Below are 114,782 nucleotides of genomic sequence, written 5' to 3'. Positions count from 1 at the left end.
GGAGCTCCATGCAAGATCTCACCTCGTGGGGTAAGAATGATTCTGAGAAAGGTGAGGTCAGCCCAGAATTACACGGGAGGAGCTTGTCAATGATCTCAAGGGAGCTGGGAGCAGAGAAATGCTGGACATGACCCCAAGAACACCATCCCCACTGGGCATTTCTCTGCCTCCAAACACGGTGAGTGGAGTTGATGCCAAAGAGCTCAATTTTGGTCTCATCTGACCATATCACATTCTCCCAAGCTTTCTCTGAATCGTTCAGGTGTTCATTGACAAACTTCAGACGGGCCTGTACATGAGCCTTCTTGAGCAGAGGGACTTTGCGGGCACTGCAGGATCTCAATCCATTACGGCGAAGTGTGTTACTAATGGTTTTCTTGGTGACTGTGCTCCCAGCTCCCTTGAGATCATTGACAAGCTCCTCCCGTGTAATTCTTGGCTGACCTCACCTTTCTCAGAATCATTCTTACCCCACGAGGTGAGATCTTGCATGGAGCTCCAGAGTGAGGGCGATTGACTGTGATCTTGTATTTCTTCCATTTTCGAATGATCGCACCAACAGTGGTCTCTTTCTCACCAAGCTTCTTGCTGATGGTCTTGTAGCCTATTCCAGCCTTGTGTAGGTCTACAATCTTGTCCCTGACATCCTTTGATAGCTCTTTGGTCTTGCCCATGGTGGTCGAGAGATTTGAATGGAAGAAACTGATTCTGTGACGGGTGTCTTTTATACAGGGACAGGACTAATTTGTGTGCCTCATGGGCACATAACCGGTCTGTGGGGGTCAGAATTCTTGCTGGTTGGTAGGGGATCAAATACTTATTTCTCTTAATTAAATAGAAATTAATTTATAACTTTTATTTAATGTTTTTTTTCTGGATTTTTTGTTGATTTTCTGTCTCTCTCTGTTAAAATAAACCTTCCATAAAAATTATAGACTGTTCAAGTCTTTGTAAGGGGGTAAACTTACAAAATCAGCAGGGGATCAAATACTTATTTTCCCCACTGTATATATATATATGTCTGTGTGTGTTTGTGCACCATGCTGCAGACAGATGGGTGACAAAAAAAAAGCCCTGACAAAGTGAACAGGATGCAGTCCACCACAAGCCTCAGAAACAGTTTTACTGCACCTTGCTACAAGTCTCAGGAACTGGACTTGTAGGAGGAATGGAACACTTCTTTTAAAAGATATACCCTCAACCATTTAGTAATGGTGGTGGAAAGTAACACATCTGATTTAGAGGATCATCTTTATTTATAACAGAAATTCTTGCACTGTGACAACAGACTTTCCAAGCACTTCCAAAAATGGAGTGGGAAAGTGTGGTATAATAACCTATGTATAATAACTTTAGACCAATTACTGTATATTATAAATTTAGGCCAAAAGCTAAAAAAACTGTAAAAATGTCAGCAGGTGTTGCCTTTCGCCTTTTTTTCCAAAAAGTGTTTTATGATGTATTTTAACATTTATGTTGACTACTATTTAATACTTTTCTCTGAATATAACAGTTTAGTGACTGGTACTGAAAGTGCACACAGTCAGTGGCACAGTTTGAAAACAAATTAATAAAACAAGTTAGCATGCCATCACAATGCATGTGTACATTAAAATACCACACACTGCACCACAGCACTAAAACATTTGGTCACATGTGCTTTTTTTTAAAAATGTAAGGATTATTATTATGTAAAATATTTTTACCCCACCACAGCAGGTTTTTCAACCATTAAGCCAATGTGTTTATTTTTTAATTATTGTAATTTATCCATATCCTTTAGATCAGTTCCATTGTGAATTGCATAATATTGGATAATACATCTAAGCAAATGTAATTTGTAGTAGCAACTGCCTGGCATTTGTAAGATCAGGCACTGTTGTAAGATGAGAAGGATTACAACTGATGTTTATTGGAGTTGAGGCTACTCTGTGGAGGCCACTGGAGTTCCTCCACACCAGACTTTTAGGGACCTTTCTTGCATAGTCATTCTAAAAACAACATTTTTTGCCACAAACATGAAAGCATATAACTTAAAGTTATTAAAGTTTCAGACACCTAAAGTTCATTATTTGAGAGGGTCCACATATTTTTGGCTGTATAGGATATATGCACAAGTTCATTAGCACATCTAGCTTAGTGCACACCACATACCTTGGAAAACTTCAGCCTTATTAAACTTCAGCCTTATTGCATCATGTGAAAACAGTAATCCTAGTCAAAAGTGAGGGCAAAATAACATAAATAACTTAAGAATTGTGAAAGAAATTTGTAAAACCTTAAGAAAACATGGCTTAAGAAAACATGGCTACTTGTATTTCCCTCTGTGTATTGATGCTAGTCTAGATAGCAGGCCTGCTATAAAAATGGGAGGAGAAAATTAGAAGGTTTTTAAATGGCAAATAATTGCATATTTAAAAAGTAAATAAAAAAAAAAAGTTTAAAAAAAATGCTTTGAACATTTTGTCTTACAAGTAATGAGAAACATATAAACCTATCTTTTTTTACAGCCATCAGTCTGTCTCTGTCAGCTTTGCACACCTATTATAGTAACAATAACACTGCCTATTCTTCCTTGCTGAGTTTTTCTATCAGATTTAAGTGCTCTGTCTCGACTACTCAAAGGCATTTACCTTCCAGTCCTTAAGCCACTGCACTGTCTTTTGTGCTGTCTTTAGAATCATTGTTGAGCTGGTAGGTGAACTATTTCATCATCTTTGGTCATGTAGCAGAGAACTGTGTATTGTTCTAGGTAGTTGGGTGTACTTAAAGAAAAACATGCTTCACAGAGGATACAGTTTATTTTTTGTGGTAAGCTGTGTTTGGGTTTCGCCAGTTTAGTCAACAAAAAATTATTAAAGTTATAGCTTGGTCTCATGTGACCATAAAACCTTTTGCCACATGGCATCAGAATCCTTCATGTGTTTTTTCGTTTTGTTTGTTTTTTGTTTTTTTGCACTCAATTGTGTTTCTATGTAGTTGAATGCTCAAGAACCAGGCGGTTTTATTCTAACATGCTAGAAGTACCCCATACATATTTTATTAAGAAATCAGAATTGTTTTTGTTAATTTCACTTTGTTAGAAAATGTGTAAAATGTGTAAATAATTGATTACATTTATTTAAATTTATTTATTTTAATTTTAATTGTAACGTGAAGATTTTGACAGGTTCTAATGATTTTCTGTACATTCTTGTTCATTTACCATGTTAAATTGATTCGGCTGCATTGTCCACTTCCAGCCACACCATAAATAAGGTGCATAGGTAAAGCAGAAGTAGGGTAGATGAATAAGAAAAAAGCAGTGAAAAAGATCTGCTCATTGCTTAGAGACTAGAGGTGGAGACATTACAACGACATTTGCAATGAGCCTATGAGGAGCGAGACAAATATACAGAGATCAGGCACAGGAAAGACTATAAAGACCAAGTTTCATTCATCTTGTCAAATTAAATTTGGGTTTAGACGTTTGTGTAAATTAATATGACATTTTGAGAGTAAAAGGCTAATACCTAATAGGCATGTGAAAGGAGGGCAAGTAAGGACTAGTTGTAGATAAATAAAAGAATGAGCTGTGTGGGTGAACCAAAATGGTGAAAGCTTGGGTGTGAACTGGTTGTGAGTTAGGTCTGGTGACGTATGAGTAATCTGGCCTCTAATTTGGAAAAGGACCCCAACTGGCACGCAACTGCTATTGTGTAGGTAAGTCTTTTTTATGTGTTTATTTTATTTGCAGTCATTAGACTTGAAGCTTTAACATATTTTTACTTAAACTATCTTTGTAATATATATATGCAAATGTTTTAAAAATTTTAAATTAGGTATTTCATAATCAAAGATGAATCTTGAATAGCGACTTGTTTTATTTAGTTCGATGAACTTTTTTAATGGGTATTTTACTTTTATATGACCTGCTGGTCATCCTAAAATCTTCAATGGTATTTTCAGAACGTCATGGTCAGATGATCTTAATAGTAGATCACAGCTTGGTCTCTTAGGGAAACCTCACTTTCACACTTGTCCTCATTTCCTTTCTAAATCAAAATGATTTTGTTTTAAACGTCATGAAACTTGTTAGATTCAATTTAGAAAATTATTTTGTTCTAAATAAATTTGATACTTGATTTACAATATTTAATCACATTATTAATACTTTGTGTTTGCTACTTATATATACAGATATATAAAGTAATATGTATAAAGAAAAAATGCAACAGATTCAGTATAGTGAAACACATGTATTAGTTGTTTTTTTACAGTACATTACATAGGCCTTTTAGATAAAAGAGAGGATTAAAAATTATTTATCACATTATTAAACCTAAAACATAATAATCTCTTAGTAATGACAATATAACCTTCTAAAATGTTGCTTTAAAATCAATTTTGTAAAATGCAATAAAAAGTTACTTTTTTTACTCTTAAGTCTTTATTTAACCAACAGAAGTACAAAGAAATGTTTTCACTGATCATTTTCATTGTATTATGTAAATAAATACATTTGCAATTTAATGCCTGCAACACACTCCAAAAATTGAGACAGGAATGTTTAGCACTGTGTTTAATCACCTTTCCTATTAATTAGACTTTTTAATGGTTCCGGGTCTTGTTGGCAGCATGTGTCTCTCTAAAATCCCAATATACACCTTCTTGATAGTGGTCTTTTCACTTTTGGTCCATCAGAGATGAGTCTGGGGCCCAAAGATCTTGGTGGTGTTTATGCATAGAAATATATATTTTTTTGTGTAATAGAGTTTCAGGTGGCATTTGGATGCTTGATGCTGCGGTGGACTGTGTTAAGTAGCAATGGTTTTCGGTTCTCCCAAGCCCATGTGGCTATATTTAGTACAGTTGCATGCATGAGGGTTCAAAGGTCACGCACTTCCAACTTTGGTTTTTCTACACAAAGATCTTCCTGGATTCCCTAAATTTTTTTTACAATATTATGTGGGCTGCATGGTGGCTAAGTGAGTAGCACTGTTGCCTCACAGCAAGAGTCAGCAACTGGGTTCGATCCCCAGGTAGGGGTGGTCCGGGTCTTTTCTGTGTGGAGTTTGCATGTTCTCCCTGTGCTCCGGTTTCCTCCCACAGTCCAAAGACATGCAAGTGAGGTAAATTGGAGACACTAAATTGTCCATGACTGTGTTCAATATAACCTTGTGAACTGAAGAACCTTGTGTAATGAGTAACTAACGTTCCTGTCATGAATGTAACCGAAGTGTAAAAACATGACGTTAAAATCCTAATAAACAAACAAACAATATTATGTATGGTAGATGGTAAAAAATAATTTGCAATCTTGCATTGAAAAATGTCCTTTTTAAACTGTATGTCAATTCTCTCATGATGTTAGAAACACAGTGGTGAGCCACAACTCGTCATTGCTTGTACTTTACAGTAAGGCTGAGCATTTGGTGGAGCCTTCTTTTATACTTAGTTATAATTCCTTCACCAGTTATCAATTCACCTGCGGATTGTGGCATGTTTCAAAACACTGTAACATTAACTTTTCACTCTTATTTTGCCTCTGTCCCAAATCTTTTGAGTGTGTTGCAGTCATCAAATTTTACCTGTGTTTATATTAACAAAATACAATGAAGTTAATCGATGAAAACATTGGAAATCCTCCTTCTACTTCTATCAGTTGAATTAGTGTTCTAAATCAAGATTCAAGAGAATTAACAAACACATTATTCAGTTAATTGCATTTTACAAAATGTCCCAACTTTTTTGAAAATTGGGTTTGTACTTAAATTTCAGCTCAATTACTCACAGTAGGATTATACTCACAGCAGGGTTATTTTTTATTACTAAAATATATGTATATAATATATTTGCATGGGTGCTTAGTAGCCATATATTCACCTTGACATTTAGAGTACATAAGGTGGCACAAAATGGAGGTAAATATGCTATTGCTCTGGTTTGGGTGAATGAGGCCCTGCAGCTGTAGGTGTAAAGTGAGACCTTGCTGACTCTAATGCTATGCTCTTTTTTCTCATCTAACTGCAAAATACAGGAAATCCGTTTCCTGGCAATGAACATACATGCACATGAGTAAACCAAAGCATTGCAATGCTGCTGATGCCAAATTAGATAGATCAGTTTGTTAAAGTACAATTGTGTCAAAACATGCATTTGTTATTTATCAATAAAAATAAATAAATAATAAACAGGTATGGATCAATCGAATAATATTAGGTGCTTTGAGTATCTGATAATTACTTTTTTTTTAATGAAGCCATAGTTCATTTAGCCATAAAAACTTCTACTTAAGAAATATTAACCGCCTATGCCCGTTCCTCAAACAAGTACTGCCATTCTCATCCATGCACTGGTAACATCCCGAATTTACTACTGTAATTCAAACCTATTCAGCTTACCTCAAACACCATTACAAAAACTCCAACTAGTCCAAAACTTCACTGCACGGATTATCTCTAGGTCACCCTCAACTAAACACAATACTCCAGTTCATTGGCTTCATTGGCTTCATTGGCTCCCCGTAAATTATCACATACACTTCAAGATCTTATTATTCACATTCAAAGCTCTACATGGTCTAGCACCCTCTTACATCTCCGATTTTAAGTCTACAATCCCACCCGCACTCTTAGGTCTTCCTCAGCCTTTCAGCTTTCTATTCCTTCTGTCCGCCTGTCAACTATGGGCACGAGGGCTTTTAGCCACTCTGCCCCTTCTCTCTGGAACACCCTCCCAATCCATTTCCGTACTATCAATTGTTTCTCTACTTTTAAATCCCAAATTAAAACTCACCTCTTCAAGCTTGCCTACTACTAATCTTTCAAACTTACTACTACCCCCAATATTTGTTTAACAGTGATTACATTTGACTGTTTAGAGATTGCATTGATTTTATGGGTGAGTTTGTACGTAGTTTGTATGTATTTTTTTTAACAGACATTTAGACATTTGTGACAACCCTATTTCTTACACATGCTAAAATCAATTTGCTAGTTTCCCAAGTTTCCCAAAAGAACAATGACAAAAATGGACATTTAATTAATTGTACAATTAATTTCAATTCATATTAAGTACATTAATGATTTATATTAGAATAAGTGCATAACTAAAACATTTTAATAATATATTAAATATATTATTAATTGCATAGGAAATTTGGTTACCGTTATGAAATAATTAATGACTTTGTGTAATTAAAACTATACCCATTTTTTTACAATACCCATATGGTCTAGTCATCAAAGATATACTTAATTTATTGAGTTTTATAATTTAATATATGTATATCACAATTCATGAGTAACTAACTTGGATACATACGATTTTGCAGGTATGGATGCCACTACACCATTGACTGTGGTTGGTGGTGCAGTTTTTGTGTTGATCATCCTTCTGACTGGACTTTGTCTTAACTGCAAAGGAAGCGGTCAACGAAGTAAGATGAAGAAATATAGGATGTGTTCCAGAAAGATTTTTTTACTATAATGCAATGTGTTAACATGACTCTTTAACATGATGCTTTATTTCCTTTAAGAGTATATACGACAACAACAACATGACCCACGGAATAGTTTCCCATCGTAAGACATATTCTCTAATTACAAATCTATCTTTCTGCATGTACACAAATAGTTTAACATCAAGTTTACATTTACTTTTTACAATAACAATAACAACTTCAGGCTATACCTACTATCAATTCCCAAAAAGTTGGGACAGTTTGAAAAATGCAAAAAAAAAAACAAAAAAAAAAGTGTTACATTTAAAGTTGGGACATAAAGCATTTACCACTTCCTTCTCACAACTCTGAAAATATGTTTTGCCACTAAGAATACCAAGTGATTAAGTGTTTCAGGTATTATTTTGTCCCAATCTTCCTGCAAGCACATCTTAGAGAGTTGTCATTGTCACATTTTTATTTCAATTTTTTTTTACACATCTACTGGGGACAGGTCAGGACTGCAGGCAGGCCAGTCCTGTACCCATAATGTGTGCAGCATATGGTTTTTCATTGTCTTATTGAAACAATGCATGGATATCCTTGGAAAAGATGCTGTCTTGAAGGCAGCAAATGTTGCTATAAAATCTCAATGTACTTTTCTGCATTAATGCTGCCATCACAAAATTGTCTTTTTTGTCTTTGGTCTGAAAGACATGGCATCCATTTCTTTCAAACAAGATCTAGAAAACTAATTTGTTTGACTACAATACACATTTCCACTGTGTAAGGGTCCATTACAGATGTCTTTGAGCCCAGAGAACTTGATACCACTTTTGGACATAAATAACATAAAGTTTCTTTTTGCACAGTAAAGTTTTAAGTGGTAATTGTGAATGTAACTCTAAACTGTAGTGCTTGACAAAGGTTTGCCAATGTGGTTATATCAGCTTTAAAATGACGTTTCTTGATGCAGTGCCATCTAAGGGATCAGAGATCACAGGTGTTCAGCTTGGGCTTGCACTCTTGCCCTTTATGCACTGAAATTCAAAGACTCAGCCTCATGAATACTGCTTTTGTTTTACTTTTTTTTTTTTACACTTCATTACTAGCCCTAAACTGCCCTCTTTCTAACTTTTTTGGTATGTGTTGCAGGTCTAAAATGCAAGATTAATTGTATAATAACAAATTAAATCAATTTGCAATAAAAGTAAATGTAAGAAACACATATTTTATATATTGCATTTTTCAGACATTTTTAACTTTTTTCTGATTTGGGGTTATATATTTTAGCCAGTTTTTCTTCTTGCCTTTCATATCAACTAACAAGTGTTATAGAAAAGCACTTGCATTGTTCAGCCCATCTCTTTTTGCCTGATTTATCTGCAGTGTTATTAAAGACAATATTTTATCATTTAAAAAGAAAAAACAAACCTAACACAAAACTTCTATAAAGGAATGATTTAATTATGCAACTGTATAACTTAAATTCAACAATACAGCCATACACTTAATAAATGTGCAGTTATATGCTAAAGTATTTTGTTGCGGTTTAAAGTAGAAAAAATAGTCTTATACCCAATAGTTGGATTGCAATAAATGTCAAATGCAATAAAAACTGTTTATTCTCTTGAACCTTTAACAGACAAAATTACAAAGAAAACTTTAATGGTTTGGCTGAGAAACTTGATTGTATTTTGTAAATATATTACAAATTTAGAATTTGATACCTACAACACACATGGGAAAATTAAGAAAAATGTTATAGAATATTAAAGTTACACTGCTTGGAAACATTCCACAATAAGCAGATGAATTAGTAATAGGATTCATAAAAAGAATCCACTAATGGTTTAGTCTTCGCCGTTACTTTACTCATTAGAACTCAATAGGCAGGTCAAGGATTGTAATTAGAAATTGACAACTAATGATGAATTCTCTGACTCTCATTGCCCACAAAGCAGGAAAAGTCTTTAAAAATAAATGTAAGCTTGCAATATACAATGTCTTACATGCCATTAAGAACAAAAATACCCAGAAACTGTGTGATAGAACTGCTTGTATAATGATACGAAGGTTGAAGCAAAATCTTTATATGACAGCGAAGAACCTGCTGAAAGGACAACTTATACAAAAGTGGTGATGCACTGTTATACTTTGCAACTTCCCTTGAACAACTAGTCTGCAAATCAGAAAAAGTTTTACCTGCGACCTTAAGTATCTTAATCTTAATCTTAAGACCTTAATCTTAAGGTCTTAAGTGTGCATAATAATATTTTAATAATAGTACAAAATTTTGAAATGGTCCTTACGGATAAAAATGTAGGTAGATCCTGAAAATGCTTTGCACAAGATAGGCCTAAGTACTAGAACATTTTTAATTGATAAAATGTCATTATTGTATACACGAAATTTTTATTTTAGTATAACTTTAATTGTTGTTTTGTTCTAGCATATAAGATCTACTGTGCTTGTTTTGTGTCTGTAAAACTGATGGCAAATACTTAATTTTGTGCTTAACTGTATATCTTTATCTCTCATTTTACAGGGTCCAAGGATTTACGATAGTTCGCCCATGTAAATATTCATCATTTTTGTTATTTAATGTTTAATGATGCATTGATAAAAATAGAAAAAGCAAACTTTAAAGTTGGATTGATTACATCAGATAAAATCAGCTGACATCCTGTCTGAGGTATATTCTTGATTTCTGCTGTTTCCAGAACAAGCTTCGCACCAACTATAACCCTGAGTAGGAATAAGCACTTACTAAAGATGAATAAGTTATTGAACAGTTAAACCATTAATTGCAGAACAGCAAATGCTGTGAACACTGGTGTGAAAAAGTAAATAACGAGTTTAATAACTCATTTGTCAGACATAATTTATCCAACACCAGTATAATTTATTCATTCATTGTCTAACCACCACTGCTTTATCCTGGTCAGGGCCATGGTGGTTCTGATTCACCCCAGAAAGGTCGCCAGTCCATCACAGGGCAGACACACACACACACATTCACACGTGCACTCAGACGTAAGGCAATTTTTTGTATCTCCAGCTGGCATGACTGCATGTCTTTGGACTTGGGGGGAGGGGGGGATTGCGATCCGGAGCACCAGGAGGAAACCCATATGGATACATGGAGAACATTTTTGGCATGCAGCAGACGATTTTATCCAAAGCCACTTCAGTACTGTGACAGTGTACAGTCTAAGCAATTGAGGGTTAAGGGCCTTGCTCAAGGGCCCAACAGTGGTAACCTAGCAGTGGTGGGGTTTGAACCAGCAACCTTCTGATTACTAGTCCAGGACCTTAATCACTAAGCTACAACTGTTTAAATGTTTAAGTCCACATGTTGAATTTAAATTCAGAAACATCCGTGAACAAATTTTCCTCTGGGATCAATAAAGTATTTCTAATTCTGATTTCAAAGCAAATTTAGGCTGATAGGGCTGATAATTCACCTTTCAAAATGACAGTGACACTGGAGTTGTTTAAGGGCAAGTCTATGAATGTCCTTCAGTGGCCTTCAGTGTCCTTCAGACTTAAACTCCCTCAAACATCTGCAGAGAGATCTGAAGATGGCTTCTCACTCTGCAAGACACCAAGGGGTCTGAATCCTTTCTGAATCCACTGTAACCACATTTCTCACATTAACAGCCTGTAGCTCTGAGGTGTATATTGATAGGATATTAATTTTGATAAACCAAGACTTTTTGGCAGTGAGAGTGTACATCTTAAAATTCTTCAAAGTTTCCTTTCCATCTTTTTTTTAGATACAGAAAACCATTCATTTACTACCCTACCCATACAGACTTATCAACAACAGCTCATTAGGTAAGCATATTCTTCATATGCTTACACTTGTATGTCATTCTGTTTTTACATAATCCTAACAGTGTCACTGTTTTTTTAACCATTCCTTATCAATGGTGGAAACTAGGCCAGTCTCCCCTTGTCCTTCATCTGATGGTGAGATTTCCTTACTTTAACATGAATGTTGTATGTTACATAATCAGTACGAAATTTGTTCAGCAGTAAGGAGATGATGTAACAATTTGATGATGTAACAAAAATATTTCTGTTAGTTAGGGGTGATCTAAAGACAAAAAATAGAGGATGCTATCAAATGGCCTGAGTAAACAGGGGACTGAAAAATTAAACAGCTAAAAAGGAATCTAGAACTTAACCCATGTTCCAAACTGAACATGTTAATGTCTTTATATTCCATAGATCCTTTTTAATCATTCATGCATTACAATAACCAACAGCAATCAAACATCTGCGATAACTTGCAGTCTTTTATTTCACTATGTGGACATTTTGACCAACTTTGCAGAATTGTTTTAATACCTTGGATACTTTAGTCTTTTCAGGTCTTGCCACATAAATTAAATACCTAGACAAGATGGTTTACAAATGACTGCTTTCAGTTTTTAATTACATTTCACATTTACATTTCAATTACATTTTACCATATTAAAAATAGGTTTGTGTAATCAGATGGCATAAATCATCAGACTGCCCAGCCATGGAAAAAAGCCTGTCTCTCTACTAACTTTTTATTTCAAGTTTTAAAGTGGAAAGTACGTAATCAGTGCATTAATGGTTAAAATATTTGTTGTTGTTTTTTTACTCAAAGCTGAAAGTCAAAGTGATTACATCAACCAAAATGGTGAGAAAAAATATTACCCACTGTTTATTGCTTTAACATTTGTTTACAGTGTGTGTGTGTGTGTGTGTGTGTGTGTGTGTGTGTGTGTGTGTGTGTGTGTGTGTGTGTGTGTGTGTGTGTGTGTGTGTGTGTGTGTGTGTGTTGGGGGGGGGGGGGGTGAGTGGGTGGAGTGGGTGGGTGGGTTGGTGGGTGAGGGGGGGAGAGAGAGAGAGAGAGAGAGAGTTAAGGTCAAGTACTGGTTACTTGGGAAGGATTTCAAAAATCGTTTTTATTCTGTGTCTTCAGTGGATAAGAATGGAAGCAGCTATGAGCAGCCACCTGAAAAGAACTCAGACTTCCCTGACTACCTGTAAGAACATACCTGTATATTCTATACACTGTTTCCTCCTGATTTATTAGTACATTGACCTAAAATGTTGGATTATTTTAATATTGGATCTGGTATAGTAGTTTCAATTTTCATCCACTATTTTACACTGAAAGTGTGTGTGTGTGTGTGTGTGTGTGTGCGTGCGTGCGTGCGTGTTAGTTAATTACATGCACTTAATTAAATCAGCAAAAGAACCCTAGGTAGTACTCTTAGTGACCCTGAAAAAAACTGCTTTTGAACTCTAGTAGTGACAAATTAAAGTACTTTGGACAGCAAAAAAAAGACAAACAAATGAATCTTCAACCAATTCAAACCTAACTTCGTACTCGAGGCTAACAAATTAACATAGCATTAACCATCTTCTAAGTTTTAAATAAAACAAGGTAAAGCCCTAGTGAAATTATTTTCTAGCCCTAGTGAGTTAGACTTATTTCACTCTGATCTGCAAATACACATTATTAACCAACAACAGAGCTGTTCTGCTGTGTAATGTCATAAGTGGTGCTACATTTTTTTTAACAAAACCACATCTGAAGCAATTATTTGCACTCCTGCATTTTATATTTTGTACAATCGCTCTTTGTCATCAAAACAGCACTTAATCTTCTCCCCGAACATTTTAGAAGTAAGGTCCTACTTAATTTATGGCAATGAAAATCGCGCCATGGACTGTGAAATGAGCCTTTTCCCATGTAATATGCAATTTGCTCTGAAATTCAAACTTTAAGGTTTGTGTTAGCTATTTAACGTTTTTCATTTTTGCGTAGCATTCAAGTGCTTTACATTTACTGGTTAATTTGCACTATGATGCAGTCCTAGCAATCCTACGGCAATTCCTTTAGAAATCATTTAGTCAAAATGTCAAAGACCTCGAAGTGCAACACAGCTAAAAAAAAAAAAACACCACTCATGTAACTGAGTCTAGAAAACTTTCAACCAGATTAGGGGACTGTCATGGCCATGGCAGAAGCTTGATTTTATGTTTAGTAGACCAGTTTTATGTTGATCTGTATGTATGTTTTGGATCAAACAATCCATCCGTTTTTTAATGAAGTCCATGATGCCCTATAAGGTGCCTTCAGCTGTGTGTGTTTTTTTTTGTTTTTTTTGTTTTTTGCCTTTCTTACCATTTCTCGCAATGAATGTAAGGATAAAGCAAACTTGTGTCCTCATCCAGGCGTTTGTCACAGTTCCAGTTGACTGGAACGTGTAGATTATTATTATTATTATCAACTAGATATGGGCATTTTTAAGTAAGTAGCTACTTTTTATAGACATTTCCTGAAAATTTCTCTAAATTGTGTAGGTTGAAAAATGAGAATTTGACCTTAGTGTTAGGAGGTTAGAGTTTTCTTATTTTTCCAGATTTTACTCATCTTTACCATGAGTGCCAGTTATTGTGGAGGGTACTATATGCTTATTCACATTTCAAAAAAAGTTGACAGAGATGCAATGTAAAACTAAGTGTAGGGAATGATCAAAAACACCTGTTTTGGAACTTTCCACAGGTAAACAAGAATAGATAATAACCCCAAATCAGAAAAAGTTGGGACAGTATGGAAAATGCAAATAAAATAAAAGTGCAGTGTTCCTTACATTTACTTTGACTTTTATTTGATTGCAGACAGTTTGAACCAAATATATTTTGTTTTTTTTCTGGTCAGCTTCATTTCATTTATTAAAATACCTCCATTCCTGCATTTCAGGCCTGCAACACATTCCAAAAAAAGTTGGGACAGGGGCATTAGTGTCTTCTGAGGCACATATTTAAGGATCCCAGCACCAAAGGCATTCAATCAACCACACAGTGTCATTAGAAATGTGAAAAAAGAGCTCATTATTTAAACTACCACTTTGTTCATTAAAAAAAAACTATTTTCTAATTAGATTTCATTTGGCTTTTTTTGTTGTTGTTTTAGGGATGTGTTGCCAGATGACCAAAATGTCTCCCAGCTGAATCTTGCTTCTTCTTTAAATTCAGGTTGGTTTAAAGATGTTAGACAATCTGTTACTTCCAACTTTTTTCTGTGAAACCCACATGTTCCCAGGGCCCTAATGGCATGACCCAACAGTTATATACAATAGTTTATTAGAGACAAAGCACATGAGAATTAAACATAATAATAAGAGTACTCTGTAATATTTAAGATTCATAAAATAGGCTTGTGTACTGGTATAGTTTTTAACAGTTAGATTAGTTTTTAAATATTGCCAAAATAAATTTATCAGAGTGTTGCTAATATCAGACCAAGTCAGAGTTGTTTTGACAGCATATTTGAAAAGCGGTTCTAATGTTGTGGCCTACTGGCATAAGAGGCAGTACAGTGGCTTAGCTGATGCTGCAAGCAACATGTGTCCTAGGAACTTTGATCATCACCTCAGACTGCTGCCTATACAGAGATTGTCATGTTTCTTCATGTATTCCAGTTTGCTCCCACCTAAAAAATAATTATCCCACCTCATAATTATGCACTTATATTAAATGTAGCATTATGGAAAAAATATTGATCAAAAAATCTGTCCAGACCAATATAATTAAACAATCCTAATGGTGCTTGTTTTTGGGGGGGTTTCTAGGACAAAGTTACCAGAACATTGAAACTGATGACAATAATGGTGACGATAATGGTAACAATAATGACGATGATGGGGATAATGATTCAGGTAAGCCAGACAGTTCTTTAGGTTTTTGTCGTCTACCAGACTCTGCAAAATCTAACTTACCCTAATCTGTTCACATGGTTGTGTTTACAGACAGTCAACATTACATAAATGTCAAAAAGGAAGAAACTCCTGGTAAGTCTAAGGGTGGTTACACCATACTGTCTTCACTTCTAAGCTTCATTTAGGACTTTTAGTCCATAAGTGTGGAGGAACTCAAATGACATTTTACATTGCAAGCCAGTTATATTCATCTAACATCAGTAATTGACCTTACAAATGCTCTTTTGACTCATTAGACACAAACAACCACAAACAAACTCCACTCTTCAGGGAAGACTTTTTATATGTCTGTTATAGCCATAAGGATGACGTAAGCATTGTCATAAGCATTGTCTTTTCCAGCAAGCCCAAGTTCAGATGTGCACAAACTCTTCAGCATTCAATCAAAAGTAAATGATTGAGAGGCTACACAGCTGTGAGAACTCTGGTAGAATTATCAATTTAACACTAAGTTTTTTGCTTGCAGTGGGCTCATTTCAAAGTTCCAGCAGTGATGGCCAGGGCAGTTCAGACTATGTAAATGCTCCAAAACAAGGTAAAGCAACATTTTTAAATTTAGACTCTTTGCTAATGACTGAAAATTTCTGATCTGGCTGTGATCAGGCTTTGCACTTCTGTATCACCTGTGATAGAGGAGAAACGACAAAGATATTAAATAATATTTTTTCTGCTCTTTTTTCTAGTTACCATCCACATGCATTTGGAATAATTTTAATAGGAAGTCAACCTGATACTTAAACAACCATAACAAGAATTATACAGGTTGTATAAATTGTATAAGTTGTGTAAACAGCTCTGTATTTGAAATAGTTGCCATGTTTGTTACACACTCCAAACGCTATTATGGATTATTACAATAATTTAAGGTCCATAAATGTTTACTTACGTTTTACCATAGTCATATTAACAGACTTAGCTGACAATTCCTGAGAGTATTTCTTTTTAATGACTTCTTATTTTGATTTAAGCAATATGTACAGATTGTTTCCCTATTCCATATAGTTACAATAAGATCAGATTGCCTTTGTTAGTCTTTGTATATAAAATATTGTAATGCTCTGCAGCTGTATGTTTCTGATACTGAAATAAATCATACACTGTGTATCATGCATGTTTTATCAGCCAGAAAAGACAAAGATTGGAATTTAATGTGTCTTACCAACCTAGTGTGGGTTCATTGGGGTTGGGAATCGCAACATTTATGGTGGAGAACAGAGACCAGGCAGACACAAATTTGAAGTAGATTGAGTGAGGTTTTTTTCCTTATGTGATTTTTTTTTTTAAGATAATAAAGGTTAGTGGGCTAGCATACTTTACTGCTGCACCACTCGAGTGCCTAGGTTAGTGCCAAATTAAGAACTAAATAAAACACACACACACACACACACAAAATAACTTGCTTACTTTAACACAACAAAAACTGATCTACCTGATGAACCGGTTTACTCCAATCTTTCCTATGTTAACCAAAATCCAGCATTGGCATGCACCTAATATGCATAAACATTGCAAATACTTATGTGGATAACATATGACCCACCCCATCCTACCTGTCGGACTTTGTAAGTACACAAGATGTCATACAAGATATCTTTTCAAAAACATATAGCTAATTAGCTCACAAATAGCTCATTTACAATGTTTGCAAGCACACAATAATAAGCTCTACACCAACATGCAATAAAGCCACCCAACTAGCTATCTGCTTGGTAGCCTCTCATTTTATGGTCAGCATTCCGTAACCTTAAATCGCTATGTTTCTTTCATCCACACAATCCAATTGGACTTGCAATTAGAATTATCCGCATACAAACAGACAAAAAAAAGTGAAAAAAGGATTGTCTGCAAACATGCATGCACATAACACTCCTTCTTTAATGAGTAAACTTAAAAAATGAATTTCAAATGCACAATGGGTAGCCCATTTGAGACAAGCTTTTCGTATGAACAATTTCCAAATAAAAAGCTTGTGTCCTTGGCCTTTATGCACTGAAATTCCTCCTGGTTCCTTGAATGGTTTGGATGGATGGATGGATGGATGGATGGATGGATGGATGGATGGATGGATGGATGGATGGATGGATGGATGGATACTTTATTGATTGACTTTATCAAAACAAAAGCAAACAGAAAAGATTTGCACAGTGAGGCCAGTATAGCCATATACGTATATATACAGTACATACACATATACACCCATATACATACATATTCACACATGCAAATACATACACATATATACTCATGTACACATATGCAAATACATACACACATACAGTGTATCACAAAAGTGAGTACACCCCTCACATTTCTGCAAATATTTTATTATATCTTTTCATGGGACAACACTATAGAACTAAAACTTGGATATAACTTAGAGTAGTCAGTGTACAACTTGTATAGCTGTGTAGATTTACTGTCTTCTGAAAATAACTGAACACACAGCCATTAATGTCTAAATGGCTGGCAACATAAGTGAGTACACCAAACAGTGAACATGTCCAAATTGTGCCTAAAGTGTCAATATTTTGTGTGACCACCATTATTATCCAGCACTGCCTTAACCCTCCTGGGCATGGAATTCACCAGAGCTGCACAGGTTGCTACTGGAATCCTCTTCCACTCCTCCATGATGACATCACGGAGCTGGTGGATGTTAGACACCTTGAACTCCTCCACCTTCCACTTGAGGATGCGCCACAGGTGCTCAATTGGGTTTAGTCCATCACCTTTACCTTCAGCTTCCTCAGCAAGGCAGTTGTCATCTTGGAGGTTGTGTTTGGGGTCGTTATCCTGTTGGAAAACTGCCATGAGGCCCAGTTTTCGAAGGGAGGGGATCATGCTCTGTTTCAGAATGTCACAGTACATGTTGGAATTCATGTTTCCCTCAATGAACTGCAGCTCCCCAGTGCCAGCAACACTCATGCAGCCCAAGACCATGATGCTACCACCACCATGCTTGACTGTAGGCAAGATACAGTTGTCTTGGTACTTCTCACCAGGGCGCCGCCACACATGCTGGACACCATCTGAGCCAAACAAGTTTATCTTGGTCTCGTCAGACCACAGGGTATTCCAGTAATCCATGTTCTTGGACTGCTTGTCTTCAGCAAACTGTTTGCGGGCTTTCTTGTGCGTCAGCTTCCTTCTGGGATGACGACCATGCAGACCGAGTTGATGCAGTGTGCGGCGTATGGTCTGAGCACTGACAGGCTGACCTCCCACGTCTTCAACCTCTGCAGCAATGCTGGCAGCACTCATGTGTCTTTTTTAAAGCCAACCTCTGGATATGATGCCGAACACGTGGACTCAACTTACATACATATATACATACATATACTGTATATATATATATATATACAGTGTATCACAAAAGTGAGTACACCCCTCACATTTCTGCAGATATTTAAGTATATCTTTTCATGGGACAACACTGACAAAATGACACTTTGACACAATGAAAAGTAGTCTGTGTGCAGCTTATATAACAGTGTCAATTTATTCTTCCCTCAAAATAACTCAATATACAGCCATTAATGTCTAAACCACCGGCAACAAAAGTGAGTACACCCCTTAGTGAAAGTTCCTGAAGTGTCAATATTTTGTGTGGCCACCATTATTTCCCAGAACTGCCTTAACTCTCCTGGGCATGGAGTTTACCAGAGCTTCACAGGTTGCCACTGGAATGCTTTTCCACTCCTCCATGACGACATCACGGAGCTGGCGGATATTTGAGACTTTGCACTCCTCCACCTTCCGCTTGAGGATGCCCCAAAGATGTTCTATTGGGTTTAGGTCTGGAGACATGCTTGGCCAGTCCATCACCTTTACCCTCAGCCTCTTCAATAAAGCAGTGGTCGTCTTAGAGGTGTGTTTGGGGTCATTATCATGCTGGAACACTGCCCTGCGACCCAGTTTCCGGAGAGAGGGGATCATGCTCTGCTTCAGTATTTCACAGTACATATTGGAGTTCATGTGTCCCTCAATGAAATGTAACTCCCCAACACCTGCTGCACCCATGCAGCCCCAGACCATGGCATTCCCACCACCATGCTTGACTGTAGGCATGACACACTTATCTTTGTACTCCTCACCTGATTGCCGCCACACATGCTTGAGACCATCTGAACCAAACAAATTAATCTTGGTCTCATCAGACCATAGGACATGGTTCCAGTAATCCATGTCCTTTGTTGACATGTCTTCAGCAAACTGTTTGTGGGCTTTCTTGTGTAGAGACTTCAGAAGAGGCTTCCTTCTGGGGTGACAGCCATGCAGACCAATTTGATGTAGTGTGCGGCGTATGGTCTGAGCACTGACAGGCTGACCCCCAACCTTTTCAATCTCTGCAGCAATGCTGACAGCACTCCTGCGCCTATCTTTCAAAGACAGCAGTTGGATGTGACGCTGAGCACGTGCACTCAGCTTCTTTGGACGACCAACGCGAGGTCTGTTCTGAGTGGACCCTGCTCTTTTAAAACGCTGGATGATCTTGGCCACTGTGCTGCAGCTCAGTTTCAGGGTGTTGGCAATCTTCTTGTAGCCTTGGCCATCTTCATGTAGCGCAACAATTCGTCTTTTAAAATCCTCAGAGAGTTCTTTGCCATGAGGTGCCAAGTTGGAACTTTCAGTGACCAGTATGAGAGAGTGTGAGAGCTGTACTACTAAATTGAACACACCTGCTCCCTATGCACACCTGAGACCTAGTAACACTAACAAATCACATGACATTTTGGAGGGAAAATGACAAGCAGTGCTCAATTTGGACATTTAGGGGTGTAGTCTCTTAGGGGTGTACTCACTTTTGTTGCCGGTGGTTTAGACATTAATGGCTGTATATTGAGTTATTTTGAGGGAAGAATACATTTACACTGTTATATAAGCTGCACACAGACTACTTTTCATTGTGTCAAAGTGTCATTTTGTCAGTGTTGTCCCATGAAAAGATATACTTAAATATCTGCAGAAATGTGAGGGGTGTACTCACTTTTGTGATACACTGTATATACAGTGTATCACAAAAGTGAGTACACCCCTCACATTTCTGCAAAGATTTCATTATATCTTTTCATGGGACAACACTATAGACATGAAACTTGGATATAACATAGAGTAGTCAGTGTACAACTTGTATAGCAGTGTAGATTTACTGTCTTCTGAAAATAACTCAACACACAGCCATTAATGTCTAAATAGCTGGCAACATAAGTGAGTACACCCCACAGTGAACATGTCCAAATTGTGCCCAAATGTGTCGTTGTCCCTCCCTGGTATCATGTGTCAAGGTCCCAGGTGTAAATGGGGAGCAGGGCTGTTAAATTTGGTGTTTTGGGTACAATTCTCTCATACTGGCCACTGGATATTCAACATGGCACCTCATGGCAAAGAACTCTCTGAGGATGTGAGAAATAGAATTGTTGCTCTCCACAAAGATGGCCTGGGCTATAAGAAGATTGCTAACACCCTGAAACTGAGCTACAGCATGGTGGCCAAGGTCATACAGCGGTTTTCCAGGACAGGTTCCACTCGGAACAGGCTTCGCCAGGGTCGACCAAAGAAGTTGAGTCCACGTGTTCGGCGTCATATCCAGAGGTTGGCTTTAAAAAATAGACACATGAGTGCTGCCAGCATTGCTGCAGAGGTTGAAGATGTGGGAGGTCAGCCTGTCAGTGCTCAGACCATACGCCGCACACTGCATCAACTCGGTCTGCATGGTCGTCATCCCAGAAGGAAGCTGACGCACAAGAAAGCCCGCAAACAGTTTGCTGAAAACAAGCAGTCCAAGAACATGGATTACTGGAATGCCCTGTGGTCTGACGAGACCAAGATAAACTTGTTTGGCTCAGATGGTGTCCAGCATGTGTGGCGGCGCCCTGGTGAGAAGTACCAAGACAACTGTATCTTGCCTACAGTCAAGCATGGTGGTGGTAGCATCATGGTCTTGGGCTGCATGAGTGTTGCTGGCACTGGGGAGCTGCAGTTCATTGAGGGAAACATGAATTCCAACATGTACTGTGACATTCTGAAACAGAGCATGATCCCCTCCCTTCGAAAACTGGGCCTCATGGCAGTTTTCCAACAGGATAACGACCCCACACAACCTCCAAGATGACACTGCCTTGCTGAGGAAGCTGAAGGTAAAGGTGATGGACTAAACCCAATTGAGCACCTGTGGCGCATCCTCAAGTGGAAGGTGGAGGAGTTCAAGGTGTCTAACATCCACCAGCTCTGTGATGTCATCATGGAGGAGTGGAAGAGGATTCCAGTAGCAACCTGTGCAGCTCTGGTGAATTCCATGCCCAGGAGGGTTAAGGCAGTGCTGGATAATAATGGTGGTCACACAAAATATTGACACTTTGGGCACAATTTGGACATGTTCACTGTGGGGTGTACTCACTTATGTTGCCAGCCATTTAGACATTAATGGCTGTGTGTTGAGTTATTTTCAGAAGACAGTAAATCTACACTGCTATACAAGTTGTACACTGACTACTCTAAGTTATATCCAAGTTTTAGTTCTATAGTGTTGTCCCATGAAAAGATATAATAAAATATTTGCAGAAATGTGAGGGGTGTACTCACTTTTGTGATACACTGTATATATATATATATATATATATACAGTATATATATATATATATATATATATACAGTGTATCACAAAAGTGAGTACACCCCTCACATTTCTGCAGATATTTAAGTATATCTTTTCATGGGACAACACTGACAAAATGACACTTTGACACAATGAAAAGTAGTCTGTGTGCAGCTTATATAACAGTGTAAATTTATTCTTCCCTCAAAATAACTCAATATACAGCCATTAATGTCTAAACCACCGGCAACAAAAGTGAGTACACCCCTAAGAGACTACACCCCTACATGTCCAAATTGAGCACTGCTTGTCATTTTCCCTCCAAAATGTCATGTGATTTGTTAGTGTTACTAGGTCTCAGGTGTGCATAGGGAGCAGGTGTGTTCAATTTAGTAGTACAGCTCTCACACTTTCTCATACTGGTCACTGAAAGTTCCAACATGGTACCTCATGGCAAAGAACTCTCTGAGGATCTTAAAAGACGAATTGTTGCGCTACATGAAGATGGCCAAGGCTACAAGAAGATTGCCAACACCCTGAAACTGAGCTGCAGCACAGTGGCCAAGATCATCCAGCGTTTTAAAAGAGCAGGGTCCACTCAGAACAGACCTCGCGTTGGTCGTCCAAAGAAGCTGAGTGCACGTGCTCAGCGTCACATCCAACTGCTGTCTTTGAAAGATAGGCGCAGGAGTGCTGTCAGCATTGCTGCAGAGATTGAAAAGGTGGGGGGTCAGCCTGTCAGTGCTCAGACCATACGCCGCACACTACATCAAATTGGTCTGCATGGCTGTCACCCCAGAAGGAAGCCTCTTCTGAAGTCTCTACACAAGAAAGCCCGCAAACAGTTTGCTGAAGACATGTCAACAAAGGACATGGATTACTGGAACCATGTCCTATGGTCTGATGAGACCAAGATTAATTTGTTTGGTTCAGATGGTCTCAAGCATGTGTGGCGGCAATCAGGTGAGGAGTACAAAGATAAGTGTGTCATGCCTACAGTCAAGCATGGTGGTGGGAATGCCATGGTCTGGGGCTGCATGAGTGCAGCAGGTGTTGGGGAGTTACATTTCACTGAGGGACACATGAACTCCAATATGTACTGTGAAATACTGAAGCAGAGCATGATCCCCTCCCTCCGGAAACTGGGTCGCAGGGCAGTGTTCCAGCATGATAATGACCCCAAACACACCTCTAAGACGACCACTGCTTTATTGAAGAGGCTGAGGGTAAAGGTGATGGACTGGCCAAGCATGTCTCCAGACCTAAACCCAATAGAACATCTTTGGGGCATCCTCAAGCGGAAGGTGGAGGAGCGCAAAGTCTCGAATATCCGCCAGCTCCGTGATGTCGTCATGGAGGAGTGGAAAAGCATTCCAGTGGCAACCTGTGAAGCTCTGGTAAACTCCATGCCCAGGAGAGTTAAGGCAGTTCTGGGAAATAATGGTGGCCACACAAAATATTGACACTTCAGGAACTTTCACTAAGGGGTGTACTCACTTTTGTTGCCGGTGGTTTAGACATTATTGGCTGTATATTCAGTTATTTTGAGGGAAGAATAAATTTACACTGTTATATAAGCTGCACACAGACTACTTTTCATTGTGTCAAAGTGTCATTTTGTCAGTGTTGTCCCATGAAAAGATATACTTCAATATCTGCAGAAATGTGAGGGGTGTACTCACTTTTGTGATACACTGTGTATATATATATATGTGGATATATATATATATATATATATATATATATATATATATATATATATATATATATATATATATATATATATATATATATATATACAGTATATATTGTGTAGCGTCGCCAGTGGGAGGGGTCGGCACGGGCTTTACCCAGAAAGCCCTGCGGCCGTGGTATCCAGGCTTACCGTCAGCGTGTATCCCAGTGAAGGAGCCTGGGTGGCTGCGGTGAGGGCTGGATAGGTAGCTTATATGTTTGTCTGTTGTATGAGTGTATGTGTGAGTGTGAATGAGTGTATGTCCTAAACCACTGAATGAGCTGCCAAAGGCAGCTCACTCGCGGCCCCGACGCTATCCTTCCTGCTCGCTGGCGCCGCAATATATATATATATATATATATATATATATATATATATATATATATATATATATATATATATATATATATATATATATATATATATATATATATATATATATATATATATATATATATATATATATATATATATATATATACATACATATACATACACCTGCACATGTATATATATATACAGTGTATCACAAAAGTGAGTACACCCCTCACATTTCTGCAGATATTTAAGTATATCTTTTCATGGGACAACACTGACAAAATGACACTTTGACACAATGAAAAGTAGTCTGTGTGCAGCTTATATAACAGTGTAAATTTATTCTTCCCTCAAAATAACTCAATATACAGCCATTAATGTCTAAACCACCGGCAACAAAAGTGAGTACACCCCTTAGTGAAAGTTCCTGAAGTGTCAATATTTTGTGTGGCCACCATTATTTCCCAGAACTGCCTTAACTCTCCTGGGCATGGAGTTTACCAGAGCTTCACAGATTGCCACTGGAATGCTTTTCCACTCCTCCATGACGACATCACGGAGCTGGCGGATATTCTAGACTTTGCGCTCCTCCACCTTCCGCTTGAGGATGCCCAAAAGATGTTCTATTGGGTTTAGGTCTGGAGACATGCTTGGCCAGTCCATCACCTTTACCCTCAGCCTCCTCAATAAAGCAGTGGTCGTCTTAGAGGTGTGTTTGAGGTCATTATCATGCTGGAACACTGCCCTGCGACCCAGTTTCCGGAGGGAGGGGATCATGCTCTGCTTCAGTATTTCACAGTACATATTGGAGTTCATGTGTCCCTCAATGAAATGTAACTCCCCAACACCTGCTGCACTCATGCAGCCCCAGACCATGGCATTCCCACCACCATGCTTGACTGTAGGCATGACACACTTATCTTTGTACTCCTCACCTGATTGCCGCCACACATGCTTGAGACCATCTGAACCAAACAAATTAATCTTGGTCTCATCAGACCATAGGACATGGTTCCAGTAATCCATGTCCTTTGTTGACATGTCTTCAGCAAACTGTTTGCGGGCTTTCTTGTGTAGAGACTTCAGAAGAGGCTTCCTTCTGGGGTGACAGCCATGCAGACCAATTTGATGTAGTGTGCGGCGTATGGTCTGAGCACTGACAGGCTGACCCCCCACCTTTTTAATCTCTGCAGCAATGCTGACAACACTCCTGCGCCTATCTTTCAAAGACAGCAGTTGGATGTGACGCTGAGCACGTGCACTCAGCTTCTTTGGACGACCAACGCGAGGTCTGTTCTGAGTGGACCCTGCTCTTTTAAAATGCTGGATGATCTTGGCCACTGTGCTGCAGCTCAGTTTCAGGGTGTTGGCAATCTTCTTGTAGCCTTGGCCATCTTCATGTAGCGCAACAATTCGTCTTTTAAGATCCTCAGAGAGTTCTTTGCCATGAGGTGCCATGTTGGAACTTTCAGTGACCAGTATGAGAAAGTGTGAGAGCTGTACTACTAAATTGAACACACCTGCTCCCTATGCACACCTGAGACCTAGTAACACTAACGAGTCACATGACATTTTGGAGGGAAAATGACAAGCAGTGCTCAATTTGGACATTTAGGGGTGTAGTCTCTTAGGGGTGTACTCACTTTTGTTGCCGGTGGTTTAGACATTAATGGCTGTATATTGAGTTATTTTGAGGGAAGAATAAATTTACACTGTTATATAAGCTGCACACAGACTACTTTTCATTGTGTCAAAGTGTCATTTTGTCAGTGTTGTCCCATGAAAAGATATACTTAAATATCTGCAGAAATGTGAGGGGTGTACTCATTTTTGTGATACACTGTATATATATATATATATATATATATATATATATATATATATATATATATATATATACATACATACATATATACATATACATACACCTGCACATGCATATGCATACAAGTGCATACAAGTACGTACACACATGACTACACTAGAAACCCTCACTCTTTAGCTACAGTCAGCCGTCCCTGCCTGGTGGAGTTGTAGAGCCTAATGGGTCTGGGTACGAATGTCTTTCTAAGCCTGTCCGTGGAGCATCTCTGAGACAGCAGCCGGTCACTGAACATGCTCCTTTGTTTAGTAATCACTGTATACAGTGGGTGACTGACATTGTCCATGATAGAATAGAGTTTACACAGTGTCCTCTTTTCTGCCACTGTTACCAGTGGTTCCAGTTCAATGCCTACCACTGCACCAGCTCGTCTAATCAGTTTGTCCAGTCTTGCTTCGTCTTTCTTTTTAATGCTTTAAAGGACCTTAACCTTCTAAGAAAATAGAGCCGGCTCTGTCCCTTTTTGTATCGAGTGTCAGTATTCACTGACCAGTCCAGTTTGTCATCCAGTTGCAGTCCTAGGTATCTGTAGCTCCTGACAACTTCCACAGCATTCCCTTCGATGGATACTGGTTGCGTAGGCCAATCTGACCTGCAAAAGTCCACTACCATCTCCTTTGTCTTTGATGCATTGAGTTGTAGATGATTCACATCGCACCATCCAACAAAGTCTCTTACCAGGTTAATGTATTCCTCTTCCTGTCCATCTCTAACACACCCAACAATAACAGTATCATCTGAGAACTTCTGCATATGGCAGGTTTCCGAGTTGTAGTTAAAGTCTGATGTGTAGATTGTGAAAAGGAAAAGTACAGTCCCCTGTGGTACTCCTGTGTTGCTGACAACAGTCTCCGATGTACAGTTCCTTAGCCTCACAAACTGTGGTCTGCCAGAGAGGTAGTCAGTAATCCATGATACCAGGTTTGGGTCCACTTCCATACTGGTCAGTTTATCTCTAAGTAGGAGAGGCTGAATGGTGTCAAAAGCACTGGAAAAATCAAAAAACATGATTCTTACAGCACAGCTTCCTTTGTCCAGATAAGAGTGGGTCCTGTGAAGAAGGTACATGATGGCATCTTCAACACCAGAGTGCAAGAAAACGCTTATTTGATAGTGTCTGGTACACACCTGATAGTATCTAGTGCTCACCACATAGTATCTGGTGTGTCTGATCATTAAGAGTAAAAATGTCAGTTTTGCTTTAGACTCCAGCACCCCTAATTATTACAGCATAAAAGGGAGAGCTAGCAGGTAACAAAGTCATGAAGGCTTTCACAGGACATGTGACTAGTGATTGGACAAGAGAGGCAGAACGAAAGCAACCCAACACCCATGATCACCACAGGTTTCTATGACCTAGAACCCCCAAGCTCTGCTCTTTCGTCTATAATCAGTGTGGGCTATAATCAGTGTGGGCACAGTTTTTCAGTGTCATTAACAGATAGAATATATCTTATTTTAGAGATATTACGCATATGAAAGAAAGCAGCTAGTAATATTATTACATGTGCATCAAAGGAAGTCTGAATCTGTTGTGATACCCAAGTTTTTTTACATCTGAGCTGGGAGTTACAGAGAAAGTGTTTAGGTTTAGCACCAGGTTAGACAACTTGTCTCTCGCAGCCTTAGATCCAACAAGAAATATCGCTGTTTTATCTGAATAAAGTAAAAAAAGTTACACAACATCCAGTCTTTTATGTCGTTTACACAATCTTCAATCTTACTGATTGTGTTAGTTTCATTGGGTTTGGCTAATACTGATGCCATGTTTATGAATAATTTTTCCTAGTTATAGCATATAGAGTGTAAATAACAGAGGTCCCAATACTGACCCCTGTGGAACACCATACTTTACTTTTGTAGTTTCCCAGCATTTATTATTTACATAGATAAATTGAGAGCAGTCAGGTAAATAGGATTTAAACCAAGAGAGTGTGAGTCCTTTAACACCTACTGTATTTTCTAGCCTATCCAGTAAAATGTTGTGAACTACAGTATCAAACGCTGCACTAAGATCAAATGCTGCACTGAGACTGATAGCATTTGGTGCGCACGTGATAGTATCTATTACGCACCTAATAGCATCTGGTGTGCACGTGCTAGTATCTTGTGCGCACGTAATAGTATTACAATATTCTCTTTACTTTTAACCGAAGAAAATTCTTAAGCATCAAGTTTTCAGCATATTGTTGTGGCATAAAGAGCATTACAATTTCAATCAGGAGTGAGTATGATGTAGTGGGGATCAGACAGAATTTTTTACATTAGCTAGAGACTAGAAGATTTTTAATCCAAGCTGTGCAGAACCAAATCTGAGTAAATGATTGAAATAAAAAAATTTAACTGATTTATGAGCAGCAAAAAGAAACAAGGGACACCTGTAATGCTGGGCAGACAGAGAAAGCATGGCGGGCATACAATCCTGAATTCTGGCAACATTAATACTAAAAATTCATAACCATGCAAGAGTTGAAATTGGGCGCTTAATACAAAAGAACCATGACGCGTATGAGCTGGGACCATGAACTATAACTACAACAGGAACAAGATCAGAAAGTTAGATATGAAACTAGAATATGTTGTATGCATGTAACATGACAATACTCTCTGCTGACACTCCATGTTGCCTTTCTTCCATCCCCAGAGTTTGTTGACCAGGATAAAGAAGTTAATTGAAAATTCTGGTCCATCTTTGGGCAATTATCTTTGACTTTAGGTAGGTGGGAGTGATTGCAATAATATAATAGACGGTATACTACACTACAAAATGACCAACTTACTACAGCATATATTTTAATAATCTACATATTAGTATAGAAGTACACAAGTATTATATTTTACAATAGCTACACACACAATAGCTATAAATATTCTTCTTAAAGGCAGTTTTGAAGCAGCCCCAGAAGCACGGGAAACACTTCTTAGCTGTGGAACAAAGGGCCTTTATTGTCTGGTATACCACACAGCTAACATATCAACATGTCTGAAACTCATTACTACACCTATTTGCTCCCTATTCCTTACTATACCTCACACAGGTTACCACATCCAAACCCAAAACACTTATTGTTGCCTCAACAAAACCTACACCCATGATCTGAATACATGATTACAGGATACTGGGATTAACAAAACTTTGACTCACTGCTACTGGTTATGGTAGCATGATAAGTGTTCAGTTGGCTCAAATTTTGTTCGATTTTATTATAGTTAGATGAAGTTACTTTGTGCCTCCTACTGTTCTCTGTTTTAGACATAGAATGTGTTACTTTTTTTCACTTTTGTTTTCTTTATGGCTATTTATTTTTTATTCATTGTAATTCTTATTTGTTGTTTCATTGCAGGGATTCTTCATTAGAGTAGCTTCTTTTGTGTTTGCTTTTCTTATTTTTAGTGATTTATTATTATTTTTTGGTGTTCTATACCCATGTTTTATTGGGTATATCTGTCTTTGCATTAGCCCTGTCAGGGGTGTTACTGTGTGCCTTGCGCCCATTGAAAAGCTGATATAGGCTCCAGCAACACCCACATTCAAATGGATCGAGGTCATTCGAAAGAATATCTGAAGTTACCAGGGAGTGAGTACTGCTACAATCAGAAGACAATTAAGTGAAGCCAAGTTACCAGCAAGAACTCGCCGCAAAATCCTGTTGTTGGAAAAAAAAAGACATTTGCGAAGGAACACATTGACTGGCCATTTTGTGGACTAATGAAAGCAAAATTGTTCTTTTTGGGTCTAGTGGCCGCAGACAGTATGTCAGACGACCCCCGAGCACTGAATCCAAGCCACAGTACATGTTGAAGACAGTAAAGCAGGGGTCATCAAACTACTGCCCGATGCTTTAATTTGACCGGCCCCTTTAACCACAGCAGCAATATATGTTGTCTGGCCACTGTTCATCTTCGAACTCACAGTATTATAACGGGGAAAAAAATAACAGAGGAAACAAAAAATGGCCACATGGAGTCTCAGTAGATTATACGGCAGCGATCCAACGGGTGGCGCTCCAAGCATGAGGGGAGAGATGAGTGACCGCAGCCACTGAACTGTGTTGCGAAGCAGTTAAGTGGGATTTCGTTTTGAAAATCCTCGTGTCCTGTGTTAATTTCATTAAAGCTAATGCTCTTAACTACAGGCAGTTTCAGGAATTATTGTCTGAGCTGAAGATGTGCTTAACTGAGATCCGCTGGCTGAGTCGGGGCGAGTTTTGAAATGTTTTAACGATCTGCTCCCGGAGATCAACGCATTTATGCATCCAAAATCAAAACTCAAGCACATTGTTTAATTTTTATGCTTCTCTTTCCATTGTGAGCTCCCCGATCTCAATAAAACATGCACTCAAAGTAACTACCGTTTTCGGGAGCATCTGCATCTGTGAGCAGACTTTTTCGAAGTTGAAACACCTTAAATCTCCAACCGGATGCAGTCAGACTGCTAAATTGCTCCACCCCTCATGTACTGTCTAGTCACCAGTTACCTTAAACACCTGTGACCTGGTGCTGCCCTTTTCTGCTGATATAGTCCGAATCATGCACTTTAGATCCACATAAAGCTGCTGTAGTTCCTGTGCAATACTTGAATGTAAATGTAAATATTTAAAATTCCTATCTTTGTTATTTCTTCTAGTCTTTTTAAGTCCTAAGTTTTATTTTTACTTAACTTGGTTTTCTTGCTATTTATATTTTATATATTATTATGTTTACACACACCGAGACCTGAGTAAGTGCATTTCGTTCTAATCATGTACATGGTTTTGAATGACAATAAAGCTGAGTTTGAGTCTGTCAGATCCAGACTCACTGATCAACATTTATTAGCTATTATGACTGGCAGTAACAAATATGGAACCTGATGCGTACTCTCGTCAGGCAAAAGTAGGCTCACAGTTCACACTGATTTTTTTAAGGAAACACTGTATGAGGAATGATAATGGAAATTATTAAAATAAATAACATTTCTGCCTATAAAGGGTAACAAGTAAACATCTTTTTCCAATGACTGATTACAAAGGTCACATATTTCTATTTAGAACAAAAACCTTCTGAGTATTTCCCTAAAGGAAGAAACAAATATTTGATATTTTAGCTTATGACAGTAAATTACATACCAAATAAAACAATGGTTAAATACAACTTATGGTAAGGTTTTAAACCTTTTTTCTGTGACCAAATAAATCAATCATACATTTTGCAACCTAACTACACATTCTGTGGGTTATTTTTGTGCAGTACTGTAAATAAGTATGTACAGTAGTGTTAAAAAAAAATTGCAGTGATTTAAAAAAAGTGAATAAAGTGCAAAATCATTATAATAACTTTTATTTCCATAAATGCAAATGCACTGAAAATACTACACTTTCAGTTCTAAATCGAAACATTTACAAAATTTAGCCAGTTATTCCTTTACAGAAAGTAAAGAAAAATGAATATTATGCTGTTAAAAAAATAGCAGTTAATTTTTCTTTAAAAACTTTAAAAAATTTATGTATAAACTGAAAAAAATGTTTGAGGTTTCACTTTCCACTTTCCGAGATCTGTGTTGCATGGAGTCGACCAACTTCTGGCACCTCTGAACAGGAATTCCAGTCCAGGATGATTAGACTACATTTCACAGTTCTTGGATTTTGCCTCAATAAAGCACTTTTCAGATTTCAGCCCACAAGTTTTCTATGGAATTGAAGTCATTGGGCTGGCCACTCTATTACCTCAATCTTCTTTGTCTGTAACCAATATGTTTTGGGTCATTGTCATATTGAAACACCCATTTTAAGGACATTTCTTCTTCAACATAGGGCAACATGATCTCCTCAAGTATTTTGATATATTCAAACTGATCCATGATCCCTAGTATGCAATAAATAGGTGTAACACCATGGTATGAAAAACATCCCCGTATCATAAGTTTGTACCACCATGCTTTTCTGTCTTCACAGTGTACTTTGGCTTGAATTCAGTGCTCATACTGTCTATGGCCACTAGACCCAAAAAGAACAATTTTGCTTTAATCAGTCCACAAATGTTGAGTCATTTCTTTTTGGACCAGTCAATGTGTTCCTTGGCAAATTTTAACCCATTCAGGACATGTCTTTTTCTTAACAACAGGACTTTGCAAGGAGTTCTTGCTGGTAAATTGGCTTCACTTAATCATCTTCTGTACTCACTGGTTACTTCAGATGTTCCTTGACCTTTCTGGAAGTGGTCATTGGCTGAGCCTTTGCCATTTTGGCTATTCTTCAATCCATTCAAACAGTAGTTCAATGCTTCCTTCCACTTCTTTCAGGTTTTGGTTGTCACTTCAAGGCATTTGAGATCATTTTAGCTGAGCAGCCTATAATTATATATATATAAATATATACAGTGTATCACAAAAGTGAGTACACCCCTCACATTTCTGCAAATATTTCATTATATCTTTTCATGGGACAACACTATAGACATGAAACTTGGATATAATATATATATATATATATATATATATATATATATATATATATATATATATATATATATATATAGCTGTCAGTGTACAGCTTGTATAGCAGTGTAGATTTACTGTCTTCTGAAAATAACTCAACACACAGCCATTAATGTCTAAATAGCTGGCAACATAAGTGAGTACACCCCACAGTGAACATGTCCAAATTGTGCCCAAATGTGTCGTTGTCCCTCCCTGGTATCATGTGTCAAGGTCCCAGGTGTAAATGGGGAGCAGGGCTGTTAAATTTGGTGTTTTGGGTACAATTCTCTCATACTGGCCACTGGATATTCAACATGGCACCTCATGGCAAAGAACTCTCTGAGGATGTGAGAAATAGAATTGTTGCTCTCCACAAAGATGGGCTAGGCTATAAGAAGATTGCTAACACCCTGAAACTGAGCTACAGCATGGTGGCCAAGGTCATACAGCGGTTTTCCAGGACAGGTTCCACTCCTGAAACCTGGCTTCGCCAGGGTCGACCAAAGAAGTTGAGTCCACGTGTTCGGCGTCATATCCAGAGGTTGGCTTTAAAAAATAGACACGAGTGCTGCCAGCATTGCTGCAGAGGTTGAAGACGTGGGAGGTCAGCCTGTTAGTGCTCAGACCATACGCCGCACACTGCATCAACTCCGTCTGCATGGTCGTCATCCCAGAAGGAAGCTGACGCACAAGAAAGCCCGCAAACAGTTTGCTGAAGACAAGCAGTCCAAGAACATGGATTACTGGAATGCCCTGTGGTCTGACGAGACCAAGATAAACTTGTTTGGCTCAGATGGTGTCCAGCATGTGTGGCGGCACCCTGGTGAGAAGTACCAAGACAACTGTATCTTGCCTACAGTCAAGCATGGTGGTGGTAGCATCATGATCTTGGGCTGCATGAGTGTTGCTGGCACTGGGGAGCTGCAGTTCATTGAGGGAAACATGAATTCCAACATGTACTGTGACATTCTGAAACAGAGCATGATCCCCTCCCTTCGAAAACTGGGCCTCATGGCAGTTTTCCAACAGGATAACGACCCCAAACACAACCTCCAAGATGACAATGGCCTTGCTGAGGAAGCTGAAGGTAAAGGTGATGGACTAAACCCAATTGAGCACCTGTGGCACATCCTCAAGTGGAAGGTGGAGGAGTTCAAGGTGTCTAACATCCACCAGCTCCGTGATGTCATCATGGAGGAGTGGAAGAGGATTCCAGTAGCAACCTGTGCAGCTCTGGTGAATTCCATGCCCAGGAGAGTTAAGGCAGTGCTGGATAATAATGGTGGTCACACAAAATATTGACACTTTGGGCACAATTTGGACATGTTCACTGTGGGGTGTACTCACTTATGTTGCCAGCCATTTAGACATTAATGGCTGTGTGTTGAGTTATTTTCAGAAGACAGTAAATCTACACTGCTATACAAGTTGTACACTGACTACTCTAAGTTATATCCAAGTTTCATGTCTATAGTGTTGTCCCATAAAAAGATATAATGAAATATTTGCAGAAATGTGAGGGGTGTACTCACTTTTGTGATACACTGTGTATATATATACATATATATACACACATACATATATATATATATATACATACACAGTATATACTGTATATACGTATATATATATATATATATATATATATATATATATATATATATACAGGGGTTGGACAAAATAACTGAAACACCTGTCATTTTAGTGTGGGAGGTTTCATGGCTAAATTGGACCAGTCTGGTGGCCAATCTTCATTAATTGCACATTGCACCAGTAAGAGCAGAGTGTGAAGGTTCAATTAGCAGGGTAAGAGCACAGTTTTGCTCAAAATATTGCAATGCACACAACATTATGGGTGACATACCAGAGTTCAAAAGAGGACAAATTGTTGGTGCACGTCTTGCTGGCGCATCTGTGACCAAGACAGCAAGTCTTTGTGATGTATCAAGAGCCACGGTATCCAGGGTAATGTCAGCATACAACCAAGAAGGACAAACCCCATCCAACAGGATTAACTGTGGACGCAAGAGGAAGCTGTCTGAAAGGGATGTTCGGGTGCTAACCCGGATTGTATCCAAAAAACATAAAACCACGGCTGCCCAAATCACGGCAGAATTAAATGTGCACCTCGACTCTCCTGTTTCCACCAGAACTGTCCGTCGGGAGCTCCACAGGGTCAATATACACGGCCGGGCTGCTATAGCCAAACCTTTGGTCACTCGTGCCAATGCCAAACGTCGGTTTCAATGGTGCAAGGAGCGCAAATCTTGGGCTGTGGACAATGTGAAACATGTATTGTTCTCTGATGAGTCCACCTTTACTGTTTTCCCCACATCCGGGAGAGTTACGGTGTGGAGAAGCCCCAAAGAAGCGTACCACCCAGACTGTTGCATGCCCAGAGTGAAGCATGGGGGTGGATCAGTGATGGTTTGGGCTGCCATATCATGGCATTCCCTTGGCCCAATACATTCCCTTGGTCCAAGACGAATTGACGCTGTATTGGCTGCAAAAGGAGGCCCTACACCATACTAATAAATTATTGTGGTCTAAAACCAGGTGTTTCAGTTATTTTGTCCAACCCCTGTATATATATGTGTGTATATATATATATATATATATATATATATATATATATATACACACATATATATACAGGGGTTGGACAAAATAACTGAAACACCTGGTTTTAGACCACAATAATTTATTAGTATGGTGTAGGGCCTCCTTTTGCGGCCAATACAGCGTCAATTCGTCTTGGAAATGACATATACAAGTCCTGCACAGTGGTCAGAGGGATTTTAAGCCATTCTTCTTGCAGGATAGTGGCCAGGTCACTACGTGATGCTGGTGGAGGAAAACGTTTCCTGACTCGCTTCTCCAAAACACCCCAAAGTGGCTCAATAATATTTAGATCTGGTGACTGTGCAGGCCATGGGAGATGTTCAACTTCACTTTCATGTTCATCAAACCAATCTTTCACCAGTCTTGCTGTGTGTATTGGTGCATTGTCATCCTGATACACGGCACCGCCATTGGATGCACATGGTCCTCCAGAATGGTTCGGTAGTCCTTGGCAGTGACGCGCCCATCTAGCACAAGTATTGGGCCAAGGGAATGCCATGATATGGCAGCCCAAACCATCACTGATCCACCCCCATGCGTCACTCTGGGCATGCAACAGTCTGGGTGGTACGCTTCTTTGGGGCTTCTCCACACCGTAACTCTCCCGGATGTGGGGAAAACAGTAAAGGTGGACTCATCAGAGAACAATACATGTTTCACATTGTCCACAGCCCAAGATTTGCGCTCCTTGCACCATTGAAACCGACTGTAGTTCAGCTGTTTTTCTACATACTTTTTTTGCCTGCTTTCACTCTGTTCTTCAAATGGACAGGACCCACAAAGGACCACTACAGAGTAGGTATTATTTAGGTAGTTAAGTGCTTAAAAGGTTTATAAAAAAAAAAAAAAAAAAAAAAAAAAAAAAAAAAAAAAAATTCTACTTTCATTGGTGGTTGGTAAATATAAACACATTTACAATTTGATGGCTGCAACACACAAGTTGGGATGGAGGCAGTATAAGTGTAAAAAGGTGACTTGGTAGCAAAGGACGATACACCTAAGGCTCTGTACAAGCAATTATGGCTCATGGATCACCAGTGTGTGTAAAGTTACCACTGATGCAAAGGTGTATATTTCAATTTTAGAGAGACATGCTGCCAACTCGTCTTTTCCCCAGCAACACCGTGGTTATTTCAATAAGACATCTCACTTTCTACAATTGTGTGGCTTTGAAGAGGACAAACCGAGAAAGCAGGTTCAATGTATAAGTCTAAAAATTCATTTTAAATATTTGTAAAAATTTCTTGTGATTCCATCTGTATCTTAAATGATCCATTGTGACACAAACGTGTTATATGGCCCCTCAAAATGCAAATAAAAATACCACCATGGAGAGTTTGGAATTTTATTAATTTTTGTACATTTTATATTTTTTCTTTTTTTTTTAATTTGTTTTATTATTTATTTAATTAGGGGTTGGGAAAGAAGGACAAAATCTAGCTCTCTTATAAAATGTCTCATTCCTGTTTTATTCTGTCACTATCGCTTAGTAATTCTAACACAATTTTACTCATTTCCTTCTGTTTCGACACACTTCGTGCCTACGTCCTTTGAACCTAAATGTAAAAAACCCTCCCCCCTAAAAAAAAAAACCCACCCAAACCTTTCAAGGATTAAAAATCTGTTCCTGAAGCAGAAAGAGAGGCTCTGTGTGTGTGGTAATATGACTGTGTGTTAAGTTTGTGTATGTGCATGGTCCAGAATAATCAAGATGAACATTCTCTCCAGAGAACTGGTCAGTTTCACCATATCTCTTTCAGTTTCCAGTAGGGTGGAAGGGCAGTTGCTGGGAAGGGTGGGGTTGCACCTGCACGGCTGAAAAAACAAGAACAACAACTACTAAGTAATGTATAAAATGAAATGTTTTCCATTACAATTTACAGGGGTTGGACAAAATAACTGAAACACCTGGTTTTAGACCACAATAATTTATTAGTATGGTGTAGGGCCTCCTTTTGCGGCCAATACAGCGTCAATTCGTCTTGGAAATGACATATACAAGTCCTGCACAGTGGTCAGAGGGATTTTAAGCCATTCTTCTTGCAGGATAGTGGCCAGGTCACTACGTGATGCTGGTGGAGGAAAACGTTTCCTGACTCGCTTCTCCAAAACACCCCAAAGTGGCTCAATAATATTTAGATCTGGTGACTGTGCAGGCCATGGGAGATGTTCAACTTCACTTTCATGTTCATCAAACCAATCTTTCACCAGTCTTGCTGTGTGTATTGGTGCATTGTCATCCTGATACACGGCAACGCCATTGGATGCACATGGTCCTCCAGAATGGTTCGGTAGTCCTTGGCAGTGACGCGCCCATCTAGCACAAGTATTGGGCCAAGGGAATGCCATGATATGGCAGCCCAAACCATCACTGATCCACCCCCATGCTTCACTCTGGGCATGCAACAGTCTGGGTGGTACGCTTCTTTGGGGCTTCTCCACACCGTAACTCTCCCGGATGTGGGGAAAACAGTAAAGGTGGACTCATCAGAGAACAATACATGTTTCACATTGTCCACAGCCCAAGATTTGCGCTCCTTGCACCATTGAAACCGACGTTTGGCATTGGCACGAGTGACCAAAGGTTTGGCTATAGCAGCCCGGCCGTGTATATTGACCCTGTGGAGCTCCCGACGGACAGTTCTGGTGGAAACAGGAGAGTTGAGGTGCACATTTAATTCTGCCGTGATTTGGGCAGCCGTGGTTTTATGTTTTTTGGATACAATCCGGGTTAGCACCCGAACATCCCTTTCAGACAGCTTCCTCTTGCGTCCACAGTTAATCCTGTTGGATGTGGTTTGTCCTTCTTGGTGGTATGCTGACATTACCCTGGATACCGTGGCTCTTGATACATCACAAAGACTTGCTGTCTTGGTCACAGATGCGCCAGCAAGACGTGCACCAACAATTTGTCCTCTTTTGAACTCTGGTATGTCACCCATAATGTTGTGTGCATTGCAATATTTTGAGCAAAACTGTGCTCTTACCCTGCTAATTGAACCTTCACACTTTGCTCTTACTGGTGCAATGTGCAATTAATGAAGATTGGCCACCAGACTGGTCCAATTTAGCCATGAAACCTACCACACTAAAATGACAGGTGTTTTAGTTATTTTGTCCAACCCCTGTATTTATACACTGTTGAGTCACATTATTATGACCACTTGCTACTTTTGACAGCAGCAGCAGCATGTAGCCCATGAAGGAAGTCATGTTTCATGAGCTGGCTTGGTGGGTATATTAAATTTGTGGGCAATTTATCAGAATTGCAAAAAGAAATGATTATTAGCTTTCAAGCCAAGCGTGGCAAAATTTCTGAGACTGTATTCATTGTTGATTCCGGGCAATTTTAAAATAGGTAAAAAGTAAAATGTTGCATGATGTATTTTTACTGCAAGGTTGGAACAAAGGGCATAAATAATAGCTTTGAAGAATAATAGTTTTGAGCAAAGATGATATTCTTTATTGTTAAAGTTGTCTTTCTTTTGGCGTTTTACAATGAACACACCAGTTAATAACTAACACATCCAATTGTGGGACAGTGGTGGTCACTGTTAGGCCATACAAATCATTAATTTAGTAAGCACTTTAATTTAATGAACATTTGACCAACAATTTTACAGTGTCTAGTGAATGTTTTGTGTTGGTGTTAAAGCATTACCCTGGGGGTGTCCGATGTAGGAGTAGGGCTGATGAGATCCTTGCTGAGGCGGTGGAGGTGCATGAGAGGGGTGCTGGGGGCCAGGGCCAGAACCTTGCTGAGGTGGAGGAGGAGCATGAAGTAGCATCATAGGAGGAGGACCATGACCCCCAGAGTGATGGGGACCTGACAGAGCTCCTGTTACATGAGCCTGAAAAAGTGAGGAAAACAAACAATGTTTGAGTAATCTTGAGAAATACTGTCTGGTAGGGCTGGGCGATATATCGAGTTTTAAAGAATTATAGATATATTTTCATACGAGATATAAGATAAGACAATATAGTTTATATCGATATAGACTATGTTGCGTTCCAATTAGAACCGACAGTTCGCCTTTCTCTTCTCCCAGTTTGTCTTTGCACATCTTCACCTTGCCCTGCCTCTCTCCCTCACTGAACACAACTCACCCCTCCCCCACCGCTTCACCAGTAAGTCCTGCAGGCAGCGATAGCATGGAGACGGAAAAAGACGTGACGGAAGGTATCGGAGAGGAGCTGGTTAGTAAAAAGAAAAACAATGGCTCAATTATTTGGAGATGGTTCGGATTCAGTGTCAGATGAGCAGCAGAATAATGTATTCTGTAGAGAATGCTGAAAGCAAGTCCAGACAAAAAGGTATGAGCACTACTAATCTAAAAAGTGCAGTACGAAGAGTGTGTGAAACTGCCGTAAAAGACCGTAAAGCTTCCCCAGCCTCCTGCACCGAAACAAACCACGTTACAAAACTCGTATACCCGTGCTGTGCCTGAAGGATTTAATTTTGTTAATTTTATTCAATCTGAATATGACTTTTTAAAGAGCAAGTCAGCCTTTTGTTATTTTTGCTCTGTATCTTTTCTGTTTACATTTTAATTGCACAGCTGTGAGTCTTTTGTATTGCAGGAAAAGAACATTATTTTATTTATTTATTTTTATTTTGTATCTCCAATTCACCTCATTTGCATGTCGTTGGACTGCGGGAGGAAATCCATGCAGACACGGGGAGAACATGCAAACTCCACACAAAAAGGACTTGGACCGCTCCACCTGGGAATCAAACCCAGGACATTCTTGCTGTGAGGCGACAGCGCTACCCACTGAGCTACCTTGCCACCCTAAAAAATGAACATAAACATCAGCTATGATGTGTTATTTAAACACCACCCAGAGATGGGTTCAAGGTGTATTACAACCATAGTACAATTAAGGAGCTGTCACAAAAGCTCAGAGAGAAGATAGAAATCACAGTGGGTTCACATTCAGACACACTATTCACAGTGTATCCCTCGGTTACTGCAAAAAACTGATCAAGACTGGGACAAATTTGTCAGTGGCAAACATAACAGTCAAATAACAAAAGATTATCAAGGATAACAAGGACTTCATGGCCTGACTCCATGACACACATCACTCTCCACCAAAACTCAAATACATCAGAAGGAATTTGGCCAGGAGAGTTTTGGGACATTCGATTCATCAATCCATAGAACTGTTTGGCCATTTGTATCTGCAGTTTGTCAGCTGCAAGAAAAGCATGGCTTATGACAAGAAGAATACTATCTCCATTGTCAAGCATCTGAACTTTGGTGATAATTGGACTTCCCAGCAAGACAATGACCCAAAGCACACTTCCAAGACAACCAAAGCTTGGTTAATGAATCAGTCCTGAAATTTCTAAAGTGACATTCTCCGTCTCCAGATTTGGAGATAGCTGTTGCAAGAGAAAAGCGGCCAAACCTGAATGAGCTAGAAGCTTTTGCACAAGACAAATGGGTAAAGATTCCACAAGAGGGTTGTCAGAAGCTTGTTAGGACTCCCTTATTGGCATTTACCAAGGCACCAAGTAATGAGGCAGGGGGTTGGGATAATAAGGCACATGGACATTTGTCAAGAGAACATGTTTTTCATTTAAACTCAAAATTGTCACATTGTCATAACTGCTTATATGTATCAATACATATTTTTCACTCTTTACTTTTAAAACCATAATCAATTAAAAACTGAGTTCGTGGAGTATTTCTCAGACCACATGGAGTATTTCTCAGAGTAAGTACAGACCACAAACCCATAGCTGATCCCCACCATACTGCAATCTAGATGCACATAAGCACTTAGGTCTACAGGCAAACACACACCAACTGGCATTTCTTTCCAGAAAATTCTTAGAGTCATAACATAAATCGATTCTATCTAAACTACTAGAATTGCTACCGTGATTGTGCTAGCCACCTGTTGAGTATATCTGGTAATTAAGGTATATAATAACGTTATGCATTTAATTTTAGTATAACAGCTAATCAATTTTTGAAATTGAGCAATCTTTTTACTTTTATGAGACAAGTGAGTTATTCCAACTTTTGTCAGCTAGCTATCCATGTTATTTTGCAGACCGCAGACCGAGTCCAGCCACAGTAAAATAGCTGCTACTACTACAGGGTCTATCCTCCGGTTTGCTAATAAACCAATATGTGATGAAAATACAAATGTCACGTGAGCTGTGCAAAATGTTATGATAATTGGCAGCAGCCTTTGAATCTGAACACAATTTTAGTGACCATGCTGTATTTATTTGGACCAAGGTTCTATCTGTAAGAATGTATTGAGAACTGAAAAACTCAGGGCCATAATTCAAGTAGTATCTCAGTCACAGGAGTTTTTTTTATTTTAGTTCTGGTTAGCATAGACCCTCTCTTTTTTCCAGTGGATTCTTCAAAAACATGAACGAAAGATTAGGCTACACTCCGTATTTCTCCATCGATTAAGTCATCCACTCCAACCACCTTATCCGACCAGAAAAGTAGCACATTCAACTGCTGCGCCATCTGCTGGGCTGACAAGCATGTCTATTTAAAAGATTCCATTTGAATTAGACTAATTACATAAAGTTAAAGTGTCTTTATGAAAGTAAAGAGTTTCTATTAATAAATATACAACTATGTACATATTAACTCACGGCCACATTTTGATTTACCAAGTCTGAAAAACGTGAAAAGTTGCATGTATAAATTTGTAGAACTGAGGACTATTTTTTTCCAAAATTGTCTTCACGTTAATTCTGTACTACAATGTGCTTTACCAAGCCAGAAAAAAAGTGTAAAGAGAGAAGTGAGCGTATAAACTGATAAAATTGACTTTTTAGAACTGTCAACGCTACACGAAATGACAAGCAGCCAAATCTAGCAATAAACTTTGTCTTTTTGTTATGACCTGTTATAATCCATCCTTACTTTTCCCCCCACCACATTTTAAATCTATTTTCTGAATGCAGACTAGTACTGTTTACTTGGGCTGTAGAGTTGATAATGTGGGATAATGAATTACCTGTGTTAACTGTCCAATGGAAGAGTAGGGGTGGGGTAATGGCTGGTGGCCTGTTAAACTATAACCCTGAATAGGGTAGGAGGCTTGGGGAGAGCTGTGGCCTGGAGGCATGTTAGGGGGAGTAGGAGCTGACAGGGGAGCTGAATGGTACAGAGTCTGGGGCTGTGGACCTGACTGTCCGGACTGAAAAAAGAAAGAGAGAAAGATGTAAAGCAAACAAAGTTTATGTACAACAACTAATATTCAGATTAAGTAATACAAATTACATAATATCCAAAGCCACTCTAAACTTTAATAAGCTCTTTTAATCAAGTCTTTTTATGGAAAAAACATTCCTATATTAAACAATTAATGCAAATACAAACAATGTAAAAATAAATAAAAAAAAACAAAAAACGAAAAGAACAGAAAAAAACCGTAAAATGGCTAATGTTGGCCATAAACTGATCAATAACGAAAAAACATTTTCCTTAACTGTTTCCTTAACAGTCATGTCAAACATACTAAACTATAAAGCCAAGCCTGCTGAAGTAACTTTGGCAGTTCTTTGGTGCAAATGGAATAACTGCCCATGTGAAAAATCAAATCCAACACACAGATTCTTTACTCTCACTAAATGTAACCAGTGGAAATCGACTCCTCCTGACTTTGTAAACATGTGAACCAAATCAATGTTGGCAACTTCTAGCAATCCATTTTTTTTTTTTTTTAATGAAAGAATTTTGTGCATATTAATATAATCTTATATAATTTTTAAAGAGATAAATGTGTAGACTTCTGTGCCTTTGTAGGGTAAACATCAGAGGCAACTTCATATTTACTAACAAATATTCCATGCCATAAAAAAAAGCAGTCTAAGTCACAAATAATTAGGAAGTTTTTTTTTAATGGGTGTCTGTACCTGTCCCGGGCTGGGGGCAGGGTGTTGTGGGGGTGGTTGGCTCCCAGTTGGAGTGCTTGAAGGCTGAGGAGGATGCATGGAGCCTGAGTGATGAGAGAATGACTGAGGTGCTGCAAACAAGACATCACAATATTTTCACTCATGTTGCAAATTTACATATTACACAATGTGTAAACAAGTCTATTCAATGTAATATAAAATAAATTCAGGTATTTAACATTCAAGTTACAGTAAATTACATTTAAATAGGGAGTGTAGTGAAAGTGTCTGTGAGTTTGTGAGACCTACCGTACATGCCTTGTTGGGCTCCTGGAGGACCCTCAGTCTGGCCGGGGTATTGAGGACCAGGGGGCCCCAGTGATTGTGGATGTCCCCCTGAAGTTAGCATGCGTGCTCCACTCTGAATCATGGAGTACATGGGCTATTGCAGAAAGAAAGTAGCAGCAAAGATGACATTTTTCCCTGTCGTCTGTCACACAAAACTCCAGTCTTAACAGGCATATCTACTATTCTTTATTTTTGTCATTGATAAGAAAAATATGTAAAAATACTGGCATAACTCTACCTGTCCAGGGTAGTGGGGCATAGCAGGAATAACCTGACCATACTGCAGGTAGGACTGTGGGTAAGGAGAAGCCACTAGGGGAGGACCTGCAGCAGAAGCTGCTGTCTGGATCATAGGAGGCGCTGATGAGTTGTGGTCTGTTCGTGGTGCAACCACTGAGCCTGAAAAAAGCAGCAAATAGAAAGTGGACATCATAGGACGTGCCTCCAACACAACTACATATGGACATTTTTAGAGAGACATACAGTGGCAAAAGAAAAGTATGTGAACCTTTTGGAATTTTATGGTTTTCATTAATTTGTCATAAAATGTGATCTGATCCTCATCCAAGTCAAACGTATTGACAAATATAATGTGCCTAAAATAATAACACAAAACAATTCTGATTCATGTCTTCATTGAGAACAACCATAGAAACCTCATAGTGCTAGTGGATAAAGTATGTGAACCCTTGAGTTAATGATCTCAAAAAAGCTAATTGGAGTCAGGTGTTAGCATACCTGGAGTCTTGTTAAGAAAATGAGTTTGGATGTGTGGACTAGAGCTACTCAAACTTTTTGAGTTTGCTCCGCACAAGAAGAATACGCGTATGTGAGATGAATATCCAAGTGTATTAAAAAATTCTACAGGATAATGTGAGAATGTCTGTACGTCAGCTGAAACTCTGTAGAACAGGGGTCACCAACCTTTTCGAGACTGAGAGCTACTTCAAGGCTACTGAATAATATGAAGGGCTACTTGGTGATACAAACTTCCTTAATAACATAAAGTTGCATGGTTCACCTTTAATGATATTATTATTATTATCAATATTCATATATATGAAGAGTCTGATCATATGTTAATGAAAAATTATTAACAATGATTTACCATGGTAGGAAATATATATTTATAATATATAATATATATAATATATTTCAACATGTAACATTATTTATCTCTATTAATCTAAATCTGTTTCAATATTTGAAAGTCAGAGCAGTCACATCTCTGATTATCTTTCTTGAGTTTTGTATGAATGAGCACATATGTAGCATTTTGATCAAAATCACACCATTTTTTTTTTTTTTTCAAATGATCATCACACTTATTTTGGATTTACTGATCTTTATTATATTTTAATATAAAATAAATATAAAAGGATTTTTTAAACAAGGTTTGTAGGAGGTAAGGGACATTAATTTTGTATGTAAAAATAGTTTGACATTAATTCATGAAATTATACAAGACTTTAATAGATTTATTTATTTGCACAATAAAATTATTATAAAATAAATATCAAAATTAATTTAAAAACAAGGTTTGTAGTAGGTGAGGAAAATTAATTGTTTGTATACAAAAATGCAAAACATTTCTTGAGATCTATAGATGTATTCATCTCCATTATACATTTTTGACAAATTTTTTCAGACTTTATTGATACTTTTAAATGAATGGAAAATAAATACAAACGTTATTTTAAAAAAATATGTGGTTTGTAGTATTTAATGTGTTTGTATAAAAAATAGTTTGACATTAATCCATCAACACATTACAAGACTTGAATGGATTTATTTGTCTGTAATGAGTGCAGAGTAAATGTTTCCTACGTTTTTCTGTTAGTTTGATGATGGTCCCTAACGCGTTGGCTGAAGTGGGAGCTTGATCAGCGGTTTAATTTGAACCGTTCTTTAAACAAATACATGTAATCTTAAAATTACCATAAAATAGTGTTTGTAGTATGTTGCCCAAATTTATCTGTGTAAGAAATTATAAATAAAGTAGGTGTTAGGTGTTTTTTTTAACCATTTATATTAATCGAAATGGCGAATGTCAAACGAATGTTGAATATTAATCTAATTTTACCGCAGTAAATACTGTCCCGTTTGTACTTATCACTACCTGCAACATTTTAGAACAAATTATGTTTATTATCAGTTATGTACGATTTTAAAAAAAGCTGAGATGTACAGGGAAGTTTTAGTGACACGTACTGAAGTGTCTCTCCACATTCCTCCAAATCATTGTGGAAAAAAATAAAGTTTTCTTTCACTTTTCTTGTTTTTTCATTATTATTATTTTTCGAGGTTAAACCCGCATCTCACTCCGTATCGTAGCTGCGCTTGTTTGTCTCAGCGTTACGCGCACAATATAAAACTCCACACCCAGACCAGATCAGCGCTCATAAATAAACATCAAACATTTTAGTTTTTAAATGTTATAGTTATCTACATTTATGCAAGTGTCATCGATTAAAAAAGAACAGCAACGCAAATATAATTTTTAGACGGAGCTCTATAGTCACTAGTGCTATTTTAGAACATGCCCTGCGGGCGACTCACGTGGTCCCCTGTGGGCGACCAGGTGCCCGCGGGCACCGTGTTGGTGACCCCTGCTGTAGAAGTTGGGTGATGCAACAGGACTATGACCCAAAACACCAAAGCAAGTCCACAACAGAATGGCTTATGAAAAACAAAATCCGCCTGTTGGAGTGACCAAGTCAGAGCCCAGATATCAACCCTATAGAAATGCTATGGATTGACTTGAAGAGAGCCGTACACATGAGGTGTCCAAGAAACATGACAGAGCTAAAGCAGTTCTGCCATGAGAAAGAATGGGCTAAAATTCCTCCTGAATGATGTGCAGGTCTGATCCACAGCTACAGGAAGCGTCTGGTTGAGGTTATTGCTGCCAAGGGGGGGTCAACCAGCTATTAATTCCAAGGGTTCACTTACTTTTTCCACGACCACTTTGAATGAGCGCGTTCAATAAAGACCTGCAAGATCATATTTTTTTTTTTTTTTATTATTGTAGGCACATTATATTTGTCAATATGCTTGACTTGGATGAGGATCAGATCACATTTTATGACAAATTAACACAGAAAACCATAAAATTCCAAAAGGTTCACATACTTTTTCTTCCACTGTATGTTGCCTTCAAGGTGAAAAATTTTACTAGAAAGTCTATGGTTATTTCAGCAAGACAATACTTGAAATTATTTTCTATGCACTTTAGCAGTGCGGCTTTGTAGACGCAAATGAGCTAAGAGAGAAAATTAAGAAAGATAAAAGCCTTGCAGGTGATCATTAAAAAAAGGGGGCAAAATAGTTCGTTTTTTCCCCTTACAGTATGACTAACTAAATTATGGCCAATTGTTCCAATTTTCTGTTTATGGTTCTGAATTTTGTGTTTGCTTGTGAGCAAATGTAAGCTGTTCATCCCTGTGCTGCTTTTTTGGATTAACAAAGAAAACTATCAAATCAATTAAACTAAAACGACTGCAAAAAATAACTTATTATCTTTACACATACCTTTAGCTCTGGGGTATTTGCCCTGGCTCATGGTAGACACAGTATACTGGTACATTTGAGGAGCCTGGTATAGACAAAATCAAGACAAAACATTTCAATCAGACCTATATACAGATACACAAACTGAAAAACAAAGAATATGAGTGTGTGTGTATATACAGTCATGTGAAAAAGTTAGGACACCCCATGAGAACCTTTGTCTTTTTGAACATATTTAAACATATGGACATTTGAGCTTCATTTGAACAGTACTGAGAGATGGAGCTTATATAACTAAACAACAAAAATGTTAAAAAATACTTTTAAACTCAAGTTGTAAAATGTAATGAACAAAAATGGAAATTTATTGTGAGGAAAAAGTTAGGACACCCTACTGTATGCCCTAATAGCTGGTATTTTCCCATTTGGCTGAAATAACCTCAATTAGACATTTCCTATAACCATCTACCAGTCTCTGACATCGACTGGTGGAAAGTTTTTCCCACTCCTCCATGCAGAATTTCAGCTGTGTGAGGTTTGAGGGGTTTCTTGCATGCACAGCCCATTTCAAATCAGCCCACAGCATCTCAATAGGATTAAGATCCGGGCTTTGACCTGGTCATTCCAGAAGTCTTAATTTCTTTCTTTTGAGCCATTCCTTGGTGGATTTACTGGAATGTTTTGGGTCGTTGTCCTGCTGCATGGTCCACTTCCGCTTCAGTTTTTGGACAGTTTTTTACATTTTCCTCAAGCACCCTCTGATACAGTGAATAATTCATTGTAAATTCTATAATGGAGAGCTTGCCAGGCCGTGCTGCTACAAAGCAGCCCCAAATTATGACATTTCCACCTCCATGCTTCACAGTTGAGTATGAGGTTCTTGTGCTCAAATGCTGTGTTTGGTTTGCGCCAAAGATGTCTTCTGTTACTGTGCCCAAATAAGTCAACTTTGGATTCATCTGTCCAAAGCACATTGTTTCAGAAGTCCTGGTCTTTGTCTAGGTGTTCTCTGGTAAATTTTAGTCTTGCCCTGATGTTTTTTTGACAGCAAGGGTTTCTTCCTTGCACACCTCCCATGAAAATCAAACTTGTGCAGTCTCTTTCTGATGATAGATGCATGTACCTTCCCTATCAACTGTGGCAAGAGCTACCTGTAGGTCCTGTGATGACATTGAAGGATTATTGGAGACTTCTTTATGCATATTGCGGTCTGCCCTTGGGTTGAACTTGCTAGGACGGCCTGACCTGGCCATGTTGGCAGTTGTTTTAAATGTTCTCCACTTGTAAAATATTTTCTGGACAGTGGAATGGCTGATTTCTAATTGTTTTGAGATCTTTTTAAATCCTGTCCCAGACTAATATGCATCTACAACCTTATTTCTGAAGGCCTCAGAGAGCTCTTTAGAACTCACCATGGTGATACCACTCACTTCAACAATCATAGGCAAACCAAACTAATGTCTGAGGTTTAAATAAAACTCCAATGTCCTCTAACGATGGTCTATTCATTGCAGCTGATGTGGTGCACCTGATTCTAATTTTAGACATTTTTAAGTAGTATTAAATGTGGGGGTGTCCTAACTTTTTCCTCACAATAAATTTCCATTTTTGTTCATTACAATTTACAACTTGTGTTTAAAAGTAATTAAAAAAATGTTTTTGTTTAGTTATATAAGCTCCATCTCTCAGTACTGTTCAAATGAAGCTCAAATGTTCATATGTTTAAATATGTTCAAAAAGACAAAGGTTTTCATGGGGTGTCCTAACTTTTTCACATGACTGTATATACAGTGTATCACAAAAGTGAGTACACCCCTCACATTTCTGCAGATATTTAAGTATATCTTTTCATGGGACAACACTGACAAAATGACACTTTGACACAATGAAAAGTAGTCTGTGTGCAGCTTATATAACAGTGTAAATTTATTCTTCCCTCAAAATAACTCAATATACAGCCATTAATGTCTAAACCACCGGCAACAAAAGTGAGTACACCCCTAAGAGACTACACCCCTAAATGTCCAAATTGAGCACTGCTTGTCATTTTCCTTCCAAAATGTCATGTGACTCGTTTGTGTTACTAGGTCTCGGGTGTGCATAGGGAGCAGGTGTGTTCAGTTTAGTAGTACAGCTCTCACACTCTCTCATACTGGTCACTGAAAGTTCCAACATGGCACCTCATGGCAAAGAACTCTCTGAGGATCTTAAAAGACGAATTGTTGCGCTACATGAAGATGGCCAAGGCTACAAGAAGATTGCCAACACCCTGAAACTGAGCTGCAGCACAGTGGCCAAGATCATCCAGAGCAGGGTCCACTCAGAAAAGAGCAGGGTCCACTCAGAACAGACCTCGCGTTGGTCGTCCAAAGAAGCTGAGTGCACGTGCTCAGCGTCACATCCAACTGCTGTCTTTGAAAGATATGCGCAGGAGTGCTGTCAGCATTGCTGCAGAGATTGAAAAGGTGGGGGGTCAGCCTGTCAGTGCTCAGACCATACGCCGCACACTACATCAAATTGGTCTGCATGGCTGTCACCCCAGAAGGAAGCCTCTTCTGAAGTCTCTACACAAGAAAGCCCGCAAACAGTTTGCTGAAGACATGTCAACAAAGGACATGGATTACTGGAACCATGTCCTATGGTCTGATGAGACCAATATTAATTTGTTTGGTTCAGATGGTCTCAAGCATGTGTGGCGGCAATCAGGTGAGGAGTACAAAGATAAGTGTGGCATGCCTACAGTCAAGCATGGTGGTGGGAATGCCATGGTCTGGGGCTGCATGAGTGCAGCAGGTGTTGGGGAGTTACATTTCATTGAGGGACACATGAACTCCAATATGTACTGTGAAATACTGAAGCAGAGCATGATCCCCTCCCTCCGGAAACTGGGTCGCAGGGCAGTGTTCCAGCATGATAATGACCCCAAACACACCTCTAAGACAACCACTGCTTTATTGAAGAGGCTGAGGGTAAAGGTGATGGACTGGCCAAGCATGTCTCCAGACCTAAACCCAATAGAACATCTTTGGGGTATCCTCAAGTGGAAGGTGGAGGAGCGCAAAGTCTCGAATATCCGCCAGCTCCGTGATGTCGTCATGGAGGAGTGGAAAAGCATTCCAGTGGCAACCTGTGAAGCTCTGGTAAACTCCATGCCCAGGAGAGTTAAGGCAGTTCTGGGAAATAATGGTGGCCACACAAAATATTGACACTTCAGGAACTTTCACTAAGGGGTGTACTCACTTTTGTTGCCGGTGGTTTAGACATTAATGGCTGTATATTGAGTTATTTTGAGGGAAGAATAAATTTACACTGTTATATAAGCTGCACACAGACTACTTTTCATTGTGTCAAAGTGTCATTTTGTCAGTGTTGTCCCATGAAAAGATATACTTAAATATCTGCAGAAATGTGAGGGGTGTACTCACTTTTGTGATACACTGTATATATATAAATATACATAAATATACATATATATATATATATATATATATATATATATATATATATATATATATATATATATATATATATATATATACACACCTGTACGGAATGACCCTGTATCGGTATGGTTGAGACATAGCTTAGATACTGAGGACTATAGATGGCTCCTTGCCCTGCAGGAGGTAGCACCACTGAGGGGCTTGGAGGTGTAGGTCGAGGGGGTGTGGGGGTTGCCGAGGGCTTCACCTGAACACCAAACACAATATAAGCCGTAATGTTTCAGCAAATGTTATTACAGACAATATAGGCTGGGACTATAATGTAATAATGTAATTTTAATAAAACATCTGTGGATTTGTGACAAGAAATTATAGTGTTGGAACTGATGAAATGTACAACAGGTGCTTAGAATACAGCCTGTATTTTTCCTGGTGAAAAGTTAATTTCAATCAATGAAGTTGAATGGTTAGGGATCTATAGCAAACTCACTAAATATTTATTATTAATCAGTGGCATCAATATAGCATGTATAAATCGGCAATAATGTGATTTACACAGATTCACTACCTTTTTAAACAAGATGCAGAACTAGAAAGTTTATTTGCATTGGTTTTAAAGTTCAATAAGAAAAGCATTTAGTAAACAAAAAAAGACTATAATTTGACATATGATGAAGTTCTAAAAAGAAAAAGGGGATGACAACTGTAATTGTACTTACCAAACTGAGGGGGGCCTTAGCAGGATTAAATTCTTTGGCATTCGGGTTTAGTGTGGATTTTTTTATTTGCCTGCAGAAGATATGAAAAGCAGGATTACAAAAAAGCTATACAGAACACTCATTAAACAAAATTACGAACAAATTGTCACTTTTTTTGCAAACAATATTTTATCCAATTTGTAACATTACACCTTCTTTCGTCTTGGGACAAAACATTATAAGAATGGGAGCTTACTGTCTCTGCTTTCAGGGTGAGAGGGATGGTACAACAACAGTTTAATTTTTGTCAAAATGCGTTGATTGTAGCAGTAGCTGTGTATCAGAATAAGAACATTAACACAGCCCATGGCTAGAACAGGTGATTCCGTTGGAATGAAGGAATTTGATGTAAATAAATATTGGAGGGAAGGGGTATTGCTAATGTGAGACTAAAAATTCTTAATCTTATTCATAGATTAAGGAAAATACACAATAAACAATAAAATGTAAAACCAAAAGGTCTTAGGATTATTCTAATTACATATTTAAATGAACTGTAAATGTAGCAACATCAACAATCTGCTTTGACACACATTTCCCATCTTTTTCTTTATTTTCCCAATTCTTTATTGCTGACTCCGTCTGCCCTTCCCTCCTTTAAGACAGCCAAGTTATGTCCTCTGTGCACCAACCAGGCAGCAGCACTGCTGAGAACCTACTGTTATCTATAATACTTGTGGACAAATGTGATTTTTATTTTCTATTGTTCGTGAATTTACAGCACAAAAAAACTAAAACAGCACTAGGTAGGTTTGAAAATTATATACTTTTGGATTGATTTTTAAATAGATTTTTTTTTATTAAAAGGCAGACAGCCTAGGCTATTTTTAACTGCAGAGGCATGCTTGCTACACTGCAGGCAAAACCTTATCATTTCAGAATAACATTACCACTAAGCACATTTACTCTATACAGTATGTAATTGTGCAACACTTTTGACTTTAACTGGGGAAACTGTGATGCTGAACCACATACGTCACTGACAAGCACTCAGTATCCAACACTTACTCAGTCACACCCTCGGCTCTCTCCACAGTCTCTGGCCTGCCATCCTCCTTGCCTGCGGTTCTTGCAGGTTGGGGGTGAACTGTTATATGCCCTTCAGCAATTGAAGATTGTGAGGAACCACCAGGCGTAGCTGTGGGAGTGATACTGGCCATGCTGGATGGTGGGGATGATGCAGCCAAACTTTCAGAACTTGTTTCTCTGGTCATTTCATCAGACGGAAGCTCACGTGGAGGAGTTGTGAGTGAGACTGTGGATGGGCTGGGGTCTGTCTGTGTGCTTTGGGTGGGGCTTGGTTGAGCATGATCACTGGCTGTAATGGAAGTACTAGAACTAGAGGGAGAGGAGCTGGACAGCAGCTGAAACAGATTGGGTATGAGATATTAGTTTAAGCAGTTAACACTTGTAATTAATGTAAAGACACCAGAGCTGACATCTCAAACTTGTCGGTTTGTATTTCAGCTCAGGATTCCTCATAACTGATGCAATTACGACCTCTGCTGGCTGATTGATGGCACCTGCACATAGACGAGGGACAATGTGGACAGGGTGTTTCTTCGTACATAAAGCTGATCCACATATAAATTTGCCTCGTGCTGGTGAAAAGATGCAGTCAGCTACTGTACATGTATCGAAAGGGGTGTGTGTTAGTACCAACTCTCCTTGGTCAGAGTCGAGGTCAATACAGTAGAGAGGAAGCGTAGTGCAATCGGGTAATTGGATACGACTACATTGGGAGGAAAATTGCAAAAAAAAAAAAAAAAAGTTTGATAAATATACCAATTCCAATAAAGTTGTGACCAATATTGTGCCCTATGGTGGACCAAGGTGTATGCCCTTACAAACAATGTCTAATCAATTTAAATTGCAACATATAAACTCTAGACGCATCTCAGGAATAATTAAAATGTACTGTATAGGCCTAAACACAATTTGGAATGCCACAGCAAAGTGTCTAAATACTTCTTTTAGTAAGATGTGTCTCAATTTTTTTTTTTTTACTTTATTATAGGTTGTAAGTGTAAATTGATGGGTAAAGATGGCAATTATATTCATTTAAAATTGAATTAAATAGAGTGCAAAATGTCAAGGAGTCCAACACTCGAGTCAGATTTTTCTTGTATAACAGATAGTGCCCAGTATAAACATAAGCTTTATTTAATTAGAACATTACCCAATGTTATGGCAATATTTAGCAAGATTTTTAAATATTGCATTTTGTCAATTTCATGCAGCCTTGATTTGACTTTAGGAAAGTGCATCTCTTATTCGATTAACCTATTTAGTTAATCCAATCTTGTAAAGAACTGCTAGCTACTGACTTTGTTCAGTATTTATTCTAAATGCAAAACTTGTTTATGTGACTGCCATGTTCACAACTTAAAAAAAAAAAAAAAATCCAAAGCTTAGTCGACAAAAAGCAGTGGTGCATTTAATAAACTGCTACAAACTGTTAATTAACTATTGATGGTCAGATAAACATTATTAGAATTTTGCTAAATTTGCATTCCAACTGAACAGTAATGATAAAGATGGTGTACAGTTTTAAAAGAGTACACTTAGTTTTAGGCAGCAGCTCAAGTGTTTGAACCATTAAGGATTTATTTAGAGTACATTAATAGAGACACCATTGGGAGTATTTTCCAGAAGTTCCAAACTTAAGGTGCAACAGCAAACCTGCTTGCCTGTGGGGAAAAGCCCAAAAGTTTACCCAGAGGCCTTAGCAATACCACAACAACAAAGAAAGTCCACTGTGATAACTTATGACACAGCCATATGGATCAGTGGCTTGTCTGGCACATGAAAGTGGGGGTTTATGACCAGAAGATTACCAAAAGAAGGGTCAGTGGCTATGTGAGGATGATTTTCTGCTTCGAGAAGTGGCAATCTTGAATGTGTGACATGCATTATTGATTCACAGAAATACCAAGGCATTTTAAGAATGTTATGTCTGCTGTGGTAAAATAAAACCTCTGTGATAATTGGACTTTCCAGTAAGACAATTATCCCAAGCACACTTTCATTTAAAAAAATAAATAACACTCACTGAGATTCTGCACTTGTGTCTTGCCTCACATCAAGGTTTAGTAAGGAGACTGAATATATAATTAAACCTGACCATTCAGAAATACTTAAAATATTAAAAAATACTTAAGTAAAAAAAGTTTATTTGGGTACTTCAATATAACATGCACAGACGAAAATAAATGAAGTGGACACTTACCCTAAATTCCTTTCCAAATTTACGGAGTTCCTCTATTTGTGACCTCTGCTGAAGTGAAGCAGCTGAACAAAACAGAGGAAGGGCCAGATTATTTTCTTTAGTTAGGGTTTGCTAAAACACCTATACAATTTTAATTAAAAAAATTTTTTTTAAACTACCTTTGCTGTTCTTGATTTCATGTGGACTGGCAGGGCCCTCGGTCCTCTCCTTAGATAATATCTCATTTACTAAGACAAACATAAATAAAAATGTTTAAAAAAGAAAATTAAAACAATTGTCAAAGAAAGATCCTAAAAAAGATGTGTTAAATTATGGGAAAATAGAGTTGCTCACCATCTACAGGAAAAAGAGGTATAGGACCAGGGGGTTTTGTGGTCACCGTGGCAACTACAGAGGTGTCCAGGTATGCAGGAGCAGCCAGAGACAAATCCTGGATGGGTGCATCAGGTTTGGGGGAATAAGAGACTGAAGACAGAAAAAATTTCATGTTGGCTTATGTTGTAACTATGATATGTTAATACATATACTGTAAATGACTGTCATTTATACACACTGGAAAAACGTAAAAGGGTGATTACCTGTATGTGATAAATGAGAGTTAACCGTGCGTGAACTTCTAGTCTGTGAAGGCCTCTGAGATTTAGGGGACGTTCTGGACGACACTATATTTAAAAAAAAAAAGTATAATCTTAACAATTCTTACAGTAGTGTTGTAGTCACACATTGGTCCAAGTCGAGTCTAAAGTCATACATGTACATATATGGCTATATAAAAAAAAAACTGTGCTCATGTGGTTTGTAATGTGTCAGTTTGTAAATAAAAAATCATTAATTTTGAAAATTTGCATTATGTCCAGGTATAATGGTAGAGCATTAAGATACTGTATCACTATTCTTTCATTAGCATGTTTATTTAGCACTCGTAATGCACTGCTCTGACTTCATTTAGAATGTTGAACTATTCCTACTCATTGTGTTTTTTACAATGAGTAAAAACATTACTGTTAATTATTCCTTAAAATTTAAACACTCAAGTCAAGTGATAAACTCAAGTTAAGAGTGACGTTTTAGAATGTTTAAGTTAAACCATTTCAAAACATTACTGGTTACAGATAAGAGCATCAGGATTGGGTATAAAACAGGGCTTAGTCTTGACAAGCACAGATGGGTTTTTGCTCACCACTTTGTATCAGACTTAGTAAGAACTGTCAACAAGTTCAAAAAGACTGCTTGTTAATATAAGATTGCTTTAAAGACTTTATACTATATACTGTACATGCGACTGTAAAAAGATTAAAGGGTTTCAGAGAAATCTCAGTCTGTTGGCCAGAAACCACCGCTGAATGTATGTAACCTTTGAGCCCTCAGATGACATTGCATGAGAAAGACACAGAGTGGGTGTGCATAACTAGCTTGCCTGTAGACCGGATCTGTCTCAAATAAAAAATTTATGGGTTATAAATATGAATGATGAGAAGAATCAGACAATGGTGATCACAGACTGTTGAGCAAGCCAAAATTCTACTTGCAACAGAATAACAATTAATATTCTCAGTACCCAACAGATTAAAAAGTGTGATTGATAGAAGTGATGTAACCGTGGTAAACAGGCATCTGTCCCAACTATTTTGAGCGTGTTGCATGCATGAAATTAATATATTTTCAAATACAATTACGTTAATCAATCAAAAAACACCGAAAATTTTAATTTGTACTTTTGTTAGTAAAGCTTAAACAGAATGAACATTATCCCAGAAACTTTTCTTCTTGCATTTGAAAAAATATTCCAACTTTTCCGGAAACACACAAATGACTAGTACAAGTAATTCTTATGTTGTATGTAGCACTTCTCACAACTTTAAATAGCACAACTAATATAACAAGTGGTTTCTCCAAATGCAATGGCACTCTTAATTACTACTGCAGTCTCTAAATTATTCAGTAGAGTAAAATCCCTTCTAATCAGGTGTTGTCTCAAGCACACCTAATACAACTAATCAAGGGCTTCATTAGTTGTATCAGGTGTGCAGGAGATAAAAAAAAAATTGTATACCTGAACTGGCTAGGGGTTTGCTAACCATGACATTTGATTGCATGTTAGCAAAGGCACTGAATGTTCCTAGAGTTATAGTTGATAGCATAGTTCACAAGTTTAAAGGAACACTGACTACACTGCCTGGACAAGGTAAAAATTCTTAAGTGAGTGCAGAAAGATCTGTGGCAGCAGACAATGAGATTTTAGTTGGCAGGGTAATATGCATACTAAATGCTTAAGGTCTCTATGCCCAAACGAAAAAGCGCAAGAAAATCTGGCTCCAATATGCTCAAATTATATAAATAAGCCCCAGAAGTTTTGTAATTCTTTTCTGTGAAGCAAAACAAACTGGAACTATGGATAAGCCTGTGTATAAGTGGTGTGTCTAAAGAAAGAAAAACAAAGCATATTCTAAAAAGAACACCCTGCCTACAGTGAAGCATGGTGGTGGCTCAGGGATGCTCCTGGACTTCTTAAAGTATCAGAAAATTCTGGCACAAAATATTATGCCATCTGTGATGTAAGTCTTGGGCATCACTGGACCTTTCAACAGGGCAGGGATACCAAGCATACCTCAAAGTCCACCAAGGCTTGGTTTCAGAAAAAGTCCTGAAAGATTCTGGAGTAGCTGTCATAGTTGCCGTGAGTTGACTTGAACGGCATAAAAAAATTTGGTGGGATTTGAAGAAGGTGGTAGCAGCACACAAACCTAAAATTATTAGTGAGCTAGAGGCCATTGCCCATGAGGAATGCTGTCAGAAGCTATTGTCTGGCTATGCATCACGTTTGCAAGAGGTCATAACAGCAAAAGAGTGCTTTACTAAGTACTAAATATGCTTGTCATGATGGGGTTGAATTATTCAGAGACTACAAAGTCATTTAAAGTGGCATTTAGAGCTAAATTCAGATAGCCCACTTGTTACAATAGTTGTGTTAATCTATTGTTTTTGTTTGATTGGTTTATTACAGCTGAAAGTTGTAAATTTTGCTAACAAACTTACTTTGAGGGTTGAATAATTTTGATTGCAACTGTATCTCATTATATCTTTATATCTCTTATATCCAGAATTTTGTAGTCATACTTGTTGAACTATATCTTGTACATTTGATTAGTAACACAACTGATCATATTTATGCTGTCATGTCATTTTTTAAAATACAGTTTTGGAGTTCTTACAATCAGAAGGTTTGTTATATGGTTCCAAATTTTTTTTATTCCTGCTGTAAACAGTTAGCTCATAAGACAGTGATATGCAGAACCTGGTCAGTAGTCTTGTTGATGGATTTTTTTTTTACATTTGATGCTCTGTATCAAAGCTTTGCCTTTTTGCCATGTTAATCCCTTTGTGTCACACACACATGCTAAAAACATTGTGAATGAAGCGTGCATTTATATTGTTTATAGTGTTTCTGGATGGAATGCAAGTCTGTTCTTAAAACGTTCGCCATTTAGCAGGAACCAGCACTACCTCTGGCACCAGCACTTTGTTGCTGGAAAAGAGGCATTAGTGATGCATCTTTTTCATGTAAGTTTGTTTTGTTTTATTAGGATTTTAATGTCATGTTTTACACATAAGTTCACAAGGTTATATCAAACACAGTCATGGACAATTTTGTATCTCCAATTCACCTCACTTGCATGTCTTTGAACTGTGGGAGGAAACCGGAGCACCCAGAGGAAACCCACACAGAAACAGGAAGAACATGCAAACTCCACACAGAAAGGACCTGGACCGCCCCACCTGGGGATCGAACTCAGGACCTTCTTGCTGTGAGGCGACAGTGCTACCCACTTAGCTACCGTACCGTGTAAGCAGATAGATAATGGGGCACACATGGAAAAGATTGAAATCCTCTTTTCTAGTGCAACAGAGGTTAAATAGAATGAAATGTAATATTTTGCTAGATACAGCAGCACCATCATTTAGCATGTCTAGGAAATGTATTTACTTATTTGGGGTTTTTAATGCCATGTTTAACACATATGTCATTTAATGGCAAAAGGGTATTATGTTTCTTTATTTTATCTTGTCTTTATATTTCAGTCTATTTTATATTTTCATTTTATGGCTGCAAGATAGGTTAAAACTGTTCTTGTGTAATATATATATATATATACAGTATATACAGGGGTTGGACAAAATAACTGAAACACCTGTCATTTTAGTGTGGGAGGTTTCATGGCTAAATTGGACCAGTCTGGTGGCCAATCTTCATTAATTGCACATTGCACCAGTAAGAGCAGAGTGTGAAGGTTCAATTAGCAGGGTAAGAGCACAGTTTTGCTCAAAATATTGCAATGCACACAACATTATGGGTGACATACAAGAGTTCAAAAGAGGACAAATTGTTGGTGCACGTCTTGCTGGCGCATCTGTGACCAAGACAGCAAGTCTTTGTGATGTATCAAGAGCCACGGTATCCAGGGTAATGTCAGCATACCACCAAGAAGGACAAACCACATCCAACAGGATTAACTGTGGACGCAAGAGGAAGCTGTCTGAAAGGGATGTTCGGGTGCTAACCCGGATTGTATCCAAAAAACATAAAACCACGGCTGCCCAAATCACGGCAGAATTAAATGTGCACCTCAACTCTCCTGTTTCCACCAGAACTGTCCGTCGGGAGCTCCACAGGGTCAATATACACGGCCGGGCTGCTATAGCCAAACCTTTGGTCACTCGTGCCAATGCCAAACGTCGGTTTCAATGGTGCAAGGAGCGCAAATCTTGGGCTGTGGACAATGTGAAACATGTATTGTTCTCTGATGAGTCCACCTTTACTGTTTTCCCCACATCCGGGAGAGTTACGGTGTGGAGAAGCCCCAAAGAAGCGTACCACCCAGACTGTTGCATGCCCAGAGTGAAGCATGGAGGTGGATCAGTGATGGTTTGGGCTGCCATATCATGGCATTCCCTTGGCCCAATACTTGTGCTAGATGGGCGCGTCACTGCCAAGGACTACCGAACCATTCTGGAGGACCATGTGCATCCAATGGCGGTGCCGTGTATCAGGATGACAATGCACCAATACACACAGCAAGACTGGTGAAATATTGGTTTGATGAACATGAAAGTGAAGTTGAACATCTCCAAAACACCCCAAAGTGGCTCAATAATATTTAGATCTGGTGACTGTGCAGGCCATGGGAGAAGCGAGTCAGGAAACGTTTTCCTCCACCAGCATCACGTAGTGACCTGGCCACTATCCTGCAAGAAGAATGGCTTAAAATCCCTCTGACCACTGTGCAGGACTTGCATATGTCATTTCCAAGACGAATTGACGCTGTATTGGCCGCAAAAGGAGGCCCTACACCATACTAATAAATTATTGTGGTCTAAAACCAGGTGTTTCAGTTATTTTGTCCAACCCCTGTATATACTGTATATACTGTATATATATATATATATATATATATATATATATATATACATACATATACACACACACACACACTATATATATATACACACACACACTATATATATATATATATATATATATATATATATATATATATATATATATATATATATATATATATATATATATATATATATATATATTTATTATGTAGCATCTTTAACCTACAAATGTACAAACTCATATGTCCCTTACCTCCATTAACAGATTGTGTTGACTCTAAGAGGGAATGGGGTATCAGGTGTGCGGCAGGAGGACTGGCATGGCCAGTCTCCAGAGTCTGGGGCTGAGCAGGTGGACTACACTGTGGAGGGTGAGGAGAGTACCCTCCTCTGACTGACAATGGACTAGTTCTGTCAGAAGATGGGGCAGGCTGACTGCTGCCAGAAGGGAGAGGCCTGGGGGAGGAGCTTGAGTTAGCAGGTCGATTTGTTCGATTAGGAATAGTGGACGCGCCACCTCTTTCAACTTTGGATCCACCCATTTCTCTCTCTCTCGCCCTCTGAGGTAAAGGAATGTACTTGCCTTCCCTATAAAAACAATAGTACATATTATAAACAACAATTAACACAAACTGCAATAAGACAAAATAATGTGATTGCATTACCTGCTACCAGAACTGGAGCAGCCAGGGCTTCCTCTTTCTCTGTCCCCTCCATCTCGCGTCACTGCACTGTACTTATCCTCTTCACTCCTCCCTTCATCGTTTTCCAGAGCCACCCTATGCCGGTACTGTGAACTTGCCTCAATCTCACTGGCCAGGCGCGCAGCTCGTGCCTCTCGCTGCCTGAAACCATCTGAGCTACCACGCTCTAAGGGAACCCTTAATTGCACAGTGTCAACCAGCAATTTTAATTATTCATGATAGAAATGTAAATATTTTAAAGACTTTATGATCCTAACAAATGTCCCCCCTTAGTTAAATGATAAGGTTAGTCTACCTTAAAAAAATCTAAAATTAAACTGCATCCATGTTTAAAGCTAACAGAGTGATGAGAGAGAGTGTAAACACTACTTTTACTAATCTTTCAGCTGTGTTAGTGAGAGAGACTTACGTGTACATTGAGAGGCTAGAGTCATAGGTAGACTTCACCCCGTATGTTTCTTCATTGAAGCGAAACATTTCACTGGCATCCCAGCCATTAGACTGCCACAGTAAAACAACAAAGAAAAAAAATACTTTCATAAGCTACATTTACATGCTACCTAGTCATTATGAGGCCAATACCAATAAAAATATCTACCAAATTGAAGGTGGATAGGTTAATATCCCAAATGTATGTAAACATCACTTAAATGTAATTTTTTTTTTATGCTGCATAATACAGTACACAGTACAGCTCTCTGTGAAAGTCTGCCACTGCCATTTGAAAAGAAAAGGCTGCCAACAAGAAAAGGCTGCCCCCACAAGGGGCATTTACAACTATACCACAAACAAAGTAGGGGTGAAGAGAGCAGTAGCAGCAATTATGAAATGAAAAATAGATTGGGAAAAATGACCTGGGATCAGTTTTGCGGCCAGTAAATTATGGCAGATGTAGGAACTGCTTGCCATAGCTGAGATACTAATTACAGTCATAGTATACATAGTCACAGTCATACAGTATTGTTCAGCTACTAACAAACCACTGATGATATAATAATGGGCCTCAGGACCTTGTTAATGAAATGGCATACTGAGCATACAGTGTATCACAAAAGTGAGTACACCCCTCACATTTCTGCAAATATTTCATTATATATTTTCATGGGACAACACTATATACATGAAACTTGGATATAACTTAGAGTAGTCAGTGTACAGCTTGTATAGCAGTGTAGATTTACTGTCTTCTGAAAATAACTCAACACACAGCCATTAATGTCTAAATAGCTGGCAACATAAGTGAGTACACCCCACAGTGAACATGTCCAAATTGTGCCCAAATGTGTCGTTGTCCCTCCCTGGTGTCATGTGTCAAGGTCCCAGGTGTAAATGGGGAGCAGGGCTGTTAAATTTGGTGTTTTGGGTACAATTCTCTCATACTGGCCACTGGATATTCAACATGGCACCTCATGGCAAAGAACTCTCTGAGGATGTGAGAAATAGAATTGTTGCTCTCCACAAAGATGGCCTGGGCTATAAGAAGATTGCTAACACCCTGAAACTGAGCTACAGCATGGTGGCCAAGGTCATACAGCGGTTTTCCAGGACAGGTTCCACTCGGAACAGGCTTCGCCAGGGTCGACCAAAGAAGTTGAGTCCACGTGTTCGGCGTCATATCCAGAGGTTGGCTTTAAAAAATAGACACATGAGTGCTGCCAGCATTGCTGCAGAGGTTGAAGACGTGGGAGGTTAGCCCGTCAGTGCTCAGACCATACGCCGCACACTGCATCAACTCCGTCTGCATGGTCGTCATCCCAGAAGGAAGCTGACGCACAAGAAAGCCCGCAAACAGTTTGCTGAAGACAAGCAGTCCAAGAACATGGATTACTGGAATGCCCTGTGGTCTGACGAGACCAAGATAAACTTGTTTGGCTCAGATGGTGTCCAGCATGTGTGGCGGCGCCCTGGTGAGAAGTACCAAGACAACTGTATCTTGCCTACAGTCAAGCATGGTGGTGGTAGCATCATGATCTTGGGCTGCATGAGTGTTGCTGGCACTGGGGAGCTGCAGTTCATTGAGGGAAACATGAATTCCAACATGTACTGTGACATTCTGAAACAGAGCATGATCCCCTCCCTTCGAAAACTGGGCCTCATGGCAGTTTTCCAACAGGATAACGACCCCAAACACAACCTCCAAGATGACAACTGCCTTGCTGAGGAAGCTGAAGGTAAAGGTGATGGACTAAACCCAATTGAGCACCTGTGGCGCATCCTCAAGTGGAAGGTGGAGGAGTTCAAGGTGTCTAACATCCACCAGCTCCATGATGTCATCATGGAGGAGTGGAAGAGGATTCCAGTAGCAACTTGTGCAGCTCTGGTGAATTCCATGCCCAGGAGGGTTAAGGCAGTGCTAATAATGGTGGTCACACAAAATATTGACACTTTGGGCACAATTTGGACATGTTCACTGTGGGGTGTACTCACTTATGTTGCCAGCCATTTAGACATTAATGGCTGTGTGTTGAGTTATTTTCAGAAGACAGTAAATCTACACTGCTATACAAGTTGTACACTGACTACTCTAAATTATATCCAAGTTTTATTTCTATAGTGTTGTCCCATGAAAAGATATAATAAAATATTTGCAGAAATGTGAGGGGTGTACTCACTTTTGTGATACACTGTAATTGCTTGTTGTACAGCACAGTTATATGTGGTTTGGGACAAAGCCAAAAAAGTGCTTACATTTATTTCCACCAATCTGGCTGCTTTCATTTTATAGAAAGAAAACATGATGTATTCGATACATGCCTCGTGGACAAGTGACTAGTTGTGAGTAGTTGAATAAGCCAATCAAAAGTCTTTTTTTTTTTTTTTTTTTTTTTTTTAACAATCAGGAAAAGTCATTCTACTTAACAGTTTTCAGTTGCATTATCATGTTTTAGAGTTATTTATACAAGATTAAACTCACAGCGTCTGCATCCAAATCATAATTTTCTCCATTGCTGTCTCCTCCATCCCACCTCTGAAGCACCTTCTCTCTTTGATCACCATTTATTTTGGACGAGCTAATTGCAGAGTCTGTAAAAGTATCTAAAAACACAATGGATTCATTCATAAAAGTATCATTTATTCGGTAAAGGGTATCTAAAAATATAAAATAAGTTTATATATAATGTATCATTTATAAGTAACACTGAAACTGATTGGACCTCAAATAACTACATTTACTGATTATGACATAGAATCCGTTATACAAAGACACACACCTCTTATCGCATAGTTGAGGTCCACGTCTCTGCAGGTCATAGTGATCAGGTCAATAGGGCTAAAAATCATGATGTCTGTGATCTCCTCCCTCTTGGGGTGCGTGGACACACCACTTCCACTGCCATCCCTATCCTCACTTCTTAACTTGTGCACAGCGTCTACTGCCAGCTCACACTGCACACAAATAAGAATAAGGTTTTTATACAAACTGTAAAATGCAACAAACAGACCCTGGCTTCTGGACTTGTTGCTGATGTTCCTGAACATGTCTGGATGAATTTGTCTTTGGTCCAAAGCACACAGCATCTACTTCTAAAAAGATCTGGAATACTGATTTACCTGACCACAATACATGTTTTTACTGTGTGATGGTCAATCCCAGATGACTCTGAGCCCAGAGAACTCAACGCCACTTCTGGACAGGGTTAACGTAAGGCTTCTTTTATGCAAAGAAACGTTTTAAGTAGCATTTGTGAATGTAACTCCATATTATAATGCCTGACAAAGTAATCCCTTGCCCATGTGGTTATATCAGCCATTTATAAATACCGGTTCCTCATGCAGCGCGGTCTAAGTAATGGGCGATCACAGTATGTTCAGCTTAGGCTTGCACCATTGTCATTTCTGCACTGAAATTGCTCCAGATTCCTTAGACCATTCAATATTATTATGCACTGTAGAACAAGAATTTTGCAAATTCTAAAGGGTCAGTCATTTACGATCAAGAATGGGTCAAGTCTGGCCACTCTGCAAAAACACAGTCCAAATATTAAAACTTTAAAGATTATTTTGACACAGTTGCAAAGAATTTAAAAATTACCATCTACCATTCAGAGAATCAAAATTTCAATATTTCAGAGAAATCTATGTATATAATGGGTAAACAGGATGGCACTGCATTAAAGCCAACATGCTTGTGTAATGAATATTAGCACGTAGGCTAGGGAATACATTCATTGCATCTACAAATGCATGTTAGGATGCTACTACATTAGGCTTAGAGACCGAAGCACTTATCTGAAATGGACTAAAGCAAAGTGGAACTGTGCAATGTTTTGGTGGACATAAATGTCAAGTTCTCTGGACCAGAGAAAAAGGAACATTTTTATTTATAATTTTAATGTCATGCTTCACACTTTGGTTACATTTATGACAGGACAGACAGTAACAAGTTACACATGATTAATAAGTTTAGTGTCAAATACAGTCACAGGCAATTTTGTATCTCAAAACTTACTGCCTTTAGACAGCGGGAGAAAACCAGAGCTTGAAGAGGAAATCAGCACAGACATGGGAAGAACATCCTAACTTCACAATAAGGACCTGGACTGCTCCACCTGAGAATCAAACCCAGGACCTTCTAGCTGGGAGGCAACAGCACTACCCACGGAGCCACTGTGCCACCACAAAGGCTTGGGTAATTTTCACATCAGTAAATGGACAATTTATGCATAGTGGCCCTTATTTATGTAAGACAACGCCAAGCTTTAACTTTAAAGTGCAGATGATAGACTGGGCAATCTGAAAGCAAGACCCATCTTCCATAATAAATGCATGGCACATTATGAACCCCAAAAAGCAATACAAGAGACAGGCATTGACCAGCCCAGATCATTAGGCAGCTGTACTGCTAGATCAAGCATGAAAGATATTAGGCAAGCAGCTCTTAAAAAGACAGTATTTCCAGTACGGAAAGCGAGAGCCTTTATCCACAAATAGTGAAAACAATGAACAGTAATGAACTTCGCCAGGAGTGCCCAGGCTAGGGCTGCACGATATTGGAAAAAACTGACATTGCGATATTTTTTTTTCCTGCGATTATATTGCGATATTAAAAAAATGCAGGAATTTTCACCACATTATTAATAATGCATGTATCTTACTCTAAATAAGGGGCTCATCTGTGAAAAAGGGTGGTGCCTACAAGGGATACAAAAGATTGACAAGCTACATCTTTGTACTCGGTTGAAACTGAGCATTAAACTAAGAAAGCTTCAAGATCACATGAGGGAATTAACAGGATTGACAAAATTGGTCATTTAATATTTTATTTCACAATCAAAACCTCAAGTAGTAAACATTATTTAAAAAAAAAAATACAAACAAAAGAGCAGCTTATACACCTCCGAGATTTCTTAGTTACTTAGATGCCTTAGTTACTAAGCACAATGCTGAGGCAGAAGGAGTGAGACTCGAAAGCGTCCTTAGTGAAGAAGGCAATCCCAGAATACACTGCGGCATCTCCTCTCAAACGTAAATAAATAATTATTAATTTTTAACGAGTGTTTTTCTTTGCAAGTTTGGGCTTGTCAGCAAATGTAACAGTTTTCTGTACACGAATCGAGATGTTATATTGACATGTTAGCGCCGTCCCACCTCATTCCATTGGTTTTAATGGCAAGATGCTAAATGCTAAATGCGAAACCCGATGGAATCGGGCGCGTTCCAATAACCTGCCTTCTAAGTCATTGACTTATTACGATCCTCTCTACTGTGGCAGCTGCCTATGTAGGTAGTACAGCAAGGCAGCTCACTAGGTTGTTGAACACACTGGTAGATGTGTCATGGAAAATGAGAACGATGTAAATTTTCGTTTTGTGTCAAGCAGCAAAAAAGTTTTAGCATGACGTATTTGATTTAATTTGCATTAAGTAACATCGCACGTCCTGCGATGTGACTATCGCGCATGCACACATCGCGATGTCGATGCTGAAACGAAATATCGTGCAGCCCTAGCCCAGGCTATTGAAATTTCACCAAGAACACACAGAGGACTCTTCCAGGTCAAAAAGAAGCCAGACAAACATGTGAAAAACTGTGGAGTTAGTTAGTTAAGGTCAATGTACACAATTCCACAATTAAACAGAACCTGAGCAAAAAGATGACATCACTGAGAGAGCTAAAAGGTCTAAACCACTGATGATTAAAAACAACGCAAAAGCTACTCTCACATTTGACCCCCAACAATTTTGGTATAATAATCTGTGGACTGATAAATTAAAGGTGGGAGTTTTTGGGAGGACATGGATCTCCTTACATCAGCCATAAAACTAGCACTGCATTCCACAATATGATCATACCAAAAGTCAAACATGGTGGTGATAGTACGATGAGCTGGGGCACAACTTGTCATAACTGACAGAACCATGAATTCTGCAATCAAAGAATCCTGAAAAGGGGAATGTCCATCAGTCAGTTCATATAGGTAAAGCTGGGTTATGCTGCAGGGCATATATCCAAAGCAACAGCAGGTCCACCTCTAAATGGTTCAAATAAAACAAAATGTATATTTTGACGTGACTCAAAGTCAAAGTCCTGGTTGTGGCAGACTCAAAGTCCTTAAATGGGCAGTTCATGCTTGGAAAACCCACCTATGTAGCCAAATTAAAACAATTCAACATAGAACAGTGGGCCAAAATTCCTTCACAGTCATGTAAACATTTATCGCAAGTTATAGCAAACATTTAGCTGATACTGTCACAACCACTTAGGTTTTGAATAAATCTTTATTTTACTAAATGAAATAAAATTATTTAAAAGCATTCTGCATTTACGTGTTGTCTTAAAGGTCGTAGATCTGAAACGTTTAAGTGTGACAAATTGCCAAAAGTAGAACCAGGTGAAGGGCAAATACTTCATGGGACTGTATGGTGGAGGTTTCGTCAAGTTGTGAGGATGTTTTTCCTCCAAAGGCCCAGGGCGCTGTTTATTGTCAAAGGAAGGTTGTACAAGTCAAGTCCAAATCAGGTCTCAAGTCAATAGAACACAAAGCATATATGGTAAATGTAGTGTATATATATATATATATATATATATATATATATATATATATATATATATATATATATATATATATATATATATACAGTGTATCACAAAAGTGAGTACACCCCTCACATTTCTGCAGATATTTAAGTATATCTTTTCATGGGACAACACTGACAAAATGACACTTTGACACAAGGAAAAGTAGTCTGTGTGCAGCTTATATATCAGTGTAAATTTATTCTTCCCTCAAAATAACTCAATATACAGCCATTAATGTCTAAACCACCGGCAACAAAAGTGAGTACACCCCTTAGTGAAAGTTCCTGAAGTGTCAATATTTTGTGTGGCCACCATTATTTCCCAGAACTGCCTTAACTCTCCTGGGCATGGAGTTTACCAGAGCTTCACAAGTTGCCACTGGAATGCTTTTCCACTCCTCCATGACGACATCACGGAGCTGGTTGATATTCGAGACTTTGCGCTCCTCCAACTTCCGCTTAAGGATGCCCCAAAGATGTTCTATTGGGTTTAGGTCTGGAGACATGCTTGGCCAGTCCATCACCTTTACCCTCAGCCTCTTCAATAAAGCAGTGGTCGTCTTAGAGGTGTGTTTGGGGTCATTATCATGCTGGAACACTGCCCTGCGACCCAGTTTCCGGAGGGAGGGGATCATGCTCTGCTTCAGTATTTCACAGTACATATTGGAGTTCATGTGTCCCTCAATGAAATGTAACTCCCCAACACCTGCTGCACCCATGCAGCCCCAGACCATGGCATTCCCAGCACCATGCTTGACTGTAGGCATGACACACTTATCTTTGTACTCCTCACCTGATTGCCGCCACACATGCTTGAGACCATCTGAACCAAACAAATTAATCTTGGTCTCATCAGACCATAGGACATGGTTCCAGTAATCCATGTCCTTTGTTGACATGTCTTCAGCAAACTGTTTGCGGGCTTTCTTGTGTAGAAACTTCAGAAGAAGCTTCCTTCTGGGGTGACAGCCATGCAGACCAATTTGATGTAGTGTGCGGCGTATGGTCTGAGCACTGACAGGCTGACCCCCCACCTTTTCAATCTCTGCAGCAATGCTGACAGCACTCCTGCGCCTATCTTTCAAAGACAGCAGTTGGATGTGACGCTGAGCACGTGCACTCAGCTTCTTTGGATGACCAATGCGAGGTCTGTTCTGAGTGGACCCTGCTCTTTAAAAACGCTGGATGATCTTGGCCACTGTGCTGCAGCTCAGTTTCAGGGTGTTGGCAATCTTATTGTAGCCTTGGCCATCTTCATGTAGCGCAACAATTCGTCTTTTAAGATCCTCAGAGAGTTCTTTGCCATGAGGTGCCATGTTGGAACTTTCAGTGACCAGTATGAGAGAGTGTGAGAGCTGTACTACTAAATTGAACACACCTGCTCCCTATGCACACCTGAGACCTAGTAACACTAACAAATCACATGACATTTTGGAGGGAAAATGACAAGCAGTGCTCAATTTGGACATTTAGGGGTGTAGTCTCTTAGGGGTGTACTCACTTTTGTTGCCGGTGGTTTAGACATTAATGGCTGTATATTGAGTTATTTTGAGGGAAGAATAAATTTACACTGTTATATAAGCTGCACACAGACTACTTTTCATTGTGTCAAAGTGTAATTTTGTCAGTGTTGTCCCATGAAAAGATATACTTAAATATCTGCAGAAATGTGAGGGGTGTACTCACTTTTGTGATACACTGTATATATATATATATATATATATATATATATATATATATATAGTATATACACACACACGTATATACACACACGTATATACACACACGTATATACACACAGTACTTCTGACAAACCATTCTTAAATCTTAATTCCATTGTAATGTAGGCACTATGCTTACTTTTGAGCTTAGTGTTTTAAAAATCCCCTCATACACACTGCCATTCTTCACCCGGACATCACACCTGGAGCCCTAAAAAGGAATAATTAAAAAAAGAAAAAACAATTCAGAGAATAATATTAAACAGAAAAATATACAATAATCCAGTTACTAGGTTTACATGTAATTCTTAGTGTCAAAAGGGGACAGCTAGGTCAGAAGCAACCCCAGCATGATCAATTCTTTCCCGTTCTTTCATAGCATGGATGCTAAAAATTCCGTTGTCTTGTTCTAGTTCTGTCATTTTTCTTTTTGGGGTGTTTTACTAACCATAGTGGTATTTTTGGGTTCATTATCTCTGCTCCCCACCCTCCTTAGAGCCCTACTTAAAGATACACAGAGACACAAAACTCCAGCAGATGTGTATCTCTGATACAGTGAAGGTATACTGAAGCAGACATGCATATGTTTGGTTGACTCTCAGCCATGGCCTCAGGGACAAGCCACATGGCAGATGTAATAACTACTAGGTGGTGCACCAGCTGATTGATTGGAGCAGCCTTTTCCAAACTTTTGTCTATGTGAAGTAAAAGCCAAAGCATTGTGTTGGAGAAGTGGCGGCATCCTCTAAAGCAGTGGTTCTCAAACTGTGGTAGCAGCACGAGGTGGTACGCCAGATAATCTTGGAAAAGTAATTACATGCACCGAAAAAATAAATAATTTAATAATTATAAATAAAAAAAATAATATGAAACTAATGTGTTTTTAAAAATATTCGGGGCTATGCAGACACCGTACTTCATTACGTCTATACTTCACGTTCGCGGTTTCCATCTCGGGATCCAAAGACAGAGTGAAAATCCAGCCCTTTCATTAAAGGCTATAACGTTTTTGATGCCCTTTTCTACTACCTACCTTTGTGAGAAAGGCTTCTCAGGTCTCACTGCAATGAGGACCAAGTACCGGAACAAAATGAATGTTGAGCCAGATCTGCGTTTAAAGCTCACTGATCTCGTTCCTGACATCACAAGGCTGTGCTCCGCTAAACAGGTGCACCCCTCTCACTGAAATGGTAAGTGGTAACTGCATATATAAACACACACCTAATTAATGTGTGCCATATGTGGTTCTGTGATGAGAAACATAGGTGGTACTTGGAAGTTTTGGTTTGATAATGGGTGGTACTTGGTCTAAAAAGTTTGAGAACCACTGCTCTCCTCCTCAACAGACACAGGTCGCACTGACAAAGTGCCCCATTTGCCATCTCTTACAAACAGCAAGGTGGTGCTGAAGACTTATTTTTTCAAGGGCCCCCACTGGGATTTGGGCAGCATAAGGGGGACCTCTCAGGTGGTTTTAATGTTATCGCCGATCAGTGTATGTATGCATCTGTAGAAGTGTGGCTTTGATTCAAAAGTTCTGAATGACTTAAATATTTTCTTATTTACTGGCATTTCATATTTTATTTAATAAAAGAAAGCCATATTAAAAACTGTTTTTAGAGAAATGTATAGTCTTTTATCAAAACAATTCAGAAGTCAAATTGCTACACTGTTCAGAACTTTTTGTTATTAGAACAATGATATTTGAAATATATAATTAACCTAAGAAATTACATGGGCTCTATTTGAATAAGGCCACTCACCACTATGGCTGTAAGAAAATGGAGCATTCTGGAGTTGTTGTAGACTCCTTCAAATACCTAAAAAAAAAAAAAAAGAAAAAAAAAAAAAAAATTGCATGATATTCAAGTCATACATGTTTAGTAAATTTAGTGATAAGTGTTTAATCATTTAAAAACATTAGTTACATACAGGAGAAGACTGTGAGGGAGGCTTCACTGAGTTTCTGTTCCTGAAAATAAATGAATAATTACAGTAGGAACAACATTTAAAGCACATATCTACAGTAACATGAAACATCCAAGATGGTCTTCCACTTTATAAATATTTGTAAGATATTTGAACTCAATTTATATCAGTTTATATAAACAAAACAGCTTTAACTGCTCATTTTATGAAAAACAAATTAAAAATTAATCGAATAAACTGCTCAGGCAAAATCCCAAAACATTGTTTAAAATTGTTTTATTAACTAGTAAAACTATATCGCAACAAACAAGTGCAGGGTCATTGTTTTGGTTAAATGGTGGGTGCTAGTGTGTTTCATGTCTTTATTTAGCCTCAAAATATGGGTAGTAAAATTATGACTAAAAAGTTATTAGAACACAAATAAATGTAGTGCCCCTCTGGTTATTACTTCAGTTATTTAAGTACTTACAGTGGATTTAAAAAGTCTACACACCCTTGTTAAAATGCCTGGTTTTTGTATTCTAAAAGTTAGACAAGGTTAAGTGTTTGAATCCCAGCTCTGCCACACAGCCACTGTTGGGCCCTTAAGCAAGGCCCTCTCAGCTCCAGAAGCGCTGTACAACGACTAACCCTGCACTCTGACCCCAGCTTCCAAACAAGCTGGGTTATACGGAAAAAAAATGTACATGAACAGTCATGTAAAAAAAGTTATGACACCCCATGAGAACATTTGTCTTTTTGAACATATTTAAACATATGAACATTTGAGCTTTATTTGAACAGTACTGAGAGATGGAGCTTATATCACTATTTCTATTTTCTTGGCTGCTCCCATTAGGGGTCGCCGGCGAATCATGATTCACATTATTTTTTATGCAGGATGTCCATCCTGACACAACCCTCCCTACTTATCCGGGCTTGGGACCGGCACTACAATGCACTGGTTTATGCATCCTAGCGGCTAGGTACCTATAGGACAATTCAGTGTCTCCAATTAGCTTGGCTGCATGTTTTTGGACTGTGGGAGGAAACCGGAGCACCCGGAGGAAACCCACGCAGACACAGGGAGAACATGCAAACTCCACACAGAAAGGACCCGGACCGCCCCACCTGGGTATCGAACCCAGGACCTTCTTGCTGTGAGGCGACAGTGCTACCCACTGAACCACCATGCCGCCAAACACAAGTTGTAAAATGTAATGAACAAAAATTGAAATTTATTGTGAGGAAAAAAAGTTAGGACACCCCACATTTATTACTACTTAAAATGTCTAATCAGCTGCAATGAATAGACCTTCACTAGAGGACATTGTTGTTGTTGTTTTTTTTTAAACCTCAGACATTAGTTTGGTTTGCTCTTGATTGTTGAAGTGAGTGTTATCACCATAGTGAGATCTAAAAAGCTCTCTTACCCCTTTTCCACCAAAAAAATGCATGGTTCTTGAACCGGTTCTGTTCAGGTTTCTCTGAACCTTGGTGTTCTGTAGAGAACCGACGCGCGTTTCCACCTGTTTTTGAGAACCAAGCAGCGTCATCATCGGTGGGCGTTACTTACTAAGAGTTAAGAGAAGTAATAACATGGCGGAGTGTGTGGATTATGTGCGAGCATTTGTGCTGCTGTTACAGATGTTTGTTTTTATGTAAAAAGCATCAATCTAACTATCGGTGATAAGAAGACGTGACGTGTTTGTCTCAGTTGTTGCTTTCTTTGGTTTATTGACGTGAGAGGAGTTTTGCGCTTTGCTTTCACCGCGACTCTCGGCACAAATAGCCGATTTGCTCAGCGCTCAGCTTGAGCAGTGAAACATTATAAAGTTCCACAACATGAACATTAATCTGTGTGAAATAAACATCAAATCTACTCTAAAATAAAACATATACAGTATCTGTGTTTAACTGGATTTACTTCACGTGTGTTTATGCAGCTGGGGGAATCAAAAAAGCTTCACGCTTTATTTTTCACGTTAAGCGTTTTCCGTTCTGTCCGGGTCACTTTTATCTCATAATATCACACAATTCACCTTTTTAAAGGTGCTTTGAAAATATCAGCGGCAAACTGGCTCAAAATGTAATCAGGTGAAGTTTAAAAGATAAAAATGCAGCATTAAGCTCCATATGAGACTCCAGCGGACGGCATTGTTGCTAACGCGCTATGCTGTACAACATGACGCGCCCACAGACGGACGTCACGGTTCGGGCTGAAAAACCAAGTATTTTGTGGTGCCAGATTGGCCCGCTAGTTCACTGTCTGGAACCTCTTTTTTCCGGTGGAAACACGTGGAACCGGTTCAAAATCAAGTTCGTGAACCGGAACGGGCTCCGTGCCGCGTCGGTGGAAAAGGGGTTTCTGAGGTCTTCAGAAAGAAGGTTGTAGACTCATATGAGTCTGGGAAAGGACTTAAAAGGATCTCAAAACAAATACAAATCAGTAGGGATGTCCCGATCCGATCTCAAAGATCGGGATCGGGGCCGATCAAGGCATTTTTTAATTGATCGGAAACGGCTTTACTAAACCCGATCTTAATCCCGATCTTTTGTGTTACGTCAGAATGTCCGCTGTGTGGAAATACTTTAAATTGAAAAGTAAAACAAGTCCAACAGTGAAGTGTAACGTCTGCAGTGTGAGCGTTTCACGAGGCGGTGGGAGCAGAGCTGCGTTCATGTGTGAGAGTGTGTGTGAGTTAAGGATCACTCTGGTTTACAAAACAACGTAGTGATTTAATAAAGAAATAAATGCACAGTATATTCACATATTGTCGGGAGCAGAACACTTTATTAACTTCTTCTGTTACGGTACCGAATAGCCGACAGTTGAGTCAAGCACGCTATTTCATGTTCTATGGAAGGCCTAAAGGGTCAAAACACACTCACTTCGTGTACAAACGTCCATCAAACCATTGTCACAATACAAGCACTTTAAGAACTGGCTTTCCTTCATAACAAAAGAGCCTTTCCATTTTATTTTGGTATTCAGGTTTTACTGTAATGCTTTTAAGTAACTTTTTTTCTTATATTCAAGTTAAGCTGCTACACAGATTTCTGTTCATTTTTAGTGCATCACTGCATTAAACATTTTTTTTCTTTGAATGTAAAGTAAAACTAATTACCTCACTCATTTTGACTGATTTTGTAAAAATACAAAAACATTAAGCAATAGCTTGGATGCAGCATTTTTCCCTTCAGCACTGCAGAGCTATTTAGTTGTTAAACATATACACTGGATTAATTTGAATAATTGTAATGTACTTGAAGTGTGCACTGTGTGAACAGTATTATCTAGTTCTTATCTAGACAATATCTAGAAAATACAAGTATCGGTTTGAGAACCGGTATCGGATCGGGATCAAAATTAATAATCGGGATCGGTATCGGGAACAAAAAAACATGATCGGGACATCCCTACAAATCAGCCATTCCACTGTTTGGAAAATAATTTACAAGTGGTGAGCATTTAAAACAACTGTCAACATGGCCAGGTCAGCAGGTCGTCCTAGCAAGTTCAGCCCAAGAGCAGACCGCAAGAAGCATAAAGAAGTCTCCAACAGTCCTACAATGTCATCATGGGACTTACAGGTAGCTCTTGCCCGAGTTGATAGCAAGGTACATGCATCTACCATCAGAAAGAGACTGCACAAGTTTGATTTTCATGGGTGGTCTACAAGGAGGAAACCCTTGCTGTCAAAAAAAACAAAACAAAAAAAAACCATCAGGGCAAGACTAAAGTTTACCAGAGAACATCTAGACAAAGAGCAGGACTTCTGGAACAATGTGCTTTGGACAGATGAATCCAAAGCTGAATTATTTGGGCAAAGTAACAGAGGACATCTTTGGCGCAAACCAAACACAGCATTTGAGCACAAGAACCCCATACCAACTGTGAAGCATGGAGGTGGAAATGTCATGGTTTGGGAAGCAGGTCCTGGCAAGGTCTCCATTATAGAATTCACAATGAATTCTTCACTGTATCAGAGGGTGCTTGAGGAAAATGTAAGACCATCTGTCCAAAAACTAAAGCTGAAGCGGAAGTGGACCATGCAGAATGACGACCCAAAACATTCCAGTAAACTCACCAAGGAATGGCTCAAAAGAAAGAAATGGAGAGTTCTGGAATGGCAAAGTCAAAGCCCTGATCCAATCCTATTGAGATGCTGTGGGGTGATATGAAACGGGCTGTGCATGCAAGAAACCCCTCAAACCTCACACAGCTGAAATTCTGCATGGAGGAGTGGGAAAAACTTTCTCCCAGTCGATGTCAGAGACTGGTAGATGGTATAGGAAATGTCTAATTGAGGTTATTTCAGCCAAAGAGGGAAATACAGGCTATTAGGGCATAGGGTGTCCTTTTTCCTCACAATCAATTTTCATTACATTTTACAACTCAAGTTTAAAAGTAAGTTTTATTTGTTTAGTTATGTAAGCTCCATCTCTCAATACTGTTCAAATGAAGCTCAAATGTCCATATGTTAAAACATGTTCAAAAAGACAAAGGTTCTTATGGGGTGTCCTAACTTTTTTTACATTACTATATACGTATATATGACAAAGCCATTCCATTCCATTATATTTTAAGTTCAATCATCTCAGATTCATTTCCACCTTGAATGTGACCAATAATCTGTGCAATGTATTTGAAAACAAACTGAAATCATTTAGAGGGGAATAATTAAAATAAAAATGTAAACAATGTGGTTGCATAAGTGTGTACACCCTCTTATAATTGGGACTCTGGGTATGTTTAAAATTAACCAATTAAACTCAAACGCATATTAAATAATAGTTAGTAAACATCTGACAACAAAGTGACCGATTAAGCTTATTTAAAGTTAAGCTGTTCTAGTAAAATTTTTCTGATATTTACTAGTGATTGTATCCCAAAGCAAAAGCCATGGTCCACAATAAGCTTACAAAGTCACAAAGGAATCTCACTGTTAAAAGGTATCAGTAAGGAGGGAAGAGAATTAAAAAAAAACCTAAGGCAATACATATACCACAGAACACATGGAACTTTTTGGCTATAATCCCAAAATGTATGTTCGGTGCAAAAACACCACTGTGCATCACCAAACGAAGACTGCACACACAGTAAAGCATATGGGTGGCAACTTAAGGCCGTTTTTTTTCAGCTTGTACTGTGGCTTTACTGTGGCCTTGCTGTGGCCCAGGCAGAGCCGATACCTGAATCCAACTGAAAATCTGTGGGGTGACCTGGAGAGGGATGTGCACAGGAGATGCCCCCACAATGTCACGTGTTTGGAGCACTTTTGCAAGGAAGAATTCTAAAGAATATAGGTTAAATCAAAGGTGGAAAAAGTTCTGAAATAATTTATTCTGGAGAACAGGCACAGTTCTCTACATAATGCAGATTTGAATCATGCTCTTACCCACCCCTCAGTGCAGTGTAGTGCGCATATGCCAGCTCTGTGTACAGTTGTACAGTAGACCCTTGAGTTACAAACGGTTTACCGTACGAACATTTTGGGTTACGAACGATCTTTTTCAACTTAAATGTACAAACAAATTTAGGATTACGAACCGAAATTCGCGAAACACGTGATGTCTCGAACAAGTTGACTCCGACCGTCTCTCTCTATATACAGTGCCATCAGAAAGTATTCACACCCCTTCACTTTTTCCACATTTTGTTACGTTACAGACATATTCAAAATCCGATTTGAGTATAGTTTTCTTTTAAAAAATCTACACGAAATAGCCCATAATGACAAAGTGAAAACATGTTTTCAGACATTTTTGTAAATCTTTTTAAAATGTAAACATTTAAACTTGATAGGTACATAAGTATTCACACCCTTTGCTATGACGCTCAAAATTGAGCTCAGGTGCATCCAGTTTACACTGATCATCCTTGAGATGCTTCTACAACTTGATTGGAGACCACCTGTGGTAAATTCAGTTGATTAAACATAATTTGGAATGGCACACACTTGTCTATAAAAGGTCTCACAGTTGACAGTGCATATCAGAGCAGAAACCAAGCAGAAGTCAAAGTCAAAGGAATTGTCTTTAGACCTCCGAGACCGGATTGTGTCGAGGCACAAATCTGGGGAAGGATACAAAAACTTTCGGCAGCATTGAAGGTCCCGAAAAGCACTGTGGTCTCCATTATTTGGAAATGGAAGAAGTTTGGAACCACCAGAACCCTCCCTAGATCTGGCCGCCCGACCAAACTGAGTAATCGGGGAAGAAGGGCCTTGGTCAGAGAGGTGACCAAGAACCCAATGGTCACTAACGCAGAGCTCCAGTGTTTCCTTGTGGAGATAGGACAACCATCCAGTAGGTCAACCATTGCTAACACACTCCACCAATCAGGCCTTTATGATAGAGTGGCCAGATGGAAGTCGCTCCTCACTAAAAGGCACATGGCAGCCCGCTTAAGGATTCTCATACCAGAGGAATCAAAATTCTGATGAAACCAAAATAGAACTTTTTGGCCTGAACTACAAGTGTCATGTCTGGAGAAAAACAGGCACTGCTCATCGCCTGGCTAACACCATCCCTACTGTCAAGCATGGTGGTGGCAGCATCATGCTGTGGGGATGTTTTTCTGCGGCAGGAACTGGGCGACTAGTCCGCATAGAGGGTAATATGACAGCAGCCAAATATAGAGAGATTCTTCAAGAAAACCTGCTCCAGAGTGCTCTGGAACTCAGACTAGGGCGACGATTCATCTTCCAACACGACAATGACCCAAAGCACACAGCCAAGATAACAAAGGAGTGGCTTCAGGAGCAGTCTGTGAATGTCCTCGAGTGGCCCGGCCAGAGCCCAGACTTGAATCCAATTGAACATCTCTGGAAAGACCTAAAAATGACTGTCTACAGACGCTGCCCATCCAACCTGACTGAGCTTGAGAGGATCTGCAGAGAAGAATGGGAGAAAATGCCCAAAAACAGGTGTGCCAAGCTTGTACAGACATACCCAAGAAGACTTGAGGCTGTGATTGCTGCCAAAGGTGCTTCAACAAAATATTAAGCCATGGGGGTGAATACTTATGTACCTATTATGTTTAAATATTTACATTTTAAAATTATTTTACAAAAATGTCTGAAAACATGTTTTCACTTTCAGGGCTCTAGACTAACCTTTTGCACTGGTTGCACTGGTGCGCCTAACTTTTTTTCTTAGGTGCACCAGCACAAAAGTTAGGTGCACCCAAATTTTCGACCGCATCGCATTTAACACCTCAGTTTTACAGGTTCACTTTTTTTTTTAATCACTGTCCAAATAGGCAATATTGACTTGTAAATGATTAACTAACAATCTGGTCAACATAAAGTACTTTATTTGAAGCACAATTCTACAAGAAAGGTAACTTACTGAAAAAGTGTTGGTGCTTAAAGTGCTTCACTGAGCTGAAATTTAAACTCAAGATAAATGAAATAAAAAGAAAATCTAAATTAAAAGTGCAAGTGTTTTAAGGGCTTCAAACTGCACATCTCATTTAATGATAAGAATATTACATATGGTTAATGCAGTAACGAGACGCATATTATTGACATAGGCTACATGACATTATTACATTTTGAGTCAGTTTGCCACTGATATTTTTAAAGTGCCTTAAAAAAAAAAGATGAACTGTGTGATATGACGTGGTAAAAGTAACCCGGACAGAACGAACAACGTTTAACGTGAAATATAAACAGCACACGTGAAGTAAATCCAGCTAAACACAGATACATGTGGAGCTGTTAGACTGGATTTGATGGTTATTTCACACAGATGGATGTTTGTATCATGAAACTTTAATGATGTTTTATCTATCGAGTCGAGCGCTGAGCAAATCGGTTATTTACGTCGAGAGTCGCAGTGAAAAAGCGCGAAACTCTTCTCACGTCAATGAACTAAAGAAAACAACAACTGAGACAAACACGTCACATCTTCTTATCACCGATATTTGATTAATGTTTTTTTGTAACAGCAGCACAAATGCTCACACATATTCTACACACTCCACCATGATATTACTACTCTTAACTTTCGCTGTGTAACACCCACCGTTGATGACGCTGGTCCCGCCCTTCACTATCTCTGATTGGTTAAGACATATAGATATGATTAGATATGGGCCTAATGTGTGTCTGTTGTTGCACCGGAGACTTTCAGAGTCACAGAGACTTTTGTTCCCCTCGAACGGCTGGTCGCACCGGTGCGACCTCAGATTTTTTTCAGTCGCACCATTGAGAAATTAGGTCGCATGTGCGACTCTAGAGCCCTGACTGTCATTATGGGCTATTTCATGTAGATTTTTTAAAAGGAAACTATACTCAAATCGGTTATCAAATGTGTCTGTAACGTAACAAAATGTGGAAAGAGTGAAGGGGTGTGAATACTTTCTGATGGCACTGTATATACAGTGAGCAAACATTCTGACAGCGGACGGTGTTTTTCCGGTGTTTTCTTTATATTTTGTTAAATTCAATATTAAAATGTCCCCAAAGAAGGTGCAAAGAAAGCGTAGTGTTGAAAAATGAAAAAATCTATTACATTTGTTGTTTTACAGTATAATTACTCCTGCCAGTAGATGTCATGGTGTATCAGACAGAGGGGACAGTGAGTGAGAAAGAAGAAGGAATTCGGCTCAGTAAAGTAGTCTTTCTTTCGAGAAATTACACCTACAAATTACAACACTATTGAAATAAAGAAGGAAATAATAGAGAAATATGAGAGTTATTGTTGTTTCTGGTAGATACATTTTATAAAAAAAAAGAAGGAAATGTATTATGGTGTATGGTACAGCACACGTACTGTACTGAAATGTGATGTGGTGTTTCTTATGTACAGTACTACTGTGTATTGTTGTTTATTACAGTAATGTCTATTCTAGAATTTAAGATTTAAGGGAAAATACACTTGTATTTATAACAAAAAAGACCATTTCAGACATTAGAAAGGTTAGGTAAGGGGGTGGTTTGGGAGGTCTGGCACAGATTAATTCTAATTTCCAATGTTCCAAGGTTGGGAGTCATGTTTACCCCCGTGTTTCATCCTCCATCAAATAAATTAGACTTTTTACTGGCTAGGAAACTGAGAATGCTAATTGTTAGTTTCAAATGTGGAATTTTTGTCCATTCAGGGATTTTTTTTTCAACATAAATCTACTTTACTTAAAGATTGGCTTTCTCTCTTTTTCCAAGTGTGACATTAAACTAATTCACCAAAAAGTAAATATAGCCAGAGCTGGAAATGCTTGTGAGGGGGACTGTGTAGCACTACAATTATAATGCAAGTTATGTACCTAAAAACTAATGTGGTTGCATACATTTACTTTGTTGAAGCACCTTTTGATTTAATGACAGCATTCAGTGTTTTGTTATAATTAGACCATAAAACATTTTTCTGCATGTTTTTTGGTTTTTGCGAAATGGATGTTTTCCTTTGTAAGGCCCCCCTACCTCACGGCCCAGACATATGAATATTTATTTATTAAGATTTTAACGTCATGTTTTACACACTTCGGTTACATTCATGACAGAAACGGTAGTTACTGGTTACACAAGATTCATCACTTCACAAGTTTAATGTCAAACACAGTCATTGACAATTTTATATCTCTAATTCATCTCACTTGCAAATCTTTGGATTGTTGGAGGAAACAGGAGCTCCCGGGTGGAACCCACGCAGACACGGGGTAACCCACACAGACACCTGGGGTTCGAACCCAAGAACTTCATGCTGTGAGGCGAGTGCTTCCCACTGAGCCACTGTGTCATCCCAGACATATGAATAATATGGAACATTGTCACATGCAGTGGACCTCTCTCCTGACTGATAAAAATTAAGATCTCTCAGTAAGATGCAACTAAGTAAATATTAGAAAAATCCTACTAGAACAGCTGAACTATATATAACCAGTCACTTTAACTAATGGTTACTGTGTGTTTGTACGGTGTTTATGACTACTATTTAACATGAGTTTGAATGTGATTCTGAGCACAACCTCATCCTCAGTTATAGTGTGCGCACACAACCACATTTTAGTTTATATTATTTTTTCCCTCTAAAAATTTTAGGCTAATAAATTATGACAGCTCGAATTATTACTCACATCATGAAAACAAGACATGCCACAAAACAGTGTGGGGAAGCAATAACTGTTGGACCTCATGTAGAGCATGGTACAAACTAGGAGTCAATTTGGGTCAAGTTGAATCAGTTCATCTGGACAGATTCAACTTTGTGGATTTGTGTACCTGGATTATTGAGCATGCATCAACAGAATTTGGGTTATGGTTTAGGTTAGTAGTTCAAAGCACTACTTGGATAATCGATTTTGTCAATTAGTTGTTTATATTTATTTACAGCATAAAACATGATAGTGGATAATAAATCATACTGATCCGTAGCATTTAAGCGAGTATTTTTGAGTGTATATTACGTACATAAACGTTAACAAAGCTAATGCACAAATGACAAAGCACCGAACAATAAATCAAATCGGCTCATCTAACTTTACGTGGAGTTACAAACGGTTTCCCAGTGTCCGCGTGGGTTTCCACCGGGTGCTCCAGTTTACTCCCACAGTCCAAAGACATGCAAGTGAGGTGAGTTGGAGACACTAAATTGTCCATCACTGGGTTCGATATAACCTTGTGAACTGATTAATCGTGTGTAATTAGTAACTACCGTTCCTGTCATGAATGTAACCAAAGTGTAAAAACATGACGTTAAAATCCTAATAAACAAACAAACGGTTTCGAGTTGTCACTGGAAACATACTACGCGCATTCCAGGATTTTTGTCGGTCAGTCATTAAAGACGCAAATTACAATTCTGTATCATATAAAATGAAAAAGTAATGCAGGTGTAGCATTAGTCATTTATTAAAGGCGTCACTGGCCGGTTATTCCAACTAGTTAGTGTTTACTAGAAATGGGCGGACGTTTAGTTTCATAATTGAATGGTCAGATCGAGCGTCAATCATTAAATTTCTTCTTCCTGCTTCCTGTGTCTCAAACGTACACTACTACACTAATCGTGTTACACCATTATTGCGGTCATGTCTGTTTTGACATACTATTCAGTACGCAATATACACTAACCAATTTGAACACATTTCCAGTTGTATACCAGTCAAAATACTTTGCAATATTAGCAAGTACGCTATTTGTAGCGTTTACTCACTGGACATATTATTCAGTGTGCTAGTACGCAAATTGAAACACAGCCTCAGTTACACATTGTTTAGACGTAACGTACACGCCCATTTGACCGGTAGGCCTCATGATGAAATAGCAATCCCCGGGCTTTCAGAAAAGATTGAAGCGGGTTTGGGTTACCTTCCTACGGCTGATCTGGTAGCGTTACTCCCAGGAACTGTCGAAGGCATGCCGACCGATCCAGAAGGTCCATTAGATGTTTTGCGCCCGCCTGGTCCAGACTGTTGCTAAAAGCACACCAATGTATCAGTTTTTGATTTAATGATGATCTTCAACACGTGAGTTTTCGCTTAAGAGATGTTCGTACTTGCTACAACATGCTATTTAGCCAGTAAGCTAACTAGCTAGCTCTTTACTAAAACACAACATTTACTGTATAGTGTACATGCATATTTTTGCTGCATGTTTTCGTAGGTTAAGAAAAAGCCAACAGAAGCAGATACTCACATTTTGCCGGCGGAAAGACATGGCTGAAAATCTAACGTTACTTCAGCGACGGCGGCCCCTCTCAGTTCTGTAAATCGGAGAGCTTAATGTGCAAGTCTGTAAGTCGAAAATGTTCTGCAGTGTTTGATCACTGCCTTTCCAATTCCCCAAATCGTTTCCTGTCTTTATTTTAAAAACATGACATAAACACTCTGAAACAACAGTTTTATCACGATTTCTTATTTAGCTAAAAAAGCCGGCAGCGCGTCCCAGGATTTGCCTTTAACATAATGGCAACCCGCTTTTAGCAAAGTGGCTTTTTTATTGGTCCAAACGGGAATAATGACACACTGACGTAGCTCGCGCTCAGTGTAAAATGCAGATTTAAGATACCCTCTTCATCCAAATAAAAAACAGGACTAAACCATATAGATACCCTTTATATATATATATATATATATATATATATATATATATATATATATATATATATATATATATATATATATATATAAATACTATATGGATACTATAATCATCCAGGTATATATATATATATATATATATATATATATATATATATACAGTATATATATATATATATATATATATATATATATATATATATATATATATATATATATGTATATATATATATATATATGGGTCAAAGACGAGACGTAACTTTTTAGTGTCCCCACTTGATAAATAATATACAATTATATTAATATAAGTGGATATACCTTCAATCTACTCCATTTGTACATCTTTACTGAAACCTAAAGTAATTTTTACGGAAAATGTATGATTTTTGAAAAAATAACCCTTGAAACCCCCAAAATGTCATTCAGTGCAACGGTCCCCCTACCTCTTTAAGTAATAAAACATTAAGAAAAAACTAATTAATCTTAAGTAAAACTTAAAATTTACTGCTTTGGCATAATTGTACAAATGTCATGTGTGACATATTAAATAATATTCAATCAGATCAGACGAGGTCAATGCATTTTAACATTATTTGATAAAAATGTCTTTTTACTGACACAGTACATTAAAGAACAAAACTGAGTGTCATTCAGTACAACACAGAAAACGTAATATTATGGGTAATCTTGTAAACAAACAAGGTTATTAACATTTAAATGTGAATATATGTAGAAATGTCTTTGAGCTAAGGTCAATGTTAGCTTTTGCTAACCACTGGGATAACTGTAAAATGTGCTAAAGTAAAATTTCTGTCATTCAGTACAACAACAGTCATTCAGTGCAACAGAATTTCGCTGTTGCACTAAATTGACAATGACATTGTTATACTGACTTTTTAATGTTTTAAAATTATTTTTAAATATTAAAACCACTTTTTTCCATTCTATTCTTCCTTAATAAGAGCAGTAATTACAATGAATATTAATAATTATGTTTTTCATGAAGTGGTCCCTGAGATTTTGTTATTGTCAAGTACGATGACCTGCCATTCGTTGGGCAGGTACTGCTGTCTGTAGGAGATGAGGTGCAAGCTGCATGCTACAAAATTGAAACAGAAATTCCTTTGTGTGGCCAAATCCACCTGATGAAATTTACTACCTTAATTCTGATGTCAAAATCATAATCGCAGAACCAAAGCCATGTACAGCAAGAACCTCATGGTTAACAACAAAAGACTGGAAAACATTTGTTCAGTTCATGAAATAAAATGCGACTTCAAATGGTTTTCACGGCTGAATGAATTTAGATTTACTGCAGCAACTTTTTCACGTGTTATGACACAAATTCCACACTTCCACACTGTTCTGGTGCCTTACAAGCTGTTATGATGGCTTCATTAGCTATGTTTTTCATTGCCTTACTTTTTTCATGATGTAGTAATATTATAACACATACTTGCCACTGGTGTGGCATATTTTCATTCTACTACTGCTACTTTAATCAATAAAGAACTTAAAAACAAATTAAGTCATGAATATTCTGATGTAACAGGATAATTTGGAGTATGTCATTCAGTGCAACATAAAATCATCATACAGTGCAACAAAAACATTTGCTTAAAATAACTGTAATAAGTAATTTTTTTTTTTTTTTTTCATGTGAATGCAAGAGAATCCAGACCTGCTTCATAGAAAACAGTTTGATTGGGTTTCAAATAGAATAGAATGTGTAGCAAAAACATCTTGTATACAAATAAACAAAATCCCAAGACGCATTAGAGTACAAACAATGCACAGAAAATTCAAAACAGAGTAAGTACAGTTTCTTCTGAGGTTTTAAATCTTTTGTAAGAGATATACTAAACTTATAAATTTGAAATGGCTAAGATTGTTCCTTGTGTGTGTTTTGTCATAAATTAGTCGTTGCACTGAATGACATTTTTGTGCCCTTGTTGTGTGTCAACAACACTAAAATTATCAAATAAGCAAAATGCTGAGAAAAAAAATGCATATTTACATAGGTGACACATTTGTGCACAATATTAAATGAAAAAATTATACAATTTAACCATTTTATTTTTTTGGTACTTGGAACACCCTATTCGTCTTTCACCCATATATATATATATATATATATATATATATATATATATATATATATATATATATATATATATATATACAGTGTATCACAAAAGTGAGTACACCCCTCACATTTCTGCAGATATTTAAGTATATCTTTTCATGGGACAACACTGACAAAATGACACTTTGACACAATGAAAAGTAGTCTGTGTGCAGCTTATATAACAGTGTAAATTTATTCTTCCCTCAAAATAACTCAAAATACAGCCATTAATGTCTAAACCACCGGCAACAAAAGTGAGTACACCCCTAAGAGACTACACCCCTAAATGTCCAAATTGAGCACTGCTTGTCATTTTCCCTCCAAAATGTCATGTGATTTGTTAGTGTTACTAGGTCTCAGGTGTGCATAGGGAGCAGGTGTGTTCAATTTAGTAGTACAGCTCTCACACTCTCTCATACTGGTCACTGAAAGTTCCAACATGGCACCTCATGGCAAAGAACTCTCTGAGGATCTTAAAAGACGAATTGTTGCGCTACATGAAGATGGCCAAGGCTACAAGAAGATTGCCAACACCCTGAAACTGAGCTGCAGCACAGTGGCCAAGATCATCCAGCGTTTTAAAAGAGCAGGGTCCACTCAGAACAGACCTCGCGTTGGTCGTCCAAAGAAGCTGAGTGCACGTGCTCAGCGTCACATCCAACTGCTGTCTTTGAAAGATAGGCGCAGGAGTGCTGTCAGCATTGCTGCAGAGATTGAAAAGGTGGGGGGTCAGCCTGTCGGTGCTCAGACCATACGCCGCACACTACATCAAATTGGTCTGCATGGCTGTCACCCCAGAAGGAAGCCTCTTCTGAAGTCTCTACACAAGAAAGCCCGCAAACAGTTTGCTGAAGACATGTCAACAAAGGACATGGATTACTGGAACCATGTCCTATGGTCTGATGAGACCAAGATTAATTTGTTTGGTTCAGATGGTCTCAAGCATGTGTGGCGGCAATCAGGTGAGGAGTACAAAGATAAGTGTGTCATGCCTACAGTCAAGCATGGTGGTGGGAATACCATGGTCTGGGGCTGCATGAGTGCAGCAGGTGTTGGGGAGTGACATTTCATTGAGGGACACATGAACTCCAATATGTACTGTGAAATACTGAAGCAGAGCTTGATCCCCTCCCTCCGGAAACTGGGTCGCAGGGCAGTGTTCCAGCATGATAATGACCCCAAACACACCTCTAAGACGACCACTGCTTTATTGAAGAGGCTGAAGGTAAAGGTGATGGACTGGCCAAGCATGTCTCCAGACCTAAACCCAATAGAACATCTTTGGGGCATCCTCAAGCGGAAGGTGGAGGAGCGCAAAGTCTCGAATATCCGCCAGCTCCGTGATGTCGTCATGGAGGAGTGGAAAAGCCTTCCAGTGGCAACCTGTGAAGCTCTGGTAAACGCCATGCCCAGGAGAGTTAAGGCAGTTCTGGGAAATAATGGTGGCCACACAAAATATTGACACTTCAGGAACTTTCACTAAGGGGTGTACTCACTTTTGTTGCCGGTGGTTTAGACATTAATGGCTGTATATTGAGTTATTTTGAGGGAAGAATAAATTTACACTGTTAGATAAGCTGCACACAGACTACTTTTCATTGTGTCAAAGTGTCATTTTGTCAGTGTTGTCCCATGAAAAGATATACTTAAATATCTGCAGAAATGTGAGGGGTGTACTCACTTTTGTGATACACTGTATACAGTGTATCACAAAAGTGAGTACACCCCTCACATTTCTGCAAATATTTCATTATATCTTTTCATGGGACAACACTATAGACATGAAACTTGGATATAACTTAGAGTAGTCAGTGTACAGCTTGTATAGCAGTGTAGATTTACTGTCTTCTGAAAATAACTCAACACAGAGCCATTCATGTCTAAATAGCTGGCAACATAAGTGAGTACACCCCACAGTGAACATGTCCAAATTGTGCCCAAATGTGTTGTTGTCCCTCCCTGGTGTCATGTGTCAAGGTCCCAGGTGTAAATGGGGAGCAGGGCTGTTAAATTTGGTGTTTTGGGTACAATTCTCTCATACCGGATATTCAACATGGCACCTCATGGCAAAGAACTCTCTGAGGATGTGAGAAATAGAATTGTTGCTCTCCACAAAGATGGCCTGGGCTATAAGAAGATTGCTAACACCCTGAAACTGAGCTGGAGCATGGTGGCCAAGGTCATACAGCGGTTTTCCAGGACAGGTTCCTCTCGGAACAGGCTTCGCCAGGGTCGACCAAAGAAGTTGAGTCCACGTGTTCGGTGTCATATCCAGAGGTTGGCTTTAAAAAATAGACACATGAGTGCTGCCAGCATTGCTGCAGAGGTTGAAGACGTGGGAGGTCAGCCTGTCAGTGCTCAGACCATACGCCGCACACTGCATCAACTCAGTCTGCATGGTCGTCATCCCAGAAGGAAGCTGACGCACAAGAAAGCCAGCAAACAGTTTGCTGAAGACAAGCAGTCCAAGAACATGGATTACTGGAATGTCCTGTAGTCTGACGAGACCAAGATAAACTTGTTTGGCTCAGATGGTGTCCAGCATGTGTGGCGGCGCCCTGGTGAAAAGTACCAAGACAACTGTATCTTGCCTACAGTCAAGCATGGTGGTGGTAGCATCATGGTCTTGGGCTGCATGAGTGTTGCTGGCACTGGGGAGCTGCAGTTCATTGAGGGAAACATGAATTCCAACATGTACTGTGACATTCTGAAACAGAGCATGATCCCCTCCCTTCGAAAACTGGGCCTCATGGCAGTTTTCCAACAGGATAACGACCCCAAACACAACCTCCAAGATGACAACTGCCTTGCTGAGGAAGCTGAAGGTAAAGGTGATGGACTAAACCCAATTGAGCACCTGTGGCGCATCCTCACGTGGAAGGTGGAGGAGTTCAAGGTGTCTAACATCCACCAGCTCCGTGATGTCATCATGGAGGAGTGGAAGAGGATTCCAGTAGCGACCTGTGCAGCTCTGGTGAATTCCATGCCCAGGAGGGTTAAGGCAGTGCTGGATAATAATGGTGGTCACACAAAATATTGACACTTTGGGCACAATTTGGACATGTTCACTGTGGGGTGTACTCACTTATGTTGCCAGCCATTTAGACATTAATGGCTGTGTGTTGAGTTATTTTCAGAAGACAGTAAATCTACACTGCTATACAAGTTGTACACTGACTACTCTAAGTTATATCCAAGTTTCATGTCTATAGTGTTGTCCCATGAAAAGATATAATGAAATATTTGCAGAAATGTGAGGGGTGTACTCACTTTTGTGATACACTGTATATATACTGTATATATTACATAAAAATTACATTAGTAATTTTTGTTTAATAGGATAAACCTGGTGATTGTTCTCCACTGTTTAGTTTCAGTTTAGTTTTAGATGAAATAAAATGAAAAACTGCAGCTATATTTCACCTGATTTTACCAGGTTTATTAGTAGTTAATTAAAAGTAAAAATGAAGTTCATTAGAAAATACCGTATTTGTTATAGTTAACAAATAACTAAACCCGCAGTTGCATAGAAAATTCCAGGGTCATAACAGTTAGCTAAAATATTTTATGCTGTTAACTAAAACATTTTACAAAATTCTAATATTTCTAAACTGAAATTTTCATCTGCACTTAATTGGAAACATGTTTGACTGGCAAGGTGGTTGCTTGGTGCTAGCTTGATGATAAGGTATTTTACCTGGTTGCTAGGGTGATGCTAGCTGTTGCTGTGGCATTCCATTAAATTGCTGTGTATGTGGCTGTTAGTGATTCATGTGGTTACTAAGGTATGGGTACATGCTTGCTATAGTAATTGCTAAGGTATTTCAGACATGTGGGATAAAAGTCTAAATTCTGTTTCTGTGAATGAAAATGTTTTTAAATTCTGGGTGGGGTTGAAGCAAGTGGATGTTAGGGTGGTCCAAAGGTGTGAGGTTAAATACTTTTGATGAGTATTGATGGGTGGTTGCTTTGGTGTTTCATGTTGTTGCTGTGGTGTTCCAGTTGATGTCCAGCTTTGGTGTTGGAAGGTGGATACTATAATCATCCAGGTGGTGACTATGGCATTTCAGGTGGTTGCTATGGCATTTCAGGTTGTAGCTATGGTTTTGGTAGGTAGTTGCTATGACAGATGCTGTGGGAAGGGGTTGTTAGGGTATCTTTTAACTTCCCTCCAAATCCAACCCCCTCCACCCAAGTGTGCGCACACAGTTACACACCATTGTTACTAAAATTCATATAGTATTAGATTCATGTCTGTATTTACTCTATGTTCTAGCTTACTCTTTGTGTTTACTAAATATTAATTTGTTAAAACCTGGAACCTGTTTTTTCATCAAAGTATGTATAAAGCCAAACTGTTAGGAATTCAAAACTTTATATTAAATATCAATAAATTATTCATTGTTGCCATCAATTACAAATAAAGGACTATTTATATGAAATGGTCATTTTAATTTTTAAATAAAATTCCTATTTTCTTGATGAGACTGATTGGATATTTGGAGATATTTAAAAGTTTATATAACTTAAATAGTAGGAACTGATTTTTTTTTCTTACATTTTGGTACCCCATTTAAGGAATTGTTCTTGGCTCAGGGTTTTAATTATTTAACATCAGGCAAACTCAGTTTTCAACTTTCCACCAGCCAGTGCAAGAAGACCTACTGTATATTGCAAAGTTACCACAAAAAGGGGGGCAGTTGTAGCCTAGCGGTTTAGGTACTGGACTAGTAAGCAGAAGGTTCCTGGTTCAAACCCCACCACTGCCAGGTTGCCACTGTTGGGCCCTTGAGCAAGGCCCTTAACCCTCAATTGCTTAGACTGTAAGTCGCTTTGGATAAAAGCATCTGCTAAATGCCGGAAATGTAAATGTAAAAATATGACAAAGCTCTACCTCAAGACTTGCTGTACCAATAAGTAATTTGAGCTGCGAATTGAATATTGCTAGCAATCATTTACAGTTTTGTTGTACAGTAGTCTTATGTTTACTTTAATTAGCACAGTAAATAAATATTTTACAGTAGGGCGAAAACTTTTATGAAAGACTCAGATATTTCCATATCATCTTAACACTCAAGCTGAAATAATGATGATAATGAAATAATCATTTACAGTGTGTTCAGAATTATTATGCATCCATGTATTTGATGTCAAGATATCATTTTAATTAGCACATCTGCTCAAAGGTAATCCCTAATTGGTCCTGAATTAGCATCACATACGTTCCCTAACGTTTCCTGTTTAAACAAACCAAGTCATTTTTGTTTGACACAGCAGCTGCTAAACCACCTATGTTGTACAGCAAAACTATTTGAAGCATGGGGATTGGGAATAATAATTGTATAATTAATTAAATTAATTAATTGTTGTAATGTTTTCATAAAACATAAAAAGTATGGAAGTAAATTTGTCTCATCAGATTTTGAAATTTAAAAGCCTTTGAATTTTGATTACTGAACTTTAAGCCTTTGAATTTTGATAACTGAACTTTTTTTGCCTCACAATTCAACCCACATATTTTACAATAACTCATTTTCACTTTCATTTTTCGATGTTAACAAATTCAAAATCAAAAATTCAAGTTTATAAAATTCAAATAATATATATTCAGGTTGCTCAAATTCGATAGGTCAAATTCAGAGCACAAAATTCAGATTAAAAAATTCAGACTAAACATCCGGGACACGCAGGATGAGCAATCGATTCCAGAGCCATAGAGAGAACAGAGTAGCGACGCTCCCATAGAGAAGCGCTGTGACGGGGGCGGAACATTTCTCTGCGCAGCTCCGGGTGGAGCTCTGTTCAGTTCCACTACTGAGCAACATTTTCAGCTGTATGTTGCTTTGTTTTAAAAAAAAAAAAATGAATTTGATGTCATTAATATATTAATCCTGTTATTGTTTAGCATTTGCTCAGCACTAAATGTTACATGTTTATCTTAATTAATAGGTATAACCCAACGTAGCTCAGTCAATTAAGCTACATTAATGACACACGAGTCTTTTCACCTAAAATGAGTTGATTAATCAAGAGTCTTGTTACAGAAATGATAATAAAACATTAGAGCCATAATAAATCATGCTACTTTTACTTTCATTCTTAAGTACATTTGAAGGTAAACACTTTAGTACTTGTACTCAGTGAAGTGGAGGTAAAGAGTATTTTACTTTTACTACTTCTTTTACTGGAGTAATATTTTACCTTGGATATCTCTACTTCAACTCAACTACATGGTTTGTGTACCTTGTCCACCACTTACATTAGACAAAATGAACTTGCGCATATTAATTATGAATTCATTCATGTATTACATGTAGGAATAAATTATTACTTACTCATGAAATAAGAGATGAATTAATGCTTTTTTATGTACCTGCACTATAATGTTAAAGGTGCGGTAGTGTGTTTATGAATCTGTTCATTCAGTGCAGGTAAACTTTATAAATCCAGCCACATGGCTTAGTGTTTAACCAAAATGATGATTATTATTATTATTATGAATCCTCAGGAAAGTGAAGGGAGATTATAGTTTATGCAAAAAAAAGCTCTTTAATCTCTGTACTGTATATTGTCACTACTACTTAATGATATGGCATTATGTAATGTAGGCTAATATAATGTACTGTGTGTTAACAAGAACAACCTATTAAGTCATTATAAACATACATTTTCCACTTCATATACCAAATACATTAAAGCAGATGCAGTAAATGTAAACGCAGTTGAAAATACCCAGAAATTGTACAAATGTTTATTATTTAGCGTTTAATATTTCATTCACTGCTGCCGGTCCCATATGAGAACATGACAGCACCGGGTTTGTTTGGAACTATTAGAGGGGTACATGAACCACGTGACCGCGAGAACACGAAGTGTCGCAACTCTACTCTCAACTCTTCTCTCTACGGCTCTGCTGTAAACGAAGCCGCTTCGTTGTCACTTGATTGCTGGAGTGTAACTTGATTGGCTGGGTGTCGGTTCGATTTGAGACAGAATCGATCAGAGCCATAGATAGAGTTGCGACACTCCTTGTTCTCGCCGCCACGCGGTCACGTGGTTCATGTATCCCTCCAATAGTTTCAAAAAAAACCCGGCGCTATCATGTTCTCATATCCCAGCTAGCACAATCATCTGGTCCAGCTCCCTCTTTTTTTATCGGCACAGTCGGCCGAGTGTCAGAATCGGCCAGAATCAATGTAGCCAGATCCGGCCCAGTTGTTACCACAGCTGGGTTTGGCTGGTGCTCGTAGAAACGCGTGCGCGCCGACGCTGGTTGTCCGGCTGTGGCGCACGAGCGTCACCATAGCAACAGTGCGACGCGAGCCGTTAAAAAAGAGGACTAATTATTTGTTCGTGTTTGGTAAATAAACGTTTAATCTTAACAACATTTTACTTAGCAAAATGTAAGCAGAAAGTCTATTAATGAGTTTTGGATTGAGATAGAGAGCAATTTGGAAATGGAAACTGTTAGGTAATGTTATCTAGTGAGTTTCAGGTTAACTGGTAGTCTGAACTAATACACTTCAGGTAACGTTAGCTAAAAGGTAAACAGTTTCTTGCATTAGCCAACAGCTGCAAAATAATTAAAGCTCATTCAATACTGTGTATCAAATACTTAATAATAATAATTAATAATATCAAATACTTATTTCCACCATATATATATATATATATATATATATATATATATATATATTATACTTGCTGCAATTATCTTAATAAAATACTTTCTGCTGCACAATCTGTAGTTAATCTGTAGAATAAATGTATTATTTTATCTATGAGGATGTGAAAGGAGAATAAAACGGGAAATAAATGGTATCGCAGTGTTTTGGGGGCAATTCTGGCCCAGCTGCGCCGGAAGTGGGCCACAATTACAAGGCTAGCTGGGATGGGACAAGCAGCAGTGAATGAAGTATTAAACACTAAATAATAAACATTTGTACAATTTCTGGGTATTTTCAACTGCGTTTACATTTACTGCATCTGCTTTAATGTATTTGGTATATGAAGTGGAAAATTTATGTTTATAATGACTTAATAGGTTGTTCTTGTTAACACACAGTACATTATATTAGCCTACATTACATAATGCCATATCATTAAGTAGTAGTGACAATATACAGTACAGAGATTAAAGAGCTTTTTTTTTGCATAAACTATAATCTCCCTTCACTTTCCTGAGGATTCATAATAATAATAATAATCATCATTTTGGTTAAACACTAAGCCATGTGGCTGGATTCATAATGTTTACCTGCACTGAATGAACAGATTCATAAACACACTACCGCACCTTTAACATTATAGTGCAGGTACATAAAAAAGCATTAATTCATCTCTTATTTCATGAGTAAGTAATAATTTATTCCTACATGTAATACATGAATGAATTCATAATTAATATGCGCAAGTTCATTTTGTCTAATGTAAGTGGTGGACAAGGTACACAAACCATGTAGTTGAGTTGAAGTAGAGATATCCAAGGTAAAATATTACTCCAGTAAAAGTAGTAGTAAAAGTAAAATACTCTTTACCTCCACTTCACTGAGTACAAGTACCAAAGTGTTTACCTTCAAATGTACTTAAGAATGAAAGTAAAAGTAGCATGATTTATTATGGCTCTAATGTTTTATTATCATTTCTGTAACAAGACTCTTGATTAATCAACTCATTTTAGGTGAAAAGACTCGTGTGTCATTAATGTAGCTTAATTGACTGAGCTAAGTTGGGTTATACCTATTAATTAAGATAAACATGTAACATTTAGTGCTGAGCAAATGCTAAACAATAACAGGATTAATATATTAATGACATCAAATTCATTTTTTTTTTTTTTTAAAACAAAGCAACATACAGCTGAAAATGTTGCTCAGTAGTGGAACTGAACAGAGCTCCACCCGGAGCTGCGCAGAGAAATGTTCCGCCCCCGTCACAGCGCTTCTCTATGGGAGCGTCGCTACTCTGTTCTCTCTATGGCTCTGGAATCGATTGCTCATCCTGCGTGTCCCGGATGTTTAGTCTGAATTTTTTAATCTGAATTTTGTGCTCTGAATTTGACCTATCGAATTTGAGCAACCTGAATATATATTATTTGAATTTTATAAACTTGAATTTTTGATTTTGAATTGTTAACATCGAAAAATGAAAGTGAAAATGAGTTATTGTAAAATATGTGGGTTGAATTGTGAGGCAAAAAAAGTTCAGTTATCAAAATTCAAAGGCTTAAAGTTCAGTAATCAAAATTCAAAGGCTTTTAAATTTCAAAATCTGATGAGACAAATTTACTTCCATAAAAAAGGCCCCCATTGAACAAAAAAACATCCAAAAATACATAAAGACTAACCTTATGGATGGACTACATGACTGGGCTGTGAATGTCATTTTGCTTATATCAGCAAAGATACAATAAAAAAAAAAAACAGTTCTCTAGATGAGATACTTTTCACTGTTGTTTAAATGAAAGGATCCTACACAGGGAAATAGGCTGCACTGGTGGACTCTGAGAGGGTACCCTAATGGTTGAAAAAGCATCGCTAAAGTTCCCTCTAGAGTGGCAATACAGGACAAAATGCCCTATTAGCAAGTCCTTCACAGTGGAGAAAATGATTGTGTGTTTCCCTAGTGGATTGTTAAACAGACACAGCAAAGAATTTCAAAATTTCTGTCATTTTACTTTAATTCCATTTAGCATGCTCTCTTGTTATCCAAGAGCTAATATGCCTCCATTCTTCTTTCTATCTGGTGCCCATCTATATGCAAAGATTGCAGAGCTTGAAGGCAGGACAACTTTATTACATCAGATTAAAGATGATGACTAACTTCACTCTTTATAAGCTACAGTCAACAATTCTGCGACTGTAGCTCCTTTGGACACTGCTTTGCAACCAGAAAATGTTTCTGTCCAGGCCACAAATCCATGCCCACAACTGGGTCTCGCCTGAAGCTGGTACATATTTCACCCTCAACAGTGCATAATATCATTAAACGATTCAAGGAATCGGGAGGAATTTCAGTGTGTAAAGGCCAAGGATGCAAGCTTAAGCTGAATGCCCGTGATCTTCGATCCCTCAAATGGCACTGCATCAAGAACCGCCACACAACAATAGCTGATATAACCACATGGGCAGGGGATTACTTTTGCAAATCTTTGTCAAGCACTACAATACGGAGTTATATGCACAAATGCCACTTAAAAGTTTACTGTGCAAAAAAGAAGCCTTATGTTAACCATGTCCAGAAGCAGCGTCGACTGCTCTGGGCTCGGAGGCATCTAGTATGGACCATCACACAGTGGAAACGTGTATTGGGGGCATATGAATCAGCATTCCAGGTCTTTTTTTGTTTTGTTTTTTAAATGGACGCTGTGTGCTCCAGACCAAAAACATAAAGGACCATCCAGACCGTTATCAGCAACAAGTCCAAAAGCCAGGGTCTATCATGGTATGGAGCTGTGTCAGTGCCCTTGGCAAAGGTAATTTACAGTACTGTGATGGCAGCATTAATGCAGAAAAGTACATTGAGATCTTAGAGCAACATATGCTGCCTTTAAGACTCCATCTTTTCCTGGGACGTCCATGCATTTTTTTAACAAGACAATGCAAAACCACATGCCGCACACATTACAAAGGCATGGCTGCGGAAGAAGAGGGGACGGGTATTGGACTGGCCTGCCTGCGGTCCTGACCTGTCCCCAATAGAGAATGTGTGGAGAATTTTGAAATTAAAAATGTGACAACGACAATCCCGTACTGTTGCACATCTTAAGTGTTTGCAGGAAGAATGGGACAAAATAAAACCTGAAACACTAAATCGCTTGGTATCCTCGGTGCCAAAACGTCTTTTAAGTGTTGTGATAAGGAATGGCAACATTACAAAGTGGCAAATGCTTTACTGTCCCAACTTTTTCTGGAATGTGTTGCAGGGCCTGCAGGAATGGATGTTTATTAATAAATGAAATGAAGTTGACCAGACAAAACATGAAATATCTCAGGTTCATCCTGTTTGCAATGAAATAAAAGTCAAAGTAAATGTAAGAAACTCTGTGTTTTTTTTGTTATTTGCATTTTTCATGCTGTCCCAAAATTTGGGGTTGTATTTTCTGCATTAAAGCAGAACATGGACATGGTTAACATAAGGCTTCTTTTTTGCACAGTAAAGTTTTAAGTGGCATTTGTGCATGTAACTATGTACTGTAGTGCTTGACAAAGGTTTGCCAAAGAAATCCCTTGCCCATGTGGTTATGTCAGCTATTGTGAAGTAGCGGTTCTTGATGCAATGCCGTCTGAGGGATCGAAGATCACGGGCGTTCAGCTTAAGCTTGTGCCCTTGGCCTTTACACACTGAAATTCCTCCCGATTTCTTGAATTGTTTAATGATATAATGGGCTGTAGAGGGAGAAATATGCAAATCCCTTCCAATCTTTCTTTGAGGTTTTTAAACATTTCAATAATTTTTTCACGCATTTGTTGACAAACTGGAGATCCTTTGGCCATTTTTGCTCATCAAAGACTCAGCCTTTCCTGGATGCTGCTTTTGTACCAAACCTTGATTACAATCACCTGTTGACATCACCTGTTTGAAATCACATTATTTTTTAGTTTTTTTCACCTGATTACTTGTCCTAAATTGCCCCCGTCTCAACCAATCTAAGCATACTATTATGCCTGTTACTGCAGCTATTATATCCTACCAGAATTAATGACCACCATCAAAGTCTGAACATCTCGAACACGCAACCCAACACTTAGAATCTGTATTTCAGACAACGTTAGATAACTGAGCGCCAAACTAAAATGATTAATAAGAAAAAGCTTACTCCTTGATACTGACTACACACATTCCTGAATAACAAAGTTGCACACTTCACCTTTAAGATATTATTATTAATAATAATAATAATAAACATTCATATATGTAAAGAGACTGTCTGATCACATGGTAATGATTCTTCACAATAATTATTAACAATGATTTAGCATGGTGGGAAACAAATTATAATATAATAACAAATTATATGCAACAATATTTATTTTTGTTCATCTCAATCTATGTGAATAGTTGATAGTCAGTTATCACATCTCTGATATTTTTGTTAATATATTTCTTGACAGTTTTGTATGAATGAGCAACTTTTGTTCAAAATCACACCTGTTGTTATTATTATTTTTTTTATTATCACTTCTGTAACATTTTTTAAGGAAATCATTAACTGTCACATCTTCAAATCATGTTTGTACTTATTACTACCCTTGTAACATTTTTAACATTTTTAAATTTATGTAAGATTTTTTTTTTAAAGCTGCGATGTTCTGCTGCTGTCCACTGACTCACTGGATGCTAAATCACCTGCACGTAACCATGGCTGGATTACTGACCGGGCCAGTGCCCAGGGGCCCTTGAGGTCAGGGGGCCCAAAACATTTTGCGATGCCTATCAACATTTATGATACAATATATTTTTATTTCCGAGGGCCCTCCATTTTAAGGATCCTCTGACTATTAGAGACTTTGACCCCAGGGCCTATTGGGGGCCCTAGCCATGCTTTTTGGGCCCCTAGCCATGCTTTTGGGCCCTAGCCATGCTTTTGGGGGCCCTAGCCATGCTTTTGGGCCCTAGCCATGCTTTTGGGCCCCTTATGAAAATGGATGAGGCGTTGTGGCACTGCTCTGACTTCGACTTCTGGCTATTAGGGGTCCTAGGAAAGAGGGGGGCATATTTTTAGAGGGCCCTGGTTATGAGAGCCCCTACCAGGGGGCCCTAGAGAAGAGCAGGGCATACCATTAGAGGGCCCTTGATCACGAGGGCCCCTGCTATGGGGCCCTTGACTTCCATAGAAGTCGTTTACCATGGCTCCTTGACTTTCTAGGGACCTACAAATTGCCAGGCAAGCTACCATATTTCATAACAGACGTTTTGTTGCAAATATGCGATTCAGGCCCTTACTTAATGTTTCTGAATTTGTATTGTTTCAAAATTATTATGTTCAATTTCTCTTAAGTGCAGAGACACAAATTAATTTAGCAATTTTGCAATTATTTAAATTTAAGACAAGCAATTTGTCTGATGAATGCTATCTTTGACACCGATTAAACTGAGTGAATTTGGCCAAGGGTGTGATTTCACTTATGTGAAAACAACAAGCCATTTGACTAGTTTCATGTTTCCCCTTTAATAAACAACAGTAAAGAGACCAGTGGTCACTCTAGCTCTAAAGGAATGCATGAAAGGAAAAGTGCCTTTTCATACAACAGAACTGCAAGCAAATTTTACTGAGTAGCACAATTTTGGTTTGGTGACAGATGATGAAACAGCAAGTGGTTTTGTTGTAGTAGCTGTGGCTGCGTATTCGTGTAACCCTGATATTTTGTTTGAGGATTATTTATTGGAAAACATATTTTATTCAGCTTGTTATTCAATGACTATTCAATGACAGTTTGACATGACTTGACATGTTTCAAGGCAGTGTGAAGGGGTCTCGACAATAATTAAACTTGATTTAATATCATTAACACAGCATTTAATATACTCAAAACCTTCCCCCTGTCTCCCTCTCCATGCCTCTCTCTCTCTCTCACACACACACACAAAACAGCATTTTTTGTAGTAGATAGTGGCTGCCCCTCCCCCACTCTCTCACTCAGTGGTGAAAAATTGTTACATTGCCCTAAATTCCCACGGGGGCTGAGCCAATCAGGTGTTGCGAGAACTTCCAAGTGAATATGCAAGATCTATATAAAACCCCCTGCCAGTATCAAAACTCCTCACATTCAGACAGTTCAGCTTGCGAACTTGCTCTGTGCTTTTACTACAACTTTTACCTTGCTATTACCAGATCAGCAACCAACAGCCTTTTTAAAGGCTCATTGCCCTTTATACTGCATTATATTATTTTATAATATATATAAATATTTTTATATTATATTATACTATACTATATTGCATATATTCTGTTACATTCTTTTCATAGTCTTTTCAAAGGCTTATATATTATATTATAATATATTACATGATATAATATTATATTACTACAACCCCTGGCAAAAATTATGGAATCACCACTCTTGGAAGATGTTCTTTCAATTGTTTAATTTTGTAGAAAAAAAATAAATCACAGACATGCCACAAAACTATCATTTCTCAAACTGTCAACCCTCTGGCATTAAGAAACAATAAAAAAAGAAACAAATATAATAGTTGTGGTCAGTCACAATTGCTTTTTTTTAGATCAAGTAGAGGAAAAAAATATGGAATCACTCAAATCTGAGGAAAAAATTATGGAATCATTAGAAAACACTGCACCATTATTACTTTGTTGCACCACCTCTGGCTTTTATAATGGTTTAAACTCTCTGAGGCATGGAGTTAACTAATGACAAACAGTATTCTTCATCAATCTGCCTTCAACTGTCTCTTGCTGTTGCCAGATCAGCTTTGCAGGTTGGAACCTTGTCATTGACCATTTTCTTCAATTTTCACCAGAGATTTTCAAATGGATTGAGATCCGGACTATTTGCAGGCCATGCCATTGACATTATATGTTTTCTTGAAGGAAAGTTTTCACGTCCTTTGCCCTATGGCAAGATGCATTATCATCTTGAAAAATGAAGTCATCATCACCAAACATCCTTTCAACTGATGGGATAAGAAAAGCGTCCAAAATTTCAATGTGGACTTTGGCATTTATTGAAGACCATCTCCCCTGTGCCTTTACCCGACATGCAGGCCCATATCATCAACAACTGTGGAAATTAACATGTTTTCTCTAGGCAGTTATCTTCATAAATTTCATTGGACAGACACCAAACAAAAGTTCCAGCATCATCACCTTGCCCAATGCAGATTCGCGATTCATCACTGAAGATCTCTTTTATCCAGTCACCCACAGTCCACGATTGCTTTTCTTTAGCCTACTTTAACCTTGTTCTTTTCTTTTTAGGTGTTAATGGTGGCTTTTGTTTGGCTTTTCTGTATGTAAATCCCATTTCTTTTAGGTGATTTCTTACAGTTCAGTCACAGACATTGACTCCACTTTCCGGCCACTTGTTTCTCATTTGTTTTGTTGTGCATTTTCTGTTTTCAAGACATATTGCTTTAAGTTTTCTATCTTGATGCTTTGATGTCTTACTTGGTCTACCAGTATGCTTCCCTTTTACAACCTTCCCATTTTGTTTGTACTTGGTCCAGATTTTAAACACAGCTTACTGGGAACAACCAACATCTTTTGCGACATTCCACAATGATTTATCTTCTTGAAGGAGTTTTATAATCCTCTCATTTGTTTCAACTGACATATCTTGTGTTGGAACCATGATTCATGACAATCTGCTTTGTGCAACAGCTCTCCGAGGTGTGAGCACTCTTTTTAAACTGAAGAATAATTAGCAAATCTAATCTGCTGCAGGTGTTTTGTTTTTAAACTGCAAATTACAGAGTGATTCCATAATTTTTTCCTCAGATTTGAGTGATTCCATATTTTTTTCCTCTACTTGATCTAAAAAAAGCAATTGTGACTGACCACAACTATTATATTTGTTTCTTTTTTTTATTGTTTCTTAATGCCAGAAGGTTGACATTTTGAAAAATGATAGTTTTGTGGCATATCTGTGATTTATTTTTTTTCTACAAAATTAAACAATTGACAGAACATCTTCCAAGAGTGGTGATTCCATAATTTTTGCCAGGGGTTGTATATATAATATTATATTACTATATATAATATATTAAACTTTGAAAGGTTCACAGCCTTTTTCAAGGCTAGTGTAACGTTGCTAACTAGCAATTCACAGCTTTTTTAAAAGCTTATTGTTATTTGCATATTACATTATTGATAATAGTAGAAGTGTAAGCTTTATAATATTAGTACATACATACAATACATTTACAATAACAACAATTTATAGCTAAATAGTTATAGGTCAGCCTTTTTTTATTACATATTGTATCTGGTTTTACAATTTTGTGATTGTATTTTTTTCCTGAACATACAACATAGAAACAACATAGTAAGTATTGGATAGGAATAGGAATTTGCAAGACAAGCTGCATCTTAAGAAACACTTGCCATTAATAACATGGATCCCAAACAAAAAAGTGGTGCCTCAAAAAGAAAAGCAAAAAAGATTAAGGAAGCAAATCAGGCAGATTTCCTGAAAAGCGTTCCTTTGATCTCAAACTTCTTTGAGAAACCGCTGGATATGAGTGAGACAAGTATTGCTAATGTTAGCAGTGATCAGAGTTCTAGCAATGAAGATGTGATCACCACTGGCTTAGTGTCACCTGTCAGTGACTATGTACCTTTGCAGACCCAGTCAGGTGCAGAGCAGGAATGCCAGCCCTGCCAGGCTACCACAGACCAGCAGCAGAAAGACCATGAAAGGAAAGTTGCAGGTGTGTCAGACCCACAATCAGACCAGCCAGCTGCATCGTGTGAGTGCCGTTTTTCAAATGAGGAGGGCAAGGACCCCAACTCCTGGTGTGAAACGGTCAACGACCCTGCTTTATGGCCCAGTACCATTACAGACCAAGCCAAGTCGATTCTTGTTAGTAGTGGAGAAGCTGCATTTCAAAACAGAAGTGCTATGTACCCAGCCTCAGTCAGGGATAGAGGCATTGGGGGTACCAGTAGGAGCTTTACAAATGCTCTACTCAGTTGCTCTCTACCCAACGGGCAAACTGTGACTAGGCAGTGGCTACTTTACTCTCCTTCAACTGGCTGTGTGTATTGTTTTGCTTGCAAACTGTTTTCCAGTAAGCACAATACTTTTGTTCATGGATTTTCTGACTGGAAACATTCAGAGCGGATTGGTGAGCATGAGGGGAGTGTGGAGCATAGGGCTTGCATGCTAGCATTATATAATCGCTCCGGAGGCACAGCAACTATTGATTCTGATATTGTCAAACAAATTGATGCAGAAAGACAATACTGGCGGGAAGTTTTGAAAAGAGTTGTTGCAGTTGGGGGAGAGGGGACTTGCTTTCAGGGGAGATGATGAGCTATTAGGATCAGCCCACAATGGTAATTTTTTGGGCATCATAGAACTCTTAGCCAAATTTGACCCATTCCTAGCTGAGCACCTCCAAAGGTTTGGAGGTAAGGGAAAAGGTTCTGTGTCCTACTTATCATCGACAGTGTGCAAAGAATTTATCCATTTGATGGGACAGAGAACAAAGCAGGCAATTGTTAATGAGATCAAAGAATCAAAATACTTCTCTGTTATAGTTGACTCCACTCCAGACCTTGCTCATGTGGACCAACTTACTTTTATTTTCAGGTTTGTTAATAATGACGGACATGTAGTTGAGCGTTTTCTAGCTTTTGAGCCTATTGAAAACCATAGTGGGGACAGTTTGGCAGAGTGTGTCGTTGCTATGGTGGAGAAACTGGGCCTAGACTTATCCAACTGTAGGGGCCAGTCATATGATAATGCAAGTAACATGTCGGGAAAGTACAATGGAGTCCAAGCTCATCTTAAACAAAGAAACCCTTTGATTTGTTATGTCCCCTGTGCAGCACATTCACTGAATTTAGTTGGTGTCAATGCTGTTGACAGTAGCCCAGAAGCTGGACGTTTTTTTGACTTTGTACAGGCAATGTACACATTTTGTGCATCATCTACACACAGGTGGGGAAAAGTTTTCCGTGATACTGATATCAAACTCACACTGAAATCACTGTCAGGTACTCGATGGAGCGCACGAGCTGAGTCAACTAAGGCTCTTTGGAAATATTATGCACAACTGAGAGAGGCATTGAATGATATGTCTAAAGATATGGAGGAGAAATGTTTAACTCGAAGTGAAGCTTCTGCACTCTGTGACAAATTGGACACGTTGGAGATGGCCTTCATGGCATACTTCTGGGACACAATACTACAGAGGTTCCAAGCCACAAGCCTGCAGCTGCAGAAGCATGATATTGACATATGTACAGCTACACAACTTCTCTTGTCTTTACGAGACTTTGTGGCAGCACAGAGAGATAACTTTGAGGTGTTTGAAGGGGCAGCTTTAAATGTCACCACTGCTGTCTCCCAAGAGTACAGGCATGACCTCCAGCGTACAAAGAAGCGCAAAATTATGTCTGATGATAGTGCAGAGCCAGGTGTAGCATTTAATGGAAAGGACAAGTTTCGGATCGAAACTTTCAATGTTGTCATTGACAAACTTGTGTCCTGTCTCAACCACCGTTTGAATGCATACACACACTTAACTGAGCTATCTGATGTTCTTTTCATGCCTGACAATATGTCCCACAGTGAACTCTTTGCCCAGGGGCCCAGACTATCCTTAATCCGTCCTTGCACGTAACCAGATCCCAGTCCAGCTGCTCTGTCAAGTTCTTATTTTTTTACAAAAAAATTTGCAGCTTTAAATGAAGCTTCAGTTGCGTTTTGTGACTTTTTCACTGGCCTCATTAAAAAAGGTGGGCATTTGGTATGGAAACTTTTGTGACAAATACTGAAGTGTCTCTCCACATTGTGTCGCTTTGCCAGTGCCACAGTCGCCCCGCAAATGAGATATACAAACTTTTCTTTAACTGTCGTAAAAAAGAACTCTTCCTTCCAACATTTGTGTTTTATTTCGCTTTTCTGCAATGTTTTTCTTTTCTTTTTTCTTAAATGCATCTCGCTCCTCATTGAAGCTGCTTTTCTCAGCAGAGTGAGATGGACATTTGCGCACTTGTGCACGATATAGAACTTCGCCCCCAAAAGAGATCAGAGTTCATATATACATAAAAAAATTTTGTTTTAAAAAAATTATTACATATAATAATTATTATTATTGATTCAGAAAGAACAGCAACACAAATAAATTTTTTAGACTGAGCTCCACGTGACTAGTGCTATTTTTATAACATGCCCTGCGGGCGACTCACGAGGTCCCTGCGGGCCCGTGGGCACCGTGTTAGTGATCCCTGCTCTAAAGCAAGCTGTAGCCTAGTGGATATCACTTTGGATGTCTAAATGGTGCTCAGAAAACTGCATTGATTTTGTAGATAACTGGTCCACCTTTGAGGGAAGGCCTGGTCTTTTGAATCGGGATGGTGTCCACCCCTTGTGGGAGGGTGCTGCTCGCATTTCTTGCAGCATAGGTGACAGGCTGTACCACCGCGTTAGTGGAGTGGCAGATAGTGTTAAATGACTACCCATAGCCAAGACCAGGCAGCAGACAAACAGGCCTAACCAACTGTCTGCGAGTTGCAATCGAACGTCACCCGAAATCCCTAGGTCACAAACCATTGAGACTGTATCTGTTTACCGTGGCAGTGTAAGCCAAAACAAAATCAAAAAGTATGTCACAATAACTTAATTAAAATTAATCTAAATGAGCATCATGAAAATACTAGTAAGGCTAAACTAAAGTTAGGACTTCTAAACATCAGGTCACTTGCATGCAAAACAGTAATTGAAACTGCAGATAATTGTCTTAGCGCACTTTGTTTAACTGAGACCTGGGCTAGACCTGATGAGTATCTAGGTTTAAATGAAGCATCTCCTCCGGGTTACAGTTATGAACATAAGCTATGAACATAAGTCTTAGCGGTCGTGGTGGAGGAATAGCCACAATTTATGACAAAGACATACAGTAGGTCTTACTGTAAAATCATCTCCCATAACAAACTCGTTTGAAGTTCTTATCTCTGACATAGCCAATAAATGTTCATCTGATACAACTAGTATGTTTAAGCTGGTTACTGTTTATCGACCCCCTGGTCCTTACTCAGAATTTCTTAACGAATTTGCCGATTTTCTTTCTAAATTAGTCTTATCAACTAAAAAAGCTTTAATTGTTGGTGACTTTAATATTCATTATGAGGATAAGTGTAATCTACTCAAAATTGCGTTTGATTCTATTTTAGAATCTTTAGGCATTACCCAAAATATAATGGGACCCACTCACCGCTGTAAACATACCTTAGATTTAATACTTACTTATGGTATGAACATAGACAACCTGGAAATTGTACCACAGAATGACTTAATTTCTGATCACTCCCTACTAATTTATGAAGTGTCCCTATCCAATAATATACAGCAACCGCATCATTTTAAATGTAAGCGCACTATTACATCTGCAACTGCAGCAGCGTTCATAAACTGCCTACCAGAATTATCAAATATATCAGCATCAGAACCTAAAGAACTAGATCAGGCAACTCAACACCTAGAGACCGTATTGCGCACAACCTTAGATAACGTAGCCCCACTCAAAACTAAACTGATTAGGGAGAAAAAACTTGCTCCATGGTACAATGACCACACATGCACACTTAAACAAGCAGCACGGAAATTAGAATGCAAGTGGCGTCACACTACACTGGAAGTGTATGAGATTGCTTGGAAAGATGCTCTGAGTATAAACATGCCCTTATAAAAGCTAAATCTTTATATTATTCGTCCCTAATAGAGAAAAATAAGAACAATCCTAGATTCCTTTTCGAGACAGGGTCCAAATTAACTAAAAACGTCAATGAAACTGAATCTAATATACCACCCGACTGTACCAGCGATGATTTTTTAAAATTCTTTAATGATAATGTTAGAATGAAAGGAGTCAGACCCAATATGCAGAGTTAAAGTTGCTTTAGCAACTATATTTATTAACAGAAAAAAAAAAAAACACAATATAATTAAAAAACCCAAACGAGAAACAAAAGAGAATCGGAGAAGTTCCAATCTGGCCGCCGGGTGGTGTTGACTCACTGGAACCTAGGAAACAACAGAAATGAAAAAACAGCAAATCAAAGGTGCGAGCCTCGAACACAGGTCGCAGGCTCCGCAGCGAGCGAGCCTACCACTGCTCTAACCAGCAGTTACACACAAACAGAGCAGGAGCACAGATAAGGCGCTCCTAAGGTGATACAGCAGCTCAACAAGAGTTCGAAAAATCTAATTACACGCTCAGGGCAGATTCTAACCCGGATCGCCAAGACTCAAGGCGAGCGCTCTAAGCGCTTTACTACTCCGGCACTAGAGAATGCCCTGGCTTTAGCGGTAAGAAAGCTGCCTACAAAGACAGCTTGGAATTAGCCGTTAGCCGCCTGCTAACACTGCATGACGGAAAACAGCGCTTTCAAAAACAAAAGCAGCACGTGGGCTGCGTAACAATCGCACCAACTGTCCCTATGGAAAAATAAAAGCCCTGACTACCTCAGCCTTGCGACTTACTCACCCGACCGTCCTTGTGACGCCCGGGGTACCGTCTTATCCCTGAAAAAACAGTGCAATGTTAACACAACCAATGCCAACCAAAAAAACCAAAGGTGCGACAACCTGCAGGCAGACTGATGCTGCTTAAATAGAGCAGGCTCAGCTGCAGGCTGTCAGCACTAATTAGCTAAGTAGGCACTTAAGGGTTGGTTACTGGTGTTCTGTAATGCCGACGATGCTGGGAAGCAGACCTTCGTTCACCAGACGTCGCCGAAACCCTAACAGATAAGATAGAAAAAATACGACTTCAGAGTCAGAGTGTGTCACCTGCCAATGTTAAGTATGAACTCACTCTGAGCAGCATTGGTGAGAATAGTGATGATAATAGTAACAAGGTAATTCAACTAAATTCCTTTAATCCAATCTCCCAAAATGAACTAACTGCGTTGATTAAATCATCGAAGTCATCATCATGTATACTCGATCCTGTTCCAACTCGTTTACTTAAAGATCTACTCCCAGCTATTGTAGAGCCCCTGCTTACATTAATCAATGCATCCCTTAGCCTTGGGTATGTACCTAAATTGTTTAAAAGTGCCATTATTAAACCCCTGATTAAAAAACCTAATCTTGATCCACATGTACTATCTAATTATAGGCCAATTTCAAACCTTCCTTTTGTCTCTAAGATATTAGAAAAAGTAGTTTCCAAACAGTTATTCTTTTATTTGAATGAAAATTGTATTCATGAAAAATTTCAATCTGGATTTAGACCTAACCATAGTACCGAAACCGCATTAATTAGAGTAGTTAACGAGTTGTTAATGTCTTCTGATAATGGATGTGTCTCTTTTCTTGTTCTATTAGATCTTAGTGCAGCGTTTGATACGGTCGATCATAACATTTTACTGGATAGGCTAGAAAATACAGTAGGTGTTAAAGGACTCGCACTCTCTTGGTTCAAATCATATTTGACTGACCGCTCTCAATTTGTTTATGTAAATAATAAATGCTCGGAAACTACAAAAGTAAAGTGTGGTGTTCCACAGGGGTCGGTACTGGGACCGCTATTATTTACACTCTATATGCTTCCACTAGGTGAAATTATTCATAAACATGGCATAAATTTTCACTGCTATGCAGATGACACACAGCTGTATATATCAGCCAAACCAAATGATACTGACACAATCAGTAAGATAGAAGATTGTGTAAACGACATAAAAAACTGGATGTCGTGTAATTTTCTTTTACTTAATTCAGATAAAACAGAGGTTTTACTTGTTGGCTCTAAAGCTGCAAGAGACAAGTTGTCTAACCTGGTGCTAAACCTAAACACTTTCTCTGTTACTCCCAGCCCAGATGTAAAAAACTTAGGTGTCACAATAGATTCAGATCTTTCCTTTGATACACACGTCAATAATATTACTAGAGTTGCTTTCTATCATTTGCGTAATATTTCTAAAATAAGAAATATACTATCTGTTAATGATGCCGAAAAAATGATCCATGCGTTTATAACTTCTCGTTTAGATTATTGTAATGCTCGTCTAACTGGATGCTCTGGTAGATCCATACACAAACTCCAGTTAGTTCAAAATGCAGCAGCTCGAGTGCTAACTAGAACTAGAAAATTTGATCATATCAGTCCTGTTCTATCATCTCTTCACTGGCTGCCAGTTAAATTCCGCATTGATTACAAAATACTTTTACTAACCTATAAAGCGCTACATGGTCTGGCTCCACAGTATCTGAGTGAACTTATTAATCACTACAACCCAGCGCGTCCACTTCGCTCACAAGATGCAGGGTTACTTACAGTTCCTAGAATTAAAAAGATCACGGCTGGTGGAAGAGCATTTTCTTACAAAGCTCCACAACTTTGGAATAATCTTCCTGCCTCTGTTCGGGATTCGGACACAGTCTCAATGTTTAAGTCTAGACTGAAAACATATTTATTTTCTCAGGCTTTTGATTAGTATAGACCAGGGGTCATCAAACTACGGCCCGCGGGGAAAAAAATAACAGAGGAAACAAAAAATGGCCACATGGAGTCTCAGTAGATTATACACCAGCGATCCAATGGGTGGCGCTCCAAGCATGAGGGGAGTAATTGGCGCATCAATAGAGAGATGAGTGACCGCAGCCACTGAACTGTGTTGCGAAGCAGTTAAGTGGGATTTCGTTTTGAAAATCCTCGTGTCCTGTGTTAATTTCATTAAAGCTAATGCTCTTAACTACAGGCAGTTTCAGGAATTATTGTCTGAGCTGAAGATGTGCTTTACTGAGTCGGGGCGAGTTTTGAAATGTTTTAACGATCTGCTCCCGGAGATCAACGCATTTATGCATCCAAAATCAAAACTCAAGCACATTGTTTAATTTTTATGCTTCTCTTTCCATTGTGAGCTCCCCGATCTCAATAAAACATGCACTCAAAGTAACTACCGTTTTCGGGAGCATCTGCATCTGTGAGCAGACTTTTTCGAAGTTGAAACACCTTAAATCTCCAACCGGATGCAGTCAGACTGCTAAATTGCTCCACATCTCATGTACTGTCTATTCACCAGTTACCTTAAACACCTGTGACCTGGTGCTGCCTTTTTCTGCTGATATAGTCCGAATCATGCACTTTAGATCCACATAAAGCTGCTGTAGTTCCTGTGCAATACTTGAATGTAAATGTAAATATATAAAATTCCTATCTTTGTTATTTCTTCTAGTCTTTTTAAGTCCTAAGTTTTCTTTTTACTTAACTTGGTTTTCTTGCTATTTATATTTTATATATTATTATGTTTACACACACCGAGACCTGAGTAAGTGCATTTCGTTCTAATCATGTACATGGTTTTGAATGACAATAAAGCTGAGTTTGAGTCTGAGTCAGATCCAGACTCACTGATCAACATTTATTAGCTATTATGACTGGCAGTAACAAATATGGAACCTGATGCTTACTCTCGTCAGGCAAAAGTAGGCTCACAGTTCACACTGATTTTTTTAAGGAAACACTGTACGAGGAAGGATAATGGAAATTATTAAAATAAATAACATTTCTGCCTTATCATTATGAACTACAATTATACAAAGCACAGACAATACATCCAGTATACATAGTAAATAGCTTTTTTGGGTGTGTTTACTATTTCACCTGCAGTCCGGCCCCCTGAAACACTGAAGAACAGTAATCTGGCCCTTTGGTTAAAAAGTTTGAGGACCCCTGGTATAGACAAAGGTGCAGAGCTTGGGGGTTCTTGGTCATAGAAACTTGTGGTGATCAGGGATGTTGGGTTGCTGTCGTTCTGCCTCTCTTGTCCGATCACTCAGGTTTGGGTAGGGGAGGTGGACGCTGATGGTCCTATGAAAGCCTTCATGACCTTGTTACCTGCTCACTCTCCCTTTTAGTTATGCTGTAATAATTAGGGCTGCCGGAGTCTAAAACTCACTGTAAAACTGTTTTACTCAACTAGCATTGTACATTACCCCGAGGGCATTCTGATGGAAACCTGTTTACCCGCCGAGGTTAAGGATTGAAGTCGAGACTGCAGTGCCAACGATGCTGCTCCTGCCGGATGTGACGGATCTGGAGTAATTGCACCAAGAATGACAAGAACTCACTACAGACTTTATTGAAGACTAGACCGAATAACAACTCTATTATTATTATTTATATATTTATTTATTGCCAGTTATAACTTTCAGTTCATTTAATTCTGTGTTTGTATGATTTGTGTAAATACTATTTATTTAAAGTATCCTCCAGACCACCCAAGAAGGATGGGCCCTGCTGAGTCTGGTTCCTCTCAAGGTTTCTTCCTGTAATTTTCAGGGAGTTTTTCCTTGCCACAGTCGCCCTCGGCTTGCTCAACAGAGGTTTTTGTATCTGTTGGTCCTGGATTTTGTAAAGTTGCTTTGAGACAATGTCTACTGTAAAAAGCGCTGTATAAATAAAGTTGACTAGTGGATAAGGTACTGGACTAGTAATCAGAAGGTCGCTGGTTCAAGCCCCACCTCTGCCAGGTTGCTGCTGTTGGGCCCTTGAGCAAGAGTGCAAATGGTGGCACACTACATTGAAAGTGTATAAGATAGCATGGAAAGATGCCTTAACTAAGTATAGACATATAACCCTTATAAAAGCAAAATTTTTGCTTTATTAGAGAATCATAAGAATAATCCATGAGCAACTTTATTAATGATGATTTTCTAATATGGCAGCTGTAGCCTAGTGGTTAAGGTACTGGACTAGTAATCAGAGGGTTGCTGGTTCAAGCCTCACCTCTGCCAGGTTGCAACTGTTGGGGCCTTGAGCAAGGCCCTTAACCCTCAATTGCTCAAACTGTATACTGTAACTGTACTGTAAGTAGCTTTGGATAAAGGCGTCTGCTAAATGCAGAAAATAATCAATAAGCATTAATCCGCAATACACTCTAAGCAGCATTAGTGCTGACCTGCCCTGTGGCATATCCAAATTCATCTATGCAAATTCAAAGTGTGCCACCTTGCCCTGTTAAGCAGCAATTCGATTTGGAGCAGCCTGAGTAATAATAGTGACTTATCCAACAATGCTATCCAAATATATTCCTTTCATTCAGTCTTCCAAATGGCACTAACTGCATTGATTTTATCATCAAAATCACTGTCATGTATACTTGGCCCTTTTCCAACCTGCTTACTTAAACATTTACTCCCTGCCATTGTAGAACCCTGCTTTCCTTAATAAATACATCCCTTAGCCTTGGACATGTACATAAATTGATTAAATGTGAGGCTATTAAACCCCTTTTAAAATAACCTAATCTTGATCTATCTATAGATAATATTTTTACTGGATAAATATATAGTTGGTGTTAAAGGTGTTTTTTGGTTTACATCCTATCTGACTGCTGTCCATTTGTTTATGTAAATAATAAATGCTCAGGAACTACAAAAGTATGGTGTTGCACAGGGGTCAGTGTTGGAACCTCATAAACACAGCATCAATTCCCATTGCCAACACACAGTTATCAGCCAAGCCTAATGACATCAATAGTAGGATAAGCATTGTGTAAATGACATTAAAGACGTCCATAAAGAGATTTCACATAACTTTATTTTACTTAACTCTGTCAAAACAAAGGTATCACTTGTCTGACCCAGGGTCATGAGGGATAAGTTGTTTAACCTGGTGCTAAAACTTCTATGGGACTCCCAGCTCAGTTATAAACAACTTATAAACCCCATTTGATGCACACATTAGTAGAGTTTTGTTGATACTAGAGTTGCTTGCTTTCATCTGTGCATTATCTATAAAGTAACTAGTATACTCTCCGTTAATGATGTTTAAAAACTGAATTAAGCATTTCTAATCTCAAGTTTAGATTAATGCATTGTTCTTTTGACTGGAGGCTTTGGTAGATCCAAAAACAAGCTCCAGCTGGTTCAAAATCCAACAGCTTGAGTGCTAACTAGAACTAAAAAGTTTGATCATATTAGTCCTATTTTATCATCTCTGCACTGACTTTCAAAATAAATTCAGCATGAATTGCAACATATGTTTACTAACCTATAGACCACCGAAGTCGTGTCGTCATATTGTAGTACACGCCATGTTGTTATGCCCATATTTGGTAACCCGGGTCTAACAGAAATTTTGAATGGGAAAAATGAACGAAGATTTCGCAAATTGCCTCTCTCGCATCCTGTAGTCATAAAAAATGTTCCAGAGCTGTTACGTTTTGTTTTATGGAGATTCTTCTGTCTATTATCACTGGATCCTCTAAAAATATTGCTAAATATAAGCTAATGCTACTGCGCACTGAATTGACGTCACTAGACTGGAAGCCTCTTACATTTTTCTTTTTTTTTTCTTTTATAAGCCTCTTAAATAACCGCACGAAGCAGTGTGATTCACCAGTGTAACAGTGAAGTGATATTCACAAGTTTTACTTTACATTTTTAGTAGCTAGCTACATTAAAGTAGAAAGCAAGGGTGGTCAGGTGTTACGCTTTTGGTTGTACTCAACAAAAGCGGGCTGCTCTTTCCGGCAATTCGATTGGTGTAGTTCAGTGACGTCTAATTAATGCGCAGTAGCATTAGCTTTCGTGTAGCATTATTGGTATTACGATCCTTTAAAAACCTCGTAATTCAGAGGATCCAGTGATGTACAAGTGAAAAATGTACATAGGACAAAACGTAGAGTGTTCTGAACATGTTTATTTAGCACAGGATGCGTTAGAGTGGATTTTTTGAAAACCCCGTTCATTTTTCCTATAGGAAATCTGACTTAGACCCGGGTCTCCAAAAATGGGCATAACGAGGACTACAGAATGACGCACGACTTCAGCGATCTATAAAGCACTACATGTTCTGGCACCACAGTACTTGAGTGAACTTACTGAGCACTCACAGCAGGGGGTTGTTAACTCATCTGACCCCTAGCACTGGGACCGCCCACCTCGTTGTTGCCCTTAGCCTGCTCAACAGGGTTTTTTTGGTTTTTCACAAACCACAACCTGCCTGCTAGATCCTATCCCATCTACAGTCCTTTAACAAATATTAGAAGACCTTCTTCCCTTCATTACAAACATCATTAATAACTTTTTAACACCTGGTATTGTACCCACAGCTGTAAAAGAGTCACAGATTATCCCCCTTAAGAAACATACACAAATATGCACAACTACAGACCAATTTCACTCCTTTCTTTTCTCCAGTTTTACATCTACACCTGGAAATATCATACCCTCCTATGGCTTCTCTTACTACTCCTATGCAGATGATACCTAACTAGTTCTGTAATTTCCTCCTTCAGACACACAAGTCTTAGCCTTCATCTCAGCATGTCTGTCAGATATCTCACTATGGATGTCAGCTTATCACCTAAAACTTAACTCCAGCAAGACAAAGCTGATATTTACTAATGGAGATAAGTCTCAAACCCGAAACCTGGTTATTTCTTTTAATGACTTTCAAATAAAATCTGATCAGCCATAAGATAACATACTAAATCTATGTGTTGTCCTGGATAGCCAGCTGTCCTTCTCTACTCATGTAGCTAACATGACAAGATCATGCCAGTTCCTTCTCTGCAACTACAAAAAGACATGACCATTTCTCTTTATAGAAGCTACTCAGTTTCTTGTTTAATCACTCGTCATCTCAAGGCTGGACTACTGCAGCTCCCTCCTGGCAGGTGCTTCCATGTCAACTATTAAACTGCTATCTTTACTTGTTCCTACAGGGTTTTAGCAGTTTTGTATTCAAAAACTGTTGTGTACCTGAACTAGAGTTAGGAAATGTTTACTTAGGAAGCACACCTGTACTGTAAGTCACTTTCTGCTAAAAGCTGAAAATGTAAATGTAAATCTACTCTAATGAACCCAATTATCTTCCAGACCACCCAAAGTCTGGTTCCTCTCATGATGTCAAGGGCATTTAAGAGAGCTTTTCCTCGCCACTGTTGCCCTTGACTTGGTCATTAAGGGTGTTTTGGTCCTGGAATTATGTAATTAAGTAAAGATCTCTTAGATGTGCGCATCATCTGCCGGGTATAAGTTAGTTCTGCTTTAGCAGCATGTGGGTGTACAGTGTGTCGTGAGAAGAGTAGGGGATGATGGCTTGATCAGAATAGCCATTACCAGGGGAATAATGAAAATGAAAAACTAAAATAATGTGATTGCATAAATATGCATTCCCATAAACTAATACTTTGTTAATTTACCTTTTGATTTTATGACAGCATATAGTATTTTTGGGTAGGAGTCTGTTAACATGGCACATTTTGATTTTGTCAATCTTTGCCAATTCTTTCTTTCAAAAGCGCCCCAAATTTAAATGCTAAGGCATCTACTGTGCTTTGCTCCTCTTTAGGTCACCCTACTGATTTTTTATTTGATTCAGTGATTCTGTGCTCTGGCTGGGCCATTCCAAAACTCTGATCTTTAAATGAAGCCATTCTTTTGATAATATGGTATGCTTTGGGTGTAGTTGTACTGAACAGTATGGTGTTCTTTTCGTGATGCACAATGTTGTTTTTGACTTTTCATCAATTTTGAAGGGACATCCAGTTCTTGGTTCTTGCCATATTTATTTCCTTGTTGATGGCTGTCTGCACAATGTGAAATTTTTTTGTACCCTTCTCTTGACTGATAGATGAGATCAATAAGAACAATGAGATCCAATTAATAGTTTGTGAGCTCTTTGTGGACTATTTTTGTGAAACTAATGTAAAGTGTTTTACGGTGTTTCTGTGTTTGTGAAATAAAATCTTTAAAAGTTTATAGTTTCCTGTGTAATTTGTATTGGTTAATAACACAGTGTTAATTCTAATAAAGAATGAAGACAAAATCATACATGGTGTATCATAAACTTTTGTGTGTTGGTAAGGCGCCCTCGCTCTTTAAAATGCCTGGGTCTGACACATTGCCAATATATTTATATTATATATGGGATTTGTGAAAAATGATTGTTTGAAATGTCTTATTTTTATAACTAATAATAATAATAACTAAAGTCATTTAGGCTTTCCACAAGGTTTAGGAGTGTGTTTATGGGAATTTTTTACCATTCTTTCAGAATCACATTTGTGAGGTCAGACACTGATGTTGGACAAGATGGCCTGGCTCGCAGTCTCCGCTCTAATTCATCCCAAAGGTGTTCTATCGGGTTGAGGTCAGGACTCTGTGCAGGCCAGTCAAGTTCTTCCACACCAAACTCGCTCATCATCGTCTTATGGACCTTGCTTTGTGCACTAGTGC

At 38.5% G+C, this 114,782-nt stretch overlaps 2 protein-coding genes and 1 long non-coding RNA gene across 4 annotated transcripts; 1 reads left to right on the top strand and 2 right to left on the bottom strand.

The window, feature by feature from the left end:
* The first annotated feature begins 3,663 nt into the window (after positions 1-3,663).
* Positions 3,664-16,158, top strand: lat (linker for activation of T cells). Its single transcript, XM_062984802.1, has 13 exons — positions 3,664-3,702; positions 7,316-7,420; positions 7,520-7,565; positions 9,972-10,000; positions 11,203-11,263; positions 11,370-11,398; positions 12,069-12,101; positions 12,387-12,450; positions 14,391-14,452; positions 15,049-15,135; positions 15,226-15,267; positions 15,662-15,730; positions 15,879-16,158. Exons 2-13 carry the CDS (start codon positions 7,318-7,320, stop codon positions 15,902-15,904), a joined length of 651 nt encoding a protein of 216 aa, XP_062840872.1. The 5' UTR covers positions 3,664-3,702; positions 7,316-7,317; the 3' UTR covers positions 15,905-16,158.
* A 19,977-nt stretch (positions 16,159-36,135) lies between these two features.
* On the bottom strand, positions 36,136-82,627 carry atxn2l (ataxin 2-like). Of its 2 annotated transcripts, none has more exons than XM_063018769.1 (24): positions 82,366-82,627; positions 82,039-82,145; positions 70,748-70,787; positions 70,579-70,635; positions 68,955-69,026; positions 63,288-63,462; positions 62,990-63,111; positions 60,485-60,576; positions 60,037-60,252; positions 59,625-59,959; positions 54,550-54,633; positions 54,305-54,436; positions 54,130-54,198; positions 53,972-54,033; positions 51,751-52,106; positions 50,704-50,773; positions 50,085-50,231; positions 46,563-46,626; positions 43,270-43,430; positions 43,002-43,125; positions 42,705-42,814; positions 41,804-41,986; positions 38,466-38,655; positions 36,136-36,619 (listed from the first exon to the last, which is right to left on the bottom strand). In XM_063018769.1, the coding sequence occupies exons 1-24, from the start codon at positions 82,384-82,386 to the stop codon at positions 36,561-36,563; spliced, it is 3,048 nt and encodes a 1,015-aa protein (XP_062874839.1). In that variant the 5' UTR covers positions 82,387-82,627; the 3' UTR covers positions 36,136-36,560. The 2 variants fall into 2 exon arrangements, with proteins under 2 accessions (XP_062874839.1, XP_062874838.1); XM_063018768.1 differs by having other exon boundaries at positions 42,993-43,125; positions 82,366-82,626.
* Positions 82,628-105,523: 22,896 nt separating this feature from the next.
* LOC134335830 (uncharacterized) lies at positions 105,524-108,554 on the bottom strand. The gene is made up of 4 exons (XR_010015656.1): positions 108,495-108,554; positions 106,264-106,327; positions 106,072-106,109; positions 105,524-105,608 (listed from the first exon to the last, which is right to left on the bottom strand). It is a non-coding gene; the product is annotated as an uncharacterized LOC134335830 (long non-coding RNA).
* Between the last annotated feature and the right edge of the window lie 6,228 nt (positions 108,555-114,782).

This window comes from Trichomycterus rosablanca, chromosome 22, assembly GCF_030014385.1.
Source record: "Trichomycterus rosablanca isolate fTriRos1 chromosome 22, fTriRos1.hap1, whole genome shotgun sequence".
In the NCBI taxonomy this organism is placed as follows: Eukaryota; Metazoa; Chordata; class Actinopteri; order Siluriformes; family Trichomycteridae; genus Trichomycterus; species Trichomycterus rosablanca.
This window is presented reverse-complemented; position numbering and strand designations above follow the sequence as displayed.

Excerpts from the sequence above, each read along its gene's own strand:
- lat (XM_062984802.1), top strand. The coding sequence starts at position 7,318 with ATGGATGCCACTACACCATTGACTGTGGTTGGTGGTGCAGTTTTTGTG. Across the intron at positions 11,264-11,369 it reads TATCAACAACAGCTCATTAG|GCCAGTCTCCCCTTGTCCTT; the intron begins GTAAGCATATTC and ends GGTGGAAACTAG. Across the intron at positions 15,136-15,225 it reads TGATGGGGATAATGATTCAG|ACAGTCAACATTACATAAAT; the intron begins GTAAGCCAGACA and ends TTGTGTTTACAG.
- atxn2l (XM_063018768.1), bottom strand. The coding sequence starts at position 82,386 with ATGTCTTTCCGCCGGCAAAAT. Across the intron at positions 50,232-50,703 it reads CTAAGGCCCCCCTCAGTTTG|GTGAAGCCCTCGGCAACCCC; the intron begins GTAAGTACAATT and ends TTTGGTGTTCAG. Across the intron at positions 43,431-46,562 it reads CAAATACCCCAGAGCTAAAG|GCTCAGTGGTTGCACCACGA; the intron begins GTATGTGTAAAG and ends TGCTTTTTTCAG.